Genomic DNA, 144,179 nt, shown 5'->3' with positions numbered 1-144,179 from the left:
CAACCTGGCTCCCTCGGGCCAGGGGACTCCCTGACCCCATAGAGGAGGAGTGTTTCAGACCAAGGGAAGCCCCAGACCCCAGAAAAAATGTCCTTCCTCCCAGGTCTGCAGCACTGGTAGAGCCCTGCAGACCCCGTGGAGAGCCTCAGGGTCCAGAGATGAGAACCTGTGGGACAGGCCCTTGGTCGCCCTGGAATCCCAGCACCCACCAAAGGCCATCCCTCCCCTGGCCCCCCACGTGTTTGCCAGGTGACGCCATGAACCCCAGGTAAAGAGTCTCCTGCTTTTCATAGATGAGGAAACTGCGGCAGAGGGTGCGTGGCTCTTGCGGTGCTGTGGTCTGTCCCCCGAGCACAGGCTCCGGCCCGTCTACCCGCTGCCTCCAGCAGTGCTGAGCTCCCAAGGCCGCGTGAGCACTTGGGCGCGTGCCAAGCACGCCTACGCCGCTCATTCCATCTCCATAACAACCGCAGCAGCTGGTGCCAGCCTTGCTTCTGTCTGAACAACCAGGAAACTGAGGCACGGGTTGGGCAGCTCAGGAATCTGTCCTGCCACTGTGACCTCCCAATGGACTCCCAACCAAAGCTGCCCAAGAGGACTGTGCGTCCCCAGAGGGCTGCACCACCTCCCCAGGGACCAGCCTAGGTCTGGAAGGCGGGCCTCCAGGCTCCCTGCCCTTTGAGAGGCAGCAGTGTGGAGAGGGACAGCCACTGAGTCCACCCACCCCCGGAAACCCGGGCCCTCCACTCACCAGCCCTGAGCACCTGGGGCCTCAGCTTACCCACCAGACAAAGGCAGGTGAAAACGGCTGCTTTGAGATGCATGCGGAGCATCAGCCGCGGACATGATCACGCAGTCGGGGGATCTGCAGAAGGCACTTAGCTAGGGTAGCGCCTGGCCCGGGGTAGGGGGTCCCTGAGTTCTGAGTGCTGCCGTCTGTATTGTGGAGGCTTCTGGATGCTGCTCCCCACACCCATCATGGGAAAACGGAAAATCCTGGCAGGAGGTGGGAGGTCCCAGAGAAAGCAGCAAGCAGGAGCAGGGGTCAGTGCAGGTGCTTGGCCTCCCTGTGACTGTCCCCTCTCGCTCCCACCCGTGAACCCAGAGTGGGCCATTCCACGGTGTTATTGGGAGCATTCAATAAGAAGGTACCTGTTAAGTATAGAGGCCGTGCAGGCACCAGGTAGTAGCCCCAAGTTCCCGTTTTTAGCTCTTGTCTACAAACAACTTCCCTAGAAAGAGCTGATCTGGCCACTGGAAGCTCTTCTGCCTCGGGAGCCGTGCCAGGCCCCAGGCCCCGGGCCAGGCACAGAGAAGGAGCAGACTCAAGAAGCACACAGGTCCAGGTGGACAGACCGACCCCGCTCAGCTCCTATGAGCTGGCCCATGAGCTCAGCTGCAGTGAGAGACACAGGCAGCTAGTGTCGGCCTCCAGGCCCGGGAAGGGCTCCAGGAGCTGGAGCAGGACCTCAAAGAATGAGGACAAAGTGGAAGAGAAGGACATCCTGGACCTTTCCCGGGAAGTCCTCAGGCAAAGGTCAGCAGACAGTGTCCTCAGATGGCTCTGGGTGAACCAGACACGAGGCACCCGTAGCCCAGGGAGTCCCCCTGCTGAGTGTGCATTGGACTGAAAGTCCTCTTCACCTCCTGGCTCGGAGTTCTTGTACAGTGAACAACCTGCCCAACCATGTGCAGCTGCCCTGAGTGTTCAAGAGAAGGAGGAATTAGTTAATGGTGCTGGGATGTGAACTCAGGGAGGAGAACAATGAGGAGGGAGGATGGGAGACCAGACGAGCCATCTCCTGGAGCAAATGGAGCAGGGTTAGAAACTGGCCTCTCCAGCCTGTGGGGATGGTCTGCCTGAGAGGAGGGGGCTGCGTGGAGGGGACTCAGGCACAGAAGACCCGTTAGAAAGAGCGGAGAGAGACTGTGGGTGTCTGGCGGGGTGGGGGCTGCTAGGGAGGAACCCTGTTCTTCCACAGAGGTGGCCAGGAGGATGTCCCTCAGAAGGGGCCCCCATTCTCCCTCACATGTCACCCGTAAATAAGCCCAGGAAAGGAAGGTGAGGGAGGGAGGGAAAAGCCACCCTCTGTGGCAGAAGGAAGCCACACCACTCTCCTGCCTGAGAGCCTGGGCGCAGACACTTGCCCCAGGGGTGTGGAGACCCCACAGCTCTGAGGAGGAATGCTTAACTGACCCGCCCACCGGGAAGGCATAAAGAGGGGTCGGGGCCAGGGCCGGAGCCAGGGCCCGGGGGCTGGGGTGGGGGCAGGGGCCTCCTCTCCCACCGCAACCCTGCCCCTGGCCCTGGTGGCCATGACTGTCCGAAGCCACAGTGTCCCCCTGGTCAGAACTGTGCCCCAGGAGACCAGGCTGAACTGAAACACAGTGGGGTGCAGAAGACAGGCCTGCCGGGGGGCTCCAGAAAGCTACACCAGCTCCCACCACCTCCACACCAAACCCGAGTCACAAAGCGTGCCAAACCGCCAAAGTCAGGGTGCAGGGAGGACAGTGAACTACAGCCGGTGCCCGTGACCGCCCAACTTCTCAAGCCCAGCCACAGCCTGTGCGGTCTGAATCGTTAAGCTTGCTCTTCGCTCAGAGAAGCCATGAAACCGGTCGCAGGTACACAGCAAGTGAAGGGCCAGAGCTGAGTTTGGAGACCCTGCGGGTGCATTTCAGAAAGCAGAATCTCCCACCGGGGGACAAGGCCCTTGTAAGAGTTAATGTGAGTTGTCGACTTGATTGGATTAAGAGATGCCGATGATTAAGAGGCCTCTGGGTGTGTCCACGAGGGCGTGTCTAGGAATGATTGGCATGTGGGATAGCGAACTGGAGGGGAGCCCCTCCCAAAGTGTGGGGAGCACGGCCCAATAGGATGGTGCTTGGATGGACTAAAAGCTGGAAGAACAAGGAAGCAGATGCAGATGCAGCTCGGCTCTTCTTGAACAGGTTCTTGATCGCTGCTTCGATTGTTTGAGGATATTGGACTCTGACTTCTTGACTCCTCCAAAGTGGACTCTGCCAGGGATTCTCCAGGGAGTTTCCAGAAGCCTGGGTCTCGGACTAGGGTAGCACTGTTGATCCCTCTTATTCTGGGGCTTCCACCTCTTGGACTGAGCAGCTACTGGTTCTTCCAGCTCTCCAGCCTACAGACGGCCACTGTGGGCTATCAACTTCTGGTCATGTAAGCCAATTTAATAAATCCCCTTTTGTAATCATACTTCCTATTAATTCTGCTCCTCTAGAGAGCCCTGACTATTACAGCCCTCACACAGGATCAACTTTGTCTTGGGGTCTTGGGCTCTGACCCAAAATCTCCACTCCAGCGTCTTCTTACAAACGTGATTTCCATGAGAGAGCCACGTGTCCATTCTTACGGCCACGCATTTGCAGTGCCGAGCTTGGTGCTTGATTGTTTGTTGAATGAATATGTGAACAAATGAATGGATAAATAGGCACGGTCTGCTCTCTCCAGGAACTCACACTCTAGCCAAGAGGAAGAGGAGAGACGCACTGGAGAGAATCAGGGACAGAGGGCCTGGGTGCAGCAGCACACTCAGACGGGGCCCCTGCACCGCACCCAGACATTCAGGAAGGCTTCCTGTGGGAGGTGAGGCCACAGGAATCACAAGAAGCGAGGGAAGACACCCAAAGCAGGAAGAGGGCAACAGGGCAGGGGAGTGGTGGCTGTGGGGAGCCAGAGGCAGGCGGGGCGGGAGGTGAAGCCTGAGCTCGGGCAAGACTCCAGAGACTCTGCTGCTCCTCACCAGCCTCCCAGCAGCCAGGCGAGTGTCCAGTGAGGACCAAAGTGACGAGCTCAAGCACGGGCCTGTCACAGGAGTGGTGCTTGGCGAGCGGTCGTCATGGCCATCGATAAACAAGAGCCATTACCATTGTCTGTCAAACCAGCACACGCTCTTTTATAAAGGTGGAAGACGCTGCCCCAGGGCGCCCTCGAAAGGGTTTTCAAGGAGGACACTGATGGCATTGGATTTGCAATTGAGTAAGATGGCGTGGGCGGGTGGGCCGCCCCCTGGAAGACGGAGCTGGGTCGGGAGCAGCCAGGAGGCACCTTCCTCCCGCAGGCCAGGAGTGGACCCCGAGGGCAGGAGCCACAGAGGGGCCCAGATGGAGGTGCCTCCAGATGGCCTCAGGCTGAGGGACTGAAAAGGACCCACCTCAAGGTCTGGGCGGCAGGAGAGAACCAGACGAGCTCCATGTTGGAAGCACCAGGCCAAGTGAGGTCAGGAAGGTGCGGCTCTGGAGGAGCGCTGTGGGCAGCTCAGGACCCCGCGACCCCCACAGGGAAGTCTGGAGAGGACGTGGGTGCCCTGCAGCTTTGTTTTGAATTCTTGACCAATTGGATCTGCAGCACAGCATCCCCTTGGGCTGGAACAGCAACAACCACAGTTTGCACAAAGCCTCGGGGCCTCCTTGTCTGGGCCTGGGGAAGCCCATTGCAGGGCGCCCTGGGAAACCGCCATGCCTGCCCTTATGGACAGAACGGCACCGTTCCCTGCGTACAGAGAAATCGCACTTGGGTTGGGTTTTCCATTCAAACCAGTAACCACCCTTGCCTTTCGCGTTTCTTGCTCCTGCGTGCATTTAGCCATGCTTCTCTCTGCTTCCGGGAGGCTGCTCTAAGACGTCAGTGATCACACTTGATATTCGGCAAATTAATTACTGTTCCTGCACTGCTAGCCTCTGTGTCTTTCTCTCACTCACAAACACACACCACACACCTGCCTGTCCTTGGTCTGCGCGTGCATCCTACGTGGTACCCACGCTGCATTTAAGATGCAAGTTCATAAAAGCATGATGCACAAAGAAACCATCGGTGACAGCACAAGGTCCCTCAAGCCCTGTAGCTCGAGGCTCAGTAACAGATGAGGGCACAGAACATCTTCGGGATAGAGTATTTACAAAACTACTTTAAAAGAATTGCATGTCATTAATCACAAGTTCTTAAAAACCAGTCTCCTCTTATTTGCTCTAATCTAGCTAAACGGCCCTGGAAGTACAGCCCGTGGTTTGCTCTATAAATGCAAGTTGAAAATCATAATGTTCTCATCCAATTTCCAGCTCATACATTGTGTTATGGATTTTTTTCTTCTGCTAGCGTTTCTCCAGTCCACTAAATATTCCGAACGTATGAGAGTCTTCATTTGATTCATTCTAATAACTTTTTTCATCAATATGACTTTTGAGAATGCATTGGCCTAGCAAATTAAATATTATTTATGACTTTAATTTGTGTCCTATTTGGAGTCTCCATTCACGGGGCCAACTTGGCCATCATCATTATCATATTGTTTTAGACTACTCCTAAAATTAAAATCCACTCTCGTCTTTAAATGTTTTATTGTGCTTGTCGTTCTTGTTTTGCGCGGCACCGAGCATGATTAATTCTGCTAGCCAAGTGCATATGGCCTGCCTGGCCACCATCCATTACCTTCATCGTAGCTGCCTGAGAATGAGCACTTTATTATTACTTTTTTTTGCTCTTTTCAATTACCAGATGTGCTTCCCTGTTCTCCAGGCTTCTGCCCCATCAAATCCAAGCTTTTGCTACAACTTCTGAGGTCTGCTTGTTCCAGCCTCGCTGGGCCTCGTTCCCATCTCCAGCCCCCTCCCACTGGCTGCTGGAAAAGGCCAGGCAGCTCTCACCTGCCTCTGGGCAATCCCATGTGCCCTTCCCTCCACTACAATGCTCTTCCCTCACTTCTTCCAAGACCAGGGCCTCTGGCTTTTCAGACCTCCTCAAGAGGTCTTCCCGTTCAGCTTCATTCCACCACCAGCACTTCCCTGTTTTCCTGCATCCCGGGGCTCCGCCCTCCCTCCTCCTGACACGCGTCTCTATCTGAAACGCCTGCTTGTTGATTACGTGTGGATCACCTCCCTCTCTGTTGCCCCGCTGCACGCCAGGGACTCCGGCAGTCCAGAGAGCTTAGGGCCCCTGGAAGAGAGAGGGGAAGGCGGGCAGGGAGAGAGGAAAGGGGGGAGTTGGCAGTAAAATGCCACAAACCAGGGGGGGCGCCAGGAGGCACATCAAACCTACAGATTCTGCAGGATCCTTTCCTCTGTTTCCATCCCCTTCTAGAATGTCTAGGGTCTCGCCGGGCAGCTCAAAGTAGAGACTAACAAGAGGATGAAGAGACGTGGGGTCCGTGGGCACATCAGGAGATTTTTTTTTTTCTGGTGGTAGAATAAAAATACTGTTGCTGAAACTGTACTGAGGGCTGTCACTACCAAAAAGGGTGTGGTCTCTTCTTTCCCAGGAAGTATCCAGAAACGCTCTGGGGGTCTAGAAGGAATTAGCGCACAAACACTCAGATCTGGGTTTCTAAACACCATTGCGCACCAAGAAGCAGCAAGACCGGGGCCTGCCTGGGGCCGGGGGAAGCTGCTGGTCTTTATAATTAGCTGGTAGTTAGCCTCAGAGAGAGTCCTCACCATCCCATGGTTCGGGCCCTTGGGCACATGCCTTGCTCCGGAAAGGGAAGGCCCACGTCTCACCCGCCTGGGGAGACTACCTGTTTCCTACAGAAAACCCACCGGCGCACAGGGCACTTCGATCATTGAGGGCATATTCAACATCCGCCAAGAGCCAGGCGCTCGAAGGCGGAGCTCTGCAGGCACCTGACCAGCAGCAAGGGCAGCAAGGTGTCCTGGGCGTGGGGCGGTCCCGTCCCAGGACCTCTCTCCAACAAGCAAGCAGGTGGGAAGCCGGCTCCAGAGACCGCAGCACCCTCTCCAGGCTCTGGTCCCCGCATTGGAGAGGTGACCTTGTCCCTGTGCTTCTTAACTGTGCGATGGCGCCTGGGACGCCAAGGTGCCCCGGCTGCTTTGCACAACAGCACAGCACACTCCCATTTACCCAGCGCATCCCGGTGAGCGGGCCTCACCCTCCTGTAGCTGGGCTGAGTCACCAGCAGTTGGGAAGGGACTCTTGGCCTCACCGGGAGGAAGGACAAAACCAGCCCAGATCAGGGTGCCAGGTGAGTACAGGCACTTCCCTGCCCTGTCACTGTGGAAGTCCCACCCTACAGTTTTTTTCCCTCATTTTCTTTTCAGTATTGGGGTTGAGACCAGGCGCACTCTACCACCAAGCTGCACCCCAGGCCCTGTCATTTTTTCATTTTTCATTTTGACACAGGGTCTTGCTAAGTTACCCAGGCTGACCTTGAACTTGCTGTCCTCCCGCCTCAGTCTCCTGAGCTGCTGGGATTATAGGTGGCCCAGCCTGTGACTTTCCAACTTTTTGATCATGCAAAAGCAATGCACTTCCATAGAGATCACACTTCCAATTTCGAATGTCAATCTTTTCCCAGGCTGGTGACACACAGTCCCCTCCCCTCTCTGGGTGCCGGGCAGGGACAGCCAGCTGCAGCTCCCAGCCAGCCCCACGCTCAGGAGGGGACACCGCCTCCACTGCAGTGTGCAGCGTGGCTGACCCAGGCGGTCGGTGGGCTAGGTGTCGTAAGTGCGTTTTTATGGGTCCCCTGGCGAGTCTGGGAGCTCTGTGCATGGCTCTGTGAGTCTTACCCTGCCCCACTTCTCCCACCCAACCACAGACCCTCCGTGATTGAGCCAGACGTCTCTGCCACTCCAAAGCCACCCCAGCCCCCACGCTCAGCCTGGGCAAGGCGCCCACTGAACCTGAGCGCCCTCTGCCTACTTTCTCTGGGTCGTGAGTCTGTGGCTGCTGCTCAGACGCTGAGATGCTGAATGGAGAGCATCCAAGTGGCCTCGTTATGCTGGCATGTTAGAAGTGGCCCAAGGGACAGTCCTGCAGGCTGGCAGAGGGCTTTGCCTGCCCAGTGGCCTGAACTCATCGCTAGCTCTTTGGCACTTGGGTGGGGGTGGGAGGGCTGCATGCTAATTGAAACCAGGATGCCTGGCTTCAGACCTGGGCTCTGCCACCTCACTGCCGTTTGGAATCTTGGATACGGTGCTTCCCTTCTCTCTGCCTCACAGTTTCCTCATCCATAAAATGGGGGAAGTAAAAGTGCCCTGTGGGGACATTATGTGGCTCAAATCCGCATGGAGTGCACAGCGAAGGTCAGGTTACAGGGTGTGCTGAACAAGGGACAGCTGGTCCTACTATCACCAGATGGAGGTCAAGGTGACCCCACTGACGGCAGAAGGGGACTCAACTCAACCCTGGCGGACTCTTGATTTACGCCATGGAAAGTAATTTCAGGACAACTCAGAAGAGGGACAAACGAAGATGCATTTAGGAAAGCAGAGAAGTCTGCCCAGGAAGGCAAGCCCAGAGCAGGTTCACACTCAGGAGGAGGAGGAGGGTGCTCAAGACCAGCCATGCTGGGGGGGTCTTGGGTTCCCCTTTAAAGGAAACTGTAAACAGTGAACAAGTGCATGGGGTGACGTCAGCCTGGTAGCTCAATTCCCTTGATCATGGCGCCGGGCTGTTCACGTGGCCTGGTTCTATTCAGAATCTCCAGGTTGACGTCATCCAAAGATATCCAAATCATAAGTCTCTAACAATATCGTTCCCGTGGCTTCATTTAGTCTGAAAAAATCACATTGTGGAAGCCAGCAATGTATGCAGGCATTAATCACCTAGACTCTCAGTGCTCCAAGATTCAAGGGCTCTTTCAGAATCTCTGTCTGCAGGAAAACGGCCCTGGGGACTGTACAGGTGCAGGTGTGTTCACGGAGCTTCTGAGATTTAAAGTCACAGGGCTTTTTCCTGTCCCATGAGTCTCCTTCCTGTCCATCCATATTTCTTCTAGCCTGCCTTCACCGTCATCACTAATCCACCTCATTTCAACTCTCATCTCTGGGTGCTGGTGACGCCTCCAAGCACATGACACTACCTCTGTAGACACCCCCTCCCCTAAGTTACAAAACAAGGGCACTCAATGAACCAAACCCAAGCTCTCTTCTCTTCTGAATTTTCCAATTCCATGGTGCATTTCGGATTGCCATGCGAAGTCCTTCCTCAGCTCACAGGCCTGTCCCCTGAGTCCCTTCCAATGCTGAGAACAAGCACATCAGCATGAAGAAGCAAGGGAAGCCACCATGAGGGACAAGGACAGGTCTCGCTGGTGGACAAGCAGAAACATTTGTGCTGAGGTTTGAAACTGTTCCTAGACCCCCTTCTGTCTGGGCTGTTTCACTATATCCAGGTAAGTATTATATTTGCACCCAGAAAACAGAGCATGACAATTAGGATCCAGCTCTGTAATGATGTCCCCTCCAACCAGTGGCACGCCATCTCCCTGCTCATTAAGATGAAACTCTTGTTAGTGGCTTTGCAAGTTGGGGGGCAGGTAATAATCAGGAGCAGGTGGTGGGTGTCTGCAAGTGTAGACGTCTCACTTCCTCCCAAAGCAGCCTCCTCCCCGCCTCCCCGCCTCCCTCTCACCAGGTTTCCCTCCTGTCCCCAGGCAGGTGGGGCCAATGCTTATCATCTGCCTAATTGTTGAAGAGGATAATATGCTGGATTTCAAAATAATTAGGCTGGTAGTAATGAGGGTTTGATTGTTTCTGTGCAATTAGATGGATGGACACAAACACTTTGTTTTTTAACCTGTGCTAAGGCTAATGACCTCAGGTGGGAATATGGAGACCCTGCATTTTGAAAGAAGGAAAAAATATCCTGGGAACCTCAGAGAAAACAGATCACAGGGTGGGCTCCTTCCCGCAGATCTGTTGCTCTGGATACCTGACCAGATGTCCCTAGACATCAATAATGAGGGATTTCAGGCTGAGGGGAGTGTGGTGTCAGAAGGGACAGCTTGCTTTGGGTTTGAATCCTTTCTGCTGGATGTATTGGCACTGACCTGGAGCAAGCCACCTCACCTTGCTGGGGTGATGTCTGCTTCACAGGGCTGCGGGAGTTCCTGGCACCCAAGAAATAGGAAATAAGAATGTGGTGGGATTGGAGCAGGAGAAGCTCAATAAGAAGCCCCAGGAAGCCAGGGCGTGGCAGAGGCCAGAGGTAGGCAGTGGGTCCTTTCCTGTTGGGAAGGAAGAACTGGCAACTTCCAAGTTCCAGGCAGAAGTGGTGGCTCAGAAATTCCCACAGTACAGGGGAGGAAGGAAGCCACCAGCTGAATGGGGCTTGGAAGATCTCAGGGACAGGTGTGCCAGCTCAGAGCTGTGAGTCTTGAGAAGCCCCTCGTCTCCAGGAACCTCAACTCTCTGGGGTCAGGCAAGGGGTACACCTTGACCTTGCCTGACACCACTGGGGAAGCAAGGTACACAAGCTTAACTTGGTGGCAGGAACCCGGAGATCAGAGGAATGGAGCAGGGAGCAGGACAGATGATGTCATGGCTGCTGGGTGTCCTCAAAGTTGTTACCTTCAATGCAGGTGTCAGAGCAGACTGGGTGGGGGATGGTATTCGGAGGGCCACCCACCCAACACACATTTTCCAAGTGGCCGTCCTGCTTAGAACCCAAGGGTCATGCTTAGGGATAAAGAAAGAGCATCCAGCCCTGCCAGGGGAGCCGTCACAGTATCAACTGACAGGCAGTTAAAGTGACATTCAGAGGGGCAGAGGTCAGAATGATCAACTCTGCCTGGATGAGTCAAGAGGGCTTCCTGGGGAGCTTCAGGTTGGCCCTTGGAGGACGATACCTATGACTGGAGACCAGGAACCAGGGCTCCCTCCCTGGCTGGGGTCCAGATCCAGACCCTGACCTACGTGGGTAGCATGTGGGTGACCCAGGGAAAGGTGTTCACCCTCATCCTAGAAGAAAAGGAAGACCCACTTTCTTGGCTCCTGCAATATGTGAGAAGTCAGTCTCTCTGCCTCCCAGTCCCTCAGGTCACTGCGAGGCCCTCCACGGTGTCTCCCTGTCCTTACACACTCCACTGCCATGCCAGTGCCAGGCAGGCAGCCCCTGGGAACATTTGGTCAGGAGTTGCCAGGCCCCCAGAGAGGCAGCAGTGCTGAGGCGGGCAGCTGGTCAGCACCACAGACAGGCGTGGCCACCTCTGCAGGGCAGGCTCCCCAGCATGCCCCTCTTTCCCTGATGCCCCCTGGGTTGTTGGGAGCTGTCCTTTTTATCCATATTCACACCCACTTTCTCCCCTTGTGACATTTTGTCTCACTGTTGGCAAAACCAGGCCTCGAGTTTCCCAGGGGCCGTTCACATCTGTAGGATTGCTCTTGGAGACTCTTTCCAGGTGCCATTTTGATCCAAGTTGGCAGAAGGCCCACAAATGAGTGAGCATGCCCATGTTCTCTGAGGGTGGGTGAGTGGGAGACTGGAGCTCACCAGCGCCACCATCCTGGGGCCAAAGGGAGAAGGAGGGCAGATGTTTCATTGAAAGCAAGATCTTGGGACTCTCCTGGGACCTGGTGAGTCCCAGGCTGGGGCTGCCTATAATCCCCCCATTATGAGATAGAAGCCCAAGGGGGCTTTCTCTGGTTGTCCCTGACTCCTCTCTGGCTCTGGGGAGCTTCCTCCCCCACAGGAAGATTGAAGTGGCTCAGAGAAAGTTGTGAGCAAGGGCCATGCCTAAGGTAACTCCACGGAAGGACATAAGTTTACTGTGGGAAACTCGGTGGGCCCGAGAAGGGGGGGCGAGGTGGCACCCTGGCACCCAGACACCGGCTACAGGATCTTCTTAGGGTGAGCCAGCAGGATGTGGAGGAGCTCTGTATTGCTATGCAGAGTTTGTAGAGAACCCCGAGTTCCCATCTGTTCACAGAGGTTTCTTCAAGAAGCACCAAGGGGTAAGAGAGGGAAGACGCCGCCTGCGGCCGTGAATCCTCAGAAAGCCCAGCGCGCCCAGGACAGAGCTGGGAGGGGCCCACGGTTGCTCAGCCCAGGCCCCAGGCGCAGAGGCTCTGCCCTCAGTCTAGAGGCCAGAGCCCCCGGGGTCCCTCCTGTTGACAGGCTTTCCTGGTAACTCACTGGGGCCTGAGGAACGTGCTTCGGGCTCATGACACCTGCCCGCCTCACAGGGCGGCGGGAGGCGCACTGTGGAACCTCTCAGCGCTGCCCCGCTCCGCCCCCTCCGTGCCTCTCTGGACAGAGCAGCCTCGTGACATTGCTCAAGTGCCCGCTCGTTTCCAGTTTGGGGCATGCTGTGTTGCTTCCAGTAACCAGTAAATGAACTAAGAGAATCAGAATACCGCAAAGTGCCATGAGGATATAGCTTGTGACTAATAACAAAAGCCTTGACTCTTAGTGTCCTGGCTCTACTGTCAGAGGTGTGAGGACCAGAGGAACAGCAGGAAGATGGAGGACCTGCTGACCATCCGGCTAACGCAGGTGAAGGACTCTCGGAAGATGAAAGGTGCCACCTAACCGATCACCCAGGCTGTGTGAGCTGGGACCCTGGAGCTGGAGGGACGTGTTTTAGCCAGGTGGTCAGGGAGCCGCCCAGGGCAGTGGGCACTCAGCTTGGAGGCGGGAGATGGGCCTGAGGGTCACGGCGTGGGGACGGGGCTTGGAGCAGGCCAGCAGATCCGTCAGGTCCACTTTACCTGGTCCTTCAACACACAGCTCCTGGTCCCTCCAGGATCAAGATCTACGGAGAGGCCTCAGAATCCCTGCTTAGCCAGTTCCTGAACAAGACCTCTGGGTGGACACACCAGGTCATAAAGGGCTGGGGGATTGGGCTAGAGGTCAAGGACAGGTCACTTTGGCCCTTACAAGATGGAATTTAATAGAACGGCAGGCAGGAGGCAGCAGTGCCGAGGGTGGGGGTGAAGGAGGGACTTGGGAGGGCAGGGCTCCCTGAGAGCCAGGCCTGAAGTAAGGCGGCCTGCCCCAGAGTGGGGAGGGGCTGGAACCAGCAGGACTTGGTGACTGGCCGGATGTGGGCAATGGGGCAGCTGAGGCTGATTTATGAACGGGCCCTCGGTGTTACCTTTCTTTAATATTTTCTTAATTATTGATGAACCTTTATTTTATTTATTTATGTGTGGTGCTGAGAATTGATCCCGGGGCCTGACACGTGCTAGGAAAGCGCTCCACCACTCAGCCACCACCCCAGGCCTCAGCGTGACCTTTCAATATCAGGTATAAATCAAAACATACACAATCTTATGTTCTTTAAGATTCACCTGATTCGAAGAAACGGCTCCCCGCCCTTCGGCTCCCGAAGGCTGGCAACGGCTCAAGACGACATTCATAATGATGTGTTTATAGTACATGAACTTTGCCATCTGCAACGCGAGCACCACAAAGTCAATATGAGTCGATGGACAAGCTCGTCAATGAACGGAATTAATTTTCTTTTTCTGCTGCATCACTAAACATAATTTCAGAACGTCCTGGTCATATCTGCTGCCCATTATCATGGCCAGGCAAGAGAGTCATTCCAGTTAAAATATGGAGAGAAGCGGCTGTACCGCCGCCTCTAACGCCCGAGAGCACGCGCACCACCCAACGGGGGCTCGTTCCGGCGGGTGCCCAGCCCCCAGTATCTTGTCTCAGAATTTGTCACATTTGCAGCCGAGAGACCTCTGCCCTTTGAACGTGAGAAAGCCGATTTTAGCACGTTGCCCGATTTGAACCTATACCCAAGTGTTCTCTGCTGGAACAGATGGTCTGGCCCGCAAAGAGACCTCAGGGATCAGACAGTCCTGGCTTCTCGTGTGGAAAATGGGAAGAAAGAGGCCTCAGAGGATGCCTCACAGCGGGGGCAGGACCTGAGCCTGACTGAGGCTTCCCAGCTGGCTTCCGGTCTGCTCGGCGTCCCTCCAAGTGTGGAGGAGAGGGGACGGCCACCCTGAGGGTACAGCCATGTTCTGTGGGAAGAAAACAGGGCTTCCCGACCGTGCAGAGGCACGTGTAGGCATGGGCGCCGGCCGCCCGTCTGCCTGCTCCACAACTAGTGGTGGGGACCGACGGTGGACAAACTCCTCCTGAAACCCTGGGGACGGTGGAGAACCAAATACACAAAGTCAACCTTGCAGAGGTTGGGATCTGGCGGGGAGAGCGCAAGAGGCCTCGCGCGTAAGTAAATCAGGAACGTGCGGGAAGCAAGCAGGGCGTGAGGCAGACGGCAGCCGGGAGGTGACCCCATGTGACTCAGGGGACCTCCTCAGCAGGGCCCCCAGTGGCTGATCTCTGAGCCACAGAGGAGAGAGAACAGCTGTGGTTCCAGGCCGCCTCCTGCCCACGTGAGCTTTAGCCCTCGCAGCCCAACAGGGCAGGTCCTGCGGTCCCCGTGGGACTGACAAGGCCACTGAGCTGCAGAGAAGAACCACAACAGCCTGAGGCCACAGGCTGGACCCACGTGGGTCTGTCTGCCCCTGCCCTGGGCCTGCCTCCCGTGCAGTCTTGCTGAGGACAGCCCTGCCTGGTTCCCGCTTCCCCCGCTCCGGCTCTGCAGGCCGCCTGGAGCGGGTACTGTGAGTGGAGGGCTGGCGGATTCCCAGGAGCCCACGGCGGGCATCGGAATCAGCCCACCTCCCCACGGCGGCACGGCGGCCTCCTGAGGCTGCACGATCAGGGTTCAGGAAACAGGGGCCCCGCTGGGCCTCACTTCCCTCACCTCTAAAATGGGAAGGATGCCAGGCTGCCCACAGAATGGATGAGAAGGTGCACTTAAGACGTCAGCTTACACACTTGGTGTGTGTGTGTGTGTGTGTGTGTGTGTGTGTGTCGCCCGCAACACTGCTAGCCCTTGGTAGCATCGGTGTCCTTATTCTGAAGATGTTACGTGGAGCCTCAGGACAGTCAACTGGCTTCCATAAGCTAAGGTCAAAGCCAGAAATCAGGTCTCCCGAGACTGAAGCCCGACTTCTGCCTCTCATGGGATAACTCAGCTGCGTCTCGGTCACCCAGCTCACCACAGGGAGGGGTGGGAGTCTCCCGGGGTGCCCTGGGTGTCCTGGGGACGCGGGCAGGACACAGCAGCAGCCACTGCCTCGTGGGACCTTAGGTGAGGCACTGCAGAGCAAAACCAGGACCAGAGGCTCCACCCAGACCCAGCTGCACAACCAGTCGCACCCACGTGGTGTGGTCTTTCCTCCTGCACAGAGTAAGTTGACCCCAAAGCAAGTGGCCTTTCTTACTTTGTCTCACTGGCTGAAAGGGTTTTTTTTGCCTTCCGGTTGATAACATGGTGGCGAAGATGGATTTCCGGAGGCCGCGTCTGTTGTTCGTGAGCATGTCTGTGCGGTGGGAGCCAGCAGCTGCGTAATGCACCCCTCTGGGAGAAGAGCTGAGGACTCTGTTTTTTCACATGTGGGTCCTTTTGGGCCATGCCACTAATTGGAACTTGCTGTCCCATTAATGAGTTTTCTCTCCTGAGAGTCCTGTGACCATTTTGACTCTGGGTCCCTGTCTAATGGACTAGCAAGTGACAGAGAGCCCACACAGCTTGGTCTCAGAGGCTCCTGGCTCAACACACAGCATTTCCCAATTAACCCAGGGTTTAAAAACAGAGTGGCAACGTGACTCTCAGCCAGCCCTTGGACAAAGGGTTAGATCAATATGACATCATTGCTCTCCCTCCCCAGAAAAGGCCAGCATGGCCACCATCTGGGCAGTGACGCCAGGCTCCTAAATGGCCAAGAATCAATTTCCACGCTGACTGCCACAGATCCACCTGGGGCCATTAGGAGCCTGACCAAGACCCCAGTGGGCAAGGCCCACAGGACCACGTGCTCCAAGGGCTCTTTGACTGCCTGGAAAATCAGTCCATGCTAAGAACAGAGTCAGCAACAATGTCAGTCCCCAAGGATGTCCAGGGAGAGGTCCTAAGCAAGCTCCTCCAACTGGAGTGGCTAAAGATCTCCTCTGCAGAACCTCCTGGGTTCACCCTGAGATTCTCCATCTTTGCACAGGCAAATCGAATCCCAGTCCTTCCCTGCTCACGACCCCTCCCTGGTTCTCTGTCCCCGCCAAGGGCAGTCCCAGGTCCTATGGCACCATGCGAGGCCTCCAGCTGCCTCTCCCATCTCACCGTGCCCCACGTCTTCTCAAACCTGGTTTCTAGAAATCCCAAGTTGCTTCTGATGTCCATGGACCCTTGCCATTTCACACACTGGGCCCTGACCCCAGCTGCGTTCCCTCCCCAGATGTCCCTCCAACCACCCTCCGGGTCTCACTGCAGATTCAGCTCTTGAGAAGAACATCTCAGCTGAGCTCTCTGCTCCCCATCGCGCCCCCTGCAGGCTCAGGTTTAAGTTCCCTCGCTCTCCTGCCCCTCAGCGGGTACTGACCGTGACCACAAGCACCATATTCACTGCCAGACCTGAGGGGAGGGTGTGTGCCTCTCTCCAACCACACGGGGTTTCCCAGCCTGGCACTATTGACACTTGGGGACCGTGAGATCCTGTGTGCTGTGACAACCAATGGTGCTCCAGCATTGCCAGCTGTCCCCTCGGAGGTAGAATGGCCCCCAGTTGATCACTGGGATGGACTGGAAGCCCAGAGGGCCCACAGGATGAGAGCATGGAGAGGCGTGTCCATGGGCAGGTCGCTTCCCCTCCCGAGCCCCAGCCGGGTTCTCCTGCCAAGTGGGGAGAACAGCCCGGTAGCCTGTTCCCTTACGTCACCCGGCACCTTGCTTCAACACATAGGAGGCTGTGAGTGAGGCTCGGACTCCCTAACCATTGGTGAGCCCACCGTGAGCCAGGCTGCTTTCACCTCCACCATTTCACTGGACCCTCGCCATAGATACTGTCCACCACATCTTACAGACAAGGACACCAAGGCCCCACCATCGCGACTTGCCCAAGATCTAAGTCTTGACCTGCTGACCGTCAAGCTGGACCCCTCCCCCAGCTCCGAGGCGGCTGGTGTCTCTTTCCAGAACTGGGCAGATGCTCTCGCCTCTCCTGTCAGTTCCCCCCAATCTGGTCTCCCCTATCCATCCTCGGGCTTCAGCCTCAGGTCATTTCCTGCTGCAGCACCTGTGCTTCTCCTTAGGACCCGATCCACGTCCCCACTGAGCCATGAGCTTGGCATGAGCGGGCCGAGACAGTGACAGAATGCTCATCTCTTTGTCCAGGGTGTGGCCCAGGGTTCACACTCACCTGTACTTCATGAATTGATGAATGAGGGAGGAGTAACAAACCAAGGAGCACGGGCGAGAGGTTGGGACTGCACGGTAGCCGGGGACATGGCAGCCAGGGCCAAAGAGGGCCCCTCGACTTTCTGCACAGGGTTCTCCAACCTCTTCCAAGACACCACCTCTTTATGATAAGCCCAATGCGCAGCCACATCCAGTGGGGACAGTCACATAGAGGCCATAACCATAGCCAGCCCACCGATGGATCGTCAAGCAGAGGCTCAGAACCACCAGAAGCTGCAGGTGGTCAGCTCCAACGGCAAAGCCATCCCATGGCTCCTAAGGTCAGTGGCTGTGCAGGGACTTCATGGGATGCCCGGGTCCCCTGACGGGCTCCTCCACACCCCACACCTGCTGGGCAACAAGCTGTGCCCCCTGCACTTCCGGCTCCCCACACGTGCCAGGCCCCACCCAAGTTTTTCAAGTCACCCATGTGCTCCTGCCCGGCACGAATCCCCACCAGACCTGGCTCCTAAGGTAGCCACTCTTCCTGACCTGCTCTGGCTAGGCTCCCATTGTGGCCGCACAATGGGACACGCCCCTCCGCCTGGGACACGCCCCTCCACCTGCATCCTCACGTGCAGCATCCCCAGCACCTGGCACCGCACAGGCACAGAGGGAGGCACGGTCGCCTTTCACGGGTGCTCACATTGGGGTGGTGCTGGCCTGGTGCCACTGGACACTGAATTTCTGCAGGTTCCCTTCCTGGCTTCCACAATCTCCAGCAACCCTCTGAGGATGACCGTGCGTCTCTCTGAGGTCTGCCCAGGGGAAAGAAGTTCTCACGGAAACTCGGGGATTCTGAACAGCGCACCTGTTTATAACCATCACTTGTAAACGAGCACACTGGATTTCGGCTTCATCCAAGTAAAGCCAAGTGCTAGGGTGACTCCCTCGCAGGAAACTGGCCACACATATGTGCCTGTGACCATACTCGCCCAGGACCAATACCGAAATAATCTCCCTTTGTCTTCTCCCATCCCCAAAAAGGCAGGGAAGGAGGAGGAAAGAGGAGAAAATCCACACAAACCTTGCCTCCTGGTCTCCTCCCTGCAAAAGAAAAGCAGTGTTTACTGAAAAATATTGTACAAAGAAACCTCTTCCCACAGGAAAAAAAAATGTAATCATCTCTTTAGTGGAAAAAATATAGTTCCTTAAAAACATAGTCATACCCTGCATATGGTCTGTTTAAATGCATTTTATTAAGATTTATACCACTTAATGATGGCTTAAAGAATTGCTACATAAACAATACCGTTTTAATGCAAGAGGGTTGGAATATTTCTCATTTGAGCGAGTAAAAACTCACTCCTCGGTGGCTTATGGAACTTGAGTATGTTGATGTGGCACTGCTCAATTAATGACAGGCCTTATGGATTTCAATCTGGCTTGAAATATATTTAAACAAATGAAGTAGATACAAATGTTGGCTCTTTGGCCAGCCAGAACTAAAAAATCCATTTTCTATCCCATTTATAATAAGAACTAATTTGAATGTAATTTATCTAGAGCACAATGTTTCCTAATTTTTACATGCAACCATTACTTATAGTTTAAGTAATAGTTATATCCGTGGATCTTAGTGCACTTAATTGAAAATGCGTGTTATTAAAAAGCAAGACTTAATCCTTCAAAAATAAAAGCATTATCCTAAAGAATAATTGAATACTCAGGCTTAGAACAAGAGCGAGTGGGGGGGAAAGAGGTCTTTTTTTTTTTTTTTAAAGACAAAAAACCCCTCCCCTTTAACTGCGGCTCTGTCTTTACACAGTGTTAGAATTATGTCAGAGTGAAATTAGCCACTCTGCGCCCGCTATTTCAATTCAGATTACCACTGCCTCTCATCCGAGTGTCAGACTTGGCACCAGAGTCAAATCCGTCTGCCGAGGAGTGACATGTCAAGGGTGACAGTGACAAATTGTCACTAAGTGAGGAATAACACATGACGGGGCGTGTGTCCGTAATGAGGCCCGTGCATGCCAGCGAGCCTGGGGACGGAGGCTGAGGGCGGAATGCTGGAAGCGCTCCTGGCGCCGGGGTTCTCATTAGGGCCCGGCCTCCTCGGAGGGAGCTGGCATCATTAAAATAAATAAATAATAAATACGCTCCCGAGCGAGCGACACAGGACAAAGCCCCAGTCCCGGTTTTATATTTTTTTAAAGGAAAGGAAATTCCAACATTTGTGAAATTAATTGTTGAGGCTCAAAAATAAAATAAAGCCCCTCTGTGCGACCTCGTCCTCTGACGTCTTGACTTGTTTCTTCGTTTTCGTCCTTTAACTTCACCCAGATAAGCCGTGACAAACTCTGGGACGAAACGATCCTCCCTCGTGGGTTTGCACGAGGATTTCTGTGAGCACTTTGAGAGGCAGTGGCCCGAGTTTCCAAGCAGAAGTGCCCGGAGAGCCTGCCCTTCCCGGCTTCCAGAGCAAATGACTGCGGCTTTACCCGGATCAGAATGATCAGAAGGCAGGCCCTGGGGAGGGCAGGAGCCAGGAGAGATGGCACCACAGGAAACTAGGCAAGGGGCACAGAGAAAGGACCTTGGGGGATGGGAGAGTCCTCTAGTTCTGTTTTATTTCACTCTGTCATCTTTGGTTTCCCACATGGGATCTCTAAGATGGGTTTCCCCATGAACGGCGATGATTTTACACCCATGTCACATGGATGTGTAAAGAAGAAGTGCTGTCAGATTTGATTGGATGGGTGTGTGGATGGGTAGGTAGGAGGATGGGTGTGTGGATGGATGGGTGGATGGGTGTGTGGATGAGTGTGTGGATGGGCGGGTGGATGGGTGGATGGATGGGTTGATGGGTGGATAGGTGTATGGATGGATGGGTGTGTAGATGAATGGGTGGGTGGATGGATGGGTGTATGGGTGGGTGGGTGGATGAATGGGTGGATGGGTGGATGGATGGGTGGATGGGTGTGTGGATGAGTGTGTGGATGGGCGGGTGGATGGGCGGGTGGATGGATGGGTGGATAAATGGGTGGGTGGATGGATGGGTGGATGGGTGGGTGGGTGGATGGATGGATGGGTGGATGGGTGGATGGGTGGATGGGTGGATGGGTGGATGGATGGGTGGATGGGTGTGTGGATGAGTGTGTGGATGGGCGGGTGGATGAGTGTGTGGATGGGCGGGTGGATGGGTGGATGGATGGGTGGGTGGATGGGTGGGTGGGTGGATGGATGGATGGGTGGATGGGTGGATGGGTGGATGGATGGGTGGATGGGTGTGTGGATGAGTGTGTGGATGGGCGGGTGGATGGGTGGATGGAAGGGTGGATGGGTGGATAGGTGTATGGATGGATGGGTGTGTAGATGAATGGGTGGGTGGATGGATGGGTGGATGGGTGGGTGGGTGGATGGATGGGTGGATGGGCGGGTGGATGGGTGGATGGATGGGTTGATGGGTGGATAGGTGTATGGATGGATGGGTGTGTAGATGAATGGGTGGGTGGATGGGTGGGTGGATGAATGCGTGGATGGGTGGATGGATGGGTGGATGGGTGTGTGGATGAGTGTGTGGATGGGTGGATGGATGGGTGGATGGGTGTGTGGATGAGTGTGTGGATGGGCGGGTGGATGGGCGGGTGGATGGATGGGTGGATGGATGGGTGGGTGGATGGATGGGTGGATGGGTGGGTGGGTGGATGGGTGGGTGGGTGGATGGATGGGTGGATGGGTGGATGGGTGAATGGATGGGTGGATGGGTGTGTGGATGAGTGTGTGGATGGGCGGGTGGATGGGTGGATGGAAGGGTGGATGGGTGGATAGGTGTATGGATGGATGGGTGTGTAGATGAATGGGTGGGTGGATGGATGGGTGGATGGGTGGGTGGGTGGATGAATGGGTGGATGGGTGGATGGATGGGTGGATGGGTGTGTGGATGAGTGTGTGGATGGGCAGGTGGATGGGTGTATGGATGGGTGGATGAATGGGTGGGTGGATGGGTGGGTGGATGGGTGGGTGGGTGGATGGATGGGTGGATGGGTGGATGGGTGGATGGATGGGTGGATGGGTGTGTGGATGAGTGTGTGGATGGGCGGGTGGATGGGTGGATGGAAGGGTGGATGGGTGGATAGGTGGATGGGTGGATGGATGGGTGGATGGGTGGATAGGTATATGGATGGATGGGTGTGTGGATGGATGGGTGGGTGGATGAGTGGATGGATGGGTGGGTGGGTGGATGGATGGATGGGTGGATGGGTGGGTAGGTGGGTGGATAGGTGTACGGATGGACAGGTGTGTGGATGGATGGGTGGGTGGATGGGTGGGTGAATGGGTGTGTAGATGGATGGGTGGATGGGCGGATGGATGGGTGGATGGGTGAATAGGTATATGGATGGATGGGTGTGTGGATGGATGGGTGGATGGGTGGATTGGGTGTGTGGATGGATGGGTTGATGGATGGATAATAGTTGATAGAAAACTGAATGGGCAGGGTGATGGACAGGTGGGTGGCGTGTGGAAAAATGGACGGATGGGGAAATGGGTGAATGGAGGAGCACAGAGGTAATCCCACTAGTGAGAGCTCACAGATATGACTGGGGTGGTTCTTTGGAGAATCAAATGTCACACTAAGAACTTAGACCGTGTTCAAGGTGGAGGGTTTAAAGCCGGGAGTGACACAGCCCAGTCTGCATGATAAAAAGATCCGCTGCTGCAGTGAGTGCCATCGATGGTAGCAAATGGGGTGGAAGCAGAGTGACCATGAAGGAGTCTGCTGCAAACACACACATGTGAAATAGCAAGGCTAAGAAAAAGTGCCAGAGAGATGGAGAGACGTGGACAGGTGTGTAGGGTTGATGGGGAAATAAGCAATAGGAATCGGTTAACTGGTCGGATTTATAAAGTGAAAAGAAGAGTTCTGAATGATTCCCAAGTTCTGGTAAAACTATTGGCCAATGTAGCAATGGAGAGAAAGAGCAAGTTCTAGGAGGGAGATACATGCACCATATAAAAATGCCGAAATCTTAGGGAGAAATCTGGATTTGGAAGCTCTCAGCACATGGGCAGGACCTGAAACTGAAGGGTGGAGGAGAGGACTCAGTAATCAAAGGCTACGTTCCAGCAAAGCTGGAGAGGACGTGGGGGCTGGATGTGTGCGTCTCTGAGAACACAGTCTCTACCTGCACATCTATATTAAATTTTAAGTGGGATCAGATTTTAAACTCTAGTTCACAACCCATTGTTTTTCTCTTAATAAAGGGGTTCAGACATTTTCTTTTCTTTTTTTTCTTTGATATCATTTTACTGGTTGTTCTATTTTGTGACTATACCACAAACCATTGAATCTATCCTTCATTTTTGAACATGTAGATTATTTCTTCATTTTTACCATTAAATACACTTCCCTGGGATTCTGACCCCGAGACACCTGATTTTCTTCGCCAGGGTTCCCAGAGCACCACTGTGATAAATGGAAGGGCCAAAAGGTGAAGTGAGACTTAGAGGACCCAGAGGCCCTCAGTGAGGTGCAGGGACAAGAAGTCTGGTGGCCAGAGGTGACACGAGATCACAACCACAGGGGCCAGAGGAGGTTGGCAACACACACGGTGCCTCTCATAAGAATTCCTAACCACATCTACAACAAAACAGGTTCCATGGAGCCTCTCCAGGAAATTTCTTAACAAACCATCCATTGAGAAGTGACCTATTAAATTCAGTGCCACAAACATCTAGGTATCGATTCTGAGTGTTTGTCAGGCTGGCTCCTTGAAGTATGTAACCTAAATGCCTAATGGCTTAAGACAACATGGTTTACATTTTGCTCATCTTAAACATCATGGTGTCCACTGTGGGGCTGTGGGAGACTGCTCCAGACAGTCCCTCCGGGACCCAGGATGATGGAGGCTCCACTGTCAACGTCTTTCCACCATCTGGAACATTCTGCCTCTTGGGTCACCATGGTCTCAGAGAATCCCCTGTGCACCTTCTGCTTCTACCCTTGCCTTCACGGCTGTGGCCAGTGCATGGGCTAGGACTAGCCACACAACCTGTCTAACTGGTGGGAAATGTGGGACGACAAATGGAATGCCAGTGAGCGTCCCTGCCTCTGCCGTTGATGGGAGCTTCCCCAAGCGGAATGACAGTAAGATCAGTCTTCCATCAAATGCCCACAGTTTAATACAGAAGATTAGAAATAGCCTACATGCCCATCAAGGAGAGCAAAATAAATTAATTACGCTGCACCCAAGAGTAGGAAAAAAAAGAACACACTCATGCAACAACATGAAATAACCTCAAAGCATATTAGGAAAAGCAGTATAGCACAGAACACAAGGAACAGAATCTTGGGTGGAAGGGGCTGTGTACACTGTTGGTATTTGTGAAATGTCTCTGACAGGATGAGCCGGAAGCTGCTTCACTGGTGTCTTTAGGAGGAGGATAGTGGGCTGGGATGGGGAGGGATGGGGAGGACAATTTCCCATGCTATCTTCTGAACATTAAACAACGACCTGTTCAAAAAAATAAATAAATGCATGAACTGTCCAAAAGTACACAATTACATTGTAAAAACCTTTGTTAATAATAACACTGAACCTTCCACAGGCCCATTCAGTTAACGGCGCGCGCGCACACACACGGAGCATAGCCCAGCATGACCGAGATGCTCTGGGCTGCTGCCTCGGGCCTCTCTGGGCCTCATGCAAAACCACCAAGTCACAGCTATGGCCACCAGAAGCCTAAGGAGGTCCTGTCCCAGCAGGCAGAGCTCTTCCGTGGCTGTCCTTGCTAACACGCCTCTGGAACTCAGGAGGAGCCAGCCACTGCCTTCATTCCTTGGCACAAGAGACAAAAGCTTCGGGATCTTCTGATGCATCACAGAAGCCTCAAGTTAACACACTTCAGGATTGGGGACCTTGGAGGCCACAGACCTTGCTGAACACAGCTTCACCCCTGGCCAGGGGTCACAAAGCCCCCATCCTGGGATTTGCACCTCCAAGCCCAGGCCAGATTCCGGGGAGGCCCGGAGAGAGGCAACACCTCAGTGGGAAGCCCCTCCCGGCCGGCATTTGCTGTCCAAGGGTGGACCTGGAGGCCAGATGATCGACAGCGGTGACAGCCACTGCCAGTGGCCTTGCCTTCTGCCCAGTGGGACAAGAGCCCCAGAACCCAGTGGTCCAGCATCAGCTGGGCATGGGCACATTTGGCAGGTGTGGAAAAACATGAGGACGTGGCTGGGAGGCTGCCTGCTTCCAGGGCGGCAGAAGCAGGCAGACGCACAAAACAGGCCGGGCCGTGCGAGAAACCCTGTGCCAAACCCAGCCTGGCAGGGGTGGGAGCCCCGCAGAGAGGGAGGCTCCCGAGGCTCCGGTCCACCTAATTAATTTCAAGCGTTTGGGGAAATCAGAGAAAATCTGCTGAAGACAAATCCCGGGCCTCCAATTGGACAACTGCTCCCCCTGCTTATTTACCCCTCAAGTCTAGTTCTCATGCAAATGTGTCCCCAGCCAGCCCTCTCTTCCTGTCAGGAGGAGGGCTGGCCTGCTCCAGGGAGACCCCAGACTAAAATCCTGGCGCCCCAGGCTGCCAGACCTCGCCTCACCTCGGCCACAAGTGAGACCCTCGAGTTTAAGAGTCCAGTCTCACTGATGCAGAACGCACGCCTTTAGTCTGGCTGCTGAGACCCTGTGCGACTGCAGAGACGGCTGAGGGACAGCTGCTCCGGGGGCACGGGCAAGTAACGGCCACGTCCCGGGTCTCCAGGTCCTGCAGCTGAGGGAGGTGACACACCTCATAAAGCAAGCAAGAGCAGCCAGGATGACAACCCATAATACTCACAGCCCTGGAGTCCCACAGGGCTGCGGCAAAGGGTGGAGGCCAGAGCTGGGAGCAGGCGAGTGGACACTCCGGGGAGGAGCAGAGGAGGCGGCGGCTGCGGAGCAAAGCCGAGGGAGCAGTGTGCACACGGCCCTAGAGGAAAGCGCCGCGCGTGCCCCGAAGCTGGTAGAGAGGGTGTTGGGTGCCTGGGGCAGACAGGGCGGGGGAGCCCACCTGGGGATGAGATGCCACTCCAAGGGCAACGGGAAGCCATCGGAGAGGTTTAGCAGGACAACCGGGTCAAGTGTGAGAACAAATTCAAACTGCATTAGAATCCAAAATTTCCAATCATCATAGGACAAAAAGGACTATTGGAGAAGGTGTGGTCTGCCCTCCAGATTTGTAGGCTCCATCCGCAACCCGACCAGAGAGGATCGAAAGTATCCCGGAAAACCTTGCCTGTTGTGAGTCGGTGGACCCGTCCCAGTTCCTGAACACCACTGAACAGCAGTACTGCCGAAGATGGACACTGGAGCCGTGCGGCAGGCTCTCTAGAGATGACCTAAGGCACACGGGAGCACCTGGGGAGGTGACATGCAAACACCACAACCTTTCATTGAAGGGACTTGAGCAGTGTGGATTTTGGTATCCCCGGAGATTCTTGACCCTTTTGGATGCCAAGGGACACCTGTATTTGCTACTTGTATAACCAGCAAAGGGAGAGAATCCAGCACATTTACAAAGAGCATCTACAAATCAATAAGAAGACAAACACAACTGAAGAGGAAAGGTTTTGAAAAGGCTTTTCACAAAAGAAACACCACAAGCCCACAAACATAAGACATCTGCCTTGGAAACAGGGAGCTGGGGGTAGCTCTGTAGTAGACGTACAAGGCCCTGGGTTCACTGCCTCACAAACTCAAAAATAGCAATAATAATAAGTGGGAGATGCAAATTTGTTGTCCATGGGCTTTATAAGTTGTGAAGGACTCAAAAGGGGACACACCCCATTAAGAAGCAATCATGGTTATTTAGAAATAAAGAGAATGTATGTCTTCAATTCACATATATTATGTCCTTCAGATGGCTGCTAAGTCATTAGGACTTCAATATGTACTGAGTTCTTTGAACCTAATACTTGACAAGCGGAGCTGTTGCGTACTTCTCTTGGTTGAGGGGTGCATGGGAAATTCCCTGAGGCCTAAAGGTGCCAGACGCAGATCGTTAAGGGGATCTGTGAGCTAGAGAAGATGGCACCGCCCGGCTGAGTCCATGAGGCTACCCCGTGAACCACAGAGGCACAGGGCGGGCAGAGCTAGCTACACTGGGGACAGTGTTCTGCTGGGGCTGAGGCCACAGAGGAACAGACCCGAGCTCTACCCTCGGGGTGTTAGAGTTCCTCTGAAGGACAGCTGTGGTGCCTGCCACCATCAGGAGGGTTTGGCAGGGTGACCTGAGGCCTGAGGGGATCCAGAGGACATGATCCAGACCCATGTCCTCTGAAAGAGGTGTCCAGGACCTAGCCCCTGACACCTGTGAACAGTGCCTCCTGGAGGGTAGGGCTCCTCACAGGCGAGACGCAGTGGAGATTCTGGGTGCCACCATGCTGGAGCTGGGGCGGGCCGGGAATCCATGGCGGGCATACTTCTCAGAGGGGAACTGAAGATGCAGAGACGCCGAGAAGAGGCTGATGTGAGCGAAGAGGCAAAGACTGCGACAGCCGAGGAAGGCCAGAGACACAGCAGGCCTGCCCGGGCACCGTGCAGGGGCGTGGTCCTGCCCACGCCTCGATTTTGGACCTCAAGAATTGCAAGAGAACAAAGGACCCTTTGTGGCAATTAGTGGAGGCTGCCCTGATTGGCAACAGGCCAGCCCGCACAGGATCCCGCCGGCCCCAGGAATTGGGCCGTCAGGCTGAGTGGGGAAGCAGCCGCTGGGTCCACCGCGTGCAGCCGCTCAGGGCCTGGACACAGCGGCCCCTGATGCAGCCTCACTTACATTCTTCAAGGTCAGTGGCTTATTAGGGGACGTAATGACACACACAGAGCCTTGTTAGGCACAGAGACAAAGAGAGGCTGGGGAGCCCTGTGCTGGGTTCTGGTCCCAGCTCCCCACTTCTGAGCTGTGTGGCGTGAGTCTATCATTTCCCTCTCTGGGAAACCAGAGGCCCTGGTGCCGGTGGCCTTGTTGAGGAATTCACCCGCATCTGGACCTGCAAAGCCATCTGCGGAGGACACTGGTATGCGCCTGTGAGCCCGAGACCGCTCCCAGTGGAGGCCCCACAGGGTGACGTTTCTAGCCGGGGGGAGGGCCAAGGAGGGGACGCTTCCTGAATACATGAGTTTGCAAGGGCTGCCGTAGGGGTCCCACACACCGGGGACACTGGGCGGCAGAAACAGTGACGTTTACGGCCTCACAGCTCTGGAGGGTGAAAAGCGGAAATCAAGATATCAGCAGGGTCGGTTCCTTCTGGGGGATCTGAGGACAAACCGCCCCAGGCCTTTGTCCTTGCCTCTGGTGGCTGACCCTGCTCCCTGGCTCACACATGCCTGAATTCTCCTGTGTCTTCACATGGTCCCCCTCTGCGTCTCTGCATCCACCTGTCCCCTCTTACAAAGACACCAGGCCTATCGGAGCAGGGTCCACCCCAATGACCTCATTTTAGCACGTTCACGTCTGTAAACTACCTCTAAATAAAGTCACGTGCCGAAGTACTGGGGGACTTCAATGTAGCTTTTGGGGGTCACAATCAACTCATAAAACTGGAACCAAGAAAAGAAAAGAAAAACAAGTTGGAGCGGCTCTTCCTTGCGTCTCACCTCCAGAGCACGGTCTCCGAAGTCAGTTGCCCACCATCACTTGCAGAGGGAGGGAGGGGGTGACATATGTCCCGACATCATGGGGGGGGGTCAAGCACATGGCCACCCTGCCTGGTTTGAATTCCAGCCTTGTTCTTCTCCAGAGCCTTAGGTGACTTTCTTAAACTCGAAAGCCTCCGTTCCTCCTTCTGCGACAGGAGAGTAAAGTTAACAGCCCCCACGCACACTCATGGAGCACCTGGGACAGCGCCCGCACCCAGGAAGCCCTCGTAAAGCCCTTCAGTCCTCAGTGTCTGGAGACCGTGAGTATTTGATTCATGTGTGATGAGAAAGTGGAATAAGAAGGGATTACAGAAATAGAGACCAAGAAGTCGGCATCATTTTTATGGGCTAGGAATGACCACTGCCCCACTCACCCCTGGAAAAGCAAATGTACCTGGCATTTCGCTGAGGCTGAGGCTGAGACTGGTCCCCACCAACGAGCCCTCCGTGGGAGAAGGTGGGTTCACGGTTGCTCCCACTCTCGACTGGTAAATGTCTTATACTTATTTACGAGGCAGAGCAATTATGTGTAATTATTCCATAATGCAAACACATTATGAATACTTGCAGAGTCCTTTCCCCTCCTCCCAAGGAATCTGGCTGAACTCCGTGTTAAAGATATTTTGTGTAATTGAAATTTGGAACAGGTGTAGGCAGGAGAAAAGGGCCCTCCTAACTGAGGTTAAGGAAACTGCAATCGCCTCCTTGTTAAAATAGAAAGCTATTCTAGAACAGAATAGAATGGAATTCTTTGTGGAAGAATCTTGCACATCAGAGCATCAAACAGATGTGCTGAGAAATCAAGAAGGCCTATGGAGGGGTCCCCCACGTGCCCAGCCCTAACACACCGCTCTTCCTCATTTCTCTGCATTCTTAGCATTTCTGAAATGATTCTTTATGGCTGGCTTGTCCGTAGCCTGCCTCACCACTCCAAGGAGAGAATTGTTGGCTCAGTTCACCAGTATGTCCTTGTATCCACAGCACCCAGAAGAGTGCTGATCAGGTAGTAGGCACTCAATAAATGCCTGTTGAAGAAGTAATACATAAATGCATAAGTGCCTCCCTGAAGGGAAGGACTGAGGGAAAGGAATTATCATTAAATAAGCACTTACTACATCCATGCAAGTCCCATGATCTCATTCAATTCACACACAGTCCTAGTGTTTCAAATTTTACCCCCAGTACACAGATAAGGAAACTGAGACTCCAAAAGCTTACCTGATTTGCCCAAGGTCACCCAGGTGCAAAACTGTGACCTTGACCTCTCACCCAGGCCTGACACCCCTACCCATAGATAGTCTTCTGTATCAAACATCAAAACCCTGATAAAAGCAGCATTTTGCACAAGTAGCCAGAATGTCATAAGTCACTCAACCAGACAGACCTGCTGTCATTGAAAAGGAGCAGTCAGATAAAAGGCTGTTTGCAAAGGGAGAAGAGGATCTGAGGGGCAAGGGGGGGCCATGTTGAAGGAGCCCGTTTTCCTGACAGCTGGATGGAAACTTGAACTGCAGCCTTGCAGCCTGCATGTGGCCTTGGCCGATGCCCATGTAGAGTGGTGGCAGTCTGCGTCTGTCCTGGCCCCGCCCTCCTGGGACCTCAGGACCCCCCTCCCTTGGACTCCACACACAAGGAGTTCTATGTGGTTTAGATGTGTCTCCTGAAAGCTCACAGTGAGACAATGCAAGACTGCTTAGGGGAGAAATGATTGGGTTATAGCCTTGACCTAATCCGGATGGGATTAACCCAGTGTAACAGAGGCAGGTGGGTATGGCTGGAGAAGGCGGTTCACTGCGGTCGGTTGTGGCTGGGGGGTATGTATTTTGTACCTGGAGAGTGGAGTCTCTCTGCCTCCTGATCACCATGTGAGCTGCTTCCCTCTGCCACACTCTTCCTCCATGATGTCCTGCCTCACCTCGAGCCCCCAGGAGTGGAGCCTGCTGTCTGTGGACTGAGGCCTCTGAAACCAGGAGCACCCAAATAAACCCTTCCTCCTGACGGCTGTTCTGGTCGGGTCTTTATTCACAGCAGCCAAGAGAGCTGACTAGAACAGGATCCTTCCTGCCTGTGTCCCACCACCTCGCAGCTGCCGATGGTCACCTGCCCTCCATCTGCTGCTCCTCCTGGGCTACTGCCTGACAGGGAGCCGAGGCTGAGAAGCCCTCCAGGGAGATGAGACTCGCCCTGAGGGTCGCCCCAGGGCCACAGGAAGAGACCTGGACCCGGGGACACAAGCTGGTGACCCGGCAAGTCACTTTGCTCCCCTGCTCAGACGTCTTAGCTATAAAAACCAGTCTTCCCTGAAGCGTTACTGTGAAGATTTAACTTACTGGGACATTGAGAATGGCCTTCGTAAACAGAAGGCTTTGTCATTATTTGTTTAGGTGGACTCTCAGCAAGGGTCCTACGCCCAATATGGCCACAAATCCCATTCCTCCTTGAACAACCCTCTGCCCAGAACTCTTCCAGAAAGTCAGTTTCACACAGAGCTAGGAGAGACTTTAGAAGTCACTTCATCTTCCCACTTTACAGATGGGGAGGCCAAGGCCCAGAGAGGGAAAGGAGTAGACTAAGACCACCCAGTGAGGCAGAGGCAGAGCCAGGAGCAGAACCCCAAAGTCTGGAGTTTTTCCTGTTCACTCCTGGTTCTAGAAGTCCTTTACTATTGCTGAATAACAAATATCCCCAAAACGTAAGGGCTTAACACCCCACCCGTCACCTTACTGTCTGTATTAGTTTGCTGGAGCTGCTGTAACAAAACACCAAAGACGGGCAACTTAAACAGCGGGAAGTTACTTGCTCATACTTCTAGAGGCCAGACGTCCAAGGTCAAGGTCAGCAGAGTTGGTTCTCCTGAGGCTTCTCCCTGGCTGTCTTCCAGCCGTGTCCTCGCAGGGCCTGTCCTCCAGTATGCACTTCCCTGGCCTCCCCTTTTCTTGAGGACCCCAGACCAGGGCTACCGGGTGCTGAAGTCCCCGAGCCCAGCCCTGGGTCTCACCAGCTCCGACGAGTCCTGCTGCACGAGAAGTCGGGGGAGGTTCTGCCAACTGCCCACGAAGCAAGCACCGGGGTTCACGGCCCTCCCAAGAAGAGGAGCAGGCGACAGCAAGAAGACACCCGGCTATGGGTGGTGGTGGTGTCCCTCGATCGACCCTGAGCTTCCGCGAGCTTCTGTCCCTTACGCGGGGAGCAGTGTGCTGGCCCTGTTGGCCTTCCCCAGGGGCCGCCCAAACCGTTTCTCCCATTGTAATCTGCCCCTTTTCGCCACCTGATAAAACACGGCACTCTCTCTCCCTGGAAAGGACCGCTGTCTCACTCAGCAGCACAGAGCACCTTCGATTGGAACTCGCCTCCTCACCACAGCCAAAACTTCCTTGCTTTTTAGTCACCCTGACGCGGAATGTGGAAGGGTATTCGCTACTTTTTCCCTAATGCCCAGAAATCTGTTTCCTAGCCTGGTGTATCTTCTGGGACTCTTTTTGTTTTTAGTCTAACATGAGTGAATTTCTCTACCACGGCAGGACATGAGCAGCCCTGCATGCCCTGGACTTGGGAGGAAATGAAAAGCAAAATGGAGTTGGATTAAGTCTCCTTCTCCTGGGCCTGTGCCCAGGGCTGGCAGGGCCCTGCTTCCTCCTCCCCTGCAACCCCTCACCTGCCTGGAGGAGGAGGCTCCACAGGGCGGCGGGGCAGGAGGGCTCTTGGGCCTGCCCGGAGCCTGCAGCTACTCAGCTCCGGGATGGAAGAGTCTGGCAAGTGACCCTGATGAGTTCTCATGAGAGCAAGTTGTTACAAGTTGTTGCATCTGCTATTCCCCAGCTCTGGCTTCCTGTCCCACCATGTGAGCACTTTATCCTGCACAAGGTGCCACCAATGAGATGGCACCTGCCACAAGGCCCTCACCAGACACCTGTCCATGGGGCCACCCAATCTAGGACTTTCAGTCTCCTAAACTGTGACTAACTGAACCTCTTTTCTTTATAAGTTACCCAGCCCCATATATTTGATTATAGCCACAGAGAATAGATGAATACAGCCCCTTCGGAGTGAAGGTCTGCTCTTGTTGCGTGGACAGCTACCAGAGATTAAAAGGGTGAGGAGCCTGGGATGGGGGGCGGGTGTCAGAGTCTGGACATGGCTTTCCACTTTCAGGAAAAAGCCACTGAGCCTTGGTGTCCACCTCTGTAGGGTGGAGCATGAGGACCGTAGTCTCTCCTGGTCAACATGCTGTGAGAGACTTTCTACAAGGCACAAGATCCCTCCTGTCCTCACAGCCCTGCTCCCAGGCTACCTCCTCCAGGAAGCCTCCCTGATCTCCCCACAATTTCCTGTGTCCCAGGGCACCTGGAGAGCAGCTCCCGCTTGCTCCCCGGCTGCAGGGAGCTCAGCGCTAGTCACCAGCATGTGGGTCTATGTGGCCCTGCCATGCTGAGCTTCCAAATAAGACGGGAGGAATCATGAACAAGACTAGGGCTCTTCATGTCCACATCGCCCGAAACAGCTGACTGGTACCTGGAATGCCCCTGGAGATTTGCAAAGGACTCTGGGGGAAAGAATGCCAAGTGAAACGTGCAAGTCAGGCTGTGTAAGACAGTCTGCAAACGATGAGAAAGAGGGCGACCTGATAGGGATCGGCGAAGGAAAAGCACAGGCGACGTCCAGAGGAAGAAAGCGGAAGGAGCAACGGACACCTGATGAGATGCTCGCTGTAGGAGGAAGCAGGGAAAGGCCACTTAGAGGTCACTTTACACACAGGGGACTGCAAAATTACCCAGTGGAGCTATGCGAGCGACGGTGGGACATGGAAGCACTTGGTCAAATCGGGCGTCCTGTGCCGGGGCACCCCCGCTGCTGGGGATGCTCCCACCGACCCGGGAGGGGACACGTGGGGACAACGTGCCCTGCAGCGTCTCCGTGCTTCCCTGTGGCCAAGGCTCACTGCACCACCAGGTGCCCGCAACTTAGGCGTCGGTAAGAAGGGCAGGAAAAGTGCTGCCAAAAAAGGGCAAGATGCTTTCCTGTCACTGAGGACCTGGTCACCGCTGAAAGGGTTCTGGTAGCCTCGTTCAACCCTCGGGCTTCCGAGTCATTCTTCCCTCTTGGGCGCGTGGCGAGAGGACAGCGTGGCAGAATGTGGTGAGCGTCACTCGGAGTCATCCGCCAGCGTCTCCCGAGGGTGCCCACTCCCACCCCACACTCCCCTGAGCCGCGGTCCCTGGCTGCGGGGCCACCCTTGTACTGGCAGTACTTGTGGGGGGTCCCCAGGGGCCCGCATCGTGACCACAGGGAGCAAGTGTAAGAGGCTACCCGGTTCGAGATGCTGGAATAACCAAAAACGTGCACTTGGCAGCTGTGGGGCTCTGGACATCTGGGGGAGATGGGAATGAGGTGGAGACACGGGGACACAGGGCAGCCAGCGCACACCAAGGCAGTGACCCTGGACCTGCGGCTGCGGCTGGCCCCGTGGGGAGGGCAAGGCAGAGTCGAGTGGGGAGAAGCCGAACAACTAACCAACACACCGTTAACGAGAGTGGGGACTCAACATCCCCAGAGGTCACTCCTTCAACTCATTCGATCCTTCAGCTACTGACGTCCACAGTTCCCAGAAGGGGAAGCGTCCCTGAGAGTGAGGTGGAGGACTGGCCCAGAGGAAGAAGAGCGGCCGTTCGTTTAGCCTCACCACAATCTGCCAGGGCAGGCGTGATCGGCCTCACTTTAGAGACAAAAGTGAGACTCAGAGAGAGCAACTCCTTTGCCTGCGGACACACAGCGCACAAGGACAAAGTAAAGATCTGGGTCTGGATACGGGGCTCCAAAACTTACAGTTTCTCCGTGTCTGCCTTTTTCACCATGTCATCAGGTAAGAGGCTCGAGCAGGAAAAGAAAGCAGAAGGAATTCTAAGCACCCCGAAGCTGAGTCTGCTGTGCAGAGAAAGGCCCTGGCCATCCAGACAGGATGAGGACAGGGACAGCTGCCAGCGCGTGGGTCAGGGGGGCTCCCTCACACCATTAAGCTGCACAGGAGTCAGGTGGCTTCACTCGCTAGAAGTGAAGGGGCGCAGACCACCCCGGGCATCTCTGCCACGCCCCACTCTGCTTGGCCTCCAGGCAAGGCACAGAGCATGTCTCCTGAGCCCCTGTCCCTCTGCCCTTCCTTCCACCCAGGATCACTTCTGAACCTAATCTGGGGGAAGATGACTGACACCCCAGGGACGGTTCTGACACAGGTGGCTCGTCCGGAGGTGCAAGCTGGGAGGCAGGCGATCTCAGAAGGGAACCTCAGAGCTGGTGGAACGAACACGATCAAGAGTGAACAGCAAATCTGGAGTGAGACGAGGAGGTCCCCTCCCAGCTCCTCTAGCCAACACAGGACTGGAAGTCCCCGCCAGAGCTGGCAGGCGAGGGAAAGAAACAAAGGCAGCCAGTTGGAAAGGAGTAGAGAAATGGCCCTGCTTGCAGATGACGTGACCTTTTATGTAGAGTACTGTTATGGTTCGGACATGAGGTGTCCCCCAAAAGCTCACGTGTGAGACAACGCCAGGGGTCGAGAGGAGAGATGACTGGGTTGTGAGAGCCTTAACCCAATCAGCGAATCAATCCCTGGTGGGATTAGCTCAGTGGTAACTAAAGGCAGGTAGGGTATGGCTGGAGGAGGCGTGGTTTGGGGACATGTATTTTGTATCTGGCGAATGGAGTCTCTCTCTCTCTCTGCTTTCTGATCATCGTGTGAGCTGCTTCCCTCTGCCACACTCTTCCACCATGATGGAGGTGAGTTCTGCCTCACCTCCAGCCCCAAGGAATGGAGCCAGCCTCCTAGGGACTGAGACCTCAGAAACCATGAACCCTAAAGAAACTTTTCCTCCTCTACAGTTAGCTGGTCAGGACTTTCAGTCACAGCAGTGAAAAAGCTGACTAAAACAAACAACCCTAAAGATTCCATCTAGAAGCTGTTAGAACTGATGAATGACTTCAGTAGAGTTAGAGGACACAAAATCCACATAAAAAATCAGTGACATTTCAGGTGTCGCACTCTTCAGTACTTATCCTACAGAATGAAAGCCATCATGCTCCAGGGACACACGCATACCCATGTTTATAGCACACAATTCACAATAGCTAAACTATGGAACCAGTCCAGGTGCCCGTCAGTGGATGAGTGGGTAAAGAAAATAGGGTCTACATACACAGCCATAAAGAAGAATGAAATGATTTGCAGGAAAATGAATGGAACCTGGGAACATTAAGTGAAATAAGTCAGACTCAGAAAGTCAAAGGTCATATGTCTTCTCTCATAAGTGGAAGCAAGAGAAGAAAAAGGAAGAGAATAGTAGTGAGGGCAGGAAAATCAAAGGGACATCAGTGGAGTAGAGGAAAAGGGCCAAAGGAAAGAAGGAGGGGAGGGAAAGGCAAAACACTGGGCCACAAGATACTGGCCAAATTATATTGTTACATTGTATATTTGTGTGAATATGTAACAACAAAGCCCACCGTTACAACTCTAATGCATGAATAAAATATATGGAGGAAAAAATTTGTGACATTTCTATGTACTAATGATAAACTACTCAAAAAATAAACCAAGAAAATAATTCCATTTTGCAATGAGGGTTTAAAAGAAAGTTAAATCTTTAGGAATAAGTTTAACCAAGGAAATAAAAGAGCCATACACCGAAAACTATAAAATGTTCACGAAAGAAATTACAGATACAAAAGGAATGGAAAGATGTCCCATGTTCATGGATTGGAAGGATCTGTATTGTTAAAATATCCACACTACCAAAAGTGATCTTCACATTCAATGGAATATCAGTGCAATGTCTTCTATCTTTATAAAATTCCAATGTTATTTTTCATATAAACAGAAAAAGTGGACTTAAAATCTGTATGGAACCACAAAAACCCTGAGTAGACAAGGCAATCATGAGCAAAAAGAACAAAGCTTAAAGTATTGCATACCTGATTTAAAACTATACTACAAGGTTCTAGTAACTAAAACAGCATGGTACTGGCAAAAAATACTCATAAACACACACACACACAAACACACACCAATGGAACAGAATATAGAGCCCAGAAACGAACCCACAAAGGTAAGGCCAACTGATTTTTGACAAAGGTGCCAAGAATATAAAATAGGAAAAGACCAGGATCCTCAAAAAAATCCTGTGGCAGATCACATCACCTATGGCAAAAAAATCCACAGTGACAGATCACATCACACCTGTCAGAATGACTGTTACCAGAAAGATGAAAGATGACCAGTACTGAGTAAGGACGTGGAAGAAAGACAACTTGTGCATTGAAAGAAAGCTGTCATTGGGATTATGAGTTAGTATAGTCGTCAGAGAAAATTGCAGAGGGTTTCCTCAAAACATAAGTGAATAAAACTAAAATGGAATTGGCAGATGATCCAGCAATCCTGCTTCTGGGTATTTACCCAAAGTGACCGAAATCCGTCTCCAGAGGAGGCATCTTCTCCGCCATATTCACGTCAGCGCCATTCACAGTAGCCAAGTTACGGACTCCACCTGTCTCCATTGACGGATGAACAGGCAAAGAAAATGTGGCACAGATGCCTGATGGAATACTACTCACCCGTAAACAGATTGACATCTTCACCACGCAGAGGTGCTGTTTGAGGTGGCAGATACGTTCAATCTGATTTAAACATTATTCAATGTATACATGTATCAAAACACCCCATTATGCCACGACCATGTACAATTTTTATGTGTTTATATATCAGTTTAAAAATTTTGTAAAATTCTGAATGCAAAAAAACAAAAAAGAATGAAATTCTGTCCTTTGCAGCAACACAGATCAAACTGCAGAACATCATGAGAAGTGAGATAAGCCAGGCCCAGAAAGACCAACAACACACATTCTCACTGGGATGTGGAATCCAAAACAGTGGACCTCCTAGAGGCAGAGGGAGGGAGGGTGGCGACAGGAGCCGGGGGTGGCAGGAATGGGGGATGATGGTCCAGGGTGCAAAATCTCAGGAAGAATATGGGGCGTTTTTAGATCTATAGCCTAGTGTAGTGAACAGGGTTAATAAAACTGCACACTTCGAATTGCTAAGAGAGTAAATTTAAAATGTTCTCACCACAGAAAATGTTAAGTGTTTGAGGAGATAGTATGTTAACTAGCTTAATTTGATTATCCCACATTGTGTTCATAAATTGTCAACACAATAAAAAATAAAATATCTTCAAAACCAGCAATGACTTATTTAACTCATGACTCAGGAGGTTGGTGACTCGGGTGGACCTCAGCTGAGCGCGTCTCCTGCTGCCTCGTCAGCTCAGACACCCTTCTGCTGGTCGACTGCAACCTCACCCACGTGTTGGATGACCATCCAGTGGCAGCCAGGTTACCAGGGTTCCCCGGCCACCTGTCTCACTCATCTTCCTGCAGGTCATCTCCCGTTGTTCACGTGGTGGCAGAAGGATCAGGCAAACCCCTGATCGTTTGTACGCGTGCTATCCAAGTTTGCACATTGGACGCCAGAGGGATCCTGATGGTACCACATCGCTTGGCTAATATCCAATTGGCTAAAACATGTCACATGGACAACCAGTTTCAAAGAGGGAGACACAAACTCTACCTCTTGATAGGAAAGGAGATTTGTGGCTATTTTCACAATCTGTCATTGTCATTATTTCCTAAAGGCGTCTAAAAAAGAACTCAGGAAGGCTTTGTCAATGGTCAGATTCGATGGACGCCTGAGGTTCACCTGGGTGTGGCGACGTCCCATGCCTACTTCCCAGCTTTCTGTGATAAAAGGCAGGTATCTTGAGCAGCAAGTGAGCTAATGGCAGAAACAGGTTCTGGCTCTGTCTCAAAGGGCCCTTACCCCTTGGGGTCATGGCTGAAGCACAGTCACTGAGCAGGTCTTGCAGGGACGGCCAGAGCCCTTTGCGTGAGGCATCCTTCTGGGGAAGGAGGCGCTTGGAGCCTCAGCCCCCACAACCCAGTGGGGAGAAGCCTGATCTCACTTATCTCCTTCTCGAACAATCATTTGAAATCAAGGAGCCCCACTCCACCATCCTCCTCCCCCGTGATTACCAGGCTGGAGACGGGGAAGCAGGCCTCCGTCCTCGGAGCCTCCACCAGTGATTACCATCACCGCATAATTGCGGACCGAGTGCCGGGAGCGGCCAGGCCCAAGCTCCCCCTCAACGACGCTGAGTTCAGCTGCCAGAAGACAAGGAAATGCAGCTAATTGAGACTAAAGACTGCTCTGCACAGCTTTCTAATTTTCCACAGTCAGTTCCTTTTTATTCTGCAGTGGTGTCCTTTGGTAATTGACTTTCAAATACTACTTGTTACATATCACACTTAAACAGGAGAATTTCTGGCAGAATTGAGCCGCACAATAGATCTCGAAGTGGATTTCATTAGGGGAACCTGCTCTGCAGATCGGAGGCCCCCCACAGCCCCAGGCCCACACGGATGCTCAGGAAACAGGAGCCCGTGAGATATGTCTGCAGGGTCCTTGGTGGACAGAAATCATGGTCCCATCTGTGTGCGTGTACAGCACCCGGGCACATGATCAGAGAAATGCCATGATTTTTTTTTCCCCATTTCCCACTACCCAGGGAGTTTAGGAGGACAGATGGTCAACGGAAACTGAAGTTCATCAAAGTCGGGGCAGTCATTCACACAACCGGCCATCGTGCACATCTGCTCTGTGCCCAGCATTGGCAACAGAGGTGACCGAGGCAGCCCCTGACTTCAAGACCTCAACACAGGAGATAAAAGGCCAGTAAGTTAGAAAAAATGCTGCAGGTGAGTTCACGTAATATTTATACACCTGCAAAACGTGCAGAGAGGAGAGTGACTGTGGGCACCGAGAGGGTCAAAGTCGAATCTTGAAGGACAGCTACAAACCAACCTGGCAGAGAGAGGGCCAAGACGGCCCAAGCACAACAGCAGACGCTGCCTCCTGCAGGGAGGGAAGTTCTCGGGATTCATGTGCCAAGGACGCGGCAGAGCTGGGCCCGACCTCTGTCACCCGCTTGACATGACCGCCATGCACCGCGGCTGTAGCTCTCCGAGGCAGCGGCAGTGCCCCTCTCTCGTGCCCGAGGAGCTTTCCTGGAGCCCACTCGGGAGGCCGCATGGCCGCTTTCCTGGGACTCTCATTGCTCCAACCCCCTTTGGACTCTCATTTTTAGAATTGCCGCTGGAGTCCATTTGTAACCACATAATGGCTTTGTTTTTATAGCAATGCATTGTTTTTGATCCCAAGCGCTATCTTCCTCAGCAAGAATATCCACTTTGTTGCTAGATTTGGCTCCAAAGAATTTGGAACTATTTCCAAGCATTAAATAGACCCTCCAAGATTGATGATGGCCACTTCACTGAGCATGTACAAAGAAGTGTGCTCCACCTGCTGCCTTCCTCACCCCCAGCCAGGGGAAGGGACCTCCGTCAGAGAGGTCAGCTGCCAGGACAGCCTGGACCACTCTGGGCAGGCACCTGGCTGGAACTGGCTCTGTCCCCACAGCTGCCTTGACTGTTCAGCCAATTTATTCCCTCTCATCCCAACACGTCTCCACCTCAACCTGTGTCACACCAGGCCCGCCAGGGGAGCCTAAGACCCCAAGGTTTGGGTCAGGGAGAGGGGGAGACTGCTTTCCTTGGTAGACAACGTATTTATTAAGATACAACATGGAATGCTCGTCTTAACACATCTGACCATTAGTCAAGGGACACGCCTGATATCCAGGCAACACTGGAAAGGCATATTTCCCATTAAAACTGTTTGCAAAATCCTTTTTCGTGAAAGGGGCATGATCTGAACCCAGATAGGAACCGGGGACAAAGAGCCCACTGCTCGCCCGGGCACCAGCTGCACGTTCTCTCCCAGACTTTGCACACCTGTCCTCCCACATGGGGCGCCTCCCCCGCCCCACAGGTGTGACGCCCTGGAGGAACGGGCTCCACCGCCCAGCCCGCTCTCAGAACTACATGCCGTGAACTATTGGAAACGAACCCCCGAGTCACACAGGGCACCCGAGAGAAGGACTGGCATTTCCGGCCGGGAACTGCAGATCGAAGCTCCCTGGCGAGGTCCAGGGTTCTTGCTCCTGAGGGCAGTCAGGGCGTCTGGCTGCCCCGCTTTCCACGGGTGCTGGCGAGCACTGTGACACTGTCACTCACTAAGAAAAGTCACTTCCCAAAATACCACACGCTGCAGGTAAACGGAAGAAAGGTCAGAATGATGTCGGTGTGCCTGTTAGAAAGCACTTCGTACATAAAAATCGCCTAATTACTGGAAGATACGGAAGCGCATACAACACTCTTGTGAGCAGCTAACCCTGGGGCTGGCTACAAGGGGCGCATCTCGGAGCAGCTTGACCCATCAGCTCTCAGGCTTGCTCAGCTGCAGAGAAAATGCCAAATTTCAGTATGCCCGGGCACTGCCACGTTGTTACGTAGAAAGCAATCTGTAAAACAGCATGAAAACATCATGTGTATTTGGATCTTTGTATTCATTTCATACTTAAGTAATGTGACTAATCATTGTTTTTTTACCCTTTGTCCTTGGATTTTCATTATGAAGATTCAAAAGGTATAAATTTCATCTATTAGGTTTGGGAGCATACATAGTATGATATTTGAATGAATTAAATTTTGTTGACGTCTTTCTGCTCAGCCAAGATTTTGAAACAACGTGGGCAAGCCCCGCGTCTGCCATCGTCTCCTTATTTTGCTTGGATCTGATCTCTGTGTCCCCAGCTCTACAAATGGGGTTATTACACAAAGACCAAATCCCTTTTGAAGCAACACAGTTCATTAAAAATTCACTTTTTTTTTTTTTAACTCAGAGTTCACTATGTTCTAGGCCATCGGGCATCAAGGACCAAGACGGACCCAGTATTTCTATGAACTTGTTGAAAAACACAAGGGACAGATATATAGTTGTAAAAGTAGCTGTGTGTAGATATCAAACAGGGAGATAAGGGAAAGGACAGTAAGCCAGACGGTGGGACGGTGAGGCTTCCCAGAGAGAGCCATGCGAGACTCCTGCTTCATTAATAGGGAGTAGCTGGGTGGAAGAGGAAAGGCTGCGGGGTAGAGGGGGCCTCACGTGAGGACACGGGACTTGACAGTGGGAGCAGCTCAGCTGCAGAGCGGCCGGGGGTTCCGTAAGATGCGCACCAGGACATGCCCTGGGAGCGCCAAGCCCTCTGCTTCCGGTTGGTTTTCTGTGCCATGGATGCGGGACCTCCCTGAATCTTTCTTCTTTTTATGGAAACCCTCAGGGTAGGATTGTAAATCTGGGTCATTAAGTTTATACCTTTGTTTTAGGTGCTAGGCAATATTAGGACACATGAGCCAAAGTAACAGGTTCCTAGAGACAGGCAGGGAAGCTAAGGGACTGAGGAGGAGCGAGGCTCTTGGAAAAAGCCCTGGGAGACCAAGATCCAGAGGTGGCAGGGATGATCCCGACCATCACAGGGAACACGGTAGATGTGCAGCAACCACACGAAGAGGTTAGACTATAGAAACCCCATGTCTCTGAGTGTACGCGCGTGTGTGTGTGCCTAGGGGACATCCCGGACAGCTCTGGGGTCATTTATTCAGGTAGAGGGTTGACTAGTGACAGTGATTGCAAGACTTGGGAAGAAAATCTCAGAAATAAGGGCTATTTCATCAAAAAGGAATAATAATTGCAGAGCGGAGACTGAGTTTTATACATCCCAGGAACTGCCGGGATGTTGGTCACAAAAGCAAGGGCACCCCCAAGACCCTACCTGCTCACTAGAAAGAAGTGTCTCTAACTACAGGATGGAGGGAACCACTTTGATCTCTTGAGGTGCTTCCTTGTGAACCTCACCCTTCAAATATATAATGCAAATATCACCCAGTACCTCCCCTTCACGGGAATTCCTTAACCTTGTAGTTTCCTTGCAGTTTTCTAAATTTCCAATACTCTTATTTCTCCAAAGATGACAGAAATCGATCAACCAGAACTCTGCCCAAAAGTCAATCACACAAGAGAAATTTCTTATCAAATGCATTGATCATGCTAACACACGGGTTTCCCACTGAATCAGTCTCACCCATTGGTGCAAGAACTTCTCTGTGACCACAGAAATGGAGGGCATGGACCTAATGCTCCTGAAATTATGGCCCTCGGTGGAAAAATAAGATTCGCTGAGGACACAATAGCAAACACCAGAATGAAACTGGGAGCCTGAGACGCATGTGCAGAACCGGAGATCTAGTCTCCAGATCTAGTCTCTAGTCTTCATTGAGCATTTAATCACTGATCATCCTTCCACCCAATAACCTACGGCTACGAAGCACCTTCTAGGTGCCAGGAGCTATGGGGATTCCAGGATGAGAGAGAAGCATGTTCCTTGCCCATGAAGAGCAAGCTTGATGACAGTGTGGGCACAGGACCTGGGAGGAAGAGCAGCACCACCTGCCCTTCCTAAGAGCACTGCTGGGCCCAGTGGCAGCCTTCAGGCAGGTGGAGCGTTCCATTGAGACCCGGAAGGACAGGGAGGCACCATGCACACTTCCAATGCTCAGGGGTGAATCTAGGACCCTCACCTGCCCCCAATCTCGACACACATGCTCCCGTGCCACCTAAGCGCTGGAGACACACACCACCTGCAGACTTGGAAGCATATGGAGCTGCTTGTAGCGAGAAGAGCATGGACTCGCTAAGGCAGGCCTTACTTGGATTCCAGACCTGCTATTGGCTTGGTGACCTAGATGTGGCAATGTCCACTCAGGCGCCCCTGCAGGACTGGGGGACGCTTCCCCAGCTGCTTGGAATGCGGCACCAGTGTGATAGTTGCTGAGAGCTGCCTGCTGTGAAAAACAGGGACCTGACCCTGGGGCAGCCTGTGTCTTATGGTCCACAGGGAGTGAGGGGAGAAACTAGCCAGGTGTCTCCATTTGGATTCTGCTGAAGGGCCCTCCTGCTCCTGCCCTTCCTAGGCTGCCTGAGCCTCTTCTTCCCTGCCTGGTCCTGCCTGCCTCACCCCTGCAGGCAGTAGGGTGCTGGAGCTGGTGGCACCAGCTGGTAGCAACTGATCCCCAGCACCTTTCCCCAAGCCTGCATCCACTGATGTCAAGCTCACGGGAGACTTTACACAGGAATCAGGAACCCCCCGCCTCATGGCTGTCGATCCCGAGGCCTTCTCAGTATGCCCCCTGGTTTTAAGACCCATTTGTGTCTCAGGATCTACTTCCCAGGGACTGAACTTAAGACAATAGGTGACTTTAGGTGGACGACATCTGCAAACCAGCCAGGCCACTGACTTTGGACGTTTCACCTAATCTCACCCAACCTGCCTCCTCATCACAAAATGAGGCACTTGGCCTAGATCTTTGAGTTCGGGGCTGTGCTACATGGTCTGAGAACTGAGCACGAGAGCTTCATCCACAACATGGGGACAGTCTCAGCTTGTGAGAAACACAAGACCACTGACCAGAGAGCTCACAGCCACACCAGCCGACAGGAAGCTCAGCAAATGAACGACAGGTTGGACAGTGGTCCCGGGAAAGTGACCATGAATTACTCTCCCAGAGCCTTGGGGCTCAAACACGGATCAGGTCATCACAGGAAACAGCCAAGACCTGTTTCTTCCGGGATCAGAACACAGCATGGACATAAATAGTCCCCAAACAATCCAAACACAAGATCTTCGCTACCATTTCTTCTTATGTTACCGCCACAAACAGAAGACAGTTGGAGAATTCTAGGGGAGGTTTGCAATGGCCCCAATGGTCTGATGGAGCCACATCTTTAGAACTGCGTTTCCCTTCTGCCACTAGGCCACTTGCTAGTGCGTAGGAGAGCGTCCGCCCTGGACTGTGCAGGGCTGTCCTGCTTCACAGAGGAGATTAGCGGTGCTCTATCTCTCCTCGTCCAGCCACCACTGAGGCCGATTGTTCGCAGCTGCCGTGGTCTCCTGGCAGAGGGCAATGGCGAGGATGTCTAAACAGAAGACACGGAATCATGCCTTCCCTGGAAGCAGATGAAAGCCACTGGTCTTTAACATTCTGTTGTGAACTTCCCTGATTCCCAAACTACGTGTTCGGGAATATAATCTGAGACATTGCTACCGTGTTGCTGCTTGGCAGTGTACTTTCCTGAGCCCTGCCTCATAGTGTTTGAAAATTAGCAGCCGCTGTGTCTCAGGTGGGGTTTAGCAAGTAGAAACGCAGGATGCCCAGCCGAATTTGAATTTCAGATAAATTAGGATAATGATTTTAGTATAAACATTTCCTTGGCAATATTTGAAGCATATTTTTGCAAAAATTCAAATTTAACTGGACATCTGCTATGGTTACAATGTTTGTGTCCTTTCAAAATTCATGTTGAAATATAATCCCCACTGTGGTGGTATTCCAAGGTGGGGGTCTTTTGGGAAGTGATTAAGTCCTGAGGCCTCCACTCTAGTGAAAGGGATTGAATGTCCATTCAAAAGCGACTTCAGAGAGTCCCCTGCCCTTCTGCCTTCCTGACGTGGGAGGACACACATCCACGTCTGCTGTCACGTGAGGGTACACATGGTGTACATCTCGGAAGCACAGAACAAGCCCTCGCCCCATGTGGAATCTGCCAGCACCCTGATCTTGTATTCTCAGTCTCCAAAACCATGAGAAACAGATTTCTGTTACTAAAAAATTACCCAGTCTAAGGTATTTTCATATAGCAGCAGAAATGGACTAAGACAGCATCCTATATTTTATCTGGCAATCCTAATTTTATGGACTTCCAGAAATCAAAAAGTGTAAGAAAAATTGGTGAAGTTCCACTTGAAAGAGCTTCAGCCATTTTTCACATTCTGGGTTCCCAGGACATCGCTGCAAGTCATCTCCCCTTGTCAACTGTAGCCGTTCTAATGAAGGACCACAGGCAAGGGGAGTATGGCAACATGTCAATGAAGAGACCCCAATCCGCGTGTAGCCCACAACGTGCCCTGCAGCCATAGACAGAGATCCCAGTGGGTTTCTGCATTCCCGGACCACAGGCCAGAAGACCAGGGCGGCCCTTCCAAAGGCTCTGTCTCTGTTGACGGTAGCACAGTGGGGTCACAGCTCACTTTTCTATCCCCAAGACCCAAGGGAGTCATTGGATGAGAATGTCCACGAGTCATTACGAAACAACCTTCCTACAAGCTATGAGGGAATTCAATCTCATTAAGCCATTTAAGCCATGACCTGACACCAACACTTGACTGTTATTTTGGACTTCCTGTTTCAGGGGTGGAAAACCATTCCTGTTGGCCACCAAGCACCTCTGGTTCTCCTTCCTGGGTCAGACAGGGTCACGGAACACTGAAGAGAAGCAAATCTCTGTTTGTTTGTTTTTGTTTGAGTTTACTTTTCTAAGAACGGTTTTGGGTTTGTAGCAGAATTGAGAGGAAGGTACAGAGTTCCCATCTAGCCACTGCCCTGTCACTACACGCACAGTCTCTCCATCATCACCATCCCCTTCCAAAGTGATATATTTGTTACAACTAATGAGGCTCCATTGACAGATCATTATCACTCAAAGTCCACAGTTTCCAGCAGGGTTTATTACTGGCGTTGTGCGTTCAATAGGTTTGGACAAAGGTGTGACATACTTCCACCATTATACTACCATCCTTGTGGTTTTTAAGCTACTGAGATTCGGGGACCCTGTTCCTGAAGCATGCCTTCGCCCATGCTAACTAATGTAATCAAGGCTGAAATATCTGGGGGTAGGTGCAGGGTCCAGGGTGCACAAGGCCATGTTACTCACCCAGGTCATAGCTGCAGGGGATAAAAGCAAAGAGGGTGGCTCCAGAACCAGAGCTGGGCTCAGCTGCCATTGTACAGCTCATTAACTGTGTGATATTGGGCAAGCCACTTGACCTCCTTAAGGATGAGATTCCTGGGAGGTCACAGCACTCTTGTTATGAAGATTAAATGAGATAATGCCTATAAAATGGCACAGCAGTTGGAATGCAGTGAGCACTCAATAAAAGTTAATATTAATAATTTTATTGTATGATTAATAAGAGATGGTGGTTCTAATGTAAGAATTCCCACAATGCATTTAGCAACCTCCACTTGAAGTTTCCAGAGGTGAGGAGTTCACAGCCTTGGGGTCTGCTGGTTCCATTTGGACTTAAATTGCTCTCAGTCACTGCCTGTGTTGGGCCATCTCCCTTTATCTTCCACCTCGCTGGGCCTAGTTCTGCCTTCTCCATTGACTCAGAAAAGTCTCATTCTTCTTTCACTTGACAGATTTTCAAATACTCAAAAGACACTGACCTTCTCCACCGTGCTCCCTACGATCACCTCTGTCCCCCTCTCCAGATTAAACTACCAGTTTTCCATTTCCTCATGAAACATGGCTCTTAACTATGCCCCATGCTCACCTCATTTGGCAGCACTTTGGTATTTACAGGTCCATGTAAAGGGAGCACCACGGTGGGAGGTCTGTGGGTCCCAGAGGAGTGAGTCCGACGGGCGGCCTCCGGTGCCACTGCCCTCAGCTGAGCGGCCTTGGCGGGGAACCCCTCCAGCCTCCAGCTCCTTCCCCAGGGTCTCCTTCTGCCTGTTGCTGGATAACAGACCTTTTTCCTTTAAAATAAATGCTTAGCAATTGATTTAATTTGCTAGTTTCCATCACATTCTAACCATACATTCATTCAACAGATAATTCTCTGATACCCACCACGTGGCTGACCCTGTGCTTGGAACCAAGGCTAAAAAGATCTGGACAAGAGATCAGACTGAGGCGACAGGCCATGGGTGGCTCCTCTGGGTGACTCCACCCGAGCACCACGTCTGGGTGCTTCCACTTACCCCAGCCGCTTTGCTTTGTTTAAATAAAGTTACGCTCTTTGGTCCTCCTCAGTACCAGCAAAGCAAATATGGGGGGTGGGGGACGAGAAAACTAGAAAAGTGAAAAGAAGAAAAAGATAGAGCTTAGCATTATCGGCTTAAATAATGCCATGCTATGGAAGGACACTGACCTTTGAAGCTGAGTACCCTTGAGCGTTTCAGTCTCTGGAGTTTTCTACTTTTCCCACGATCACTCAGCCTTCCCCAGCAGCGCCTGCCACCACCCACTAGCCCCTCCGGCTGATCCCTGGGTGCACTGGTCAGTGCTGGACACTTGGGTTTCTGAAGTGTGAGACTGTTCCTCTGAGTTCCAGTACTGAGGTCCGGAGCCCTGAGCCTTGGGCATGCCTTAAGGGAGGGTTTTCTTATTAGGACTGGAACAAACAAACAAGTAAACAGTTCTGCCTGTTCTCTCGTCTGCAGCGTGAACACAGTGCCTGGCAGGGTAGGAATCCAATCAATGTTAAGTGAGAAGATCTGCAAAGGTAGAGAGGATGTAGGCAACTGACCTACAAAGCAGGGGAAGCCCCAGAAGCACGCCAGCCCTGAGCAGCTCCGGATTCCAGTCCCTCTGGGAGCCGGGAAGGAGGTACAGGGCTGAAAAGGAGGAGCCCCCTTACTCAGCATGACTTAGCAGCATACGTTTTTAAAAAATCTAAAAATGTTGAAGGATAAAATAAAGAATATAGCTCAAAAAAAGAACAGAATAAAAAAAAAAGAAAAATAATAAATAGGCAAGAGGTCCAAAACATGGCAGCCAAGAACTCCACTAATATAAAGCAGAGAAACTAGAGAAGAGGAAGAAACACAGAACAGCTCCTCGCACCAGCAGGCACAGCGCTCTGGTCCCTGAGGGCCACTGAGTCAGCGCCGCAGGTGTGGAAGTTTGGGTGCCCTCAGACCCTTGGCACTCTGGAGCCTCTTGTCCAGCTGCAGGGGTGACTTGGGAAAGTGCAGCCCCATTGCCTCCATGAGTATCGCTCTCCAAGATGTCTCACTCCTGTTGGTGGCCCTCGGTGACCCGGCTCCTGTGGGCTCTCGTCCCTCCCTGCACACTGTCCTAGGTCTCCCGGCTCCAGCCACGCCTTTCTCTGTTCCTCCACGACCAAGCTCAGGCTTCCCGCTTGCTTTTGCCTCTATCCAGGACTGCTTTCCTCCTCCCCTCTTCTAGGCCTCCGCTCCAACATCACCTCCTGAGAGAGATCCTCCCTGAGCACCCTTACGGAGTACCTACCATCCCAAAGACATTCTCCAGCTTCGTCTTTCTGTTTTATATTCTTTGAACTCATCCCTGTCTGGAATTGTATTTATATATTTCTTATCTTTTTTTCCCCTTACCAGATTATAAGTCCCATACGGTGCAAACCTTATCTTTCATATTCACGGCAGTGTCTCTGGAGTTTAGAGCAGAGCCTGGGACAAAATAGGTATTCATTATACGATAAAATTATTGAGTTCCCAGGACAACAAATGACACGAAGTCTCACCGAAAAAATCACATCATCATGAAATATTATAGCACCATGTATAAATAAGAGCTCCTAAGAGTCTCAGAAAAACAGAATCAGAATGCATCAGACTCTCCTCAGCAACATCAAAGGCTAGAAGACAAGTAGTTTGACACCTTAGAAAAGCTGAAGATAATTTCCAACATACAATTCTATACCTAGCCAAACTATCTACCCAGATGTAAAGGTAGATCAAAGATAGTTTCAAACATAGTAAGAATTAAAAAAAAAAAAAAACAACAACAACAACAAAAAAAAAACTTCCCATTCACTTTTTAAAGAAGATTTTAAGGTTGTTCTAGTGCAGAGCAGAAAAGAAAATCAAGAAGGAGGAAGCTTTGGTGACCAGGAACAGAAGATATGACATAGCAGGGTGGTCAAGAGAAGTTCAGAACCATGTTGAGGAATGCTAGGTGAAGAGGTGTGCTGAAACCCAGGGACTCCTTGACTTTAGATGGAACAAGGGGGAAGGTTCCAGGAGAATGTCTTCCAATTAAAAAAAGGAGAAAAATAAAACGGAAACCTACTGGTGGTGTCCTAAGGGATCTGGTGGAGTAACTGCAAATAATAAAAAAGATGTGTAGAAAAGTTAGAAGTAATAAAAAAATGAGTGACACAATTTTTAATTCCAGAAGAAAAGAGGACTCTACAGAAAAATGGAAAATATATCACAGTACACTGAAATAAACAGGATCTTTACCTGGTCAAAATGGTTTAACTCCAGGTTATTGATTTATATTGAAAAATTTCAGTGCATAATTGTACTGAAAGGATGGAAAACAGCGTACAAGAGAGCCAAATTCTTGTCTACCATAGCAAGACCTCAACACTTGAGTTTAAAAACTGACAGTGAATTCATCAGTGTCCCAGGATGCAAGGTCAAGATCCACAACTCAGTTGCATTTCTTTAAACTAATAATGAAACTGCGGAAAACAAAATTAAACACACTATACTATTCACAGTTGCTTCGAAGAAAATGAAATACTTAGATTTACACTTAATAAAATAAGTACAAGAACACTGAAAATTTACAGAACACTGATGAAAGAAATCAATGAATGAATACCCAAATAAATGGACACACATATGTTCAAGGATCAGAAAACTCAACATGGTAAAGATATTAATTCCCCCATAATTGGTGTGTCATTTTAATGCCATTGCTATCAAAATACCACCAAGGTTTTTTTGTAAATATAAACAAGCTTATTCTAAATTTTATACAGCAAGGCAAAGGTCCTAGAACAGCTAAACCATGCTTAAAACTCAAAAGTGGGAAAAATCAGCCTAATGGGAAGGCTTACTGTATTGATATTTAAAAGGTGTGACAGTGGCAGAAAGACAGACCCAAAGAAGAGAATGGAAATTCCAGAAACGAGACTCACTTATGAATATTTGTAAGTAATTTTTGACAAAGGTATAAAATCAATTCAGTAGAGAAAGACAAGCTTTTCAAAACATTGTCCTGCAAGAACTGGACACCCATAGGCAGAAGACAAACCTTGACTTGGCAAGAGATAAGAGTCTTCTGTAAGACCAGTTCTCTTTGACCAGTGCAGGACGAAAGACTAAGACAAGCACGTGGCAGGCACGAGGGACCTCTGTGCACTGCTTCAAACTGGCTCTCATTCTAGCCCAAGTGGCAAAGCCCCAATCCACAGCTTCCCAAGTGCAGCCCACTGGCCCTCTCCCTTCCTTCTCTGGGGGTTGCACTGCCTGCCAGGAACAGCGGGCATCCCCCAGGCGCAACATGGAGGTGAGAAAAGCTAGCACCCAAAGACAGGTCGTGAGGTGCATTTCACAAGGCGCAGGGAAGATCCTGCGGCATGAAGAATGCCAGTCCTCTGGGCTCTGGCCAACCTAATGATGCTCCCAGGTTGGTTCTCCCTTCTTCCCTGCTTTTACACCCCTGTCTCTCACTTCTCCCGGGGAATACAATCACAAGACGACTACCTGCATGCAAGCCTTTGTCTCAGGCTTAGTTTTCAGAAGAACCAGGTTAAAAGATGGCATTCTTCTAGAAATAGCCACCCAAGGAGTTGGGGGGAAAATGACAGTCCCAAGCAACCTCTCTACACACACAGACTCAGAACTCCCCACCAGCTGGTCAAAGGGTTACTTTTATATACCAAGATAGCCAAGAGCACCAGGCATTTGAGAAACAATCTAAAATGCCAGGCAAGACCAAAACAAGACCAGGCACTGTGGCACATGCCTGCAATTGCAGCGACCCCGGAGGCTGAGGCAATAGGATTGCAAGTTCAAGGTCAGCCTCAGCAACTTACCACAACCCTGCCTTAAAATTAAAAATAATAATAATAATAATAATAAAAAGGTCAAGGGATATAGCTCAGTGGTAGAGCACTCTGGGTTCAATCCCCAGTACTGCAAAAATAAATAGATAAAATAGACAAAATAAACAACAACAAAACAAAGCCCAAAACAAAAGGCATATTGGAAAAATAGAGGCTATTAGGGACAATGAGGCTTTGAAATACTATAATAAAAATTCTTAAGAGATAAAATAACCTGCATCTATGAACTAAGACCAGGATTTTTTTTTTTCTAGTACTGGGGATTGAACCCAAGGTGCTTTATCATCAAGTTGCATCACCAGCCCTTTTTAACTTTTATTTTGAGACAGGGTCTCTCTAATTTGCTGAGGCTGATCTTGAGCTTGCAATCCTCCTGCCTCAGCCCCCCAACTAGCTGGGATTACAGGTGTACACTACCATGGCTGGCAGAATTTAAAATAAAAATTAAAAGAACAAAGAGCTCCTAGAAATTAAAAACATGATAGTAGGAGAAAAAAAAATGTTTTCAGTGCAAAGACCTGGAAAAGAACATTAAGGAAACTGCCAAAGAAGCAGTGCAAACAAGACCAAAGAGAACATGTATAGAAGTTCTAGAGAGAACAAAAAGAAGGGAGGAAATCAACAAAACCTCTGACAAAATTCCCAGGACATAATTTCTGATTAATAGGATGTTCCCAGAAAATAAACCCCTATCAACATGGCTTTGTGAAACTGAGGTCATTTGGGAAAGAAAATCCTTCAAAAGGTATGAAAAAAATATAAGTCATATGCAAAGACCAGAAATAAGAATGGTTCCAAGTCTGCTCAACAGCAGTAATGGAACCAGAAGATATCAAGCAATGCCATCAAAATTCTTAAGTGAAATCATTTCCAAATCTGTAATTCTAGATGAGTCAAACTATCAATCAAGAGGAAAGGTAGAACAAAGACATTTTCAAATACACAAGATTTCAGAAAAAAATTGTACCTCCCACACAACTTTTCCTCAAGCAAGAAACGGTGGATGTGTTCCACCAGATAAAGAGGGTAACCCAAACAACATGTATCCCATTTGTTTACAATAAAAAAAAAAAAGAGGGTAACCCAACAGGAATACACTGGATCAGGAAGCAGGTAACCCAGCACAGCAGAAGCACAAACAGGTGGAAGAGTAGGGGCATCTCACGAAGACCACTGTGTAGACAGTGCTGACTGTGTAGCAGACAACTGCTGCGGGTCAGAGGGGCTTAGGGGACCTGTGCCTGGCCTGCGTGGGCTTCAGTCAGTCACTTCCCTCTGGTTTCCACTTAGAGCTGAAGCCAAAGCCCCTTCTATTGATGAGAGTAATTGAGAACCCTTCAGAGGTGATGACGAACAACTGAGACTGAATGAGGAGGCCGAATGTGTTCCCTCCCTTCGTAAGTTAACATTAACCTCTGTATTTGAACCCATGGCTTGGTTAGAGGCTGTATTAGTCAGGATTCTCTCGAAGAACAGAAACAACAGGACATCAATATAGCCTCCTGCAGGCTGCAGAGCTGGAGAAACCAGTAGATCTAAGAAGCTGGGGCCTCAGAAGAAGAGGGACCCCTGATGCAGCCCCACACTGGGAACGAAGGCCTGGAAACTCCCTGGAGTCTCTGGTATGAGTCCACTTTGGAAGAGTGAGGGAGTTGGAGCCCACATGACTGAAGCACTGCCCAAGAATCGAGTGTGTCTGCTGCCGTTTCCTCATTCTTCCCCCTTTTTATTCCAACCAGACCCCCAACCTAGTGGACTGTGCTGCCCATATTTAGGTGGGCCTCCCCCTCAGTTTGCTGTCCCACATGCCAATCATTCCTGGAACCACCCTCACTGACACACCCTGAATTCTCTTCATCTTGGGCATCTCTTCATCCAATCAACAATTCTGATTAGCCGTCAGAATTGACGTCAGAATTAGCCGTCAGAGACTGTATCCAATAAATCGCAACATAGGAGCAACAGGAACTTCAATTCTCATTCTCTCTCTCTCTCTCTCTCCTCTCCTCTTCTCTCTCTCTCTCTCTCTTTCTCTCCTCTCTCTCTCTCTCTCTCTCTCTCTCTCTCTCTCTCTCTCTCTCTCTCTCTCTCTCTCTCTCTCTCTCTCTCTCTCTCCTATTATTTTTTATTTTGGGCGCCTTGTTTCAGAGGTTTTGCCCCTGCTTGGCTGGCTCAAGTTCGAAACACCATGGCTGCAGGGTGTGACGGAGAGAGACGCAGACTGGCAGAGTGCAGGGCCACAGACTCAGCGACCTACTTCCTACAGCCACGCCCGGCTGCCTGAGCTTGCCATCCAGGGGTCACTCATCACAGGGACTGGTCCACTGAGAAGACCACCGATCTCGCGGTCCAATCTTTTCACCTCCAAACGTTCCTGCATGGCCTGACACGTGAGCTCTTTGGGAGTGAACAGGACTGGAAAAAGTTAATTTTCTCAAGATTCTTTTGGTTTTTAACACCATATAGTAATTTTCTACCCAGATCCCTTGGAGAGCCATGATCTTCAGTATAAGATCTTTCACGATTTACCATTATCCCTTTTGATTTTTGCATCCTGTACCACGTATATTGAAAAAACAACTTTCCTAAAGATGAGTTAAAAACGAGGTAGGAGTAGGTGAGGGCTAACACACGGCCCTTATCAGTGGACGAGCAGGGCCTCTTCCAAGCCTAGCAGTGATTCCTGCTTCAGTCTCAGAGAAGCCATCAAGCTTGACCTCTTAGAGAGTCTGCGACCTGATTTCCAAAGTCAGTTCTATTTTTATCAAAGGCCAATTAGTTACACATACATTTTTAATAATGTATTAATTTCACTGCATACAATCTAGCAGTGAATTAAATGGACTCTTTTGTCCTTTTCCATCAGCTTCTGGCATAGAACACAAATCACCAGAGCCTTCCTGCATTTTTGGCCCTTTGTTAAGACACGTGAAGCCCTGTCCCTACCTTCCTCAGGGAAGCCTACTCTGGCTGACAGTGCCACAGGACAGAGGTTGCAGAAGTAAATGGGGATGGAAGATCCTGTGTCACTGTGGGCTACTCAATCTATTTCCAATGGAAATACAATGTAATGAGTGTTTGGGTTTCTCTAGAATGGGCTCCACACAGGTGCTGTCTGCCAAGTGGCCTTCTGTGAGGAAGACACTTCAGGCGAGGCTGAGGCGGTTCTGGGGATGAGGGGCAGCTAACTGGGAGAAGGGCCAAATCCAGGAAGATGAACACTCAGACCTGTGGGGCACTGTAGAATTGTAGGGTTAAATGACAAGTCCCAGGTATCTCCTGGATGTGCCAGCGAGGGACATGATTTAGAGTGGTTGCTGTTTTCTGTATATTTTGAAGCAGAGAATGATCCATTTCAAGGCAGGACGGTGGCACAAATGGGGCCCTCCATGGAGGGAGCCGGTTGAGACTCAGCTGAGCCAGGTGGCGGGCCTTCTTCACCTTCCAGTTTCGCTCCACATCTTCATTCCCAGGGTTCTGTCGGTTCGAAGATGAAGTGTACACGGCACACACCCTGTGCCCATCTGATCTCCTGACAGTCTGTATCACAAATCATCAAAGTGTGTGAATCTGGGCTTTTTTGAAAGTGGACACCTGACCCGGTGTCCTAATTTGGAGGGAGGAGGACTCAGCACAGCAACTGAACTCCTGGTAAACTGACTTCCCTTTGGTGGGGGATGTCAGACTGGGCTTCTGGATTCAGCCCTAACAATGGGGACTATCAATTAGGCAACGAGCGCTCTGAGCCCATGTGCTGGCTCTGCTACAGTTTTTTTCTAATGTCTGGCAGAATGTTTTACAAACTGAACCCAGCAAGACTACAATCCAACCAGAAGGTGCCTCAGATGGTTTCGCTAATAATTTTGATCAGCCGAAATGGAGAAAAACATCATTTCAATTATTCACTTTTCAAAAACCGTCAATTTTAATTTGGAATATTAAAGGCCTCTTTCTTCCTCCCTTTATCACCATCAACCAAATAAAACCAAACCCGAAAGCACCCTCAGAGAAAGGAAGAGGGGCGGGCAGTGCTGGCTGAGTTTGGCAGCAGGCTAAAAATCCTTCCACCTGCATTTGCCTCTGTGAGGCTGGTTCTGCCTGTGTGTAACTTTGTGGAAGGAAAGGAAGTAGGTTCCTTTAGGAACTTGTGGGAGGCTGGCACTGCCACTGCTGCAGAGATGCAAGTGCGAGCCACCATATATTGGCTTTTGTTTTAATAGCCTTTTAACCAACTTTGTTAATGGACTGAATGCAATTTAGATATGGAACTTGGCTAAAACGTAGCTTCAATTGGCTATTAAAATTTAAGAGCCAACTAAGATAGCTAATTACAAAAAAAGCCCCAGTGATAATGCTAAGCAGAATTAGTAATAGCAAATGACAGTCTGTCTAGTCTTATTCCCATAGGGAAAGAAACTCTTAACTGAGAAGTCAACCAGACAATGTGCAGCGAACCTAATTGCATTACTGGTATTATGGCATACAAATCTGGCAGCTCGCTGGGACAAAACCGGGAGGAAAGTCTGTCAAACTCGAGTCAGAAAGCAACTGACCCTCCTACATAGCGGTTAGAGCAGATTCCGGGTATTTTATTTTTACGGAGTTGATGGGCAAACACTCTCTTACTGAGGAACATTCCTATAAAGGCTGAGTGGGGACGAAAGGACGAGGAGGGAGGAAGCAGACCTTCCAAAATGCACACTGTTCAAGGCTTCACCTGACAGACTCGGATTCCTTTGGATATTTAGGTCTAAAAGAGGACAATTAATATCTGACTGCTAAAAAGTTGAGCTTAAAGGGAAAACATTCTGCTCCTTCGCTTCATTACAGATGCCCTCATCATGGCGTGGCGGTGCTGCCCGGCTTTCCTGTGAAGATTTAGCGTGTATGGTGGCCACTTTGAATCGAGGTACTGGAGTCTTTAACATTCCCTCGTCAAGTGTCTCCCTGCTGTGCCTGTAAATGTCAGTCCAGTTTTTTCACGGCTGTGCGCACAGATTAGAAACAGCAGGAGAGCGGGGAGCATGACTACAATACCAGTAAGGACACTTGTCTTCCTGGCACAGCTCAAGTGATTCTTGGAATGCAGGACCCTGCTGTTTTCTAATATTTACACACAACTGGAGTCATCAAGAGCAGTAAATGCAGTCTAACGGCAGCTCGGCTTCTTTTGTGTTAGGGACTTTACATTCAAATAGGGATATCAACAATAACATAAGAAAAAAATCTCCTGTCTTAAAAGTTTCATATTTCCCCTCAAATTTGTCACTAAAGGACCAACCGGGTATTATCATGACTGTTCACTTAGCTTGACCCTCCCTTCCCAACACTTTCTGTGTGCATCACACAGTTCACTGGGAACAGCAGGTGTTTGGGATTCTTGACCTCAAATTGTGTTTTTGTAGACTGTGGTTTCTCTGACCTCCAGAGGAACAGACTGGGCTTTGGAAACCATTTTGATGTCATTTCAGTCACCTGTGCTTTCTGAACATTTTGACTGACACATCTAAGACTTATTTTGGGACTGCAGCACCCAGAACACAGATGGCTTCTTTCAAAAGCCTGGTTCGAAACTCAGAAAAAGGGAACTCACCGCAACTGTGTGAACATCTTAAGAAATGTCCAAATGACCCTTCTTTAAATTAGAAAGGGTTGGGTAAACTATGTATTTTTGTCACAAGCTTTTAGATATCTGCCAAGGATTGTACCTGAAACTTGGGCTGGGGGCTAGGGTAGTACGACACAGGGCAAGGTCCATACCTTTGCAACTCAGTGTCAAGCAGAGCAGGGTGTGCACATTTCCCCAGTTGAATGGACTCCTGTTAGTCCCAAAATATCCTACACCAGTTACCGTAATAAATGAAGACAAGAGAACCAAGTGCGGGTGGGCTGCATGTGGAGAATGTGAGAAGTCTCTGTAAGGATCTTTAAGACACACCTCTGCGTACCATCCCTGCCTCTCAGGCATCTCCCCCACCTTTCAAACACCGCCCGGGACTCAGTCCACAGTCAGCCCCAAGTGTGCAGTGGACACTGGCAAAAAGCTTTCTGGTGCTAGGGCCCAGTTACCTCTAAACAAGATCAAGAAGTAAACTATGACCCTCTGCTTCCTTCACAGGCAACCTAACAGAATCAGGATGCACTTCGCCATCCTAACTCTCCCCATGGTCACTGTCCTAGGATTGCCCGGTCCTCGGGTTTTCCTCCACTCTTGTAAGCACTAGCCCATGTGGGCCCTTTATGAGGAAAGCTGGAGGAAGTGTGTTGAGCCTCTCAGATCTGAGAATCATACCAAGGACTACCATGAACTTCTGTACTCACTTTTGGTCAGGGTCAGAGAAAATATTAAGCACAGCAATTTTCCCATTTTTAAAGAAACTTGCCCAAGTGTTACAAGGTGCTTGTTTTACACACCTGTAATCACTTTTCACTACTGTTCACCTCACCCACCCCCCTGCTCTAAATTCACTCCTCCAACTTCCTGCTTTTGTACTGTATAGGCACAAGCATTATCTCACAGATTACCTTCACTTGTATTTCTGATATTTCAGAATACCATTCTAATTAACACCGAATTTATCTAAGTCAAAAAGAGAAAAATCTTTTTGAAGGCGACTTGCCACTGTTCACTGTAAGAATTTACAGGTAACTTCATGACAAACCAAACTACAAAAATTCGAAAATGTTATTTATCAGAAGCAAAAAGCTACACTGTCATAATGAAATTCCCCACTCTATGTATAAACACACCCATGGTACAGTGGGAATGCATTTTATCTGTGTAACAACACACAAGTGATAGGGCTGTCTGAACCATCTGGATGATGGTACACTGCAGAGAATTAAAGAGTCATGAGGCTGTATTTTTTCTTTTAAATGTGTGTTTAATATTTTGGTACTGGGAACTGAACTTGGGGGCACTTAACCACTGGGCCACATCTCCAGTCCGATTATTATTATTATTATTATTATTATTAACTTGTGAGACAGGATGTAAGTTGCTTAGGGCATTGCTAAGTTTCTAAGGCTGGCCTTGAACCTGCAATCCTCCTGCTCAATGAATGAGGGGGTTCCAGAATAACCTGTGAACCTTTAAAAAATTTCAAAATTTTATCCTTGCAACTACTAAACTATGAAAATTTATGCAGGCTTGAAACTGGGCTAGGAATAACCTAGCCAAAGGGCAAGAGTATCATTTTTATAGTAGTGCTGAGACCACAAGTGAATTTCTTCTTTCATTTTGATTTCTGCTAATGAAGTTTGGACAATAAATAATAAAGTAAAAGGCCTTAGTTAAATCAGTGTGGTACTGGTCTAATGAAATGACACTGTCCAGAAACAGACCCTGGTAGAATTCAGGATGAACACAGCAGGCACCACCAGCCAGCACGCAGGAGGGTGGGGCAGATGGTGTATTCGACAAATGGTACTGCAGTACTGGTTTGCTCGTTTGGAAAAACAAACCATGTGAACCTTACCTCATGGCATACACACCAATATAAATTCCACATAGGCTGCAAAATTTAGAATGATTAAAACAAAAAGATGATTAAAAAGTCTCATAAATATTCCTGATTTCAAGACAGAAAACATTGTGGCAGAAATTATGATGAAAAGATTGATAGATTAAAGCCAAAAACTAATCTTTATAAAAACAAAAACCATATCCAAAAATAGAAAAAAGTCAGCAATAGGGCAAAGGGTTAATTAAGATCATTATCATATAAACAATATATACAAACACAACATAGAAAAAATAGAATGACCAATAACACAAATAGTCATTCAGGTTCACTAGAAATCTAACAAAAGATATCTTATCAAACAAAAAAATAATAATGTTTTAGTTTGAGCTGGTACAACAAATTCTCAGATTTGGTGGTTTAAACAACAGACATTCCTTCCTTGCAGTTCTAGAGGCGGGGAAGTCTAAGATCAAAGTACCAGCAGATTTATTCTTGAGGAGGGCCTTATCCTGGTTTTTGCAGATGGCCATGTGTTGGAGAGAGATCATCTGTCTTCTGCCTCTTACAAGGGCACTAATCCCTAGAAGGGCGCTACCCTCTTACCATCATACCAGGAATCAGCCTTCAACATGAATTTGGGGAGGACATGAACATTCAGTCCACAGCACTCCAGTTTAACTGATAGACTCTTATAAAAATAATTTGATAACATGTATCCACTTCAGTCTTTGACCCAGTGGTTCATTTTTCTAAATCTAAGGAAATATTTATACATGTTGACAAAGATTTCTACCCAATTTTGTTCAAGAATATTATTTATAATATATCAACAATGAGAATAATTTCAATGTTCAATATTAGGGAACCAGTCAAGAAAGCAGCATAAATTCATGAGGAAAAAAAAAAAAAAAACAAGAACATAGAAGTTATATTCATGAAGCATCTGTAACTACATGGAAAACATTTGAAGTTATTTTTAAAAATCAGAGTATTAGGTTTTACATAAAGTATTTAAAGTAGATAAAGTATACAGAAAAGTTTATAAGAAAATGTGTCAAAATACAACACTAACAGTGGTTGCTTGTGGGAGGCAGTATGTCTGTGTTGCCTTCTGATACTTGTCTATATGTTTTAAACATTCTACAACCACAGTCTGTTAACACACCACAATAATCAGAACAGAGCACTGAAAATAGGATTTTAAAGAAGAATATAGTGCTCAATAGTGTATAGACTATACAAACAAATTATTTATACTTTCATCACTATTGTTATGGAACGTGGGTGTTTAGATGCACATTTAATTAAGTCAAAGAAATAATCAGAGTTTTATAGCTCTGCTTTACTAGCATTTTGTCTTCAGAAATCATAGTGGAAGAACACCAAGATGGTACTTTACACTAGGGTTTAGTAAGTTACCAAAGATTTATCAGTTGCTTTCTAAAATACAGAGTACACATAAATCCTACTGTGTGAAAGACAAGAGTCTGGAACAGGTGTTGACCCTCAACAGACTAGAAAACCTCAGCTCACTAAGGAGACAAGACAATGGCAGAGAAGTCCAGGACACGACACAGTCACAATAGGTTAGAGGACAGAGGCTGAACTTTGAGGATGAACGAAGATAGCATATCCACTCTGTTCAGACTGGAAAGAAAATAAAAACAATGGAGGAGGAGCAGGAGGAATAATAATAATAATAATTAATAATAATAATTACAGAACTGAAAGGGCAAGGAAAAAAAAGCACAACGTTGAACACCAAGTAAGTTGCCTGACCACATCTTAAAAACACAGGGTGAAGGAAAAGCAGTGCAGGTGGGAATGAAAGAGGAGCAGCACAGGGCTACGGCTGACAGATCCAACTGGCTAGCAGGGGTAGTCGTTTTGCATTAACTTCTGTAGCCCTGCCAATACAGTAACATTCGAGAAAATGTCAGCACTTGTTTAAAACAATATGTGATGAAATATTTGTTTTCTTAATATTTAACCAACACGTTTTGCTGTTTTTGTGTTCTGAAAAAAAAAAAAAAAAAAAGAAGAAGGCGGCTAAGGCATATATACAAAAACACATCACACACATTTTATCCTATTTTAAGCATCAATGTGTTTAAAACAGAACTTGAGAGTTGATTTAGGTGTTACAAATAAACTTGGGCCCCTAACACTGAACAGTACTAAAATCCAACATTCCACAGAAAGCAGGACTCCCTGCCCAAAATTTAATTCTCTCTTCCGTAAGGACACATAACTAACTTTGGGAAGCATTAAAAAATTGATCTGAAAAAAATGTGCAGATCTGTTTTGCATTTTAGAATATCTGCCATTAGAGTGGCAAATACGTCACATGACAACTGAACGTCCACGCTGGAGAACCAAGTTACAGTCTTAGTGTTGGTTCAGTTTCTCAAACTTGGTACAACCTTGACAATTCTTGGTATGCCACACCCCACCTGTATCATTACAGATTTGATGTTTCCACATCAATTCACTTTTTAAAAACTCAAATATCTACTTTAGGTTCTAGTCCTAAGCTGTAGAAAAAAATCAACATCTTAATGGGCCAGGAATCTTTTAACATTTAAATGACTGTCCACACACTACTTAAAAACACTGCATGCTGCCAAAGATAAGGTGTTCCACTCACTAGAAAACAGGTCCAATCCCAATTTTCTAACAAAGTAAATTTTGAGAAATTACCTTGGAATTGCTCAAAAATGTTAAAATTCTGAGGGTTTGTTCCCAAGACAATATTCTACACCTTAAAATCTCTAATCACTGAAACTTTACAGTGATTGGTTTAATGTACAAATATCATTTGCTACAAAAATAAAACTTGTAAGAAAATCATCCCCTGTGAATGAACCTATCTGGTACACAGGACTTCCTTAAGGCAGCCAGGCTCTACACGATCTGTGACAGGGCCCACACGTGATCATTTACCACCTGTTTTGTCAGGCGGTTTGCATACTCACACCATTCTTCTATAATTTCCAAATATGCGCCATTTTCTCTCTCATAATACACTGTGCCTACTGCACATTTTTATATTCCTTGCCCTTGTGTGCACCTCCTGTCTCATACAGCAGGTGCTCAATAAACACTTATGGAGAACAACAAAACCAATAAAACCAAACCTTACCACCACAAAAATCTGTATATTTATACCAAGCAAATGAGACCTTTAATTTAAGTTTTCCTTAAAAATGAAAACTCTGACAAACATTCCCGTCCACTTTGGGAAATGCATGATGATCAGAAAAATGCATTTTCTTTCATGTACTACAGAACATCATACACACACAGACTGGGATAGCTTAAAGAGTATAACCTGAAGATTTTGGAATTTCATAAATTAGTCTTTAATAAATTGCACAAAGAGTTCATTTTAATTAAAAAAGTTTGTTTTTCAAAGACATAGGTATTTAATTATTATTCCCACCCCTCAACCCTCACATGAAAATAAAACTTAAAACAGAAAAGGAGAAAAAGTCAAATGAAAAGAAGAAAAGCTGGTCCAGTGCATTCAATTTACTTCTGGACTTTCTTTCTGGTTCTTGAACCTTGAAGAGAAATCAGAGAAATTCAAATCACTAATTTATGTATGGTAAAGAACAGACATACAAATACTTCTCTACCCACTGCTATTAATATTCTAAAATCTAATCAACTGACGGTTTCTAGATGAAATCTCCACAGAAGGTACAATTCATAACATCATGAAAATTTTAGGAAATTATGTCAATTCTTTAAATATATCAAAAATATGCTAACAAAGTCTACTCACATAAGAACTCTTCTACTGATAAAAACATATCCAACTTAACACCAGTACTGAAATATTTCTCCCCAAAATTTAAAATGTAAACTACAGCAACAAATACCCACTGCCTAGGCGTAAGTAAAGAGGCATGGCAGGAAAGCAGGGACTTTGGGTTTTAAATCTTTACCTGTGTCTTCAAGCACCAGACTAGGTTAGAATAAAAACCTTTCCCACTGGGAATCACACAGCCCAGTCAAGGGGTCTCCTAGACAAGCACTGAGTTCAGTGCTGGTCTAAGTCTCCTGTAACAATCTCCAGCCACCATGCCCTCCATCCCAGCCGGAGAGCGGCATCAGGAGGCTGTGCTACAGCCTGACCACATTGCCTCGTGCCGCCATTTCCCTCCCATGCCTCCTGCTTCCCCCTGCCAGGACACAGCAGTGGCACCAGAGCGAGGCACAGCCTGGCAGTCCCTGATTCATCAGTGAATGCTTTAAGCAGCAAAGAGATCTGCATTTCTTTTCTGAAAAAGACACAACATATTCTAGTCTGGGACAAAATTTCTACCATATATGTATAATAATTATTTCTAAAGGTTTTCTTACTATGGGTTTATTAACTTACTTAACTGGAAGATCAATTTAAAAAGTAACATTTGTTACTTTTCCAAGTTATAGTTTCTCTTCAATTACCATACATTCCAATTATAGCAAGCTTTATATTTATATGAATTATTTTTTTCCTGACACTCATAATAGTTTGATTTAAAAACTTTAGTTTTTTTTTCTTAAATTTTTGTGATACAGTCTTCTATTAAAATTATACTACAGATTTTTAGATTTGTATTTCAAGAATTTTGAAGTTAATTCTACATCGAAAATTGGAAGTGTTCTGGTTATGAGATTGACAAAGTGGGATATCACAAAATCAAGGTCAACTGATTAATCAATACTATAATAGCACCTCCCTTTCCATAAATTTTAAATCTATGGGCATGTTATAAAGAACAATGGTACAGCTATATTCAAACAGCAGTATTCTCATTAATGCCCTAATTTGACATTTTGCTCTTAAATATTGCTGCTTACCTGCTTCCGTCTAAAGTTCTCCCTGCAACTCAAAATGCTATTGCCTCCCCAAATTTATTATGTAATTAGTATGAAGTACCTTGGAGACTCTGCTGTATTATTAATTCAACATTTTCCCTAATAATCAATTCTGATTGTTGTAGAAAAGTCTGTGTTCTTGTCTCTTTAATTTAAAAATTAATCATTTTCATAATACACTATTACTAACAACATATCATAAGACCTGTGTAAAATCTAGTACTTGAAAAGTAACATGTATAAGTTTGGAATACTCTTCTATAATTTTATAATGCAGATAGCAAAAAAAGAAGCAGGGAACTTCTTTGCAGGGTGCCTTTAAAAACATCTATTTCTTGACCAGTCATCCCTTCCTGAAAAACCTCAGTAATGGATAAAAATCCATGATAATTCAAAAGTAACACCAACAAGAGAAGTCTCCATTTATGAACAGGAGGGACATAGTATACTAGTCATAAATATCATGCCTACATTAACTAATTTTTAGTACAATTCTAAAATATTGGCATGGTTTTGAAATGCCAGAATATGCACTCTTTTTTTAAGGTTTATCATTTTGTAAGGGGGGAAATTACTTGCAGCAAATAACCAAATTTTCTCAATTGGTAAAAATTATGCCTTGCATAAAAATAAAAGGATTAGAGGCCTCTGTTCTTCTTGAAAACCACCCCAACACCCCTCTCTTTCTCTGAGAAAGCCCCCACAATGCCCGTGTGGAAAGCTTTCAGAATGCGTTCTTACACAATGGACCCCCAGCTATTCAAAATGAGCTTAGGTGTATCAAGAAAATTATACATGTTTTTAAAATGGTCTAAATAGATATTAAAGGAAAGTTGCTCCCATTTTGCTAGGCACAGCATTCTGAAAGATCACACAGTGAGAAAAATCTCTTACCATATTGTAAACCATAAATTGTGTTTGAAAATAAAATTGTTAATGAAGAAACTGACATTTCTAAAGCTGCTGTTAGAGGTAACTATTCTTGAAACACGACACAAAATCTTACAGCCCTAAAACACAAAATTCACTGAATTGTATTATTTATTACTTTAAAAATTTCTAAAAATTCAGACTTACTCCTTCAAGTTACTTTAAACTGAGAACGAACACACACACACACACACACACACACTTATTTATTTATATGAGTCTGTGGCTTCTCTTTTTATTTTTGCTCAAAAGCAGTAACATTTTACCATTCCAGATAATATTTCTCTTAAATGAATATTTTTACAGTAAAATATCTTAACTAGCCTTGCACTTTAGGGGAAAAATGAATTACAATGGGAAAATAAAAAAACATTTAAATAAAGCAATTCAGAGCTTATATGAATAAGGGGGAATTTGATCATTTTTTATCATCTTAAGTTACAGCACAAAATCTGAACTGCTCTCTTTAAATTATCTATGAATCTACTCTTTTCTCATTAATAACATAAAAATATTAATATATTATTTTCTTATTAGAAAAACCATGAGTGTGAAATCCTTACAGTAAAATTTCAAGCACTAAAAACATTTTTCATAGTTATACTAGAATTTAAAATCACTTATCTATCAAAACAAATACCTCTGGTGCTCATTAAACGAAGTTCAGGTAACAATGGCCTGCAGGCGGTTAAGAGAGCCTGAGTCTTCCCACGCACAGCTGTGACTCGGCCTGAGACTTAAGAAGGCAGCAGCCTTAACTAGAACAACGCACCTTTCCTAAACCAAAACCACCAGTTTTAAAATGTAAGGAATTTTAAAAGTAAGCATATCACTCCATCTTTATCGATGCTCCTTAACTTTGTTCCCACTCACTGTCATAGCTGCTGCTTCTAGCCTCTGGCTGAGACAGGCTTCCATATTGCTCCTTGGGACGCCTCACTTCCTAGTAACAAAATGAACAAGACAGGGGAGGAGGAGGGAAAACAGTAGCGAATAGCAAGAAAAAAGGGACTACTTCAAAACCTTTATAGCCTCCAGAGTGAAGTTGTACACACCTCCTCAGATCCCTCATGGTTCTCAGCAAATACAGATATGCTATATGCACACCATATAATGAAGAAAATGTTAAAAAAAAAAAATCAGGACAAAGATGACTCTGAAAGTTGAATACTTTGCTTTCCATACACAGACACCAGGGAAACTGTCAATGGGAAGGTAAAATCCATCAACTGCCTTGACTCAATGGGGCATTTACATGGTAACAAATTTTTTTACCAAAAATAAGCCTTTGCATTAGAAATCAAGAAATACCCAGGACCAACAAAATAATAAACAAAAGGTAGTGAGACAGGAGAGAAATCTTGGAAAAGTTTTTGTGGGCATAACTCTCTTCTCCCTGACTCAGGCAAACATCTCTCCTGAAACCTGGAGCACACTGACTGAACATAAGAGACAAAGTCCACCCATAGCTGCTGCCTCTGTGAATGTCATTTCTCTAAGTTTCCATTATCAGAAGTGCCTTTAGCCCAGTTTATCAGTCATCTAAGAAATGACTTTAGACCTTGCCTTTTGCTTCAAGTGCTTTGAAAGGTGACGATGTGCTTCTTCCTTGCCTCCTAAGAGAGAGTTGGCAGGCTTCACGGGGGCTAGCCAGGCAACTCAGCAAGAAGTCTCAGGGGTGGTAAGCCAGCACTGACTCCTGACCTTCACTATCCTCTCCAGTTATGTGGATCAGTGGGAGGGAGTGGAAGTTATTGGTCAGAGAGCCAAGAGTTCTGGTCTCCAACTCATGCCTTTCACAACTGCTCTGTCGTTTAATTGCTCCATGTCTTTGGCTCCAAATCGGCAAAATAAGGATAGCTCCCAGTCCCACCTTCATGACCAATGAAGAGTAAATAAGATGATGTGTGCACAGAAGACACTGTGATATGTGCTATGCAAATATCAGATTTCTATATTTTATAGTAAAATAAAACTGTTATAAAACCAAATGATTAACCTTTCATCTAGTGGAAGGAAACGCAGTGGGTGCCTAATATTGAAGGTATGCAAAACTGTTCAACTTACGGGTTTGTGTGGCCTCCTCTGTCTGTATATTTGAGCACTCCACATCTTCCATATCTTCAACACTAGATTCTGTGCTTTCCTCCATTTCTTTCTTTCTCTTCTAACATATAAAAATAGAGAGAGAAATGCAGTCTGATGATCAAACCAGTAAATATACAAACCTACCACAGATGAGTATGTACATGAAAGTTTATCAGGTGACACTGGCAAAACACATGGGAAGACTCTTCATAAGTTCAGGGTAGTGGTTACCTAACGGAAGGAATGGAAAATGGAACAAAATGGGAGTGAGAGAGCTTCCAACTACACAGTCAGTCGGGATGGTGGACATTCTTGTTCTATTCACCTCTAAGTTTTCATAGTTCATAGAGTTCGGATTAAAAGCTATGTTTTGACCATAAGGTTGATCAAAGAAGCTCTCTTCCAAAACGAAACGTTTTACAAACTTGCTGTCACCACTTAGATCAGATATTCATGCTGTGGTGGGGGTGGGGGCTGGAAGGGAAGGGTATCTACTTGAAAAATGGAAGAATACATACCTTACCTCACCACATTATGTCGGTGGTTACACAACGTAACACTGGTGATAAAATTCTATTCATGAACCAATAAAGACAAACTTCTAATAAATTCTTCTTTTTTAGAGCACTTTTTACTAAAAGTTTAAGAAAGAAGGCCCTACCCTTTACTGTGAATGAACAACCTTAAAAGTATAAAGTTTTAGTCCTAAACTCTAAAAAACCACTGTACTCTCCATTCTCCTTTCAGGCCTTTCCTCCTCCTAGACGCCTTCCAAGTTGAGTGTTACCCAGGAGTGTCACCATCCATTCTTCCCAAATGTTCATCCAATTTCCTCTTACTACATTCTATCATTAAAATGTGTTTAACTAGTCCAGTCCTATGTCAAGTTTTTAAATTACTTAATATCTCTCTATATAATTAACAAGGGACATCTGTCACTGAGTATAAAATCTTTGTATTTTTTATAACTTTATCCCATGTAGTTTCAAATTTAAATGTGTAAAAATCCGAATTTTAATTCAAAGTTTCTCTAGGTTACCTAAAATAAGTTTGTACCATTTAGGAAACCATCTGATAAGTCGCAGATTTCACAGAATCACAATACAACAGAATGCCCTCACTTATATTTCCTAACAATTAATATGAAGTTAGGCTCCGTCTCAGAGCATCCCTTGCTGCGGGCCATTTTCTGTATTGCTATAAAAGAAGATAATACCTGCTGACAGCACATTGTTCTTTCTCTTAATGGCAACAGTAGGTTCTTTTCCACAGAGAACTACTTGAGGAAGCCAAACTCTATTCAAGCTACATCATCTTAAATCCCTCAAATGGTCAGAATGGTTATTACCTAGGTATTACAATTAATCCCACTGTTTCAAAACATGCTTAAGGTGGCTGTGGAAAAAGATTAGAACTCAGAGATACCCACCGTGTCCTAAAGAAAATTCTTCACAGATACAAAAACAACTTGACTAAGTCTTTAAATTTTAAAAGGCATTCATTCTGCAGATTTCTATATGGACGTATTGCTTCTCAAAAATAGCTGTAAGAGTGGCTATAACTTCACATAACTGATGAGAGAAGGGGAGAGTGCCTTACATCTTTCTTTTCCAAAGTGTTGCTTCATGATTACCATCTAAACCCTGCTGGGCTGAACAGATTGGTTCGATAATTACATACAATAACTGCAGTGGGCAGGTAACCCTCGGCTGGCACAGGGCAGCTCCCCCGTGAGAACTTCCATATGCAAGCTGCACTGATGGAGTGCATTAGGTGCATCCTGCCTGCCGGTGCACAGGCCTGATTAACGCCAGCCAAGACTCCAAGGTTAGCATGTCAGCAGATTTGTGATGCATTAGGCAGGAATAAACACAGACACTTTTGTTCGTTCAGACCAAAATTAAGGAGGAATATTGCAGTACTATATTGCTTTCCACACAGGAGAGAATGCATTTTCCAGTTTGGGGAGGGTAGATTTTTAAATGCTCATTATAAAGGGAGCTATCCAATATTTTCTACCCAAGAACCGAGAGCATTCATCTTATTTTCAAGCCTATTTAATAAAAAGGAGCTTTCTTAATCTCCATGCACAGGTAAATTACATAGGAATGAAAATCAGACAGTATTCAACTAACAAAAGGAACACCTGTGCTTCAAGAATGAATCTACATTTTGGCCAGGTATCTCCTGCCCAAGTTTTTTGACAACATATGTAGTTGCAATAGTAAGGGCTAATGGTCAAAAGACCAACTGAGCAGGCAAAACAAAGTTCTAAGTTTAATAGTATTTAAGTATGTTATTCATTTTGTAAGGCAATGAGTAAAATTCCAAAGAATCTGCTGCCAGCTTTCTTCTGAGTATCTCCAAATGCCTCCTTTTATGATGTGTCATCGTGCTTAGGCTTCAGGTGGTATACAATGTTGTTCCCTTCAAACAGAAGAACGGCTTCACAAAGTGACTATGCCAATCTCTGATTCTGTCATTCTACACCAGGCCTCACAGGTACTTTTACTTGCATTTACAAATGAAACCAAAATATTATATGATACAGAAGAATTGCTTACAAAATACACTCAGAATAGAGTATTTGGGGAACCATATCTTTAAAAATTAGGTTTATTTCAAAGTATATTATCATACATATTATGCATTAAATGTCTGAGTATACAGATATTCTAAGCTAAAATTTAGTTAATTGGAAGCTTCTCACTTCCCATTTAGAAACAGGAAGAGAAATCAGCTAAATGAATCTGGACTATAATGTACTGATGGTCTCAACACTGACTGGAGACTAATAAAGCTGTTTCAATGGAAAAGAGACCAAAAATCTTTAAGGGAAAACCACAGACCAATTCTCTGCTTCACAAGTCAAGCACCAAAAGATCATCTCCAGATGCTCCAGATGCAGTCTCCAGGACCCACAGCTACATCCAAAAGAGACGGAGTGCCCTGGTGGTGGTGTTGGGATTCCCTTCCCTTATTATAAAAGTCATACATGTTTATTTTAAAAAGAGAATTGATGTTTTTAAAGGTTTGGTACTGCACATGTGTTAAAGAACTCTGAATACAAATGATGTGACTGCTCTCATCGCTTAATCTTATTTGATTAAGGCCACTTGAAGTCATCATGCAAATAAATACAATTTACAAATTACTACTATATTCCTTAATAACAACTAAAATGGGCTATTCATTACTCAAAAGTATCTGAAAACAATGAAAAAACAGGATATACTTTCAACGAAGGGAAAGCAAATTCATGTTTTACATCACAGTGTTTACAACTAGAGGATTTAGTTAAAGCCCACTAGACACACAGGAAAAACTGACAATGGGGAAAGAAGAAAGCCAAGAGGAATCTGCTCAGTTTCTTGGTGGTGGCAAAAAGACTAGAACTCAGAGCTCCCTATCCTTTCTACAGAACTATGCTGCCTCCCTATGTGACTTTTTAGTATGAAGCAATAGTTTCTCGTTGTTACTTTAATGCATTTTTCCAAAAAGTTATAGTGCACAGATGTGTGTACTTTCTGGAGATGATCTTCACACCCCTCTGTATTTTCTTCCTTCTCTGTATGGCTCTTCCAGGGCAAATGTTTTCCTCATTTTTCTAACCCTTGCTGAGCTCAGCACAATGTTTGACCCATAAGTAACTATGGATCTGTACCCACAGAGCAACTAGTCAACTAGTGTTTTAATAAAGAGATGATTTCAATATCTTACCCTGAATTTCACAAAAACTGTTATTATTGGAATGAACATTAAAAATTACAGATATATTGTAAGAAAATGCATGAAAAGGTCAAATATAATTATAAGAAATAAAAAGATGGTAGGCAGGTTAGAAAATAAGTGGCTTATAAAGGACATGTAAATTTAAAGAATAAACATATTATGCTAGAAAGCATTGAAGTGTTTTGCTATTTTGAAAGTGAGCTCAAGGATGAAGACTGTAATATTAGGATTTTCTTCCAAAATAGTACTGACCTTCTGAACAGAGGCAAAGAGTACAATGTAATCCAACTTACATAAAATTTCACTCTGTGATCAATCCATATGTAAATGAACCAATACATGGCTTCACAGTCAACCCTTGATTTTGTTTCATTTGTTGTTTACTTACATTTAAATCTTCTTCCTGTCAACACTTCTAGTTATCTACATTGGAGGTGGGAAAAGAAAATGTAACTCAAGTACTGTGCTAACTATTAACAGGTCCAGGGGAAAGAGTTTAGTACTTGAAGTAATAAAAATACTTGAACTTCAAAGTTTAGAATATCAATGTTCTTTATTAGCTCAAGCTATCTCGCTCTTCAATACCATGAAGAATTTACTATAATTATCTGAAAATTGTGCACCAAAAATTACCACTAAGTGTTATGAGTGCAGCTAAAAATACAAATGCATTTGTAAAGTCTGTCAGAACAAGTGAATGAGAAGACATGTGGGTGGCTGTCCCTCATGGACAACATACTGGTTAGTAGAAGCACTGCTTTCACACTCAGTCATAACTTCTTCTCTTAACCTCTTCTCTTAAGACCGACCTGTGTCCTCTAGCTTGGCCAACTGAGGAACCAGAGAAAGCTGCTTTAGAGTCTCTGACACTTGTTCCGGTGTTAACACAAGCTGAGAAAATGCATGACCTACAGGAGTGAGCCAGGCAGGAGAATGTACTCTCTTCAAAATTTCATATAATAGCACCTGCAACCTAGAAAGATCAGCAGCACTTCTGAAAACAGTAAATTCAACTTCTTGGCAAAAACGGCCTTTTCAAATCATGAGGACCATGCAACTTCAACATGAGCAAACTTGTAGCTGTTTCCAGAGATTCAATAAATCAAGCTCTAGAAGATTAATTTGTAAGTCTATCTTCTACTATGTCAGAATCAACAGAACATTTCTTCATTCATCACACCACTGATGTCAAAAACTTTGAGTAAAGTTAAGATGTTTTAAGGACAACTTATGGAGAAAGGCAAATGGCTAGTTAGCTATGTCCTCATTACCTTTAAGATTTTATGCTTAAAACCAAGTACTTGGAGAGACTGGTGTGGGGGGGTGGGGGGGTTTAAGTACCTTGAGCTTCTATGACCAAAAACAAACAACCAAAAAAAAACAGTGCTATAGAACAAATATGAATGTAGAGAGTAACATTGTATGACCCTGGGCTAAGTCACCTGGCCTCTTCTGAGTTTTAGCTTCATCATTTGGAACAGGTGTACCTCACATGGAAGCTACAAAGGAAATATAACCCTTGCTAAGCTTAGCATAATGTCTGACACATAAATACCTAAGTATATTTTAAGAATACACATAATAATTAAGTCCTCACAGTATAGAGTACTACGCAAATGTTCAGTAATAACCTACAGTTACCAGTACCAAGTCCTCTGAAGAATTCCCAAAATAAGAATTAAAAACACAAGATGTTGATAGCTAAACCAAGGAGGATAATATTTATATAGGAAAATACTTCAAGGGAAACTAAAATAGTATATGGTAGTGGGGAATTTAAATGATCTCAAGTCATTTGTGAATAAGATTCTTACAAAACATAAGGTTATATTAGAATTACTATTAAAAAGACTGCCTGGTCTTCCTTCAATAAACCCACCTCTCCCCAACTCCTAATCCTTAAACACACAGGCAGAAGATTGCAGACAGAAAATCTGATGGTCAGGAGCCCCCTGTATTTTGTCAGCTGCTAGTATCCTTTAACAATCAACAGCTTTAGGGGAAACTCACTGAATTTGACACATACTTTTAACTTAAGTAAGATGGAGCTAAATTTTAAGAGTCTATTTCACAGTAATCACCATCTTGTCTTTCACTGCAAAATCAATCTTACCAATTCATACTCATTTACTATCTAAAATGATCTATATAAAACATATGGTCACCAAGCAAAAGGTAAGCTGGGCTTCATTCACATGTGCCTGATACATACTTCATAAACTGGACCTTTGAAGACATACAAATTTAGTTCTAAAGATGGTGTTAAGAGATTCAAGTGAAAACACTCCATGTGTTATTTTCTTATCATCAAGAAACCAGAAAGATGAGAAAACTTAAATCATGGGTGAAATAATAGTACCACAGTAATAATATAGTTAACATTTACTAATCACCTGTTCAGTGTCTGCCATTGCTCTAAGCACTTAGGACATCTCTTCTAATCCTCATAACAATACAAGCAAGATGGAAAACATTATCTACACACACACACACACACACACACACACACACACACACACTTAAAATTCATCCCTTATTAAAAATAAAAGCACAGAAACATTTAACGTTTCCTAAGAACTGGTCATAGTATCAAAGAAACATGGATTCACCTTATATTGAGCACATCTTATAGGTATTCCCTTCATTACTTCAAAATAAATTCCCCCTGGGAAAAATTCAATGCATTTGTATGATACCAATTTCTTTCTGTATCTCTTATAGCAAGATACTTACATACACAAAGATCAAAACAGGCGTGTGTATATCATCACTTTCACAGAAAAAGTGGTCCACGAGGCTGATAAGTGCTACTATTAAATGGCCAACATCTGCTATGCACTTTACAGAAGAACTGCTTACATAGGAGGTAGAATACAGACTCTCAGATTTTGATTTGCAGTGCTTGTCCACACAATGGAAATGTCACACAGGAAACTTTTAAAACTTCCTAAGGCTGGGGTCCCATCCTTAGATTTTGATTGATTGATCTGGGTAGTGCAGGTCAGGTAGTAAGTGGGATATTTAAAAGCTCCCAGATAGTTAAAAGCCCTAATATGCAACCCCAGGTGACACCCACTGCCTTGCAAAGGTCTGCCTTGGAATAACCTGAGGTTCTTGTAAAGGCACTCCCAGGCTAGACCAAGAAACAAGAAAAGCAGGGAGACCTAACACTCAGAACACAAACTGCCTGGCCACAAGTCTCTCATCCCCTGAAGTGGCTAGCAACAGTCATCTGTAATGAAAACTACATTAAACTTACAGGTTAACAGGCATTCCAATTTGGGCAGAAGAATGCAGTACTAAAACTATGAACAAATATGAACAAACAACAGATTGACAAAATCTCAGGGAATTCAAAAAAATCAAAAAAGATACTGAATTCAAAGAGAAGAACTAATCCCTATGCCAAGAGGCAATATAAAAGGTTTACAATTGCTATTCTCAAAAGAGACTTAGACCATTACACCAATGGAACAATAAGCTGACATGCAAAGAAAATAAGTTTCCTTAAAACATGACTGAAAGAGAAGTTGGGAATGTAGCTCAGTGGTAGAGTGCTTGCCTAGCATTCTTGAGGACACAGGACAGAGCTTCGATACCGCAAAGGAAAACAACATATGACTGAAAACGGAATGGATGAAATGAGTGAGCTAAAGGAAGCCCACAGACCCACCCAGAACAATGTTAAGGACAGAAAAGAAAAATCTGTAGAAGAGAGATGTGGAGAAAAGAGCTAGCTTCTAGAGTTCCCAGGCTCCTCCAGCAGGAGGTCCTGGGAAGCAGAAGGGAGATGAAAGAAAAGGAAGCACACGAATATATGCCAAGTTCAAGTTTATTAAGAGTTAAAGACGGGTATTAACTGTTTAGACATGAAGGGTCCACCAGGTATCAGGAAAGATAACTTTAAAAACAAAATACAACACACACTTACTGTGGTAAAATGCAGAACGTTGAGACAGAAAACAAAGAGTTTCAACACTAGAAACAGCAGCAATTAAGTAAGAAACAAAAACAACAAAACTGGATGCTAGAATACACAAAGTAATTTCTTCAAATTAAGAACTTTCTACACGGTCAAATAACTCAACTAGAACAAAATACAGACAGGATTCAAAAAGTTTACCACTCAAAAGTTCTTTTAAAAACCTTACCTAAACACAGACTTTGAAAACTGAATCCAAGGGAAGGGACATAACAAGAAGAAAGATGGTAATAAAAATATCGTTAGACTCATTAACTAATGATACAGGGTGTACAAAAGAAAAAAACGAACTAAAATCTCAGACAACTTTAATATGAGAGATGGTTTGTGAGGAGATAAGAGAATTCACTCTTGTGGGAAAAAGATACACATTCTAATTAACTCTAAATGTTCACACACAAGTTAAAATGTGTTAAAAATATGAGTAGGGACATTTGGGGGATAAGATTTCACAGCTTCCTCCCACCTAAAACCTGAAGAATGCGCCCAAAATAAACACTAAATATTTCGGAAATATTTCAGCTACAAGCATAAGTGGCAGAGATCCACACCACAACCTTTTTGAAGGTGATGCAGGTAGTTTGCCAGAGCCTTCCAGGAAGTATGGGAAACAGTGTGAGTGAACACCATTCTCAAATTGTCCACCACTGACTCTCAATTAGAAGGCAAAAGTCAGCCAGCTTGGAAAACAAGACTTTTTGAAAAGCTCCCTGAAATAAGGAGATGCTCCCTACTCCCACAGACCCACCAAGAGCCAAGACCTGAGATTCTGCTTCCTCCCTCACTGGAAAGAAGCCTGGCTAAAGAAGGCAAAATAATTGAAACTGTAGGCTAATCATCTTCAACAATCATCAGGGAATCATCAGGTAACAAAAAGAAAAAGAAAAAGAGAACTAAAGCCATGAGAAGATATGGTCAATAAAGGCTTTTGCTGTGTATCACTAAAAATGTCTCAAAATTTTGCCTCTTCTAGCTAGGAAGAGAATGGAAGCAACTAGGGGTGGGCGGACCAAACAGTTTGGCTACGGCTCAACAGGATCCTCCTCAAACACACACCCTTAGGCAAATAAAACACACTAAGAATACTGAGCCCTCAAATCTAAACTGTGAGGGAAAAAAAAAAGTCTCATAAGATGGGAAAGTCAAAGATTAACAAATACGATAACCTGGCAAATCCAGATAAAACTATGCCTGCTTAATATGAATAAGATCAAGAGAAAAAGCATGCCAAGGAAGTCAGAGCACCAAAGGACAAAAAGAAGTACCTCTAACATGCAAACGTCTACTGAAGACTCCACTATGAAAGAAAATGTCACCCTCCAAAAGGAAGAAAAGTTTATAAAATGCACCAAAAGCTAAAAAATATATATTTAAAGAATGAGGAAATGACTTATTAAAAAAGGAAAACAGAGGGATAACAGGAAACTGCAGAGTGGAAAAAACAACATCATCATCTCAGTACCCACATGTTGGAAACAGGAAGAACAGCGAACACGGCGGCATGGAATGACACGAAGGAAAGCCTTGAAATAATCCCAGAAACTCAGAAGAAACAATTAAGCTGTTAGAAGAAAACAGAGATGGGACAATGCATATGATGCCTACAAACACAGAAAACTATAAATGAAAAAACATCTAAATAAAGATGCGGGTCATCCACATTTACAGAAGAGAGCATTACTGCTGGATGGGGAAGTACATGCCTGTGCTCTCACCCACTCAGGAGGCTGAGGCAGGAGGACCACAAGTTAAAGACCAGCCTAGGCTACTCAGCAAGACCCTGTCTCAAAAAATGAAAAGGGCTTGAGGATGTGGCTTAGCAGTAAAACACCCCTGGGTTCCATCCCCAGTTCTGTGTGAGCACACACACACTTTCACACATACACACCCAAAATAATATTATAAAGATGACAGTTCTTCCCAAATTTGATCTATGGTCATAATCTGATCCTAAAATTCATCTGTAAATGCAAAGGGACCGAGAATGGCAAAGATGATCTTAGAGAAGAACAACGAAGTTAGAGGACTTACACCAGCAGATGTAATCATGAAGACAGCAGTTCAAACAAGCAACAGTACTACTACAAAAACACAATAAGTAGGCTCACGTACAGAAGAGGGCATCCAGAAGTAAACCCAACACCTACAGCCACCTGAGAGCCCATTGCAGTGGTCTTTTGGATAAGTGGTGCAGGCTGGGGGATGGAAGAGATGTACATTAACTCATACTATGCATAAAAATCAATTTCTGTTAAATTACAGACCTAAATGTGATGAATAAAATTTCCTGAAGATAACAATTATCTTCATGATCTTAAGGTAGACTTCCACTAAGTAGAATACAAAAAGCACTAAACAAAAAGACTGATTAACTAAGTCATTAAAATGAAAAACTTCTATTTATCAAAATGTACCATATTAAAAAAATAAAAAGATAAACCACATACTAAAAGATGGTACTGTACATGTAGTGCATACATACAACATACCTGACTTTGGCAAATAAAGAAAAATTTTTAAAGAGGAAAAGAATTGCAATGCATTTTACCAAAAAAAGGATAAAAAAGGCCAGTGAGCATAAGAAAAAGTGCCCGAAAATCAATATTCTTCAATGAGATTAACTTAAAACCATACAAAAATCAGTACACACTCACTAAAATGGGTAAAATGAAGTATAATGCTACAGCTTGTGTCAGTGAGCAACTGGAACCTCACAAAACTGCTGATGGGAGTATAAACTGAGATAGTGGCTTTGGAAAACTGCTTGGCAGGATCCACTAAAGCTGAACATAAATAAACCCTATGCCTCAGTAATCCACTACAAATACACCCAATGTGAAATACATATACATGTTTCCCAAAATAAATTATAATAATGTTTGTTTTAAGTTGGCTTTTGTGTCACTTGACCAAAATACCCAATAAGAACAACTTAGGGAAGGAAAAGTTTATTACTGGCTCATGTCTCAGTCCAGATGGCTGACTCACCTGCTCTGGGCCCAAGGTGAGGCAGAAAACTGCACAGCTCATGGTGGAGTCAGAAAGCAAGTGGGGGATGAGGTCCTCAGGCAGGTGGGCAGGAAAGATGCACACTTTGAGAACACAACCCCCATGAGCCAACTAGGACAGACAGATTAGGTTATAGTTCTCATGATCTAATGATTTTACCTCTGAATGATCCTGCATTAACAGCTTTGTGGAATACCTCACATTCAAACCGTAACAATGTTTCTAACAGCATTATTGCAATTACTCAAAACTAGATACAATTCTAACATCTATCAGTACTAGGAGGGTATCAGTACTAGTTTTAGTAACAGTCATAATGGAGTATTAGACAACACAAAAACCAAACTTTTCTTACATGCAAAAGCAAGAAAATTCAAACATACAACTAAATAAAAAGACAAAAGAACCCATGCTATAGGATATCACTATGAATTTATTTTAAAATGGCAAAATTAGTTTTGATAAGGATATATAGCTTGATATTGGTGATGTTTAAATGTGTATGTTCACTCTGTAAAGCTCACATTTCACTCTCATTTGTGCACTTTTCTGTACATATGCAATAATCTCACATAAAATTTTAAGGGAAAAAAAGGTACTTGATAAATTTCAGTTAAATAAGAAGAGGTTCAAAATAACTCAATATTAGATCTATAGAAAATAACTGTTGGTAAATACTGAATCCACTTAAATATAGAGCCACAATCAAACCATCAGAAAACAGACATGCATCAACAATTTAACTTTTCACAATTCAAATATGCTTAATCTCTATTAATATACCCTGTCAAAAGAGCTGATAGAGGGTATATTTGGAGAAATCTGACTTAAACTGCAGGGTATGTGGTATAAACACTATATGAATGTGATCACCTCAAAGAGAAAGGGAAGCTGTCCACCACGGACAACAGCAAGGTACTGATTTGCAATGGAAGGCCATTGCTCTTATTCAGCTCTTTGTATCCTGCTCCAGGCTGAGTACCAGCAGGGATATAGTTGACAATGGTTGATAAGTTTGAAGAGAAACTGAGAAGGGCCAATTAGCATAATATAACTGAAAAAAAGCAAAATTTAAAAATTAGGAGGTAAAATAAGGAAAAAGGAAAGAAGATATGCATATATCATTCATAGGGATAATATATACTGTCAGAAACTAAAAAAATAAAATACAAACCGCAGGGCCATACTCTAGATCTACTCAAAAAATTCCTAGGGACGAAAGTCAAGAGAGTCTAATCAACAGCCCTTTCTTTTGAGTTGTGTAAACAACTTGTCAAAACCCTAGAAGAAAACAGCTAATGGAAGTATTAGTGTTCTTTTAACTTGCTGTGTTCTTTCCAGTAAATTAAGCCATTCTTAGCCCAAATGGGAAAGGGAGGAATTCTTTAAGGATGGGAGCACATGTTATTGACCTGGGTAGGCCCAGAGACCTAGCTTAGATCAGGTACATAATTCTGATAATCTACGATGACTACTGAATGTTGAATTAAGAGTGCACGCTAAATCCAATAACTACTGCAATGTATATTCTAATAAAAGTGTTTAGTTCTAAATCAACCATGAAAATCTTTGGCTTTGTACTTTTTAAGGGCAGGGTTATACTTGGTATCTTCTTCAGCCTTACACCATTCCAAATTTCTGGGCTAATTTAAATAAGACTCTTTAGCTATTGGGAAGAATACATTTCCCCAAGTGAACAAATTTCTTACTTAACTCTAGTTTGCCAATACACTTTGCTATAATAGAACATGGTTGCAAAATTCAACAGAAACCTTGCTTCATTCCATTATTAATCTATTCTTATATAAATTTTCTACTAACCCTAGAAGAAATGTATATTGACTTGGTTAAACTTACCCCTTTCAAAAAGAGACCTTTGGTAAACACAAAGCATACATACTTTTTACTTCCAAGAAGTATGACAAAAGAAAAGAGGGAGTAAATACACTAATTACAAAAATTAATAGTATTAAGCACCATATTTAGTTTTGAGTCTCCGGGAAACCAGAGCAAAAAAAGAGACAACTGAATTATAGACCTTAGTAAAAAAGAGACAGTGTACTAGTTTCTCAGAGGAGAAAGTTTTTCCTTTCTAGGGAAATGCCAATCTTTTCATCAGTGGAACACTATTTTCATTTGTTTTAGATGGGGGCATTTACAATTTATTAGAAGAAAATGTTTTGTGGCAAGAGTTGTTTTTTTTTTTTTAAAGGGGGGCTGGGGAGATAGCTCAGCTGGTAGAGTGCTTGCCTCGCAAGCACAAGGCCCTGAGTTCGATCCCCAGTACCACAAAAAAAAAAAAAAAAAAAAAAAAAAAAGTTTTAAAAAACTGGTATCATCAGACTGTATTTCACCTTACAAATGAAAGACAAAAAGTTAACTAGTCACTCACTTCAGTTGCATGGATATCAAGCAGTTTCATGATCTTATCTAAACTGATCTCAACCGTTAGTAATTTCTTTTTGCTACAAAAAATAGCCCCGTGTCAGCATGGGTATTTAAAAAATAAACAAATAAACTAATGAAGTAAACCTCCTCATAGTTCAATTTAGCAAGCATTTTTTTTCTGCCTTCAATGAAGCTTTATACATGCAGGAGATGATCCAACAGGAAATTTCCAGCCTTGTGAACCACCCAAGGACACAAGGGAATTATAAGGTCACAGATGTTGGCTCTGCAGCAGACTGACCTATTCAGGTATAAAGTCAGTCAACCTGCAGAAAACAAATTTTCTCTAGCATGTAGGCTCAAACCACAAGAATTTGCAAAGGAAGGAGGAGTTGCTCTAGACAAGTCTCACTGTAGAAGAGATCTTTACTTCTCAATCAGCAACAGTTTAGAAAACAGCACTATAGGAGCTAGCTATAAATAGTAAAGCAAAGAAATCTGTCCTAATCAATAAATGCATGCTGCATGTTTAAACCGTGTGCAAACAGTAGTTTACAACTTAAAGAAAAATTCCACTCAAGACTTCCACTTTACCCTCTTCATTTCAATCCAGAATTTGGCTTTCAGCACATCCGTGTACCACGAAAATGGAGTAGATGCAAGTAAGATAAACTTTTGAAAGAAAAAAAAAAAAAAAGTATATGTATATACAGACTCTATAATAAAATTACCAAAAAAGAGACCAGCTATTTGCCAAAGAAAATGAGATTCATGATCCAATTTCAAAATCCCTATTTCCTTTTTAAGTTAAAGGCTTAGGAAAACCTTTTAATAGGCTGCTTCTGATTTTAAAGTGAGAAATTTGATTTTCAAGCTTTTTTCTAATAGTTTGGGGTCTAAAAGTTCCAAGGAGATCTATTAGGATTTACAGAGTTAACAAAAGTAAAAACAGTCAATAACATGAAAGCATATTTTTCTTCTAAAAGTAGTTTCCTTTTCCTTATGAAAAAAAAGTTAATAGATTTTAATAAATAACTTCAGATAATGAAGAAAGGTTATCAATAAATTATCAAAAAATAATCAACAGTATATTAATCACAATGCACACCTATAAAATCTAAATTTTAAAGCGGTATCAAGAGCTCTTTACATGCTTACATAATAATTCTATGATACAGGTTATTATTATTTGCTCATATTTCCAAAAAGTACTTCCCTTTTATGCAAATATACTCAACATTTCTTTAAAGAGCAAAGCAATATTCAAATGGTAGTAGGCACACCAAACCCATAAAAAAGGAGTTTTCAAATGCCAACTTTCAAATGGTAAACACTTTGCCCATACCTGTAAATAAGAAAAAACTGAGAGATCAGATCAACCCTAAGGGAAGACTTGGGAGAAAATAACACATAAATTATTACCTTAGTGCTCCATCAAAATCCCGCTGCCAGATATCAGTATCTCAAGTTAAAATCATTTTAGGTATTTAATAACTTGCTATTGGACATAAGAAGTATATAAATATTTATTTTTCTACAATCCTCTACATATTGTTATGTTGTCATAAAAGAGTTTGCCTTTGCATAGTGGTGATAAACATTTAATTGCCAAGCAATCTGTTATTTTCTTCATTGAGCTACTGTTTTACTTTCCTAAAAATCAGTATTCATTGCAATTATAATCAGAAGAAGCCTGAAGGATAAGTTAATAATAAAATTCACCTTTGTTACTGTTTTGGCTTTCAAACCTCCATTCTCCACAACACTGAGATCCAGCTTGCCATCATCCTTACTTCCTATGGCTTTTAGTCCTTGCAAGAGGATACCTCGTAAATTTTGATAGAGAGGTTTTTCTGTGTAGTCCAGTAATTTCACAGTTTCCATGTATTTAGCAATTTCACCTGAAAGAATAGCACAACCATTTCTTAACTTTTAATCACAAATATGACATAATTATCTCTTACTGCTAAGAAAATGATTTATGATTATAATAAAATCAGTATGCAAACATACAACACCTTGTTAAGGTATGAATTTGTTAATCACTTGTCCAATGAAAATGAAGCTTTTCAACTCAGGAATTGTCAGGCAAAATAAAAAAACATATTTTGAGATACAATGTAAAAACATTTTTAATTGAAAGAAATAATGAAAGAGAACATAGACTTAAAATTTAAATATGCATAAAATAACTGTAGTTTTACAGCTATAAAAAACACAAAAGAACCTAGAATAAAGATTCTGGAACTAAAATGTCTTTAAGTACAATGACTATCACAGCCAATATTTTTTGGCCATGGAAACCAATGTTACTATAAAAGAGAGCAACATTCTTTGTGTTAGTAAGAAATAAAACACACCAAAAGCAACTGAAGAAAGAAACAAGAAGCAAGGGCCAGTTTTTCCATAAAACAGAAAAATGAGAAGCTTATTTTTCTGCACCCTGTGACAGAACCTCACCATAAGAACAAATCCTGTGAGATTAGCACTGTTCAACAACCAAATCCCTCCCTGGGCTAATGCCACAAACATAGTTCTTTCCCCTGACCTGCAGACCCATATATTCACTGCCTCACATGCTGGCTCCTGGACATGTAATTGCCCCCTCAAATCCCAATAAATTCAAATTAAGACTCCTAACCTAACCCTAAAACCTGCTCCCTGCAATTTTCCCTGTTACTGAGAATTCCATCCTGGTTGAGGCCAAAACCTGTTTTCCTTGAATCTCCTCTTCTTCCCACTCCACATCAATTCATCGCGGCATTCTGTCAATGGTACACAGACACGTACGTTCACTAATCCCAATACGGGAACATCCACATGTGCCAGGTACTCTGCTAGATACTTGGGACCCAGAAAGAAAAAAAATCCCAAACTTCTATTTTTTTAATCTGATAAAAGGGATCTACAAAACAGCTAAAACAAACATCACTGGGTCTAGCAAAATACTGAAAATTTTCCCTGAGAGAGAAAAATGGAAAAGATGTCTAATTTTACCACTTCTATTTAGCATAACTGAATAATCATACATGCTTTTAGCCAATACAGTAAAGGTGAGAAAAGAAATAGAAGGCATAATGAGCAAAATGAAAAATGTAATAGTCTTTAGTCACAAACAATATGATAGATAGTACATGCAAAACAACTCCTACAGAATCTTTAAAAACTATTAGAATTGGTATATTTAACAAAGTCACAGATACAAGATAAATATATAAAAAGGCTATTTGTACATCTATAAAAAAAGCAATTGGAAAATAAAATTGTTAAAACATACCACTTAAAATAACATCCAAAAGTATCGAATGCCTAACATGAATACAATAAAAGATGAACAACATTTTTGGTAGAAAAAAAAATTAAAAAGACAATTGAGAGAACTGTAGGAACAAATTTAGTGGATATATTCCCCATATTAGTCAATTGGAAGACTCAATACTACAAAGATGTCATTGTTTCCCAAATTAGTCTAGAGTCAATTCAATCCCAAAGCTCCAGCAAGCTTAGTGCATAGTGTACATACATGTAGAATTGACAAGGTGATTCTAAAATTTATTAACTAGAAATGCAAAGTGCCAAGAATAGCAAAGTCAAGTTTAAAAAAAAAAAAAAAAAACAGTGCAAGAAAATTTAACTTAACAGATATCACCAGATACCAAGATTTAAGATAAGGCTACAGTAATTGAGACAGTGTAGCTCATGAACAGAGGGGGGGTTGGGGGGGAACAACCAACTGAAAGAGAAAGATTTCAGAAATAGATCTATACCAAAGTGGCATCAGAAGGAAAGAGTGGTCTTTTCAAAAAAGACTGCTCAGTCAACTCGATACCTACATCGGAGTGGAGAAAAAACTTGAACCCTTATATAATACACAAAAGTCAACTACAGGTAGACGACACACCTTTATGTATGATTGGCAATCTGTAACTGTTGAAAGAAACGATCCAATAGTGGAATAGATAAATAATGGTATACAAATAATGGTATATAAACACAGAAAGGAAAATGAACAAGCTACTCTTAAACATGCAACAATGAGGATAAATTTCACAAATGAAGCACTGAGTGAAAGAAAAAGGATATTAACATAACTAGACGATCATTTCATGAGGGCAGGGACTTTTTATCTATTTCACTCATTGTATGACTCCATTTTTATAAATCTCAGAAACAAATCTTTGGTGTTAGAATTAAAGCCAGTGGGGAGAGGTAACTGGTAGGAGGCACAAAGGGTAATTCTGGGAAAGCCATATTGTACTTGAATGTGGGTGGTAGGCAGCAATGTTAAATAGCACAAATAAATAGGATAGATATTTCCCTGAAGAGGAGGACAACTGAGCAAAGGCCTGAAAAGACTTTTTTATATATATATAGTGAAAGAGCGAAAGCAAGCAAGGGGTGGGGGGTAACCTGCTCGTGCAAGCGAGCACACACTTGACCCTCCTCCTCTACTGCTACTTCCCTTACTTGGATTGTTACCATAGCCTCAGAACCTGTCCCCTGCAGCGTGTCACAACAGAAGCCAGCCATTTACCTTAAAGATGAGACAGTCAACAAAACTATTCTACTCCAAACCTTACACTCTTGCTCAAAGTAAAAGCCAATGCCCTTATAACAACCTAAAAGGACACATTTCTTAAATCCACTAAGTACTAGGTCCCTTCTGCCTAGAACTCTATTTCCCAGCCTTCCACAGAGCTCACTCCCTCACCCCTCTGACAACTGCTGACATGTCCCCAGTTCAGTAAGGCTGTTCCTGACCGCTTTAAGCAAACTTTCAACCCTCCTCCCCACTTTATTCCCTCACATCTCTACATCCCAGGCCTATTCCCTGTCTTCTTGTTGCTCCCCAGTACTGACATATGATATGGTAAAATGCACTCATTTGTTTACTATGTATCACTCCACTCCCAACTAGAAAGTGAGTTTCACAGGGGCAGGGTTTTTGTTATATTTTACTCAATGATGCATATCCCAGTGCCTAGAACAGTCCCTACCACACCACAAAGCCTCAATGAATACTAGCTGAAGGAGTGAGTGAAATTTGTTTCTTTTCCTCAAAGCACTGAATAATTCAATGGAGCGCAAATATTCACTTGCAGCTCACCTCCGAAAAGGGAAGTGCTTTTGGAGGAGAGCAGACTCAATACAACGACCAAACTTAAAACACCTAGATGCTTCCAAAAGAAGGCAGTTCACTGACACCACACCTTCTTCTTTCCAGAAGAACCCCTATGAACATTGAAGAAGTCTTTTCCTACCTGGCTTGTTTTTCTCAGGAAAACATTTCTCCATCAAACCTGAAATATTTTCTCTGTATCTGTTAAAAATTAAAGAATGAGTCATTGTTTGAAGCTTGATGTCACAGAATACTGTTAATAGTAACAGTAACTAGCACATTAAGCAGGATTGTATTACATCCTAAATATTCTCACAGGCATTCTTCTAAAATAAACTGCAGTCCAAGAAACCTTCCTGTTCAATAAGCACTTTCTTACTTCCAGATTGGTATCATTTAAAACTACAGTTCCTATTGAGAAATTCTGATCAAAAACATTTGCTCTATCATGTTTCCAACAAAAACAAAAGAACAAAAAAAACAAAAAAAACAACAACAAAAAAACCACCTCAATTTTTTCTTTACCTAATTTTGGAATCTCTAACATAGTTAGGATCTTTCAAATTATCCTCCCAGGGAAGATGGCCACTAAGCCACTGGATCATGCAATAACCAAGTATTTCCAAATCACCACGTCTTGATGGCGCTACAAATACAAAAGAAGATAATTAAGCATAATAAAATAATTTCTAAAATATGACTTTGAATATGTATGTGTGTGTATATATATATATATATACACATATGTGTGTGTATATACACACACATATATGTAACATATGTATTATGCAATAAAGTAAAACAAGTATTATTGATAAACCCTAGGATTTCAAACTAAGTCTAATAGTGTAGGAAATAAATTATAAAACCATGACACATTTACTATTGTCTTTGGAAAACCTGAAAATACTAAAAATGTTATAACATTATTATAATAAGAAGTTCAAAGAACTAGGTGTTTGAGATCCTCCAGTGTTAGAAGAAAGAAATGACTGCAGAAGAAATAAGCTTTTAATAGGTGACAAAATAAAAGTTACCCATTCTAATGTTGTAGCTGAATAAGAAACTTACAGGGGGGAAAAAAAAAAAACAGCATTTCAATTAAAGCTATATAAAACCAAAACGAAATCCTCACTGCAATAGAATGAACCACCTTGCCACAATATTCTCGGTCATCTTGGAAGGACAGGACAATGAGGGGGAAGAAAACACACAAGGGTTTTGTTATATAATTGTAGGAGTCTAACCTCTGCCCTCTTTTGCTTTTAAGATTAGCGAGTCATGCCCGTTCCATTTTGACTCTTTAATTCTTATTTCCCTGTTTATTTATTTATGCATAATTAAAGCTCATGTAGGAATTCTGTTAAAAATTCTCATTCAAGTGCCAAGGACATACCCACGCCATTGTGTGCATCAATGCTGGTGAACTCAATAGTGCCATCGTGACATCTTTTGGGGTCCTCTTTGTATTCTTTATGAACACCTTCTGGGCAGTACCGATAAGCAAGGCCATAATCTACCAAGTAAACCTATAAATTTCCAAGTACCAAGACATATTAAAGCCCAAATCATTATAACTCTACAACTTTGCAGCATAGAAATAAAATACTTTATTTGAGGGTGGATTCACCTACAAGAACAAACCTTTACAGCACCACAAATAGGTTAGAACCAAAAGGTACACAATAGCAAATATTCAATTCTGAAAGTCTTTCAAAAAAACCTTTTTTACTTACTATTTGCAGTTCTGGGTATCAAACCCAGGGCTTTGTGCATGCTAGATAAGTACTCTGCCACTGAGCTACACCCCAGTACAAGACTTTTTTTTTTTAATAAAAATGTTAAATGATATGTCGCCATAGTCTAGATTATTGCTTAACTTTGGATACTTTTTAAAGTATGTGCTAAACTTGCAACCAATCTTGTCTCCTCAATTTGACCAACTCTTACAAAACTTTATCTTATAGAAGCTAAAACAAAATTGGGCAAAGTCAATCATTGATACATGTGGCAATACAACTAACACTTCCTACAAAGAAAAGTACACAGAGCATAAGACTGCTAACAGAGCTGACAGATACAAGTTGTCTCCTAGTCCTATTATTTCATGTATAAAATAATCAAATATGAATTTACTTCATAAAAATATTTCAAGGATCATTATAATGACTGTAAGAACTTTTAGATGAGGCCCTTATCTACACTTAAATACTGTATATTACAGTCAAGTCTTCATAATTTAAGCTAAATCTGAATACTATATACACACATATCGGGAGGCAGATATGTAGATCTAAGTAGCACACAGACTACACATTTGTCTTTCTTCTATTCTACAGTCACATATTACATCTCTAATTCTGGGTAACTATTATAAATGTATGCATGCAGGCACAACAGGAAACTGAAGTAAAAACACAAAGATGGATCTAATACTGGAAAAGTAATCCCACCCAAAGCATATGCCTGAAAGATAACAGAGCTGCAAAGTATTTCCATATAAACAAAAGCAGCATGCTTTAGCCAAGTGCATACTAATGTAAGTTGCATTTTTATTATATTATACAAGTCCACACTACTTCAATTAAGTGGACTCTTACTGCTCAGGTTCTTAGCTGTGTGTTGTTTTTAAGAGAAAAGCATCTTAAGTGAGATGGCTAGAAAGAGCTGGATTAATCCGTGATTGCTTTTAAGATTAGCGAGTCATACTACAGCAACTTTCTTCTGTTACAATTATACAGATCCCTTATGCCCACTACCAATGATGTGGGAGTAGAGGGAAGCAAACATACAAGATAATGGAAAAAAGAAGAGCCACACGAAAAGCAAAACGAACCAAGAGGGAATTAAAGCTAGATTTGAAAGAAAAAAGAATGACATAAAACACTAACAAATGATCACAACAATCCAAGTACCCAACACATTTAGAATGTTTAAATCTTCCTTTTTTATATAAAATCAAGAAGTAAGAACACATATTAAGTACAGTGGCCCAACTATGAGTGTCAACTAAACCTCACTTTTGTCAAAATTATGGAAGCTACAAGAAAACTGTATAGATTCCTCTACTCCAACTAAACTGATCCCCCCCAAAAAAGGTGTAATAACATTAGCTTTTCTTCTTTCTTTAAACAGTAAAATATCACAAAGAGAATGTAATAAACTAAAAAATGCACATTTGAATTCCAAACACTAAGGGTATACAAATTTAGACAGCTCAGATTATTTCTGTAAACCAATTGATTTGAATAATCAACATGTTAAAGACCAAATTTTCCAAGTAACAGAACACTTATATTTGATGGATTTCTTGAACAAAGGAAATAAAAAAAGTGACAAAGCAGACAGGCAAACATAATTCATTGGTGTACTATATAATTTTAAGCTTCCACCCCCAAACAGCTATTTGAAATTCATTTTGTATCACAAGTACTTCTTCTGAATATTATTTAGGGCAAAATAGCCAACTTGATCAAGTGCCAACAAATTGCATCAAAAATGTAGAATGTTAACTAGATAAAAGTGTCAAGAAGAAATATTATTATTACCTTTTCTACTTCAAAAAGTAAAACTTCTGCATGGGTTCAGGAGTTCAAAGCAACCATATTTGTTTTCAAATAATACATTTTAAATAGCAGAATCTAAAGTTCCAAAGCTACCTGGTCAGGATTCTTGTAGCTCAGAAGAAGATTTGAAGCCTTAATGTCTCCATGTACATACTCATGCTCATGAATATATTCCAGAATATCCAGCTAAGAAAACAGCACACAAAATAAATTAATGCAGTACCTAACATAACCAGCAGAGGACCAAACTTCAACACACACTAGCCTTTGCTGTATTAAAAAAATTTTTTTTAAAACAGAAGAATGTAGCTCACATACAATTCTTAAGCTTAGCTGCAAGACCGTTTTCCGAGAAAATCTTTTGGCATTTGCTTCATATATTTTCTGAAGGTCACTCCCAAAGCGGTCCATTATCATAAACCTGTAACTGAAGTCAAACAAGAAACGCCAATGAGAAAATATACAACTCAGGAAAACCTTACTTTGCAAAGTAATTTTTCCAAGGAAATGTTTGGTAAGACGGTATTCTAAAAATGAAACCAAGAAATATGTACAAATATTTGAAATATTTCTCCAAACCAGAAATCTCAAGAAGTCAGAGTGCTTTCCTATCTTGCCTTTTACCTGCAAGGGCTCTCTCTTCTTGGTCTCAGCTAGTTATAAAAGACAGTATTCAATTTAAGATAATGCCCACAAGGAGAATCTAACAGATTCATCTTTGCTATCTTTACAGCAAAAATAAAGCAAAATAATTAGAGCACTTATTTTCATAGTTAATATTAATTCATGTTCCCAGATATTAGCTTCCTTCCTTTGAATATGTTTCTCTATTTTTAAGGAGCATAAATAATCTGTATCATGATCTTCAAGAGATGCTATAACAGAAAAATAAAATTGTTTAAATGGTTTAAATGGATGATATATTAAAAACTCAGTGGCTGAGATTTAGGCAAGAAGAAACATCCAGGAAAATGTGAAGATTTTCAGTTTTGCAAGAAATCAGTCATATCACCTTGGCCAAGCGGCATTACTTCCTTGGGCCACAATTTCTATGGAGGTAAAATGAAGTACTGAAGACTCACCCTTTCTAAGGTCTGTTGTAGCTTTCAAAATCTAAGATTCAGTATGTACTGAAAAAATTACTGCTTTGCACTAACACTGTTCAGCTTTTGCTCCTATCTTCAATAGCTTTCCAAATTCTGATTTGTCTAATTAAATTATTCAGAGAAAAAAAAAAATCAATAAAAACCAAGACCACACTCAAAATGTATCCAGATATCTTCCAAAAGGATAGAATCACGAATCATCCTCCTCCCCACAGCCATTGCGTGCTAGATGCCCGGACTAGGGCAGCACTACTTTGAGCACTTTGGCCTGGCCCCATCCATGAGGCAGGTACTCTGGTCACCCCATCTGTCCATTAGCAGTTGACCATTGTAACCACAGTATGAAATAAACAGCGCTAGAAAACAAAAATCCACTTAAATGCTGTATGCTTCTATATTAAAAATATAATATATTTTTAAAAGGGAAGGAAGAGCTATCCAATATTAAAAGACAATACACCAATTTTTTTTTAAAAAAAATCAGGATTCTATCCATTTTTGAACTGGAAAAGAATCAGAGATCTTCTTGTCTATATATCTTTTAATAAACAAAATAACATATGCAGTCAAGTCATATGTCCAAAGTCATACAATCAGTGGCAACAGGTATTCATTCCTGCAAGATTTACTGGTATCCTGAAAAGATAAAGAGGGAGCAGTGAATTTTTAGACTTTCTGGTTTCTTTTGTACAACATGGTTTGAAAAGTTGAGAGATGAGACCAGGACACATGTACATGTTTGCTTTTACAAATAAGTGATATGTGTAATTATTATAATAACATATGTGTAACAAAAATACAACCTCTGCTGACAGACTGAATTGCTTGATGCAAATAAGATCTATTAATAAATCATATTAAATAGGTCTTTGTTTTTACACACAGATCACCCTCTCACCACTCCAATCCCTAATCTCATCATTTCTAAATTATAAATATCAACTGAAGCATGATTCTGGAAAGACAGTTCTATCAGAGTAGTAAAATGAAGGTTATTTCTGAACAACTCCTCTAAAGTAAAATCTCTGATGTATATTCTTCTGGGGAGCTGGATATGACAATTCAAGTAATGGGAAAATATAGATCAGTATAAACAGTTTCACAATGATAGCAGCTAACATTTTTACCATCCTAACACTGTTCTAAGTACTGTATATGTATTAATTCAAATGAGTTATAGGGAAAAGTACGAATTTCTGGCAGGGTTAGTGGTTACTTTTTTTTTTTTTTTTAACTCTTGATAAACGTGCAACAGTTATTTTTAAGAGCTTCAACTTAATTAGTAAATCAATACCTCATGCATGATTCTAGCATGAGCCATGTACTCAGTTTATAAAAGAAACAGACTGAGGTAAGGTGCCTCCCACTTGTGAGCAGTGAGCTAACACAGGCAGGAGCGTGTCTGGTTCCAGTCCCCAGACTCTGGCACCTCTGAAGTTCTTTCCCGGGCACCAGCCTTCAACGCACCATCTCTCTCAGGCTCTGGTCAGCTCAAGGCAAACTTTTTCCATCAAAACCATACACAACAAAATTTTACATGTGATGTCAGGGATCCCCACACTCCCCAGAGATGGATGGTTCCCAACAACTGCCCCTGCTCTATCTTTACTAACAGCACCAATCTGGTTTGGGCATTCCACCCTCCTCCACATGACCAAGTGATGCCCAAGTCAATCACTGTGACCACTTTGCCCCTTTCAGTGACTAGTGTAAGAGTAAGCACTAATAAAAGTCTGAGAAGAAAATGTAAGGGGAATTCTGCCACAGGATTCCAGGGAAGGTTTCCTTGCTAGGAAAGGGAAACTCAGGAGATGATGGTATCATTTTCTACCATTAGTCTGTGTCTAGAAGTGAGGCATCCACCCTGAGGCTATACAATGGAGGATTAAAGCCAAGATGAGGGCAAAATAGGAAGACAAGATACCTGGGTCCTAGGTAACTAAGATGGCTGAGTCAAAGTTTTCCTTTCCTTGTAACTAAGAGCATTCTAACCAATATACTCCAGTTCCATTCATTCATTCGAATATTTAAAAGGCACCAATTATGCATCAAAGTCTTAGGGGTTTTCTCTGATTCAACTATGCCAACAATATTCTATTCTCTCAATTCCTCAAATATCTTAAGAGTCAAGGTCACACAATTTAGCACTTAACTATTCTTTAAATGTTTCCCACATTTTGTTTTCTCTCGTCAACTAGACTGAAGCCCTCATAAAGAATAAGACTAACTTTCCATGGGCAGATAATATATCAACATGAAATACAAAATGGGATCCTAAGGGCTCTCTTTTGCCTAAAGGATATCAGGGTGTGCATGAGTTTGTTTCAAAGGGGGGAAAATGCAGGGCCTTCTGGGCTTTGTTCTTATTGTCAGCTAGGATTCAGTCAGTTGATATTGCTCCATAGAAGTCATCGAATTAAAGAGGCACACCCATTCTAAAGGGTAGCAGCCTACTGCTATGTAAAGCAGAAGGTTAGAGATAACAGCTTATTCTTCTTATTCACTGACACACTCTTACCTACTGACGTTACTGGGAGCTCAGTAAATAATTCTTGACTAAACCAACTGGATAGGAATGCTCAAAAGAGGGAAAAGAAAAACAAACCATGCAGTTTTTACCTTTTTCCATTTTTATCATGTAGGCCAGATCCCCAATACTTAGGAACACCAAGGTACTTCAGTTTATGGGTACGAACCCATTTCTGAACTGTAAGTTAAAACAGATGCTTGTAATTGCAACCCCTATACACAAATAATAATTTTTTTTTTTATAAATCACTAAAAAGTAGGATGTACTTGCATAAGATTTAACCTTTATTCATAAAACAGGAGTGAAAACTACAATATAACCACTAAACAAAAAGTATAAAGCATTTTTATTAGCCTACAAAACTGTTATCCTGCCTTCAATGTTGCTTTTAAAGTGAAAAACCTGCAAAAAGCCTTTTTAAAAAAAGCAAAACCACTGTACTTCGGTTGCATTTCAACTCTGGCTATGTTTACTTGCTTCCACAGGACATGTTAAGTTTGGGTTTTCTTCCCTCCGCCATTAGATCCTTTCCTCAACCAGCAAACACAAATCTAGGAAAGAGAGTAGCTTTTCTTTCATCCTAAGGTTTAGATTCTTAGAGGGGAGGTGTTAAGATAGAAGGAAGCAGAGTGGCTGGAAGAAGCTCTGCTCTTGACTCAGACACTCTGTTCTACCTCATCAATTATGCAAACCCCCAGGTTATATTCTCCAGAATTTAGAAAAATACTCAAAAAGATTTGAAGATTCTTGAGTCTAACTCACAAAATAAAATTACTGCTAAATTTTTAACAATATCCCCTAAGTCATCTTTATTCTACATATGAACAGAAAAATAATGAACCTATTAAGAAATCAGAATCATTTCATACAAATCTCATCTAAATGAAACTTATTTATAAAACAAAAATAACAAAGGGTCATAAGATGTGATGTTCTAGTCTTGGATTATGCAAAACAAAAAAAGGTAATGGTCATTTTTAAACTATTAACACGTGTATTGTTATTTCTTACTTTGCTCTGGTTTAGCAGCTCGCTGGTAGAATTTCAATTCAGTAAAAAGAGGTCCATTGTCACTGGGTTCCTTAAAATATAAGACTTAATTAGTACTAGTACTAGTTAAAATTATTAAGTTATTCAGTGAACTTCCAAAACAGACTATCAATTTCTTTCAAAACAATATAATTCTCATACTTAAATTTATAACTCTAAAGATTAAGCTCAACTAGTTAGAAATCTTTTCAATATTCTCAGAATAGTTCATAACTCCTATATTTCTCAAGTTCCATTTTCATAAGCAATAAATTATACAAAATCAGATATACAGCTCAGGCTTTGCAGAAGTTTAAGAAAAACGTTTAAACTAATTTTCATCTTTATTAAGCTTTCCCTTAAGCAAAGACCAGCAACCATGTTAACTGTTATCACCAAGGGGCTACATGATATTTCTGAGATTTAATAAAATTTCAATACCTGATTTAACCAATTAATGGCAAACTCCCATTCCTCTGCTGTTTCTCGTTAGTTTCAGTGTGTCAGAACTGATAGAAACAGACCCTACACCTGGATTTCCAGAGCAAGCAAGCACTGCTCACTGAACTGCATCCTTTCCTTTTTGACACTAATTCCCATATTTTCCAAACTCAGGGGCACTACAAATTACTTCCCATATGATAATTTAATGTCCAAAATAAAATGGGGCTTAATGAAAATTTACCACCAAACTTTACTGAATTACATTCATTTCATATTTTAAGGGACATCCACAATTACAATTATTTACAAAGAGGCATACACTCACAAAAAAGGTATTTTGCACAACAAGAAATAATAGCTGGTAAGGAGTTTTGCCTTGTTAATGAAATACAGAAGGATGAGAAATGTAATTTTGTGGACTTAAATTGCGAATTTTGCCTCATTAACACTGCAGTATTTACTTAGTGTTTGATAGTTTATATTGGTTATTATCTATCTTATTTATTGAGAATCGGAAAAAGTTTTAAAAGCAGTAAAATCTTCAAATGAGGAAGCAAACATTTCCAAATTAATTTGAGAGTTGCTCTTCTTTAGGGGGTATGGGAAGAAAATTATTTTGGATGGAATAGCTGCATGGCTGAAGATCAAGGTTCAAGAGAGTACGAAGAGGCCTCATAAATGAGGCCTATCACCTTAACTGATAGAAAACTTGAGAAAATATGTACATTTTGGCCATAGGAGTTATGCTCATGTTTTTCTCCCACTCAAGAAACCCTCAACTGACACAGAAGTTCGTTTTGCTCCCTGAGATTTAAATAAAACCACACTTACACATACAGTTGTCTTATCTCAGATTTTTTGTAATTCAAAAAAATAGAAAACCCTTGTTAAAGTACTTATAGGAAGACTGCCAATCCAGATTTAAGCACTACCAGTTATGAATGAGCATTTAGCGGTAAATGGGCAACCTGTGTAACACTTGGATCAGGACCTAAAAATAAACTTGCCTCTTCTGTCAAGGTAAGTATACTTGCCAGCCCAGCCTTGGAAAAGTGGTTTACACAGGCTTAGCATGCCATCAACAACTCAGAAGCAGGAACCAATCAACACATTCAAGTTCGAGGAACAAATCCCTAAATTGTGTACTCAGCACCTCAAGTTTTTCCATAACCTGTGCCTCCTTTCCTAGCAGTAATGGTAGCTGGAGAGACATTTGTGACGTTTCAAGCCAATGACTGAGCAGCAGTCACAGAATCAGTTTAAGAAATGAAGAAAAGGAAATAAAGAGAAGGAATTTTGGTTAACTTTTGGAATTGTTCAATAATATAATTCAGGTTTGTAAGGGGTTTTCCTAAGACAAATCCTGACTTATTACCATCAGTATAAAATTTTGATTTATTCAGTTTCAACCTATATCATATCAACTTTAATTTTCAAGTTTTCCTTCAGGCAATAATTTATTAAACTTATAATAATGAGAATCAAACCATATAAATCAGGCCATTATAATGAAAGCCCCACTACAATGAAGGCTCTTTGAGCTCATTTCATACTTTTTCTAATCCAATAAGCTTCCATTATAACAAAATAAAGGAGCTACTTCCTTGGCACTGCATTCTAGCCAAAGCTAGCTATTTCTGTTGGAGAAAATACCTTAACTCATAACTAAAATTTTATTAACATATTTCAAATCTAAAATACTTTGCCAACTCTATAATAGCCAAGATTTAGAAAAGAAATTGGGACTGACATTTTAACTAGAATATCACTAAACGTTTCTTTAAGACTTCTAAGTGTCAAAATGAAGATGACAACAGAAAAAAAAATTAAAATGTGATATATTTCAATGGCACCATCTAAAATGAACTGGCTGCCATTTAAAAATGAAGCCGTACAAAGTTTCTTCTTCCTACCAAAAAATATGACATATGAATTGAAAATTCAGGTCACTTCTCATAACGTCAGCAAGGAAAATCATCAGTCTGCAAACTTCTTTCCAGGGAACTTTTAAATACAGATTTCTATCAATTCTACTGATAAAGAACCCTGCTATAACGAACTATCATGTTACATGATCCAAAACCCTAACTAATCTTCACCTCCAGTTCTGGTACTAGCATGACTGCAAAGGGTGAGTATAACTCAAAAAACTAATTTCTTGTTGTCTTAAGTCTGTTAGCTAAAAAACCATATAAGAGAATTTCTTTTTCCTTGCATTATCCAACTTATTATCAATTTGCCATTTCTCTCTGCCCATTTACTTTCCTGAAACGAACCAGAATCTCTGTTATCTAGAAGCAAAGTATACAAGTTTCGATGCTTAGTGATCCAGCATTGCTATCCCACAGCTGTTTCAACAGGTCATGGATTAAGGCCCAAAACACAATAGACTTTCACTGGATATGAGGGAGAATATTTTTAGCATGTGCCTAAACCTCTGTCCATCTTAAATATGTATGTCTTTCACTTCACTCCAATGCTGAATGTAAAAAATCTGTAGGTTAACTACTCAGAACTTTTTTCATGAGCAGATACATTAGCAGTGATCAACAATTTCTGACAAGTCTTCTAGATTAAGGCAGAAATCCGCACCAAAAGCACAGGGTACCTTACCCTCAACTTTCCAAGAAAATGATTAAAAACAAGGATAAAAATGTGTGTGCACACATGACCACATTTAAAATAATTCAGATGCTCTGTGTGCCAGATTCTACAATGGCTCTCAACCTTGATGCACAAAATAATCACATGGGAGCTTTACTAAAAATACTAATAACCACACCCTATATTTAAGAGATTCTGATTATACTGGACAACCAGAATTGTGAACCACTGTTTGATATGCTATTACATTAAATCTAACTTCAAAATAAAAATCAATGTGCTTTTAATTCTTAAATGACATTTCTGTAAGGGTTTTCTCAAGACAAAACACATGCTCTTTTGTTAAAATGTGAAAACATTTTGATATATTTTATAAAACAATTTTCATACTATATATATATATAGTATACACAAATAGTTTTGCATCCTACTTTTTAGTAATTATGAAATGTTCCCAATAAGTAGTCCGTGTTTTCTGAAAACATGACCTTTGGGCTAGGGGTGTGGATCAGTATTTGAACACTTGCCTAGCATGTATGACAGTCCTGGGTTGCATCCCTAGCACTACCCAAAAAGAACAACAAACAGAAAACATTATCTTTAACAATCACTAATATAATAAATGAAAATTTTCAATAAATATTTTTTGATTTTAATACTGCAAAGATCTGATACTATATTGTCTGTATTTAATGATCCATTTCAACTCTGAATATTATAAAGCTATAAGAAGGTCAATTATGAATGGATCTACTTGAAAGGAAAGTAAATGGCATCAAAAAGTTGAAAGTAAATGAACAGAAAGAACAGTAAAAAAAGGTGGTGGAAATTAAGGTTAAAAATATTTAAATAAAACAAGCATTTAAGGACTGCATACAGAAAAAGTAAAACAAGGCACTTAATAGCAAATAACTTAAAATCTAGTTAGGGATATAAATACATAAAAACCTAAAAACAACTAGTATATAAGAAAGGTATCAGGTAAAACTGTGAAGTAAATGTTAATATAATCATTGATACAGGAGATAAGGGAGTTCAGAAAATTCAAGTATCAGGGGAAAAAAAAGCAAATAGCAATTACTAAATTTTCCCTTTAATGGAAAGAAAACATCAATAACATTGCTTCAGTTATCGATTCTTCCAGGATTTCAAACTACAACACTGAAAAAATTATTAAAATATTAAATGCAAAAGAGAAACCAACTGAACATTATTTATGTCCTCATTACGAAGAGAAAGAGTAATAAGGGCCAGTAAACAAAACTAAATGAAAAAACAGGAGATGCAAAGTACTGAAACAGGTTTGATAACAGTCTTATAAAGACATGTAATTTGTTCCCTTTCAGTACAAAGAAAATATCTGTTTTCTACCCATTTTTCCCCTTAACAATATAAACTTAAAAATAGAATAAAAGTAAAGTTACACTGAATAACAATAAATATTTCTTTTCTGGGGAGCAGGGTACCGGGGACTGAACCTAGGGGTGCTTTACCACTGAGCTACATCCCTAGTCCCTTTTTATTTTTTTATTTTGAGATAGGGTCTCACTAAGTTGCTTAGGGTCTTGCTAAATTGCTGAGGCTGATCTTGAACTTGCAATCCTCCTGCCTCAGGCCCCCAATCCACCAGGATTACAGGCGTGCACTACCACACCTGGTAACAACTGAAATATTTCAAATTATTCATAATAAATGTAATTCTAAGATAAAACGTAAGAGAATCTCAGGTTATTACAGAACAAAAAACATGTTTGTATTCCACTTCCTTCCAAGAGATGGAGATCAAATAAACCAGCTGCCAAGGGGGTCAAAGGTAACCAGATCATTTGAACCTTGAGACTATGAGAAGTCCTTTTAAGAGGGCTTACTTCTCACAATGGAAACCTTTAGAAGATCCTATGAAGAAATTAATCTTACCAAGATTTAATATTTTAATTTTCTGTATCAAAGACAAATGTAGATAATATTCTGCAACTCCATGCAAATGACCCCATTTAATGTTAAGAATTTTAGTTCCTCAGACTCAGCAGCAAGCTGAATCATTCAAAAAGAAATGCTACTCCAAAGTGAGAAAGAAGAAAAATCTGAAATGAAAGAGCATCAAGGAAAGGGAAATGATAGGAAAACAAAGCACTGACACTAAGCTTTAATCATTTCACCTCTGCTGCTGGGCATGAGGGAGTAGTAAGTAGGACCCAATTAGCACTCCGGCTAATAAACAAATACAAAAATGGACAAAAACCAGGAAATTACCACTTTCAGAAATTAGATAATAAGTATTTCTGGACTATGACCTCTAAAAGACAGGAAGTAGGATGACACCCATGCCAGCCTTGACTTTTTTCTTGGAGGCACTAGGAATAAAAAAAGGAGATGATGGAGCACAAAAGAGACCAAAGTACACCAATGTGGCCCTTATTTCAAAACTCAGCTATGAGATTAGAAAATTCTAAATTTAGTCTTTGATCCACTTTGAATTGAGTTTTGTGCAGGTCAATTTAATTCTACTACATACGGAAGAGCAAGAAATAAAATCAAGAATCAATAAATGGGATGGTATCAAACTAAAAAGCTTCTTCACAGCAAAAGAAACAATCAAGAACATGAATAGAGAGCCTACAGAATGGGAGAAAATCTTTATCACCAGCACCTCAAACAAAGCACTAATCTCCAGGATATACAAAGAACTCAAAAAACACCATCAAAAAAACAACCCAATCAATAAATGGGCAAAGGAACTTAACAGGCACTTCATAGAAGAAATATAATGAATCAGCAAATACATGAAAAAATGTTCAATATCTCTTGCAATCAGAGAAATGCAAATCAAAACTTCACTGAGATTCCATCTCATCCCAGTCAGAATGACAATTATCAAGAATATAAGCAACAGTAAGTGTTGGCAAGAATGGGGGGCGGGGGGAGGCACACTCATACATTGCTGGTGGGACTGCAAATCGGCGCAAACACTCGTATGGAGATTCCTTACAAAACTTGGAATGGAACCACCATTTGACCCAGTTATCCCACTCCTAGGAGTTACACACCCAAAGGACTTAAAGTCAGCATACTACAGTGACACAGCCATATCAATGTTTATAACAGCTCAATTCACAACACTCAAGCTATGGAACCAACCTAGGTGCCCTACGACGAATGGATAAAGAAAATGTGGTATATAAACACAATGGAATATTATTCAGACATAAAGAAGAATGAAAATGGCATATGCTGGTAAATGAATGGTACCGAAGAATACCATGCTAAGTGAAATAAGCCAGTCCCAAAAAACGAAAGGCAAAATGTTCTCTCTAATATTTGGATGCAAACCCACAGCAAGGGAGGGTAAAATTAGAAGTTCATTAGACTAGACAAAGGGGAATGAAGGAAAGGGAGGGGACGTGGTAATAAGAAAGACAGTAGAATGAATCGAACATATCTTTCCTATCCTCATATATGAATACATAACCAATGTAAATCCACATCATGTACAACCACAATGATGGGATTCTAACTGGAACAAGTTATGCTTATTCTGTGAATGTATAACACTTCAAAATAAACTGTACTGTCATGTAAAAAAAATTATAAAAGAAGAAAATTCTAATTTAAAAATACTAGGGGAAATTTAAAGACCAATATCCCTTATAAAGAAAGACACAAAAATCCTTAACAAAATATTATCAAAGTAATTTCAGCATTAGGTAAAAAGCACAATACAACTTGACTGGGCAGGGTGTGTGTTAAAAATGCAAAGATAATTCTACACTCAATTATCAATCAATGTAATTGCCACATTAACAGAATAAAGGAGAAAACAGTATGATCCATCTCAAAAGATGCATAAAAAGCAATCAGAAAATGAACGAGCAAACTAGGGGAAAATATTTACAACACATATATCTACAAAAGGACATATCCAGAGTAACTTTCTCTCAACTCAATTAGGAAAAAGCAAAACAACCCAGCTATTTTTTTAAAAATAATATAAAGAAGGCATTGGACAAGGCTGAGGAAGCACTCCACACACAAAAAGATATATATGAATGACAAATAAGTAAAATGAAAAGTGTTCACAATTATTAGTCATTAAATAAATGCAAATTGAAATCACAATGAGACACTGATACGTGTCCACTATAATGGCTAAAACCCAAACAAACCTGACAAAGACAGTACTAAATACTGGTGAGACTGAGCAATCAGATCCCTCATGCATTATTGGTGGATGTGTAAAATGGCACAATCACTTTGGAAATCTGTCAAATACTCTGTTATAAATTCGAATGTGTGTTCCCTACAAACCAGCAATTCAACTTCTGAGCATTTATTTATCCAAGAGAAATAAAGCCTATGTCCATAAAAAACACTTGTACAAGTATATTTACAGAAGTTTATTCATAGTAGCCAAAAGCGGGAATCAATCCAACTATGTATTAACAGAAAAACAGAATGAATGACTGATACACGAACAATATAAGTGATCTTTAAAATATTATACTAAGCACAAGCAATATATATTGCATAATACCATTATGCAACATTCTAGAACAGTAATAACTAATCCATAGCAAAAAATCTCAGACAATCTTTACCTCCAAGGGTTCTGGGAAGTGGAGATTTAACTGTCAAAGGACATGAGAAATCTTTTTGGGGTGAGGGAAAATGTTAACAGGAATAAGGGTTAAACAGTTAAATGCAATTGTCAGAAGTCTTCGAACTATTTTATATCTATGTATTTCCCTGAAGAAATTATGTCTCAAGGAAAATATTTTAAAAAATCACTTAAATGATTCTGATCCAAAAAAGTTGATTCCGAAGGGGTCAAAAAAAGATTGAGTGAAACAAAACAAAAGAACTCTGAAATAATTCTAATTCCTGAGTTATGAAGTCTTTAGGAAAGCCTGGGAGTTATGTATTAATTTCCCCAAATAACACATTCTGCTAACTCTTCTGTTTAATAAAAAAATGTATCAAAGAACTCTGGGGGCCAGGTACAATGGCGCACACCTATAATCCCAGCAGGAGGCTAAGGCAGGAGCACTGCAAGTTCAAAGTCAGTCTCAGTAACTTAAGGAGGCCCTAAGCAACTAGTGAGACCCTGTCTTTAAATAAAATAGCAAAAAAAAAGGGCTGGGGATGTGGCTCAGTGGTCAAGTGCCTCTGAGTTCAATCCCCAGTACCAAAAAATAACTCTTGGGGAGGGAACCTACAAATGTTGGTAAGTAAAAAGATGTATAATTGATTAAAAAACAAAAAAAGTAGTCTTTTTAGTTCACAAATTTGTAAACTGACCTGGCTATTCACAGTGAGCTTACTATGTCAGATGGGATGTTGTCTATCCTTACACGCTAATTTGACATTAACATAGTAAAGAAAGGTCAACAATCACAAATAATTCAATTTATTAAAATGAACAAGGAAGGGGAAAAAAATTGGGAATAAGCAAAAAGAAAAAAATTGACCAAGTGGAAGCCTAGAAATAAATGTAAAATTACATTAAATCAGTATAGTCTTGCAGGGTATAAATATAAAAAGCATCTCATCTAATTCAAACAGCTAAAACTAAAAGAATGAGCTGAATATTTTTATTCCACATCTGCATATCTCTACACTTTTATTAACAACCCCAAATATCAGTACCAATCTAATTCAAAACAGGACAGTGGGACTTTTTGAACACAAGTTATTTAAAAGTGAAAGGCTTCTTTTGTTTCTCATAAAACATTTATAAAACATTATTAAAAATGTAAAACATTATGGTTTAATTATTCTACTTATCAGAAAGGGTGTTTTACAAAATAAATATTATATTAACTTCAGTTACGAAAAGAAAAAAATTAGCTGAAATATTTTCTTACCACTTTCACAACACAGGGTGCATCACTTCCAACTGATTTTGAAGAATTTCTATCAGCTGTTTAAAATAAAGTTAAAAAATATCAGAACAAGTAACATTATTATAAATATTATACTAATATTTAGATCTGTATATCTGTAAGCCCTTGATAGAGTAAGTTTCAGTTCCCAAACATGTGTTTCAGGGTATTATTCACAGCACATTTCATCAATTTTAAGACTGCTCATGTTTTAACATGTCTGAAACTAGAATGCATCTTACAATCTCTGGTTTCTAGAATTTAATCAATTGAACTACAGAAAACCCCAAGTTTAAGTTAAATATTTCTTTAACTCAAAAAAGTACTCATGGTCTTTGACATTCTGATATGTACTGTGAATTCCCTGGAGAATAACTGATGTAATTTTTGAAATTTAACAAACTACGAAATCTGTTATAAGAAACATCCGAAGGGTAAGAAAAGAGGAAGTTCAAAAAACCCTAATTTGGGAAAAACTCATCCAGATCAGTACTTAAGGACATTAGCACTAGAACTTTTAAATGTCATCCAGAATAATTTTAATGTGGCCATCTTTTTATTTCATGCAAAAAAGAAGGACTGTTTCCTCAGAATACTGAGTTAAGCACATAACATTGCCCAAATTCTCACTATTTACCAAATGCCTACTCTATGCCTGTTTCTAGAAAATAGGGATTTAGCAGTGGACAAGAACAAAACAAGTCTTATTCTTATAAAGCCACCATTGAGTAGTAAGATGCAGACAACAAATAGGTATGTTTGATGATGGTAAGTGCCAAAGGAAAACTTAAGCTGGCAAGAAAGGGAGGTAGAGCTACAGTGTAGGAAGAGAACTCGTGGACACAGCATTACTCAAGCACTGGTCTCAAGGGAGTGAGGGAGTGAGCCCAGAGTACAGAGGCAGAAGAACACAAAGGACTAGACGTGGGAGCATGCTGGACAAGTGTGTAAGTGGGGAAGAAAAAGTGAGAAGAGAAATGACAGGAGACATCAGAAAAGCAGCAGGGCTTAACAGGAACATCAAGGTTTTGAGAAGAGGACTGGCAAGATCAGACTGATTTTTACAGACTTTGGGCTGCTTTTGGAGAATGGTATACAGGGAGCAAGGGCAGAATCTGACAGGTCAGTGAGCAAGAACAGTACTACAAGGGAGAAAGAGTGACTTGAACCAGCATGGAAACAGAGAAGATGGTGATACTTGGTCAGACTGTGACTATACATTCAAAGGAGAGTCAACAGGATCTGTTGTTGGATTGAATGTAAATGTTTAAGAGGAAAATATGGAGGTATGGATGACTCCAGGTTTTTGGCCTAAGCAACTAGAAAGAGGAAGTCACCACTTACTAATGGAGAAAATTGCAGGAGGAACTAATGCTTTGGATTATCTTAAGTTGGAAATGCTTATTAAACATCCAAATTCAGATGTTAAAAGGCAGTTAGATATTTAAGTCTTGAGTTCAGGAGAGTCTAAGTAGGGGAAATATATTTGAGAGTCATCAACACAGATACACTATTTATTTAAAACTCTGAGACTGGACGAGATCCCCTAGAGAAAGAAGAAATTCTAGGACTGAACCCTAAGGCACTCTCACATTAGAAGCTGATGAGATGGAGGAACAGTCAATGGAAACCAAGAAACTACAATCAGCTGGGAAGCCGCAGTGTTTGGAAGGGTTGCAGCTTAAATACTTCAGACTAAAGAAGAAAGACCAACTGATAAAAGTGGCTAATATGGGCAGATGAAGAGGTCTAAGTTCCTTGAGGAACAGCCCCAAGGAAAGTCACTGAGATACTGAATTAGTAATAAAGCAGGTTCAGAATTTTTAACAAATATTAAAATGAAGGATAACATCCCAATAATACTGCATAATTCAGATGAGGAAAGGTGGGAAGGAAAGCAAGTTCAATAATTCAAACAATATGTAGTGCAAAATATACTAGGCACAAGGAAAATAAGAGCTGTCCTCTCTGGTCAAGAAGCACATGTTTATTCTGGAATTTAAAAAAAGTAATTTCAATGCATGTAAAAAGCCTTATGGAAGGGTAAACACAAGGGGAATATACACATATTATATATGTGTATTATATAACACAGAATATACCTGTTCTACACCGAGCTCTGGGGAGTAAAAAGCATCATATAAAAAGGCTTTCAACAAGACATATGCATTCCCATGTTTCACTGAAGCATTTCATACTATTTCCAAGACATGGAAACAACCTAAATGTCCACCAAGAGGGAGAATATATAAATGTGGTATATGGTTTGAATTTTTAAGTGTTCCCCCAAAGACTCATCTGTTAAAGGCTTGGTCCCTAGCCAATGTGGTTTTTGGGAGTCAGCAGAACCTTTTAGGAGGTGAGACCTAATGGAAGGAAGTGGTTTATTCAGCACATGTCCTTGAAGGAGCTATTGGGACCCTGGTCCCTTCCTCTCTCTGCTTTCTCTCCATTATGAGGTGAGCAGCTTGGCTCTGTCACATGCTCCCTGCCATGACATTCTGCCTCACCACAGGCACAAAAACAAGAGAGCCAAGGGACCATAGACTGAAATAGCTCAAAGTGTGAGCCAAAATAAATCTTTCTTCCTTTTAAGTTGTTCACCTTGGGCATTCTGTTACAGCAACAGAAAGCTACTAACACAAATAAAATATCATTCAGATAAAAGAAAAAGTAAATAATATCATTTACAGTCGCATGGATGAACCTGGAGAACATCAAGAGAGTGACAGGACAAATACTGCATGATTCTTACATGGGGTATCTAAGACAGTCAAACACAGGAAGAGAGAATGGTGGTTGCCATGGGTTGGAGGAAAGGGGCAGTGAGGATTTTTGTCCAGTGGGCATATAGTTTTGGTTATGTAAGATAAGTTCTAGAGATCTATTGTTCAACATAATGCCTATAGTTAACCTACTGTTTTGTGTTTAAAAATGTATTAAAAGAGTAGCTCTTAGGTTAAACAGTGTTATCACAAAAAAAAAAAAAGAGTGAGGAAAAGAGAAGAGAAAAGGGGCAGAAGGATGCTTCTGGAAGTGACAGTTAATTATCTCAATTGTGGAAATGAGTTCACAAGTATTTGCTGATGCCCAAATTCATTCAATTGTTGGACAGTTTTTTTATATAGCATATTTTCTCAATAAAAATGTTAATTTTTTTCAAAACAATATAAAAATAATGTAAATTATCCCATGGACAATTTTAATTATATGTTGAAATGATTGTTGGAAGTATTGGTTAAACAAAATATATCAGTAATTTTTTTTAAAAAAGCAGCAGCAGCATATTCATAGATCAGAGACAAAGAGCAGACTGATGGCTAAAGCACAGATTTGAAGAGACAAAAGGGGTGGAAAAAAACATATATAGGGTCCTGTATGCCATTCTTAAAAGTTTGGCTCTTCAAGCTCACTGGAGAAACATTAAAGAGGTTTTAAACAGGATGATCATATGATCTTATTGGCATATTAGGCCACTCAGTCCACACTGTGAACAACAGGATGCAAGGAGGTCAGAACTAGACAGAACTGTGACAGTTTGAGTCCAGACCAGAGAAGATAATGGCCTAATCTAGGGTACTGGCAGCAAAGACAGAGAAATGGATAGATTTGAGAAGTCACAGTTAAAGCAACAGGATTAGGTAAGGTACTAGGCCTATTAATGCAGGAATACTCAAGAACACCTTCCCAGTTTCTAGTTTAACAGGTTTCATTCATTCAGATAACCCTCTCCTAATCATGAGATGATCAGAAAATATGATATAAATTTAAGATATGTCTATGGGTCATCTATCTACAGACCTGTTGTAGGCCACTGGCCATGGGCCTGGATACAGGAGATCAAAAACAAGGTTACAGATAAAAGACAAGGAAATCTAAAATAAAGAAACAAAGGACATGAAATCTAATAAGATCAGTCTGAGAAAACATACAGAGGGATAAGTGAGCCAAGGAAGGAGAGCTGAAGAACACATGAGTACTTACAAAGAAGACTAAGCACAGCCAGAGAAGAAGAAAATGAGGGGAGAAGGTATAATACCATGGAAGACGATGGAAGCTTTTTTTTTTTTTTTTTTTTTTTTTTTGAGAAAGATATACAGTATCAAATACTGCAGGAAAAAAATTCAAAGGCAATCTATTAAGTTCATGAATAGATACTAAAGATGATCTTGAATATTTTGTTTCAATGTATCAGTGGGTACAAAGAGATAAACTGGAGGCAGCAATATTGAGGCAAATCCCTCCTTCTTAAATTGGTCATCCCAGATTTAAAAAAGCAGTTTTATCACACAGTACTGTCAAACCATCAGATGTTAAAAATACCACTAGATAGCACCTGTTACTAATATATACAAACAAAACACTTAACACATATGCAAAGCAAGTTTCAAATCTGCAAAAGGTTATAAAACAAAGCAAATAACAAAATGCATTAATACAACCCCTACTAATATTCCTGGTGAACAACCAGGTAAAGTACTTTCTAAATCAATAATTTAACCTACAGAATTTCTGGATTCTACATGGATCTCCAAAAATTTCAATGTAAGTACACTAATTAGTGCTACATTTGATCAGGCCCAATATGCAGTTTCTTAGGTCATTCTCCGAATTCCATTACACTGATTATTAAGGTTGTACAGAAAGGAGAAAAAAACCACACCTGTAAAAAGCATATAAAATTTGTCAAAAAGGGAATCCATTCTAACTGGATTAAGGTGGGGGAGAAAAGAAGTACATTCCTTTGAGTCTCAAAAGAGATTAAAATTGTATAAAATACCTTAAAAATCTAAAGTCATGGTGCACACTAGTGTCAGTATTACATATATTTTATTCTCTTTTCAACTATGATTAAATGAGCAATCTTCTACTCCTATGTCAGAGATGCATTTTTGTTTAATCATACAATATTAAGTTGACTGCACATTATTAGGAACATCCAAAAATAGCTCACGAATGAGAAACCATTTTGATAAGAAAGCATATAAGTCTTTGAATTGATAATTAGAAGTACTCATACACTTACCAAGATATATACAGCCAAAGCCACCTTGGCCAATGGGTAATCCTAGCTTCCATTCCTTTTTTGACATGTCAGTTACTATCTCCCCAGCTGCAAACTGTTCCGCAAGATGTCTCTTTGCAGAACCCTGTCTTACAGCCTGAGCTGCTTTCACACGAGGCATTTTTCACTGTAAGACAGAACAAAGCAACACTCATAAGTATAATCTCAGTAGTGTTCAAAACATTTTTCCTAAAGGAAAGCTTCTGTGCAACAGAGAGGTTGTTCAAATTCTACTTATCCCAACACTTAAATTAAGGACATCTGCTAATTCTGGTTTATAATGGCTCAAATTCAATTTCATTTTTTCTTAAATTGGACAGGAGACTATAAATAAAATAATCTATGCAATTACTTTCAAGAAAATATTTAGTTTTAATTTCAAATACAAATCATGTATGATTAAAATGTTATTTTTAAAAATTATTCCATGAACAACTGAGGGGAAAGGTGCATGAAGTAGAATGCACACTACAGCAACATCATGAGTGGTTTACGAAAATGAACACTGATGTGTTAAGTTCACAGTACGACTGTATTGTGAAAACAATGCAATTACATACAATGGGCCCTTGGGACACTGAATTAGATGCTTTAAGTGGGTCTCATTCGTCCTCTAGACTGTGAAGACCACATTACCACATCCATTTAACAGAGAAGGAAATTTAGGCTCAAGGTTAAACCCTGATCATGGTAGTTGCAGCAGCACAGCTGCTTAAACTCCCTAAATTTCCCCTTAACACCAGACAGGACGACATGACAGCAAAACTCAAAACCCATGGATAACAAAACTGGGGGACAGCAGCTCTATTTCCACAATCCCAGAATGAGCAGGTAAGACAAATCAGACAGGACAACTTTCAAAAGTAACAAGCTAGGCTCCACCCAAGCTAAAGAGAAATCTCTGTGGACATAATACAAAGTAACACTATGAAGATAATATAAAGAAAAGGTTCTAATAAAAGTGCGCCTGGGAATTAGCCTCCAGATTTTGGAAGACTACACAAAAACAAATGGAAAGGGACCTCTAGAAATGATATAAAGTCAACCTGAACCACATCAACTAAAACTAAGTGTACCTAAAGAAAACTACTTGTGTAGAAATCTAGCAACCGAAAGGAATCAAGGCCTAGTACTGCACAAAATTGATATGGGGTGGAGGGGAGAAAACATTCCTTAAAAAAAAAAAAAAAAAAAAAACACTTCTTCCCAGAAAATTAACAGCGATAAATATTTCAAAACAAGATAACAAAACTTTACATACAAAGACTAACAAGAAAAAGCACAGAAAAATTCATAAACTAAGTGGCATAAAAAAATAGTTAAAAATAAAAGACAAGGAGCTAGGTAGATAGCTCAGTGGCAGAACACATTTGGCATAAATATGCAAGGCCCTGGATTTGACCCCCAACACCAAAAAGAAAAAAGACAAAATAGCTTCAGAAATGAAGATTAAATTAGAAGGCAAGCAGACTGAAAAGAAACACTTCAATGGCTTAAGAGAAACAAAATAAAAAGGAAAAAAAACAGAAAATCAGAAATGACAAAAAAATTAGAAAGTGGTTTCTTTGGGTTTAGTTTGGTGGTGCTGGGGATGGAGCTAAGCTACATCTCCAGTCCTTTTTATTTGTTTGTTTTTAATTTTGAAATGGGCTCTAAGTTGCCAAAGCTGGGCTCAAACTTGGATCCTCCTGCTTCTGCTTCCCAAGTCATTGGGATTACAGGTGTATGCCACAATATAGTCAATGAAAATGTTTCAACTGAAAAATCATGAATTCATAACATACACAAAAAAACCCAATACATATAACAGAGAAAATCAAAGTACAAATACTGCAGAGTGTTCTCAACAGGGGAAAAGGTAATAAGAACCTACTAGAGAACATGTCTCAGATAACCAAAATCACTAAAGAAACACCAACATCACTGCACACTAAATAAAAAAAAATATATATATATATACACATACCTATGTAGAACTGAAATGGAAAAAGGGTTAGAAAGGATAGAGTATATAAAATGGGCATATCTTCAAACAATCTAGACATAGTCCAACTATAAAAAGGGGGAGAACATATATAAAAGAAGCAACTTTCCAGTAATCATACTGCAGTGATACTTACTTTCGTTAACTAAGACTATTGTGTGCATAAATATGGAATGATGCAAATAAGTAAGAGTCCCTCACTAATCCTTTCAGTTACTCACAGATGCATGAGGTTTGAAAATATTGAATGGAAAATTCCAGAAATAAACAATTCATACGTTTTAAACTGCACGCCATTCTGAATGGCATGATGAAATCTTGAGTCATACCACTCTGCTAAGATGTGGACAGGATTCATCCTTTTGTCCAATGTGTCTGTGCTGCATACCCTCAGCGTCCATTAGTCATAGCAGCCATCTTGGTTATCAAAATTTACTGTCACAATATTGCACTGCTTGTGTTCAAGCAAAAAAGATCAACAATAGCCTAAGACTACTTCATAATGTCTAAGTCATTCACCTCATTTCATCTCAGCAGACAGGTACCATATCATCTTACATCACAAGAAGGATAAGTGTAATACAATAACATGTCTTGAGAAAGAGACGCACATAACTTATTAAGGTATACTGTTATGACTGTTGTTATTAAGTTATTGTTGTTAATCTCTTACTCTAAATTCTACCACAGATATGTATGTACAGGAAAATACAGAGTATACACAGGGTTCAGTACTATCAGAGGTTTCAAGCATCCACAGCAGGAGTCTTAGAATGATTTCCCCTGTGGATAAGGGGAAACTACTGTAACTAGGTAACATTCTCATTCTACTATCCTTGGTGTCCTTAAAAATCACAATTCAAATATGGAAGAAAGGAGATACAAATGAGAAAAAAGGAAAGGTATATTAAAAGTGCTATACATGAAAATACATTTAAATATAAGAGTTTTACCTTTTACAAAAAAGTACACATATACATACATATTCGATCCTTTGTTACCCCTTGCCCCAGTCACAGAAAAAGTTTAGAAACAATAACCAAACCAGAAAGAACAAGCATCCTAGCACACAAACTGTATCTCTGAAATACTGTTTCCACACTCCTTAAAGAAATAATTGAGGGTTAAGGATATAGCTCGGTTGGTAGAGTGCTTGCCTCACATGCACAAGGCCCCAGGTTCAATCCGCACCACAAAAAAAAAAAAAGAGAGAGAAAGAAAAGAAAAGAAAAGAAAAGATTGATTCCAGTTCTGGAGCTGAAAATCTGTAAGAAAAACTTAGGCCATCTTGTCATACTAAATGGCAAGAAAGCTATCAAAAACCACCAGGGTTTATATCAAATAGGTCTAAGGAGCCAGCTTCAAAGATACTCCAACTGAGAGGACAATTTGAGTCAATAAAAATAACAATCACAATGCATTCAAACACATAAAATGGGTATATTTGAAGAGTTCACAAAAGAAACTTTAAATGGCTAAACTTTAAGAGGATAACAGGAAGCTACTTCATTATAAGAACTGGTAAAGGGAGAAAATCAAGGTTTTATCCTCTTTCCTACATGAATTGTACCACTGGGTAAGCAAATAAAAGATGAAGAGAAATTTCTCCTTATAGAAATAGTTCAGCTAATAAGAAGAATGGTTTTAGTTTAGCACCACTATTCCCAATTCCATCTCCCAATGGATCTGATTTGCATTAAGCACTGGTAGCTACCAACATGAAAATAAGAGATCCATTTGTCTCCTGCTAAAAGAACACACCACCATCCATTAAGCAGCCACACCAAAACAGATAAACCAAGACGAAACAGAACTTGAATCTGATCAAATCTAATTTACAAGATACAAAAAGAACACAATAAACTAAAATAGGAATGTGATCAATAAACTACCATGAGAATACTGTAGCACACACAATTTTTCAACAAATAAAGGGTGAACCAGAATGGGGAAGAGAACTGGACTTTAAAAAACTTAAAATACCATATCTAAAACGAAACAAAAGCAGGTCAATTTAAACCACAGTGCTTAGGGGATGCACAATTAACAGTAAGAACAAGGAAGTGGTTATCATAAAAGACAGACTTTATTTGGAGGAAGTATATGGAAGTTGTGACTAAGGTGGGACACGTGGTGACTACGATGGGACACATGGCAGGCAAAGTTTTATTCCTTGACTAAGATAGTGCTCATGAGATCATCTTGAAAAATACACTCATTAAACCTATGTTTGTTTGATAAAGTTTTCTGTATTGTATACAAATATTAAGAAATTACAGCTCCTATAATTAACAACCACCAAGGGACCAAAATTGGAAACCTTTTCATACTCAGTGAGCTCATCCCATTCCCATTCAACACAAAGAAAGAAAAAGATTTCTAAGCAAACTCTGTATTTCGTTTCCTGTGAACTATTAGTGAACTGTGTTCATTTTCTTTCAGATTATTATTCTTGCTTTTCAACTCATATATTATGTATTTAAAAATTATCTTTGTGTTACAAATAATATTCCCAATTTATCTTTTCACACTGATTATTTTTAGATTTTTGGATTTTATGACACCCTCAGAAAGACCTCCACTACTAAAAAAAAAAAAAATAGCGCTCATGTTTTCATTATTTTATGGTTTATATTTTGCTGGTAAAATTTTGATCTGTTTGTATTTATTTTGGTATGTGAGGTAGGAAACCAGTTTTTTCCAAATGGTTACCCAATTCTGTTTTTTCTTTTCCTCATTTTTATACATATCAGGGGAATCCACAGTGCTCAAGGAATTACATACCATACCAACTCAAGAAAACCAAGCACGAAAAATATTCACACAAACGTGTTAGGCAGGAGACAGGGCATGGGGAAGGGGACCACCCCTTGGGGTTCTCAGCTCAAACCGAGAGCACTCAACATTCTACCTAAATTTCCTTCCTCTGAGGGAAAACTGGATCATCTTGTGGTGAAAGAGAAAGGTAGAAGACCACAAAGGGAATTTAAGGCAACCAAGGGAAAGTCTCCAAAGATCTTAAGCCTGTGCAGTAGCCCAGGGACTGACCTAAAGTTAACTTATTGCTAGTTAACATACCATTAGCACTGTGGTTTGCTTCCCTCTATGTGGGCTGGGGGACACTTATGCATGGGTAGGAAAGAAAAAATTATGTCAGGTTCAGCTGTCAATCAAGGTGTCAATCAACCCCATATCCACACGGGGACAAGGGGAAAGAACTAACATTGCCCAATAAAAGCAAGCAAGCTCCACTGTGTAGTTACTTTGCTGCTCGGCCCATGCTACTCTCCCAGAGTATTTTCTCTTGTTTTCAATAAACCTCTGTCTTGCTTGTTATCCTCTCAGTTCTCGCTCAATTCTTGGCTCAGGACACCAAGAACCTGGACCCAGGAGCCCCCGAGGGCCTCTGGCCTTGCAAAAGAACAAAAGTATTCTTTCCTAGATAACCAAATTCTTTGCAAAAACCACCCAAACAAAAATAAAAGAATGAAAAACATCATCTAGTATGTGAAACTAACCGTGCATTTGGGTTAAATCCATCCTCACACCTAAGTCAGCTCCACATGAATGTTAAGGAATCACATACTTACTCTGTGGCTCTGACATAAGTCACTATGACACAAAAATATTTCTTTAAAATGTACCTAGATGAAACTCCTACATGTGGCTTCTAATGGAAAAAGATGTGGAGGATACCCTTCCACTGGCCCCTACAATCTCAAGCTGACCTTAGGAAACCAAAGGCCATGTCAGTGCTCAGGATCTGCTTCTCCTAGGTGCAAGAGGTTCAATGGTAGTGAACTAATAAACAAGCATTTACTCAATGACTTATCTCTTCAAAGTGTTGAGAGACATAAAAAGAGTAAAAAATGTAGTTAGAATACCACATACTGGTAGAGGGCAATTTAACCTAACTGTTTCTAGGGGGAAAATTATACTTGGTGCGTATGATTCTCTAATGTGCTGCTGGGTTCTATTTGTTACTATTTTATTTACAAACAAAATTGATATACAACCGATCTGTAAATTTTCTTTTGTCATGTTTGTTTTGGTAGTAATATGTTCACTTCACACACCAAAGGAAAAAAAAAAAACTTTTGGAAGTTTCTCTTCTTTTATTACCATCTAAAACATTAAAACAGCATTTAAATGATTTATTCCTTAAAGGTTTTAAAGACCTCAATTGTGAAAGTCTGACAATACCTAGTGCTGGTAAGAAGGCACAACAACTGGGACTCTCATACACTGTTTACCACTTCAACCATTTTCAAAAATCCATTTGACAGTCGTTAACTAACTGATACAACAATTCTTCTATGTATATACCTAAGACAAACGAAAACATGTCCATCAAAAGACATGTACAAGAATAACAGCAATTTTTATCCATAATTGCAACAAACTGGGAATCCACATACCCACTAACAAGAAAGCAGATATAATAAAATCATATATAAAATACTTTTTGGAAAGAAATGACTTAAGATTTGGAATAAGGCATCATGAGGAAGGTTCCTTGGGATCTGGCAATGTTTTATATCCCAATCTTAGTGATACTTAAAACTATATGTTCAGTTCATAAAATTAATCAAGTTGTACACTTATGATTTATTTTACTGTTTTATTTATGCAAAGTTAACAATAAATTACACAAATCATAACAGGGTTCATTCAGAGAAAACATACTAGTAATTTAAACAGAATTTAATTAAAAAAAACATTAATTTATAAAAGGTGGTAAACCACTAAAGGGGTAAAAAACAATTTTAAGAAATATGGGGGGCTGGGGAGATAGCTCAGTTGGTAGAGTGCTTGCCTTGTAAGCACAAGGCCCTGGGTTCGATCCCCAGCACCCAAAAAAAAAAAGAAATATGGGACTAGTAAGTGCAGGTAACTGCTACTATCTCCAAGGTTAAAAGAAAGTACCCAATTATTCTCTCTTGGAGAGGTTGTGCCAATACCCTACTGCGTAGTAGAATTTTCTGGAATACTGGCAAGCTGGAAGCTGGTCCACTGGAGAGTATTGGTGGGAGCAATAAGCTGCTACTACAGTGCTTAAAAAAAAAAAAAAAAAAAAGCTCACAGTAGAGAAAGTACTGCTAGCAGTTGGACCTTAGGAGAGAAAAACAAACAAAAAAAGACATTGCAACAGCAAGGAAAGCCCCTTTCTCTGCTGTCTTGCAGTAACCCCTCCTCACCTTCTATCAGCAAAACCTAACATTACTCCAGAAAGAAGAAAATATTTACAGGGTCTAGCTCAAGTATCAAACAGAGCAAAGAAAGGTAAATCCAGAGTTGAGAGGCAATAAACTGACAACTGCATTCATGTACAGAATGACAAATTTTTATGTGTGCATACACACTAGTACAACAACAATACAGGACATTTCATGATATCCTAACATTGCCTAAGGCCCTTTTCTGTCAATACCACTCATGTTCTTCCAAACAAAAGCTTAGTGGTGTGCCTCTCAAGGGATACCATTTACTTTGGAGAACAGGATTCTGCAAGCTCTGTCTGAGACCTCAGTCTACACCTGAGTGTCCTTTCAACATCCTCCCATCCTCCTGGTTTACCTCACTGCACTGGAGGTGCCTCTTATCTTCTGGTTAAAGATTACAGGAAGTCTCCTAGTTTTTGAGACTATAAAATCAGTTGTGTCTCAATCTACTTGTTCCTCAGATAACTTCTGAAAGAGGAATTACTTAAAACCAAAGTCCCTGCTCACAAAAATAACATAAGCACAAGTCCTTGCCTTAGTAGTTAACAAGTATTCTAAAATACTAATTCTAATTAAACAATTGCATTAGTACACTCCAGACTTCTAATAATGAAACCAATACCTGCATTAAGGTTTCTATTAAAGAATACACTGGAGGGTATAACCCATAACTAACTTAAATCTTTCTGCATTAATTTCAGCCCACTTCGCTCAAATCTACTATTACAGTAGCCAATGTGACAGAGAGGTTTCGAAGGAAAGAAAAAAAGTTTTATCACATAATCCATTACATAATCTGACTGCTTCTTTTTCCCTTTGATACTAAATGAAATGCAGATGCAATTGAAAAGCACATCAAGATGCAAATCAATACTGTCCTTTGCTGAAATCACTCACTGGTATATTCCATATTAGCATATTCACCAAAATTTAATTGTAAACAGAGTAATTATGGTACTAAAGTTATTAAATACACAAAGCAAGCTTGGAACTATACATATTCAAATAGAATTTCAGTGGCAGATCAACTTTTATATCTGAAACAATACCCTAATTAATAGTCAGCTCTGATGATAAAATGGTCCTGTTTTTCAGATAACATTCAAAAAAAGTTCTGCTATGAATATTAAAACTAAGTTTTGTGAATAGATTTTTAAAATTTCAATAGCTATATTTATCATAATATGGTACTGTATTTAGACAACTGGCATTTTTTCAAGTTCTGGATTCAAATTTGGAACTTTTTTTTAATCTGCTGAGAAGGGGAAAAAATCTTGAATGGATCACAACAATGACACTAAGACACTTAATGAGTTCTATGAATTCATCATACCCATGCTAGGAAATTACAATGCTGCATAAAGCTCATTATATATTGCATGACTACTCCAAAAGTTTTCCTAAAATAGGTATGCACATAAACTCCTTTAGGAGTCATATATTTTTTATGAAATTGTCTTTAAAATCATAAACTTCACTAATGTTTCATACTATACAGAAAGACACAAACTCAAGGATAATTTAGGGTAAGTTGGACTACTTGCCATTCCACTAACATGGTACCAATACTTTATCTCCACTCTTTGGTCTTTCTTCCCTATTCCATCCCCACCCAAATACATTTATTGAAATCTTTCCCATATCTAACGACCTACCTCTTCCTTGGTCAGATATGACCTTTGAAGTATTGTTCACACCTCTTACTGCACATGAGAAAGGTTCCCTATAAATTTATGGGCTGCCTGGATACAAAAATGTCTTATTCACAACATATTATACTTTGCAGAAACTCAATACATTTCTTTTCTATAACCAAGAAACAAATGGTTAAGTTTGTTTTTAATCCAAGTGCCTGACGTCTAACTTTATCCTGACATTGCCCGATTGTAGAGGATACTGCCACTCTTTCTAAAAGTTCAGCAATCACTCTCTGTGACTATGTTATTTATTTAAAACTGTAATTCCTCTTCCTAACTCATAATTCTTAACAGATGATGTAAATCCTAATTTTGAAAGAAAACAGAAGTTTCAGAAAGAAATTCCCTTATCTTTCCAAGAATTGAATCTACAAACCACCTGCACCCATTTGAAGTCCAACTTAGCATCCAATCCTAGCTTCCTCCTCTCCTCACTATGTAAAAAAGCTATTCTCCTATGGAACATCAGGTCCTTCACCTTCACCTTATATTCCATTCCCTCCAAACTTCTCAAGATTTATACTATTAATTCATCCTTCTCTCATATAATCAGTGTCTACCGCAACTGCATCCTTCGCATCAGTTTTCAAAAATGCTCAAGGCTCCCCAGTAAAAAAATTAAAAATGTTTTTTAATCCCCCTCCATTAGCATCCTTTCTTTTCCTTTTCAATGCCAAATGTCTCAATAATCATCTGTATTTACAATAATTTCCTTTTTCCTCACTTACTCAAACTCATGTCATCTGGACTCTATCTACACGACTCCAATCGAACAACTCTTGCTAAGGTTACCACAGACCCCCACATTACAAAAGCCAGATAACATTTTCAATCCTTTCTCATTTACCTACCCAGCAGCACTCAACACTGTTGCTCATTCTTCTTTCTTTAAATAATCTCTTCCTTTTGCTTGGACTCCATTCTACAACTCAGGTCACTTATGGTTCTAGATAACTTGGGTGTACAAGTAACAGCTTGTTCTTCCAAGTGGCTTGCTGTCCTCTTTCATAGACAATTTTCCTGAGTTGTACCAAAGACCCTAAGGTAGAAGCATGCCTAGCCAACAAAGAGTAAGGACGCCAGTGTGGCCAGGGTGAAATGAACAAGTGGGAGTCAGAGGTGAAGTGAAAGGGCTAGCACAGAAGCAACAGCTCAAGCAGATCCTTGAAGACCACTGATGGAACTCAGACTTTGGCAAAAGGGTAAACCTACCTTCTACAAGCTTTGGAACATATATTATACTTGCATTTTAACTTGTAATATTTCAACAAGAACACTTAAGTCAAGATTTTTCCACTATCTTATTTCTTACCAAAGCTTTTACATTTTTGATATTTTTTGCTAACATGTATGAGTTCATTTTCAAAATACAGTCCATCTATACAATGAACTATACAAGCTTGAATTCAAAATTTTAAACACTTTCATTGTGTCTGTGTTAAAAAAAAAGTCACCTCAGGTAGGAATGGGTTTATAATATATCATATTCATCCCTAAAAAGTAGAGGATGAAACTGGGTGTCGTGGCACACACGTGTAATCCTAGTGACTTGGGAGAATGAGGCAGGAAGATAGCAAGTTCCAGACCAACCTTGACAACTTAGTGAGACCATGTCTCAAAACAAAAAGGGGAGGAGGAGTTGGGGATACAGCACAGTGGTAGAGCACCCCTGGGTTCATCACCAGTGCTGCAAAAAAAGAAGTGGAGGATAGACTAAGCCTTATTCCTCCTTTACTTTTTATTAACTGAGCAGTGCTATTAGACTATTGGGGGTTGTGGGGAGGTTACTGAGGACTGAACCCAGAGGCACTTTACCACTGAGCTACATACCCAGGAAATTTTTTTTTTTTTTTTTTTTTTTTTTTTTGAGAGAGGGCCTCACTAAGTTGCTTAGGGCCTCACCCTGCCTACTGAGCAGCTAGGATTACAGGCGTACACTACCGCACCCAGAGGCAAACTTTTTGACAAGAAATATGAACATTTTTATAATTTAAAATAAAAATATCCAGTCCCATAAAATTGTTATTACTGCGCCTGCTTCAATAATTCATTTGTTCAACAAATATTTATTAATACTATATTGTGCCCAGCACTATTCTAGAAGACAGGGAGGGATAAAACAGCGAACAAAGCAGACCAAAAGCCCTAGCCTTGTAGAACTTATATTTCATTCACAAGAAAAAATAAATTTAAAAAATTAAAACAAGTAAATTGTCCAAGTGTAATAATAGCTAAGCAGGGGGGAAAGCAGGGATAGGGGATTGGAGGTGTGTGGAAAGGGGATGGAATTTAAAACATGGTCTCTGGCAAACCTGACAAGAAAGTGGTATTTAAGCAAAAAATAATAATAATAATAATAATAACAATAAAGTGAGAGCAGCTAACTATGTTGATGCTCTGGAGAAAGAATCCCACATATAGGCAAGGGTAGGGGCAGGGACAGGTGAAAAGGCAGGAACATGTCCAGCTTGTTCTCTGATAGTAAGGCACTATGCAGCTGAAGAACTAGCCAGGAAAGAGTAATGACTAATGTAAACAGGCACAGGATGGAGAATATGTCTTATGCATGGGCCACTGTAAGAACTCAGACTTTAATTCTGAGTGAGACTGGAAATCACTGAAAGGACTTGAAAAGAGAAGTACCATGCTCTGACTTGCATTTTAAAAATATCACTAAGGTTGATGCATCAAAAACAGACTACAAAGTGGCAAGGCAGAAATAGCTAAAATAGTATTGCTATTGCAATAAGCACTGAATGCATTCATCTTTATTGAGTAATAAAATATCAATTTTTTAAATAACTGCAATGACTTACTAAACAGAGAGGTACAGAACAACTTAAGAGTGTTTCGTTTTTAACTTTAAACAAGCTGCCCTCCCCTTAAAAAAAAAAAAAAAAAAAAAGTCTACAGTGCCAAGTAGAAACAATTGATATTAGTGACAGATGGTCTTGGAAGCACAGTTATCATCTCTTAACTCTACATTTTCTAAGCTTTCTCTTTTTAGCAATTTAGTTCACCAGGAAATTAAACACTTGAACCCACCTATTCTGAAGGCATTTATAAAACACCTCCTTGGCATGTGCAAGAATCTGTAAGGGGCTGAAAATTCAAAGATGAATAAAATGCAACCTTTGGAATCAATAAGCTGCAATGATCTTCATGCAGAAACACCATCACACAGTTATGATTTAATATTATTCCACAAGTATTATTCAAACAAGGATCAATAAAAACTCTTCCAGGTAAACAATGTTTTTGAATGCTTTGACAAAACTATTAAAGACAGTAAACAGTTGTAGACATCTACAAAATTAAACCATACCAGGTTCATAGAGGAGGTAAAAGTGCCTCTTCCAATGACTGAAGTTTTTAAGATATCACAGAGTTACAATACTGCTGTTTCCTCTTTTCAATGAATGCCAGAAGTTCTGAACAAAACTATAAAGTCAGTTACATAAGTACCTATTATCTAAGGCAGTAACTGTCAATCTTGGTTATGTATCATTTAGCAATAGAACTCTGGAACAATAAAGACCCCATCCCACAACAGCCCCAGCATCTGTATATTTTAACACAGCATAGGGGACAGTGAGGCACAGACTGGACCACTGGTCTAGATATTTGGGTACATTTTCCTTTCTCCATTAAGTTATTCATATGCAGTATAAATGCTCTGTTATCTCCATGTCTACTGTATTTAAAGATTTTAATAAAAGTCCCTTCCAGTTTATAAGCTGGGCAAAAATATAAATTAGTGAAGAAACGATTCAGGAGGAATCCAAAACAAGACTTTACCCCATCCCATCACATCCCTAGGCCAAAATGACTCGTGTATTTCAAACTTACTTGGGATTAAGAATAATTACATGTTTTGGTGCAAATGGCTTCCAGCCAAACTACAGTAAGTCAAAGAATAAAATCAACAGAGATAATCAGTCAACAAAGAACTTCATCACCTCTTTTGCTAAATTACATCAGAAACAATTTGAAAGCAATACATCTAAAGACAATTCTCTCGCAAATGAGTTAGCTAATCGGAAGTTGATTAATGCATTTGATTAATGCTAAGAAATCATCTGAAAAGTAAAATACAGAATTCTCAGTTTATATAGCCACTTCCCAGTAACACATAAGGTCTTCATCTCATTTCTTTTTGTTCCCACAAATCCTACATTTGAGACAGAACTGTAAGAATATTCAATAAGAATAGAAAATATACTTATTACCAATGCCATTTGACATAAAAATCTGGGGCAGAAGAAAGGTGACGGACCTGCCTCTGGGTTTCTGTTAGCAATACCCAATCAATCCCCCGGTTTCACTCAGAGAATCATGCCTATCGACATGACAAACACTCACAACTATATGATACCTTTCGAAACCTTAACCATGTAAGTATCAAAATATAATACAACAAACCATGAAAATACAGAAGTGAACCTCCTGAGATAATAAACCCATAAATTCATAGATTTATTCCTAAAAAACATTAAGCTAAACTCAAACTGTGACACAATCTTTAGCAGCGATTGTCACACTAGTCATGTTTTCACACCTAAGCTGGAAAGAGCTAGGTGAAGACTCACGCTTCAAACTCTGAAAAAAACAGCAGATATAATCAAAGAAAAAATTTTTCCTACTGACATTTTTTTACTTGTATTATCAAAGTAATTAACATTAGACTACAAAATTTTCGTAGAGTAAAATGTTTAAAATATAGTACTAGATATAGTTACTCAATTTTTATTTTCTTAACTGATTTTTAAAAGTTCTAAAAGGGTTTTACCAACTGCAGAATGAATTTTTAACTGAGAACACACACTATGTTCATTTCCAGAGAGAAACCCAAGCCACCTCACCGCCACCACTTCCCCATCCCCTAGAAAGAAAGGATTCTGTCAAGTCTCTCAACATAATTCTGACTTTTGATGCTGGGGGTAGAAGATTCATCCCTGGGTTCAAAAATATCACCCAGAACCAAGAGTAAAGACACTAGAGCAATATTCAACTATTTCTAAAAGATTAGAAGCTAGAAACTCATTGCTCTATTAATGCAAGACAGTCTAACCTAAAACAAGAGCAAGCCTAAGATGTTGCCTTCAAAGGGAAGGGATACCTGGCTCGTAACCCTGACCTCAAGGAAAAAGCTACAAGAAATGCTTCTTTATGTAAACACTAAATCTTCTCTAAAACCATAAAATTTGAACTGTATTATTTATGATTTTTATATAACATTGATTGTATTAATTTTTTTTAAATAAGAGATTTTTCATTAATTCTCCTATGGAAAGGGTGGGCAAAATTAACCAACAAATTTTGTTTACAAGTAATTCTCTTAAGTGTTCACTTTTAAATCATGACAATAATTTTGTTCAATAATGAACAATATTTTTCCTGAATTAGTCTTGAGGCAGAGTTCTAGGGGAGACTATTACTAAATATACTGAGAAAACTATGATGACCAATTAACACAAGCATATAAGCATCATACTATAGCATAAAAACATAGAAGAGCTTCACAGAATCTCAAAGAAGCTTTTCTAAGCAACACATATGCCACACAGAAAACTGATAAATTAACCTAAAAAAAAAAAAAAAAAAAAGGAAATTCTCCACAAGTTAAAAAAAAAAAACGCACCATGAACAAACTCAAAAGACAAATACAAAATATCTATAAGGCATAAGACAAAGGCTAATTTTCTTATATAAGAAAAAAAAAAAAGATTGAAGTCCAACATACACACAAATAAGGAAAAATGGCAAACAGGCAAATTTACAGAAAAAGAAATACAAATGACTTCTTAAAAATAAGACTATTATAGGAATTTCCAAATGCTTACAAGTTGCAAAGTGTGATATAATGAGCACCCACATATATAAAACTCTATTTCAAAAATGAAACACTTGTTCAATGTGTTTCACATATTCCAATCCACTACCCCCTCCTAAGATTGTTTTAAAGCAAGCCCCAGACATAACATTATATATGTAAATGTTTTAAACAGGTATTTTTTAAAATATACCTTATATCATTGCCAAAAAAAATTAATAATTCCTTAATATCATCTAATAAGGTTCAAATCTCTACCAACTACCTCAAAATATATGTTCTTACATGCTGATTTCTGTACTCAGGACCCCAAAACTAGTCACTGCATATGGCTGATAGGTCTCTGAATCTCTTCACAAATGCCACCTATTTCTTTTTCTTCTTGCCTGTAAAATTTCCCACATTTTGAATTATGCTGATCATGGCCCTATAATCATTTAATATTTTTTGTTATTATTGTTGCTCTTCAGCCAAAGACCACCAGGGATACACCCACAGTTTAACAAGGTGAGTTTATTACTCCTTGCAGAGAAGCAGACCACACAGTAGGGAACAGTGAAGCATCCGAGTAAGAGGATGAGAATCTATTACAGAATCTGGGCTTCACTTTGGTAATTTGGGGAAGGTTTTTAAGGAAGCAAGAGTTTCTCTACATTGGATATGGTGAGAAAGTGGGGCAATTCTATGACTGAGTATCTCAATTTATCTAAGTTGGGGACAAAGGGAAGACAAAGCAGCCATGAGTGAAGAAGGAAGTCACTCATTCAGGCTAAGTACTCTGTAGGCAACACAGTGACCTTGGTTTTAGTTTTGTCTATGCTTTGCCTCATTTTATCATGACCTGACAGAAAACTTCTCTGAGGTAGTCTGTGAGACTCATCATGTTTAGCAGGAGAAAACATGGCCTGAGTGCAGACCAGTTTCTGAATGTCAGGGCTGGTTTTCTCTTTTTTCCTTTCTCACTGACAACAGAACTCACTTTGTGTTGTCACTGTGTCCTTTTGAGGTGACCCCAACAGTCTTAAAAATGTTTCCTTGCTTTCTACTACAAGATGTTCCAGGTTCCTCCTGTACGCTTTCCTGTTCCAAACCTAAAATCAGTCACTCCTACAAGGGGCCTTGTTTCCTTTCAATTGAAAACACTATTTGGATTCCAAAATCTGGCCCTAAGATAATCACTACACCCAGGTTGTCATTATAACCTGGAGAGAGCTACAAGAATTCCTTATCATGAAAAATATATCACCAGTCTATACTGGCATTTCCTTTTCAAATTTAGGATTACAGGATTATCATACAACCTGATTTCATATTTTCAACTCTTTTCTCTTGTTAAAATCTTAGTTCCTAATAATGTAACTCTAAATACATAAATTTTTTTCTTTGAATTTTAAAAATTTTATAAAACATTTGTTTCCAAAGTGCAAACAATAAAATATATGTTCAGGGAGTCCAACTACTATTTCTTCTCTCTTTATTCTTTCTCTCCGCAATAGTTGCTTTTTAGTTTTTAGTTTATACTTCCTGTTTTCTCTTTATAAATATCAAATAAAAGACATTTATTGGAGCTGAAGAAACAGCTCCTATTGGAGAGTGCTCGCCTAGCATGCGCAGGGGCCACAGTTCGAGTCCCCGGAAACTCAGGGGAAAGGGGGGAAAAAAAAAAGACATTTATTGGCATCTCCCACTTCCTAGAAAACAGATAAAATATGATACATCTTGTCCTATACCATGATTTCTTTCACTAACAATGTATCTTACAAATAACTATCAAATAGGCTCAGCTTCATTCATTAATAAAATGCAAATTAAAATTATTATTAAACTGACACTTTTCAGTTACATATTAGCCAAATTCAAAGAGTCAGAAAATGCACTGGGTTGATAATAGTATGGGGGGGAGGCATATCTACTTGGCATTTTTTATCAGAATTTTAAATGAATACTTCCCCTCTGGCTCGCCAAGTTCACTTCTAGTGGTTTACCCTGCTATGTATGAGCTGGACTATGTGCCTGGATATCTACTGTGACAATGTATACAATAACAGAAGACAAGAAACATCCTTAACTTAGGTCAAGATGGGCCTTATTAAATCAATTATGGTATAACCACAGAATGCAATATCATGCAATTTTTAAAGTGAAGTAGATCTATATACATCAATATGGAATACTCCAAGATATATTGTTAAGGGAAAAATGTAAGAAAGAATCATGTATTTGAATATTCCTATGCATACAAAAATAAAGAAATCTCTGATTCATGCTGCAAACACTTGAATATATACAACTGGAACCCAAAGAGTTACACACACACACACACACACACACGGCTGACTGCTAGGAACCTATGTAATCAATTAGTAACAGGCAATGCCTTAGGGGTAAGAGGTTTACTTTTCATTCTTTACCTTTTTACAAAACTTTTTAATTTTATTATTTGTGGTGTGCATGTATTAGTTTTTTGATTAAGATATTTTTAAAGAATTCTTCATAAACGTTATTAAATAAAATGTCAAAGTAATGCTTTCCAGTGTTCTTAGTTTGGAATTTGCCAGTGCTTCTGTAATATCAAGATCAGTACAAGTTGGCCCTACCAATTGCCTTAAGTAACACTGTAATTAACTATGTAGAAAAACAACTCTCAGTACCTTCGTCCGCAGAAAGATCATACCTGTGTGTTTTGAGGGGGAAGACTAGTCACTTTTTAAACAATACAGCCTGTGCTCTTCAAATAATAATACATCTCTAAAAGACCAGTAACTGAAAATGAACACCGACATAAAGTTCTTGCATTAATACAATGATTTATTTTGCTCAATTATGAATGACTGAATCTATACCAGAAATCATTTAACCACTAATTATAACATACAATGCTTACATATGAATGAAATATAAGTAATACATCATTGTTAAGCATCTATGTAGCAGACTCTATGTTGAGTAATTTAAACACATTATCTTGAATTTTTTTAATAACTACAGAACATCAGCCTTATTATACTGACTATACATATAAGGAAACTGTCCATAAGGGAAACTGAATTTGTCCATGTCCTCACAACCACTAAACAGTAAGGTCAAAGTTCAAAGTATACGTATGCAAAGTAATTTTTGCAAAAATATCCTTTTGCTAACTAAAAAAGAGCACAAACTGCAAAGCAGATCATTTGCAAAACAAAAAGTCTTAAGGTGGCAAAATATTTGCTTTAATTACTAATAATATAGTCAAAATTATAATTGCTAGAGTACAAAAGACAAAACAGAAACATTTTCACATTATTATAAACACATATTCCACAGCCTAACTCTATGAAATAAATAGTAGTATGACTTTGAAAGATTTAAAGAATAAAAGTAATAAATCAGTCTTCAAAATGTTTTTAGTTGCTTTTTAAAATGTATTAGCCAGGGGGTTGGGCATATAGCTCAGTTGGTAGAGTGCTTGCCTTGCAAGCACAAGGCCCTGGGTTTAATCCCCAGCATCGCAAAAATAATAATAATAATAATAATAATGTATTAGCCAGGTGTGGAGGCACATGCCTATAGTCCCAGCTACTAGGGAGGCTAAGGCACGAGGATCACTTACGTCCATAAGTTAAGACCAGATTCATGTTGAAATACTTGTTTGTGTGTGCGTGTGTGTGTGTGTGTATTAACACAAAATCAGTTGAAAAAACTTGATAGGATAAACCACTACAGGATACAAGAGGGGGAAAAGTTAAGAAAATACTACATGTATAAAAATAGTGCATTTAATGAGACTATCTTCTTGGTTCCAGTGCAGTTTCCTCTGTAATATCAGTATCTGAATGATGGCATTTTTGTTATCATTTCTTACTAAATTGTCCAGACAAAATCAGCTACTCAACAATCTAATCTGCCTACATGCAAAAGAAATAATATAAAAGTCTCAGCACTAGAGCATGTTAAGAGCACTAAGCATACACACCCCTGCATACATTTCATGGAACTAAAGACACTATATTACCACCAGCAGTATATCTTGTCAGTCTCTTTTGATTTATTTTGTAAGACTCTGGAAATCAGGGATCCTGTCTTACTCACCTTGGTATTCTTTTAGTGTAACATGATGAGAAACCAACAGATATTTCCTAAGAATAGGCTGAATTAAAGTCATGGTCCAGGTTCACCTCCTACAAACTCAGACAAGACCCACTTCTTCAGGTCCTTTTTCCTCACCTGTAAAATGAGAATCTTGGATTACAGTCCAAGGCCAGGCATTTTACCAGTTTGTAGGGAAAGAAGTATAGTTCATTTTAGAACCAGTATGAATTAGGAAGGATGTACATTTTCCAAACGAAGGTAATCCACAATCACATACGTTACCAAGGGAAGGTGTTATGGTTTGGATGTGAGGTATCCTCCAAAAGTTCACATGTGTGCGACAATGTAAGAAGTTTCAGAGGAGAAATGATTGGATTCTGAGTCTTAACCTAATCAGTGAATTGCTCCCTGATGAGATTAACGGGAGGCAGGATGGGTGTAGTTAGAGGAAGTCGTTAATTGGGGGCATGGCTATAGGGTATATATTTGTATCTAGCGAGTGGAGTCTGCTTCCTGATTATCAACTTCCCTCTGCCACACTCTTCAGCTATGATGTTCAGCCTCACCTAGAGCCCTGAGGCATGGTGCCAGACTTCTATGAACTGAGACCTCTGAAATAGTAAGCCCTCAATTTTTCCTCTTCTTCAGTTGTGCTGGCCAGGTCCTTTAGTCACAGCAGCAAAAAGGTTGACTAAAACAAGGCTTGGGAAGTCTCTTAACCCTCCTGCTTACTATAGAATGAACATTCCCTGAACAAAAGGGAAGAAAAAATAAGGAAAAAATGTTTTGAGTTGAAAATAAATCAAGGTAAACATCAGAAGGCTAATGAACTCAATAATAAAAATAATTCAACTTTTAAATGGGCAAAAAGGATTTGGATAGACATTTCCCCAACACGGATAAGAAAATGGCCAATAGGCACTTAAAAAGATTCCAATTCATGAGTCATTAGGGAAATAAAAATCAGAAACAGGAGATACTAATTCATACCTACCATGATGAGTATAAACAAAAAGGCAGACAATAAATAACAAGTATTGGTGGGTCTGGAGAGATCCGAACCCTTTACACATTACTAGGGAGAACGTAAAATGGCGCAGCCTGCTTTGGAAAACACTTCAATAATTCCTAAAAAAACTGAACAGAGTTATGGAAACACACGTCTATACAACAACTTATACTCAAAAGTTTGTAGCAGCATTATTTATAATAGCCAAAAAATGTAAGCAACCCAACTACCTTCAACTGATGAATGAGTAAATAAAATATGGTATATATACACACACAATGGATTATTCAACAATAAAAAGACATTAAGTACTAATACATGGTAGAACATAAATACTCTTGAGACTGTTAAGTGAAAGAAGCTAATCATAAAAGATCACAAAGTATATAATTCCAATTATGTAAATTTACAGATAAAAATCAGATAGTGGATTCTTAGGAATGTAGACAGGGATAAATGGATGGTGACTGCTAATGGGCAGGGGTTTCTTTTAACACTGATGAAAATATTCTGAATTTCATTGTAGTGATAGTCACAGGCCTATGGATACACTAAAGACCACTGAACTGGCCCCTTTAACAAATTGTATGATACATGAGTTATCTCAACACACTTTAAGTCAATGAAAGGAAAAATTTGATCAAGGACAACAAAGGAAGCAACACCAGCTACACTAGGTTATATACCATTCTGTATAGGCCTACAGACCTATTGAAAGACCCATTCAAAAAAGGGAAGAAATCACAACAAAGTAGACTGCTAAGAACACAAAAGAACCAGCAGATGGTAAATTTTCCATTATGTCATTTAGGGTGCCTCCTGACTTACTCTTCTCAGGAACCCAAGCACAGCATGCAAACCTGATACTGAAATTTAGAAGGTACGACACTTTCCAGGAATAAATATTAAAGATAGGAGAGAGAATTTTTCAAGACTAGAGCTCACTGATCAATCACAAATGACTTCTGCTGAATGATGGATTCCACATTTCATCTGTGATTCTTTTAAGTTCAAGTAGGAAACTAAAAGAAACAACAAATAAAATGAATAGTATGTAGGGATGACTTTCAAAAATGAAACTGGTGCCCTAAGCCACAAATGCTAACACAGAAGAATGAGCTCCTGACAAAAGTACGTGTGCTAGTAAGATGAAAAGAACATTTCTGAACAGAGATTTGTTAACATGCCCTTCATTGGCCACTAAGATAAGGATGGCATATTCATACCAAGATATCATAAACCCGGGAGACGTCATTGATACATTAGAAAACGAATTCAGATACAAGATTCTAACAAGTCTCAAAAAACTAAAACTAGGTAGAATGATCCAGCAAATCCAAGTCAGAGTGAAAATGAGAAAACATTCCATCCAGATTCTTCAATTTACAGATGAAGCTGAGGCCAAAGGGATCTAATAACATGCCCTAATTCAGAAGACTCAGTAAAGGTAAACAAAAGCTGAAAAAACAAGAATCCTAACTCCCAAGCTGTTTCTACCTGACCCAATGCAACCTGCTACTACTTGTACAGATTAAGTGTGTAAATTGGAAAAAAAAAAAAAAAAAAGAATCCTGAGCCCTACTTTACACCACACTAAAGTCAATTCTTAGGAACTTAAACCTAAAAGTGAAAGGCAAAAAGACAAAGTATAAAGTTCCTAGAAAGTGAATATTTTCATGATCATGAAATAGCAAAAACTTAAGTAGAACAAAAAAGCCCTAGCCACAAAGGAAAAGATTATTAGGAATTGGTTAAAATGTACAATTTCAGTTCATCACAAACACATTACAAGAGTAAAATGGCAGGTCACATAGAAGGGGGCTTTACATTCACATGTTTAACAAAAGATTTATATTCAGAATATATAAAAATTCCAACATTTCCATACAAAAAAGGACAGATGACCTGATTTGTTACAAAACGGGCAAAAGACTGAATACTTTTCAACAGAGGAAATCTAAATGGCGAACAGGTAACATTAAACAAGGTGCTCAAATCAAAAATCATGAGGAAATGTTAATGAAAATCACACTGAGATCTTCTATACCACTAATATGGTTTTAAGAGGGTTTTAAAAATTGTTTAGCTGACAGTTTCAAGTGGAGGCAAGACTTAGCAACTGAAACGCTTGCGTTGGGAGGAATAAACTGGTACGACGACTTGGGAAACTGGCAATATCTATCAGTATCTATTATAGCAAAAGATATTAAAGCATACACTATGATTACTGTTCTACTCCTGGATATACACCCAACTAAAACTAGTATGTGTACCAAAAGATATCAACATTACTATAATTACTTTTTAAGATGCTACTAAAATTATTACAGTAGCATTATTCATAATTATCCCAAAGAATCAACTTTTTCAATATCCATCTGTAATAAAATGGATAAATTCTGATATATAATTTGTGGCGGTTTTAAACAACAGCCACAAATTCTTTGATGCAACTTCTAAAAATGAATGGTCTATGTTCCCTTTTCTTGAATCCAGGCAGGCTGAGTCTATTTCAACCAAGTATGGCAGAAGTGATGTTATGACTCTGAAGCCAAAACATTCTCAGAAGACACTTCTGGGAACTCAGCTAACATGCTGTGAAAAGCCATGGCCTCATGGTCCCACAGGAAGGTTACTCCAGTCAACAAGCCTGGACCATCCTGGTCTTCAAGACATCCCAGTCCAGATACTAGAAATGGAGTGAAGGAGACTCTAAATCATTCTAGACCCCTACCATGTGAAGCAGTGACAAGTCATTCCCACCAAGAATTTATGAACATGATAAAATAAAATGTTTTTTATACCACTAAATTTGTAGCATCGTGTCATGCAGTAATCAATAACAAAAACTAGTGTGTTTGGCAGTAACAGATAAATATACTACAAAGTTATTTTTTTAAAAATTCATGCAATAACATGGGTAAATCTCAGACACAACAATGAATGATAGGAATCTGGCAAAAAGTAGAACAAAGTGTATATTACATTACATTATCATTTACATGAGTTCAGAACCACATGAAACTAATCTATAGTTAGAGAAGTTAGAACAGTGGTTACCTTGGTGGAAGTTCAACTGAAAAGCAGCACAATAGAGGTGTCTGGGGTGCTAGAATAATCAATATCTTGATCTGGGTAGTGGTTATTATAGTGTTCAGTTTGTATGCATTTTTTTGTTATACTTCAAAAAAATGTTTTAATCAGTAGAATCTGGTAACCAAACAGATGCAAATGTGTGAGGGAGAAATAAAGGAAGACTCCAAGTCTTCAGGTATGGAGACTAGGTACTACCATTAACTCAACAGTTAAGTCATGGGGCAAATGCATACAAGGGCAGAAAGCAGCAATTGTCTCCTATTCGTTTTGCATTCCACTATCTACCAATCCAAGTCATTCCAGCTCCAAGATACTCTTCTCATTTTCATCCTACCTCTATGACCACCCCTTCTTGGTCTCCTGCACGGCCTCCTTTCTGCCCAGCTGCTGCTTAATTTCAGGACTCCCCACCCAGGCTTCTCTCAACTCTCTTTTCAATCTGCACACCCACACATGCATATTCGTTTATCCTCCATATATCCAATCTCAGCTAATGACATCATTACATACTTGTTCTTTTAAGCAAGAAACTTCTAATTTGATCAAGAACTAGGATTCCAAAATATCTTAAAACACTGAATTAGCCAAATTCAATAAAAAATAAATGTAAGAGCATAAACACAAGCCCCCATGGCTGGGACCTAAAATTAATGCAAAACAACAGGATGAAGAGATGGTTTAGATAGATAGAGAGGTTTTGCTCAAGTCTAGGCTCAATTTGGTCATCCAAATAATGTAACTAATAATAAAAATACAATATGAAGAAAAAGGAAGGCAATATTCTTCCCCAGAGTAACAGAAGAAAAGTGCAATACCTAGAACAAGAGAGGCAACTCTATTTTTTAATATCAAGTCATGCCTGGAGTACTGCACTCAATTATAAGCACTATAACTTAAAAATGGAATTTTAAAATACGGAAAGCCACCAGTGTGGTGAACTGACATAAAACATATCATGTAAGGAATAGCCATGTAAGGAACAGCTAATGAACTGGAGATGTTTCAACTCAAAAAGACTAAGAATACTTGATAACTTTTCACAAATTTGAAAGGATGTTATATGGTAGGGGAATCCAGCTTGTACATGTCTCTAAAAGAACAGAGTAGAAAGAATATGATTTCTACTCATGATAAGAAAGAACTTTCTAACAGTCAAAACTTTAATAGAGATAGCATAGGCTGTCACTAGAGCAAGGGTTCTCAACGGGGAATGACTGTCCCCTGAACACTAGACATCCTACAATGCAAACAATCCCAAACAAAGAATGACACCTCTAAAATGTCAACCATCCCAGGGGAAAAACTGCCCTACATGTAGTGAGTTTCCTTCACTGGAGTTCTCTGTCATTATATATAAATATGCCAGGCAATCTCTGGATGATGTCCAAAAAATGACTTTCAAGGATGGGGAGAACAAGTTGCAAAAAGACACTGTTTTGCATAACTCCCTACAGAAAATGACCTTCAGGTATATTAAGATGATGATGATGACATTTACTGAACATTTACTGTAGGTCAGATATTACACAGAGATTTCTATACATACTTTGTAGTTAATTCTCACAATAACTTTATAAAATATGTATTATTTTACCTTGATTTGATGTTAAGCTAGGCTACCCTAATGTTACATAGCAGTCGATAAATGAACTCTGATCTATCTGATTCCAATTACATAAATCGCTATACAAAGCATAAAAATGAAGTGACCTTCAAAGCTTTCATACTCCAGAAAACAAAAGAAAAAATATTACGGAAGTATCAGTACAAAGTCTAAACAGGTTTAAACTCATTGCAAACTTAGTTGGCTAGGAGAAAAAAGGAAAGGATTATTCGAAGTAGTCCTGTGTTGAAGGAGAGGGAACAATTATCCTGATTGTCCCCAATTGCCTACTTCTATAAGAGCCAAGAAGCTCTTATATACCCATGGAATCTCAGTCAGAGCTGGGATTAATGATGACATCCTTTTATCCATAGGCGTGAAAGCTCAGGATGGACAGACGTTTGAACATCCCCGACTGGGAATCCTGCCCTTAACAAATACACTAGATGCAGATACATGGTTTCTTGGCTGCCTATACTCACGCCCATCTGTCAGGATGGCAGTGTGCCTGCTCACATGTTGGTCAAACTGTCACTAGGGCATAGGTGCCAAGCAATGATAGTTTTAAATGGGCAGCTTGCATAGCACTGTAAGAGCTTGCTCTTCATAGGGGGAAAAAAGAAAACTCTCTGTGATAATACTGAAGGGCTGCAATCACAAATGAAATATTCTTGATAAACCTCAACATTTAAGTGGAAAGGAGATCTAGACCAGTAGAAAAGAGTCAGACTAAGGAAGTTAAATCAAGAAAAGGGACTTTGAAACTCAATTGTCACAGTAAAGCTTTCCACACCACCAACCTTTCATGAAAGTACATCTTCAAAACCTCTTATGCAGGAAAGTCCTTTGCTCAACAAGTTATCATTGTTTTTAAATGGGATGCTGTTGTTCCATGTTCTAAACAAAAAAAGTAAAAATGCACTCATTTCTAGTAGTTTGTTTAACATTATACAAGTTTCATTTGTTAACTGGGTTTTTTTTTTTAATGAAATAAGTTTAATCTATACCAAAGGTAATCTTTTAAATGCGTAAAAGAAAACACATGAAACTTCCACAGATGAAAGGGGTGGGTACAGCTTGTACGGAAAAGAAATCAAGAACTGAAGTGGGTGATAAGAAAAAAAAAGTAAGTATTTTAAGTCACAAATTAAAATACCGTGATTCAAGGTCAGAACAATAGGACTATTACTATCAGGTCCCCCTCACTGAAAGCATGTTCCTAAACTACATCTAGGTCACTGTTCTACCCTTAAAGACTTTATGGATCACTGGCATTATGATCTAATTTCTTTCCTGTCTGGAAATTCTTCCCTAAGACTAAAACCCTAATACTGCAATTTGAGCCATTTGTTCTTATTCAGTCCTCAGTGATTTTTGAAGAACAGCTGGTCATCATCATTCTCTGAATAGTTCTTCATACACAAGTATCAGGACATACTGATTAAAGAACCCCTGAATCTCTTCTTTGCCATGATAAATAAATCTGATTCCACTAACTTTTCCTCATTGGACCAATTTATCAACTCTTTCTCATCATTTCTCAACTTCTGGATCCTTTTCAGACTTGATTAAAAAATAATATCATCCACATTAACAATAAATCAACTCAAACTACTCTTCTTCACCTATATACAACTTACTAAAAGTAGCATTAATAATGAAGGCGTTAGTCCAGCAGAATTCTCAATGTGCATCAATGAAGACGGGGCAAAGGTCTGAAATGCACCATTACCCTTTGTATAGTTTGGCTAAGAATCCCAAAGACCCTTGTGTTAGAACAGAGTCTTGATCACATAGTGTGGTGCTACTGGGAGGTGGTGGAAGCTTTAGAAGGTAGAGTCTAATAAAAAGAAGTCAAGTCATTAGGATTGTACCTTTGAAGGGAATACTGATCCCTGTCTCTACTTCCTGGATGCCATGAGTGAGCAGCTTTCTTCACCAAACACTCCCTCCATGGTAATACTGTCTCACCACAAGCCTAAAATAGGGCTAACTATGAACTGAATTGAAACCTCCGAAACCATGAGCCAAAATAAACCTTTGCTCCTTATACATTGATTATTTCAGGTCTGAGTGATGGAAAGCTGTCTAACACAGCCTTCTAGGACATACTAGCATCTTAAAATAATCTGAAGTGACATCAATTTTTTAGTTTTCTGGTAGATCTTTGTAACAAAATTATGCTTACATCCTGCTCTTCCTACCAGTGTCTACTCATAAACTAACTAGCCTTCCTTAAACTGCCCCCACCCCTCATTCACAGTTATTTTCTCTAGGACATGTCTTTGCTCATGCTATTTTCTGATGTTTTCCCACTTTTTTCAAGGTTCAAGTCATGTCATACCTTCAGAAATCTGTATTCACGTTTACTTAATTGCTCATTCATTTCCTCCTGGCTTCACGTTGGTGCTTAGTTTACAATGTATGGCCAACTGATTTTTTTTATCAAGGTTTAAAAAAAATAAATGGAAAAAGGGTAGTCTTTTCAACAAATGGTTTTGGAATATCTGGACATCCACAGACAAAAAGCAAAAGGAACAAGAGCTAAACCTCATATCCTGTGCAAAAATTAACTCAAAATGGACCATATATAAAAATAACACATAAAATTATAAAAACAAGAAAACAAGTGAACATTCTCCTGACCCAGGGTTAGGCAGAAAGTTCTGGGACATCATGGCACCAAAAACAATCCATATGCTGATAAACTGGAATTCATCAAAGTTTAAAAACCTTTGTGCTATGAAAGACACCATGAGAATGAAAATACATGCCAGAGACTGAAAGAATACATTTACAAATAATATATTTAGCAGAGGATTATCCAAAACATACAAAGTTCTAAACACAGCAATAAGAAATAAACCAATTACAAAATGGGGAAAAAAAAAAAAAGAAACTTGAACAGAGAAGTCAAAGAAAATATAAACAGCAAATAAACACATGACAATTAGCCATTAGAGAAGTGCAAATGAAAGCCTTGGTGACTGCTACACCACACACACACACACAAAATACAACCAATAATGAACAATGACATATTACAGTAATGACAGGACTGTAAAATGATGCAGCTATGCTGGAAGACTGGCAGTTCCTTAAGTTAAACATACACTTACCACACAACCCAACAGTTGCACAGCTGGGCATTTATCCTAGAAAAATGATGATTTACAGTCACACAAAAACCTGTACATAAAAGTTCATAGAAGCTTTATTTGTAATCACCTAAAACTACAAATAATCATTCATTCTTCAATGAGAAAGGTGGTAGTCCTATAATGGACATATTACAATTATCAAAACAATGATCAAAGCTAGGAAACCAACCTTGCTATAGTATTAGTAATCAGATTATTCATCCAAGTTTCATTTTTAGATTCTTTGTGTGTATGGTCCTATGACCTTTTATCCTCTGTATATATTCACGTAACCACCACCACAATCAGGACACAGGACTTTTCTATCATTCCAAAGAAATTCAGGAAAAACCCAAATGAACATTGATCTGTTCTTCATTTTTATGTTATCATTTTTGTAAATGCTATATAAATGGAATTGCTGGCCTCCACGAGAGGCAGGCACTTTTAGGAGCTAGTTCCTATACTTATGGGAGGTGGGAGCTGCTGCCCCATAAAAGGTTATTAACACACCTTTTTCTTTTGGTTTCAGTTAAGGTTCTTTGGGAGAAACTTTTAAGGAACCAGCCAAAATCACCCAGTCACTAACTCATTTGTAGGTAACCTAAACTTTACTCATTATAACACCAAGTTCTCTACCCAGAGGAAATCCTGATGGTCATTTTTTTTTTTTTTGAACATGTGATTACCACCTCCAATGACCACACTCAGGAATGTGCTTATCTCTATATGTAAGGATGAATCTTTCCTATATGAACAAGTTTCTCCAATAAAAACCCCTGGCTTTCTTTGTTCAGAGAAAACACTAACTTGTAAACAAACTCCACTGCTCACCTTACTTACAGCAAGAAACACAACCCTCTCTTCCTCTTTATCTCCTGGTTGATTATTGGCCTTGCATTCACCAAGTGGTGAACTCACTGCATTCTGCTACAGAATCATATATAACCTTTTGACATTGGTTCTTCCACTTTTTTTTCCTTCCCTCAAGCCTATAAATTCCATCCAAACCACGGTATCAACAGATCATTTCTTTTTATTGATGAGTGGTGTTCTGCTGTATGGTTATGCCACATTTTATTTAACTATTCACCCACTGAAGGACAAACATGGGCTGTTTCTGGTTTGGGGCTATTATGAATAAAAGTTGCTATGAGTGGTCCTGTGCAGGTTTTTGTATAAATACAAGTTTTTAATTTCTCCAGAAAAATGCCCTGCAGTACACCTGCTAGATCATATGTTAAGAGTAAGGCTAACTTTTTGAGAAACCACCATTCTAATTTCCAGAATGGCTACACCTGTACAATTAGAGTCCCATGTTACACACGAGAGGCAATATGAGAGACATGATTCCTAAAATGTTTTCCATAAGCCTGAAAACACTAGATCATCTCTTAAATTTTATAACCTCAAAGTCTTTTAAAAAGCAAATTTTAAACAATTTTTCCTGATTCCCAAATACTCTTTATAACACCTAAAGGTAATTTTCATTTTATAATTTATAATCATATGTATATAAGAATTTATAAGTATATGTAATCTGTATATTGACAGCTACTGTTATATTAAATAGCAAACTGCAAAAAAAGTGAAGTAACATTTAAGCCCGTAATAGAAATAGTAAAAGTTCCTTCTTCCAGCCTAAGACTAAAACTTCCACAGCACTTTCTAGTACTTAGTATTGTGAAATGTGATCCCAATGCATCAATATATGAACATCAAAAGATGATATATGTATACATGTTCTGCTGATACCTGGCAAACAATTTGAGAAAAAACAACTTGAAACACAGTGTAGTTATCTTGGTTAGAAGATATCTAATTTCATGGTTTGCTTTTTTACTTTTAGATAAAACTGACAATTATAAAATGCAGTCTGGGTTCTTAAAACGAGGAGATAAGTCTAGAGCAGACACAGTAGCTCACATGTGAAGAGTAGCTATACTGGCAGCCCACAAGGAGAAAATTAATGCACAGAAATAGATTATAAGACTTCAAAAAGGGTCTCATAATAGGATGGTGCTGCCCTCATCACTAATAATCTTCCAGTTCTTATTTTTAGTCCTTTGTGCAACCATTATGTTCCTGAAACTGAGGTATATTAAGATAGTTTCCTTCCAATGTAAGTATATTTACTTTAAAAATATATAACAGAACATTCTTGAATCTCAAACTAATTACTTTGCAATTTAATTACAACTTCCATCTATTATAAATTCCCACATAATGCACAACTTACTGATAAACATTTTAGTATAAAATGTTTTTGTTGGTGTTTTTGTTTTTGTTTTTTGGTACTGGGGATTGAAGCCAGGGGTACTTAAACACTAAGCCATATTCCTGACCCTCTTTTTGTATTTTATTTTGAGACAGAGTCTCACTGAGTTGCTTAGAGCTTCTCCAGGTTGCTGAGGCTGGCTTTGAAACCACAATCCAACTGCCTCAGTCTCCTAAACTACTGGGATTACAGGCATGAGCCCCCAGGCCTGGCCTAAGATATGTTTAATAGTTATCCCAAAATATGCCAGTAAGAAGAATGTTTGTCTTAACTTTGAAATCCTATAATACTGGTTCTCATTCTTTAGGCTCAAACCCATGAATAGGAGTTATTTCAAGGACACATCAAAATGCAAGGACAGTCATGTGCCACAATAACATTTCAGTCAACAGACTACATAGAAGAAGCAATCCTGGAAGACTGCATCACCTAGTGATGTGGTAGCAGTTTATATCAATACTTTCTTAGAATGTTCACCCATCACCTAATGTTGCACTTCTCATTGCTCAAATCATGTCTCTGTTGGGCAGTGAGTCATGACTGTATTTACCTGAACACCAAATAAAAAATATGGTTCACAACGAGAATTTTTCAAAGTTGACAAAGAGGTGCCATGGCTAATAAAATTCTCAACAAACTTCTTGAGAATGTTTGTAAAAGTAGTTTCTTGTCATCAGTATTTACTGATGAATATTAAAAACCTAATACTTTGTACGGATTGGGGAGGATACTTCATGCCTCTACAGGTTTTTTTTTTTTTTAAACTGTTGTGTATATGTCATCCAGAACAAGGATGTATTTGAATTTGAGCACGAAGATTTAAAGCAACATTGGGAGAGATGGAGCAAGAGTAATTGGGAAAGCTCATGAAAGTACTTCAAAAACAGCAACCTTAGAATATGAAGCACTTAAATCATTATTCAGGAGCCAAGGTGGGCAGGATCCAGTGGCACAACCCTCTTCCCCTCTTTGCAATGGCAAGTGGAAAGAGTCACAAACTTTGGTTAAAAAGGCCAAATATAGAGTACAAATACATCTTGGTTAGATCACCTAGCAAAATGCTTTGTGAGACATCATCTACAATCTTTCTAAATTAATCTAGCAGTCCTATAAAAATTCCACATTTTCTACATTTCACCAATACTGCAGTTTTTCATATGTGCCTTACACATTCACTGGCTTCTTGTATGCCAGATGCTAAATAACTAAAGTCAAAAAGAACAATTTACATTAATTTAAAACAAAGAAAACCTGCTTCAACAAAACAACAGGACAAGAACGGACTTTGCACCTAGTACAATTCCTGGCAAACAGGTAGGCACGTGATCTCTACTGAATAAATGAATCCACTTCTTCTCACTCTGAAAAATAACCTCAGAAAGTACATAAAACATGCACCAGTCTGAAAAATATTCTCTAGTCCTATTCAGTTACCAATCATTTTCAGAACCCATCAAGACCAATTTTCAGGAAAGCCTAGCTCACTCGCACAAAGAAGCAGCATTTAATTCCCATTAGGCTCACTGCCTGATATGTGCAGATAAGAGCATTTGCACATTTGCATAAATTCAGGAGTCATCTTTCATTTGATGTAAGGTGAATTTCAAAGCTTTGCTTCATTTCCAAATGTTTTATTTTTTCAAATAAAAAATATTTTAAAGTTTTATTTTTTTAATCAAAGTCCTATTCATAGTATATCTTATTAGGGATGCTGTAGAGAAAAAAAGTTGTCAAAATTAAAATCTTGCTTTCCTTTCCTAGGCATCTGGGACAGTTACTTATTACTATTTCACATTAGTTTTCAAACTTAAGAAAAAAAAAAGTTGGCCTGTTTCCTTTAGGAAATTTAATTTTAGGGTCTGTCAACATTTTGAAGCATTACTGTTATTTTTAAAATACACATTCACATACTGGAATAAAACTTAGCATAAGCTTTCCATATAACCATTTCCTGGGCACTTACTAACTTACTATATGCCAGGCTCTATGCTTAACACATTACTCCATTATCTCATTTGTTTAACAAATATCCTCCCATAATTTCTGCAGCATTGAGCATAACAAGAAGCCATTACACTATAAAACTGGTATTTGTGCTGTTTACTGGTACTGCACTACATTGACAGTAATGTCAAACACAAGTTTATTGTCATTAAATTCTACCTCTGCCTCTGAATCTGATCAGCAATGTTGAGATGCACAAATACCATCTGTGGTAGCATCAACACAACAGAGAAAGCTATTATTAAGTGACTACAGTACTTAAGTCACATTCCCTTCTATAACATAGGTAAGCAGTCAAACATAATCTTATCTACCCAGACATTTAATTCCAGTTAGTACATGCCATTTTGAATGGCAAAACATAACCTGCACAAAATGATTATGTAAAGAACCCTTGCTTCTTTCGGAAATTGTTTTAAAATTGTAGATGTATGCATGCTCAGCATGTCATAAAAAGTGCGATGCCTTTATTCTGAACTCTTAAAAATAAATGTTGCCCTACGTTGTTTTTCACTTTTTTCTGAATCTCAGACTCAACAGATGGGCAACTCCAGTCCAAAACACAACACGCACATAATTAATGAGGCTCTTCAACAGTTCCCTAAATTTAACCACGACTCTCCCAGTGGCAAAACTGGTATTTCCAAGTAGTTTCAAGAAAAGGGAAATGGGGATGGGGGTGGAAGAGCCCACACAAAGAAAAAGAGAAACGGGTGACTTTAAAGAAAAGATGTTAAAAAAGGAGAGAGAAAAAAAAAAAATGGGCGGCCTCAAACTAGCGTCTGTCTCTGCGACTCGGTCCCAAGACGACTGTGCCGGGAGGAGGACGAGCGGCCCTGAAGACAGCCGCAGCAGTCGAGGGCGGCACCGTGCGCGAGGCCGCAGGCGGAACCGTCAGGGTCCCCGCCGAGGCCCCGGTGGAAACCCGCGGGCAGCAGTCGAGGGCGGCACCGTGCGCGAGGCCGCAGGCGGAACCGTCAGGGCCCCCGCCGAGGCCCCGGTGGAAACCCGCGGGCGCGGCGCAGGCCCGGGCCCCCGCGGCAGGACGCGGGGCTGAGGCGGCGGCCGCGGGCCGGGGCGGACAGCCCCGCAGGCCGAGTCTCCGGGCCGCTGGCCCCCGCCGTCCCTCCGGCCCGCGCTGGCCCGGCCTGGTTCGGGAAGGCCTCTCCGAACGCGCACGCCGGCGCCGCGCGGCCGCCCCGTTTCCCTTCCGGACCCGGCCGCGGCCTGGACCGCTCGGCCGGACGCCGTACCACAGCGCACACAGGGCCGGGTCCTCAGCCGCCGGGCCCGGCAGTCGTGCAGGACTGAGTGCGCCCCGAGCGCTGGCGGACCCGAGGGAAGCCAGGAAGGCGCGGACGCCAGTGGCGGGTGAGGCAGCCGCCAAGGCCCGCGCCGCCACCGCCGGGCCGCCCGTCCCCGCGCCCCACCTCGGCGCGTGAGCCCTTGGACCGCGCCGCCCGAGGCTTCCCTACCCCGAACAGCAGACCCGTCGCCTTCAGTCTAGTACGAACTTCCCGCCGCTGTCGCCGACTCGCAACTCGGCGGCGACGCCGGCCCCTCCACACCCTGCAGTACGAAGCCTTCCCATTGGCTCTGGGCGACGGGGGAGGCGGGGCGATCGGAACGCGGCGGGGCGGGGCCGAGCTTTCCCCGCCTCTCCAGGCATGCCGGGAGCTGTGGTCCGCGCGCCCGCTGCACATTGGGAATTGGAGTCTTAGCGGCAAAGTAGGTCGCCATCCCTCTGGTCCCGAGGGCTTCTGGGAAGTGTGGTTCACAGCTTCTGACTTCGACCTTCTGAAGAAATACTGGACCATCGCTGGTAGGAACTGAAGTACGTACGGCCGGTATTCAGAGTGGCTTAGTTTATTAAGTGTATCGACAGAGGATTGGATGAAAAAGAAGCCGTATGCCCCCATTGGCTGAGTGTCTGCCCTGCATACTCGAATTTGCATTTGCCTGTCTGTGGAAGAAACCACGTGCAGTTCAAATCCTAGCTCTTCCACCTTAGAGCTTTACAACCTAAGAGAAATTACTTAACCTCTGTGAGCCTTGGCTTTCTGTTTCTGTTAGGATTAAATGAGACAATGTACAGGCAATAATTTGCACTCATTTGGTGCTCAAGAAATATGAGAGCGTATTGGTATTATTCTACTCACCTGTTGTCAGGTGTCTCAATTCTATCTTTCAAAGTCTGTTTCAGTATATACCTACCCTCTGCAAAATTTCGGCTGTAATTTTCTTATACAAGTTTGCCTTGTATTTACAATCACTTGTCTAAGTCTCCATCAGCCACAAGACAGCAGGTTTTTGCAGACCGGGGTGCTATTCCAGGTCAAAATCACAAGGCTAAAAGCAGAAGGAGATTTACAATGAAGCATGAGTTTCAAGACCTCTCTTTCGTGGTACCTTCCAAAGCCTTGGAAAGGACCTTAACAGCGTGTTTACATCACTTTGGGAGTTTTTTGGTATGATTGTCTTAAAGTGATCCCCCAAAATTGGGTGAACATCAGTCCGCACAAAACGTGGAATCACTGTCCTTTGGACAGCGCATTGCACTGCTGTCTTAACGTTTGCCCCTCCAGATACCCTCACCTGCACCAGATTCTCCCTATCCTGCCCTCTTCCCAGAGAAGCTGCCCCCTACAAACCACTTCAAGGTCCCTGTGCTCCCTGGCTTCTGTTGGGGTCAGCCTGTGGGGAACCCCACAAAGGATTGGAAGGAAAGCTAAGGGTTGATTAAGGTGGGTGTTTCCCCTGGTTCCCTCCTGTCCAGGTCACCTCCAGTTGGCCTTAGCCAAAGGTCACTGCTCCCTGCTTACCCCACCTCCAGTTTTCAGTATCCTCCCTCCCTCTGAGCTTCAGATCTGAGGTGGTAACACTATGACTTGCTAAGCCGCAGTCACTACTCCATCCTCGTGGTTCCCACCCCACACCTTTTTAAACAGTCCCATTGCAAATAAACTCTGCTCAACTGATCCTGTTTCAAATGTGTCATCTGCTTTCTGTCAAGACCCTGACGGAAACACATGCAGAAGGTGGGCACTGGATGAATATTTGTCAACAAAGAGGTTTCAAGATTCACACATCTCGTGAGAGTGGAATCCCCCAGCAAGACTCTGTGGCCAGAATCCATTGAGTGAAAGACATTCAGCGTGCATTCACACACACACACACACACACACACACACACACGCACGCACACACGCATAGGCTAAGAAGATTTGGAATAGGATTTATCTGTTACAGTGTGACCACGTTCCCCTAACCTCACTGTAGACCTGCAGAAGAAAGGTCCACTGGGTTGACAATTGGCTGACCTAAAGCACAATTAAATCAGCCACAGTGAGTGGAGCATTCCAAGGTGAGAATGGAATGTATTTCTTCTGGAGCTCATGGCTCTGGCACCTCAGTCGGTGGCTTACTACTCCGCGATCCTTAAATGCAGCAAGTCCCAAGGCAGCTGCCAACACCTCCAACACCACCCACGCATACAGAGATGTCCTACCAGGGCAGAGCACACAGGACCCCAGTCCAAGCTGCTGTCGCAGAGGAAGTGTGTCTGAAATGCTATAGGCAGGAACATAACTGTAGGACATAGGAGACCCTCAGCAAATTTTTGTGTGTTGATAGCTTTGTATCAAGATCAGGGTTAGGCAGAAGGTTGACCAGTCAGGAGGAGCTGTGGTTGGACTTTTGGAATTGAGAATTGAACCAGGGAGGAGGGCTCATGAATATAATCCTGCCATATGTGCATAAATACCTGTACAGTCCAGGCTCAGCACTTGCTGTGAGCCAGGAATTGGACTAACCCCCAGGAATACTGGTTTGACAAGTATCGAAGGGGGCCATGCTTTCTGTTAGGTGCTGTGTTTTTTCACATATATTAGCTTCCCAATTCCTGGAGGGAAGAAAATGTCTCAAAGAATTTAAACAATTCCAGGTCCTCTGCTTCTACTTCTAAGCATGTTTTTCATGGCCTCTTTATACACAGCTTCGCATGCTACAAGAGGACAATTCTTGTAAATGAAACATTTCAGCACAGTGGTAGAGACTTGTACAGAACTCTGGCAGAGATGGATAGTGGGATTCCTGGCTAAGAAGTCACCTATGATGATCAGGGCGGCTCAGAAGAGGGCTAGGCACTGTAAATAACAATCTCCCAGCTGCCCAGCAAGGGAAGGTCAAACTGAAAACCTATATGTGGAATCTGCATTGATTTGCCACACAGTCAGGCCTGGAGGGGCCTTGTTTTATTCCTGGGAGCCTCCGTGACCCTGGCAGCCCCAGCACAAGGTCATGGAGAAGGAACATTGTATAAAGCACGATGGGAGAGAGAAGCGGGGTTGATATAGTCTCTCCAGGGGCAGAAATTCAATCCGTGAAGTTCAAACAGGGAAGAGGGTCATTACGAAGCAGCACGGCCCTGGCAGGCTGCCCAGTAGGCGCTAGTTCCACCTCTGAGTCAGTTCATGAGTCCTTGTCCTCGTTTTCATCTGTAGAATGGGAACAATCATCCTGGCCAGCCAGCAATTTGCCTCCTCAAACTGAGAAGAGCTTTGATCTATCTGGAGCAAAGTCATTAGGGCGTCCTTGTTAGTTGTATGCAGCTCAACAGCAATCCAGGAAATATTATCTTGGAGGGAGGAAGGAAATGAAAGAGGAGTAAGAAACAGATTGTGTTCAGGGGTCCCTGGCTCATACTGCCCCAGCCCCTTTATTTTTGAGCATCTACTACATGCCTGGCATGGTATCCTGATATATTTATAATCCTGTGGGAAAACCAGGCATGTCCACAAATTCTAGTAAGATTTTTATGAGAACCGATTACGATCTTGGGAAACTCTCATGTAACCCTGCAATATAGGTTAATATGACCCTGGTGTCCAGAGAAAGAGACCAAGTTCCAGAGCAATGAATTGATCAGCTCGAAGTCACACTGTTAGGACCCAGTATACTGCCTGCCTGCTGTCGGTGCAGCTGCAAGTCAGTCACAACTGCTGATGCTGGAAAATGCGTGCGATGAGGTCAGAGCTAACTGGAAGCACGGGGACTCTGCAGTTCTGCAGTGTTCTAGCTAGTGTCTGCTAGCTCGGTCCTTCAGTGATTGACCCCCCTGTATTAAATCCCCTTGGGCTTAAAATACCTACCATGGTTACTGTGTCCTGCAGTAAGCTTTGATACAGAGAGAAGTAGACCCAGATAAATGCATTCTCTCATCAATTCTAAGACACAGACTTTTCACATTTAAATCTCTCCAATCAGAATAAGTCCTGCAATCCATTGCCAATTGTAATTAGCAGTGGTTTTATAGCTTCTTATTAATAGCACAGAAAATAATGAGACTTATGACACTTGCCGAAACCTTAGATCTGATGAGATCCTAGGATACCTGGTGCTTGCAAAAATAGAAATTCTCTCCAGATTCTTTGCCCCCACTTCATTTCCGCTTCCCAGATGCTGGATCTGGTGCTCCCAAAGTCCCATGGGACCGTTCCTCCTTTATCCTGCTTCACACTATTTGAAAGTGAAAACAAATGTCCTTAGGGAAAGAAGCAGGGTGGTGATGTGACGGGACCTGGGTTCTGTGAATGAGGGAGACCTGAGTCTGGAGACCCCCTCTGCCACTTAATTGCTGGGTGACCTCGTATAAATTACTAACCTTGCTGAAGCCCCCTCCTCATCTGTGAGTGAGAGCAGTTGCTGGGATGAAATGAGATAGCATATTCAAATCCTTGGCCTTGGTAGACACCCACTAAAGATGCCCTGTCCCCACCTCCTGTCCTCCTTCTGTGCTTGGTGGGATCCACTTCCCACATCACTCCATCTCCAGGAGCCACCCCGCAAGCAGCTGCCATCATTGATTGTCAGTGGCGAGACACAGACTCAAGTCTAATATACATACGTGTTCATCTCCAGCTGCCAAGTTGCAAACTGGGAAAGGAAGGAGAGCTTTTTCAAACACAAAAGCAAACAGTCGCTTTTATTTTTGCAACCATCCAGCTCTTGTCATGTTTTGATTTCAGGGCTGCTCCAAGATTCTGGGACAAAAGGCACTATATATAAGCATTATTGTGAGACTCAAAGGGGCTCTGAGCAAAACAAAGTCCTTTTATT

At 42.3% G+C, this 144,179-nt stretch overlaps 1 protein-coding gene across 2 annotated transcripts; it reads right to left on the bottom strand.

Annotated features, from left to right (window-relative positions):
• Positions 1–61,151: 61,151 nt before the first annotated feature.
• On the bottom strand, positions 61,152–139,651 carry Vrk1 (VRK serine/threonine kinase 1). Of its 2 annotated transcripts, XM_047542011.1 has the most exons (14): positions 139,538–139,651; positions 106,087–106,252; positions 101,043–101,098; positions 92,116–92,185; positions 91,194–91,281; positions 87,787–87,895; positions 87,562–87,654; positions 85,299–85,431; positions 84,428–84,548; positions 84,045–84,103; positions 80,506–80,684; positions 65,652–65,751; positions 64,458–64,527; positions 61,152–61,348 (listed from the first exon to the last, which is right to left on the bottom strand). In XM_047542011.1, the coding sequence occupies exons 2-13, from the start codon at positions 106,244–106,246 to the stop codon at positions 64,475–64,477; spliced, it is 1,221 nt and encodes a 406-aa protein (XP_047397967.1). In that variant the 5' UTR covers positions 106,247–106,252; positions 139,538–139,651; the 3' UTR covers positions 61,152–61,348; positions 64,458–64,474. The 2 variants fall into 2 exon arrangements, with proteins under 2 accessions (XP_047397967.1, XP_047397968.1); XM_047542012.1 differs by lacking the exon at positions 64,458–64,527.
• Positions 139,652–144,179: the final 4,528 nt, after the last annotated feature.

Source organism: Sciurus carolinensis, chromosome 2 (genome assembly GCF_902686445.1).
Source record: "Sciurus carolinensis chromosome 2, mSciCar1.2, whole genome shotgun sequence".
Lineage (NCBI taxonomy): Eukaryota > Metazoa > Chordata > Mammalia > Rodentia > Sciuridae > Sciurus > Sciurus carolinensis.
This window is presented reverse-complemented; position numbering and strand designations above follow the sequence as displayed.

Excerpts from the sequence above, each read along its gene's own strand:
- Vrk1 (XM_047542011.1), bottom strand. The coding sequence starts at position 106,246 with ATGCCTCGTGTGAAAGCAGCTCAGGCTGTAAGACAGGGTTCTGCAAAG. Across the intron at positions 101,099-106,086 it reads CTTTGGCTGTATATATCTTG|CTGATAGAAATTCTTCAAAA; the intron begins GTAAGTGTATGA and ends TATTTTAAACAG. Across the intron at positions 65,752-80,505 it reads AAGCCAAAACAGTAACAAAG|AAGAGAAAGAAAGAAATGGA; the intron begins GTGAATTTTATT and ends TTTATATGTTAG.